Source organism: Zea mays, chromosome 9, assembly GCF_902167145.1.
Source record: "Zea mays cultivar B73 chromosome 9, Zm-B73-REFERENCE-NAM-5.0, whole genome shotgun sequence".
NCBI lineage: Eukaryota > Viridiplantae > Streptophyta > Magnoliopsida > Poales > Poaceae > Zea > Zea mays.
In genome coordinates, this window is record NC_050104.1 from 139,853,929 (window position 1) to 139,979,538 (window position 125,610).

Consider the following 125,610-nt stretch of genomic DNA (forward strand, 5'->3'; position numbering starts at 1 on the left):
GGCTTGGTGAAGATATCGGCTAATTGATCTTTAGTGTTAATATAAGAAATCTCGATATCCCCCTTTTGTTGGTGATCCCTTAAAAAGTGATACCGAATGGCTATGTGCTTAGTGCGGCTATGCTCGACGGGATTGTCGGCCATTTTGATTGCACTCTCATTATCACATAGCAAAGGGACTTTGGTTAATTTGTAACCGTAGTCCCGCAGGGTTTGCCTCATCCAAAGTAGTTGCGCACAACAATGGCCTGCGGCAATGTACTCGGCTTCGGCGGTGGAAAGAGCGACTGAATTTTGCTTCTTTGAAGCCCAAGACACCAAGGATCTTCCCAAGAACTGGCAAGTCCCCGATGTGCTCTTCCTATTGATTTTACACCCCGCCCAATCGGCATCTGAATAACCAATCAAATCAAATGTGGATCCCCGAGGGTACCAAAGCCCAAACTTAGGAGTATAAGCCAAATATCTCAAGATTTGTTTTACGGCCGTAAGGTGGGATTCCTTAGGGTCGGATTGGAATCTTGCACACATGCATACGGAAAGCATAATATCCGGTCGAGATGCACATAAATAGAGTAAAGATCCTATCATCGACCGGTATACCTTTTGATCCACGGACTTACCTCCCGTGTCGAGGTCGAGATGCCCATTAGTTCCCATGGGTGTCTTGATGGGTTTGGCATCCTTCATCCCAAACTTAGCAAGAATGTCTTGAGTGTACTTTGTTTGGCTAATGAAGGTGCCTTCTTGGAGTTGCTTGACTTGAAATCCTAGAAAATACTTCAACTCCCCCATCATAGACATCTCGAACTTTTGTGTCATGATCCTACTAAACTCTTCACATGTAGACTCGTTAGTAGACCCAAATATAATATCATCAACATAAATTTGGCATACAAACAAGTCATTTTCAAGAGTTTTAGTAAAGAGTGTAGGATCGGCCTTTCCGACTTTGAAGCCATTAGCAATAAGGAAATCCCTAAGGCATTCATACCATGCTCTTGGGGCTTGCTTGAGCCCATAAAGCGCCTTAGAGAGCTTATAGACATGGTTAGGGTACTCACTGTCTTCAAAGCCGGGAGGTTGCTCAACATAGACCTCTTCCTTGATTGGTCCATTGAGGAAGGCACTTTTCACGTCCATTTGATAAAGCTTAAAACTATGGTAAGTAGCATAGGCTAATAATATGCGAATTGACTCAAGCCTAGCTACGGGTGCATAGGTTTCACCGAAATCCAAACCTTCGACTTGGGAGTATCCCTTGGCCACAAGTCGAGCTTTGTTCCTTGTCACCACACCATGCTCATCTTGCTTGTTGCGGAAGACCCATTTGGTTCCTACAACATTTTGGTTAGGACGTGGAACTAAATGCCATACCTCATTCCTAGTGAAGTTGTTGAGCTCCTCTTGCATCGCCACCACCCAATCCGAATCTTGGAGTGCTTCCTCTACCTTGTGTGGCTCAATAGAGGAAACAAAAGAGTAATGTTCACAAAAATGTGCAACACGAGATCGAGTAGTTACCCCCTTATGAATGTCGCCGAGGATGGTGTCGACGGGGTGATCTCGTTGGATTGCTTGGTGGACTCTTGGGTGTGGCGGCCTTTGCTCTTCATCCTCCTTGTCTTCCTCATTTGCATCTCCCCCTTGATCATTGCCATCATCTTGAGGTGGCTCATTTGCTTGATCTTCTACTTCATCAATTTGAGCCTTTTCCTCATTTTGAGTTGGTGGAGATGCTTGCATGGAGGAGGATGGTTGATCTTGTGCATTTGGAGGCTCTTCGGATTCCTTAGGACACACATCCCCAATGGACATGTTCCTTAGTGCGATGCATGGAGCCTCTTCTTCACCTATCTCATCAAGATCAACTTGCTCTTCTTGAGAGCCGTTAGTTTCATCAAACACAACGTCACATGAGACTTCAACTAGTCCAGTGGACTTGTTAAAGACCCTATATGCCCTTGTGTTTGAGTCATAACCAAGTAAAAAGCCTTCTACAGTTTTAGGAGCAAATTTAGATTTTCAACTTCTTTTAACAAGAATAAAGCATTTGCTACCAAAGACTCTAAAATAAGAAATGTTGGGCTTTTTACCAGTTAGGAGTTCATAGGATGTCTTCTTGAGGATTCAGTGTAGATATAACCGGTTGATGGCGTAGCAGGCGGTGTTGACCGCCTCGGCCCAAAACCGATCCGAAGTCTTGTACTCATCAAGCATGGTCCTTGCCATATCCAATAGAGTTCTATTCTTCCTCTCCACTACACCATTTTGTTGTGGCGTGTAGGGAGAAGAGAACTCATGCTTGATGCCCTCTTCCTCAAGGAAGCCTTCAATTTGAGAGTTCTTGAACTCCGTCCCGTTGTCGCTTCTTATTTTCTTGATTCTTAAGCCGAACTCATTTTGAGCCCGTCTCAAGAATCCCTTTAAGGTCTCTTGGGTTTGAGATTTTTCCTGTAAAAAGAATACCCAAGTGAAGCGAGAATAATCATCCACAATAACTAGACAGTACTTACTCCCGCCGATGCTTATGTAAGCGATCGGGCCGAATAGATCCATGTGTAGGAGCTCCAGTGGCCTGTCAGTCGTCATTATGTTCTTATGCGGATGATGAGTGCCAACTTGCTTTCCTGCCTGGCATGCGCTACAAATCCTGTCTTTCTCAAAATGAACATTTGTTAGTCCTAAAATGTGTTCTCCCTTTAGAAGCTTATGAAGATTCTTCATCCCAACATGGGCTAGTCGGCGATGCCAGAGCCAACCCATGTTAGTCTTAGCAATTAAGCAAGTGTCGAGTTCAGCTCTATCAAAATCTACCAAGTATAGCTGACCCTCTAACACTCCCTTAAATGCTATTGAATCATCACTTCTTCTAAAGACAGTGACACCTATATCAGTGAATAGACAGTTGTAGCCCATTTGACATAATTGAGAAACAGAAAGCAAGTTGTAATCTAAAGAATCTACAAGAAAAACATTGGAAATGGAATGGTCAGGAGATATAGCAATTTTACCCAAACCTTTGACCAACCCTTGATTTCCATCCCCGAATGTGATCGCTCGTTGGGGATCTTGGTTTTTCTCGTAGGAGGAGAACATCTTCTTCTCCCCTGTCATGTGGTTTGTGCACCCGCTGTCGAGTATCCAACTTGAGCCCCCGGATGCATAAACCTACAAAACAAGTTTAGTTCTTGACTTTAGGTACCCAAATGGTTTTGGGTCCTTTGGCATTAGACACAAGAACTTTGGGTACCCAAACACAAGTCTTGGAGCCCTTGTGCTTGCCCCCAACATATTTGGCAACTACCTTGCCGGATTTGCTTGTCAAAACATAAGATGCATCAAAAGTTTTAAATGAAACATTATGATCATTTGATGCATTAGGAGTTTTCTTTCTAGGCAACTTAGCACGGGTTGGTTGCCTAGAGCTAGATGTCTCACCCTTATGCATGAAAGCATGATTAGGGCCAGAGTGAGACTTCCTAGAATGAATTCTCCTATTTTTGCTCTCGGGATAACCGGCAGGGTATAAAATGTAACCCTCGTTATCCTGAGGCATGGGAGCCTTGCCTTTAACAAAGTTGGACAATCTTTTAGGAGGGGCACTAATTTTGACATTGTCTCCCCTTTGGAAGCCAATGCCATCCTTGATGCCAGGGCGTCTCCCACTATAGAGCATACTTCTAGCAAATTTAAATTTTTCATTTTCTAAGTTATGCTCGGCAATTTTAGCATCTAATTTTGCTATATGATCATTTTGTTGTTTAATTAAAGCCATGTGATCATGAATAGCATTAATATCAACATCTCTACATCTAGTACAAATAGATACATGCTCAACAATAGATGTAGAGGGTTTGCAAGATTTTAATTCTACAACCTTAGCATGTAACATGTCATTTTTAGTTCTAAGGTCGGAAATAGTAACATTGCAAACATCAAAATCTTTAGCTTTAGCAAGCAATTTTTCATTTTCAATTCTAAGGCTAGCAAGGGAAGCATTCAACTCATCAATCCTAGCAAGCAATTTTTCTAGGATTGGAAGTTGAAACAATACAAACATGAGAATCAACCTTAGCTAACAGATTAGCATTTTCATTTCTAAGGTTGTCTATTGTCTCATGGCAAGTGCTTAGCTCACTAGATAATTTTTCACATTTTTCTATTTCTAGAGCATAAGCCTTTTTAACCTTAACATGTTTCTTGTTTTCTTTAATTAGACAATCCTCTTGGGAATCCAAAAGGTCATCCTTTTCATGAATAGCACTAATTAATTCATTTAATTTTTCCTTTTGTTCCATATTAAGATTGGCAAAAAGAGTACGCAAGTTATCCTCCTCATCACTAGCATTTTCATCACTAGAGGTTTCATATTTAGTGGAGGATCTTGATTTTACCTTCTTCCTTTTGCCGTCCTTTGCCATGAGGCACTTGTGGCCGACGTTGGGGAAGAGAAGTCCCTTGGTGACGGCGATGTTGGCGGCGTCCTCGTCGTCGGAGGAGTCGCTTGAGCTTTCGTCGGAGTCCCACTCCCGACAAACATGGGCATCGCCGCCCTTCTTCTTGTAGTACCTCTTCTTTTCCTTTCTTCTCCCCTTCTTGTCGTCGCCTCGGTCACTGTCACTTGATATAGGACATTTAGCAATAAAATGACCGAGCTTACCACACTTGTAGCAAACCTTCTTGGAGCGGGACTTGTAGTCTTTCCCTCTCCTTTGCTTGAGGATTTGGCGGAAGCTCTTGATGACGAGCGCCATTTCCTCATTGTCGAGCTTGGAGGCGTCTATTGGTTGTCGACTTGGTGTAGACTCCTCCTTCTTGTCTTTCGTCGCCTTGAATGCGACGGGTTGAGCCTCGGATGTAGATGGATCATCAAGCTCGTTGATCTTCCTCGAGCCTTCGATCATGCACTCAAAACTTACAAAATGCCCGATTACTTCCTCGGGGGTCATTTTAGTATATCTTGGATTACCACGAAGTAATTGAACTTGAGTAGGGTTAAGGAAAATAAGAGATCTTAGAATAACCTTAACCACTTCATGGTCATCCCACTTTACGCTCTCGAGGTTGCGCACTTGGTTCACTAAGGTCTTGAGCCGGTTGTACATGTGTTGCGGCTCCTCCCCTTTGCGAAGCCGGAACCGACCGAGTTCCCCCTCGATCGTTTCCCGCTTGGTGATCTTGGTGAGTGAAAGGGAATTAGGCTTACACCTAGTTCCTATATAATTTTGGTGGTTGAATTGCCCAACACAAATCTTTGGACTAACTTGTTTGCCCAAGTGTATAGTATATACAGGTGTAAAAGGTTCACACTTAGCCAATAAAAAGACCAAGTTTTGGATTCAACAAAGGAGCAAAGGGGCAACCGAAGGCACCCCTGGTCTGGCGCACCGGACTGTCCGGTGTGCCACCGGACAGTGAACAGTACCTGTCCGGTGCACCAGGGGACTCAGACTCCAACTCGCCACCTTCGGGAAATTCCAAGGCGACTCGGCTATAATTCACCGGACTGTCCGGTGTACACCGGACAGTGTCCGGTGCGCCAAGGGAAGTCGGCCTCAGGAACTCGCCAGCCTCGGGTTCGCGCGGCAGCCGCTCCGCTAAAATTCACCGGACTGTCCGGTGTGCACCGGACTGTCCGGTGTGCCAGCGGAGCAACGTCTCTCTGCGGCGCCAACGGCTCCCTGCGGTGCATTTATTGCGCGCGCAGCGCGCGTAGACGTCAGGCACGCCCATGCCGGTGCACCGGACATCAAACAGTACATGTCCGGTGTGCACCGGACACTCAGGAGGGCCCACAAGTCAGAAGCTCCAACGGCTAGAATCCAACGGCAGTGATGACGTGGCAGGGGCACCGGACTGTCCGGTGTGCACCGGACTGTCCGGTGCGCCATCGAGCAGACGCCTCCAGCCAACGGTCAAGTTTGGTGGTTGGGGCTATAAATACCCCAACCACCCCACCATTCATTGCATCCAAGTTTTCCACTTCTCAACTACTACAAGAGCTCTAGGCATTCAATTCTAGACACATTCAAAGAGATCAAATCCTCTCCAATTCCACACAAAACCCTAGTGACTAGAGAGAGTGATTTGCCGTGTTCATTTGAGCTCTTGCGCTTGGATTGCTTCTTTTCTTTCTCACTTGTTCTTGAGACTATAACTCCATTGTAATCAAGGCAAGAGGCACCAATTGTGTGGTGGCCCTTGCGGGGAAGTTTTGTTCCCGGCTTTGATTTGAGAAGAGAAGCTCACTCGATCCGTGGATCGTTTGAGAGAGGGAAGGGTTGAAAGAGACCCGGCCTTTGTGGCCTCCTCAACGGGGAGTAGGTTTGCAAGAACCGAACCTCGGTAAAACAAATCTCCGTGTCTCACTTGCTCATTCGCTTGGGATTTGTTTTGCGCCCTCTCTTGCGGACTCGTTCCTTATAACTAACGCTAACCCCGGCTTGTAGTTGTGTTTATATTTGTAAATTTCAGTTTCTCCCTATTCACCCCCCCCCCTCTAGGCGACTATCAATTGGTATCAGAGGCACGGTACTTCATTAGAGCCTAACCGCTCGAAGTGATGTCGGGAGATCACGCCAAGAAGGAGATGGAGACCGGCGAAAAGCCCACTACAAGCCACGGGAGCACTTCATCGAAAGAGTCCCGCACCAAAAGGAGGGAGAAGAAGAAGAGCTCCTCCAACAAAGGGAAGGAGAAGAAATCTTCTTCTCACCACAAAGAGAAGAAGGAAAAATCTTCTTCCCACAAGCCGCATCGGAAAGGCGACAAGCACAAGAGGATGAGGAAGGTGGTCTACTACGAGACCGACACTTCATCAACATCGACCTCCGACTCCGATGCGCCCTCCGTCACTTCTAAGCGCCAAGAGCGCAAGAAGTATAGTAAGATCCCCCTACGCTACCCTCGCATTTCCAAACATACACCTTTACTTTCCGTCCCATTAGGCAAACCACCAACTCTTGATGGTGAAGATTACGCTAGGTGGAGCGATTTAATGCGATTTCATCTAACCTCGCTCCACAAAAGTATATGGGATGTTGTTGAGTTTGGCGCGCAGGTACCATCCGTAGGGGATGAGGACTATGATGAGGATGAGGTGGCCCAAATCGAGCACTTCAACTCTCAAGCAACAACAATACTCCTCGCCTCTCTAAGTAAAGAGGAGTATAACAAAGTACAAGGGTTGAAGAGCGCCAAGGAGATTTGGGATGTACTCAAAACCGCGCATGAGGGAGACGAGCTCACCAAGATCACCAAGCGGGAAACGATCGAGGGGGAGCTCGGTCGGTTCCGGCTTCACAAAGGAGAGGAGCCACAACACATGTACAACCGGCTCAAGACTTTGGTGAACCAAGTGCGCAACCTCGGGAGCAAGAAGTGGGACGATCACGAAGTGGTAAATGTTATTTTAAGATCTCTCATTTTTCTTAATCCCACTCAAGTTCAATTGATTCGTGGTAATCCTAGATATACTAAAATGACCCCCGAGGAAGTTATCGGGCATTTTGTAAGTTTTGAGTGCATGATAGAAGGCTCAAGGAAAATCAACGAGCTTGGCGACTCATCCGAAGCCCAACCCGTTGCATTCAAGGCAACGGAGGAGAAGAAGGAGGAGGCTACACCAAGTCGACAACCAATCGACGCCTCCAAGCTCGACAATGAGGAAATGGCGCTCGTCATCAAGAGCTTCCGCCAAATCCTCAAACAAAGGAGGGGGAAAGACTACAAGTCCCGCTCCAAGAAGGTTTGCTACAAGTGTGGTAAGCCCGGTCATTTTATTGCTAAATGTCCTATATCTAGTGACAGTGACCGAGGTGACGACAAGAAGGGGAGACGAAAGGAAAAGAAGAGGTATTACAAGAAGAAGGGCGGCGATGCCCATGTTTGTCGCGAGTGGGACTCCGACGAGAGCTCAAGCGACTCCTCCGACGACGAGGACGCCGCCAACATCGCTGTCACCAAGGGACTCCTCTTCCCCAACGTCGGCCACAAATGCCTCATGGCAAAGGACGGCAAAAAGAAGGTTAAATCTAAATCCTCCACTAAATATGAATCCTCTAGTGATGACAATGCTAGTGATGAGGAAGATAATTTGCGTTCCCTTTTTGCCAACCTTAACATAGCTCAAAAAGAAAAATTAAATGAATTGGTTAGTGCTATTCATGAAAAGGATGACCTTTTGGATTCCCAAGAAGATTGTCTAATTAAAGAAAACAAAAAACATGTTAAGGTTAAAAAGGCTTATGCTCTTGAAATTGAGAAATGTGAAAAATTATCTAGTGAGCTAAGCACTTGTCGTGAGATGATTGACAACCTTAGAAATGAAAATGCTATTTTAAATGCTAAGGTTGATTCACATGTTTGTAATGTTTCAATTCCCAATCTTAGAAATGATAATGTTGACTTGCTTGCTAAGATTGATGAATTGAATGTTTCTCTTGCTAGCCTTAGAAATGAAAATGAAAAACTGCTTGCTAAGGCTAAGGATTTTGATGTTTGCAATACTACTATTTCCGATCTTAGAGATAAGAATGATATTCTTCATGCTAAGATTGTTGAACTTAATTCTTGCAAACCATCTACATCTATTGTTGAGCATGTATCTATTTGTACTAGATGTAGAGATGTTGATATTAATGCTATTCATGATCATATGGCTTTAATTAAACAACAAAATGATCATATAGCAAAACTAGATGCAAAAATTGCCGAGCACAACTTAGAGAATGAGAAATTTAAATTTGCTCGTAGCATGCTTTATAATGGGAGACGCCCGGGCATTAAGGATGGCATTGGCTTCCAAAGGGGAGACAATGTCAAAATTAGTGCCCCTCCTAAGAGATTGTCCAACTTTGTTAAGGGCAAGGCTCCCATGCCTCAGGATAACGAGGGCTACATTTTGTACCCTGCCGGTTATCCCGAGAGCAAAATTAGGAAAATTCATTCTAGGAAGTCTCACTCTGGCCCTAATCATGCTTTTATGTATAAGGGTGAGACATCTAGTTCTAGGCAACCAACCCGTGCTAAATTGCCTAGAAAGAAAACTCCTAATGCATCAAATGATCATGATATTTCATTTAAAACTTTTGATGCTTCTTATGTGCTTACAAACAAATCCGGCAAAGTAGTTGCCAAATATGTTGGGGGCAAGCACAAGGGGTCAAAGACTTGTGTTTGGGTACCCAAAGTTCTTGTGTCTAATGCCAAAGGACCCAAAACCATTTGGGTACCTAAAGTCAAGAACTAAATTGTTTTTGTAGGTTTATGCATCCGGGGGCTCAAGTTGGATACTCGACAGCGGGTGCACAAACCACATGACAGGGGAGAAAAGGATGTTCTCCTCATATGAGAAAAACCAAGATCCCCAAAGAGCAATCACATTCGGGGATGGAAATCAAGGTTTGGTCAAAGGTTTGGGTAAAATTGCTATATCTCCTGACCATTCCATTTCAAATGTTTTTCTCGTTGATTCTTTAGATTACAATTTGCTTTCTGTATCTCAATTATGTCAAATGGGCTACAACTGTCTTTTCACTGGTATAGGTGTCACTGTCTTTAGAAGAAGTGATGATTCAATAGCATTTAAGGGAGTGTTAGAGGGTCAGCTATACTTGGTAGACTTTGATAGAGCTGAACTCGACACTTGCTTAATTGCTAAGACTAACATGGGCTGGCTCTGGCATCGCCGACTAGCACATGTTGGGATGAAGAATCTTCATAAGCTTCTAAAGGGAGAACACATTTTGGGACTAACAAATGTTCATTTTGAGAAAGACAGAATTTGTAGTGCATGCCAAGCAGGAAAGCAAGTTGGCTCTCATCATCCACATAAGAACATAATGACGACCGACAGGCCACTGGAGCTCCTACACATGGATCTCTTCGGCCCGATTGCTTACATAAGCATCAGCGGGAGTAAGTACTGTCTAGTTATTGTGGATGATTATTCTCGCTTCACTTGGGTATTCTTTTTACAGGAAAAATCCCAAACCCAAGAGACCTTAAAGGGATTCTTGAGACGGGCTCAAAATGAGTTTGACTTAAGGATCAAGAAAATAAGAAGCGACAACGGGACGGAGTTCAAGAACTCTCAAATTGAAGGCTTCCTTGAGGAGGAGGGCATCAAGCATGAGTTTTCTTCTCCCTACACGCCACAACAAAATGGTGTAGTGGAGAGGAAGAATAGAACTCTATTGGACATGGCAAGGACCATGCTTGATGAGTACAAAACTTCGGATCGGTTTTGGGCTGAGGCGGTCAACACCGCCTGCTACGCCATCAACCGATTGTATCTACACCGAATCCTCAAGAAGACATCATATGAACTCCTCACCGGTAAAAAGCCCAACATTTCATACTTTAGAGTTTTTGGTAGCAAATGCTTTATTCTTGTTAAAAGAGGTAGAAAATTAAAATTTGCTCCTAAAACTGTAGAAGGCTTTTTACTTGGTTATGACTCAAACACAAGGGCATATAGGGTCTTTAACAAGTCCACTGGACTAGTTGAAGTCTCATGTGACGTTGTGTTTGATGAAGCTAACGGCTCTCAAGTAGAGCAAGTTGATCTTGATGAGATAGGTGAGGAAGAGGCTCCATGCATCGCATTAAGGAACATGTCCATTGGGGATGTGTGTCCTAAGGAATCCGAAGAGCCTCCAAATGCACAAGATCAACCATCATCCTCCATGCAAGCATCTCCACCAACCCAAGATCAGGAAGAGGCTCAAGTTGATGAAGAAAAAGATCAATCAAATGAGCCACCTCAAGATGATGGCAATGATCAAGGGGGAGATACAAATGATCAAGATAAGGAGGATGAGGAAGAACCAAGGCCGCCACACCCAAGAGTCCACCAAGCAATCCAACGAGATCACCCCGTCGATACTATCCTAGGAGACATTCATAAGGGGGTAACTACTAGATCTCGGGTTGCTCATTTTTGTGAACATTACTCTTTTGTTTCCTCTATTGAGCCAAACAGGGTAGAGGAAGCTCTCCAAGATTCGGATTGGGTGGTGGCGATGCAAGAGGAGCTCAACAATTTCACAAGGAACGAGGTATGGCATTTAGTTCCACGTCCTAACCAAAATGTTGTAGGAACCAAATGGGTCTTCCGCAACAAGCAAGATGAGCATGGTGTGGTGACAAGGAACAAAGCTCGACTCGTGGCCAAAGGGTATTCACAAGTCGAAGGTTTGGATTTCGGTGAAACCTATGCACCCGTAGCTAGGCTTGAGTCAATTCGCATATTATTGGCCTATGCTACTTACCATGGCTTTAAGCTCTATCAAATGGACGTGAAAAGTGCCTTCCTCAACGGACCGATCAAGGAAGAGGTCTATGTTGAGCAACCTCCCGGCTTTGAAGACAGTGAGTATCCTAACCATGTTTATAGGCTCTCTAAGGCGCTTTATGGGCTCAAGCAAGCCCCAAGAGCATGGTATGAATGCCTTAGAGATTTCCTTATTGCTAATGGCTTCAAAGTCGGCAAGGCCGATCCTACACTCTTTACTAAAACTCTTGAAAATGACTTGTTTGTATGCCAAATTTATGTTGATGACATTATATTTGGGTCTACTAACGAGTCTACATGTGAAGAGTTTAGTAGGATCATGACACAGAAATTCGAGATGTCTATGATGGGGGAGTTGAAGTATTTTCTAGGATTTCAAGTGAAGCAACTCCAAGAGGGCACCTTCATCAGCCAAACGAAGTACACTCAAGACATCCTAAGCAAGTTTGGAATGAAGGATGCCAAGCCCATCAAAACACCCATGGGAACAAATGGGCATCTCGACCTCGACACGGGAGGTAAGTCCGTGGATCAAAAGGTATATCGGTCGATGATTGGTTCATTACTTTATTTATGTGCATCTCGACCGGACATTATGCTTTCCGTTTGCATGTGTGCAAGATTCCAATCCGACCCTAAGGAATCCCACCTTACGGCCGTAAAACGAATCTTGAGATATTTGACTTACACACCTAAGTTTGGGCTTTGGTACCCTCGGGGATCCACTTTTGATTTGATTGGTTATTCGGATGCCGATTGGGCGGGGTGCAAAATTAATAGGAAGAGCACATCGGGGACTTGCCAGTTCTTGGGAAGATCCTTGGTATCTTGGGCTTCAAAGAAGCAAAATTCGGTCGCTCTTTCCACCGCCGAAGCCGAGTATATTGCCGCAGGTCATTGTTGCGCGCAATTGCTTTGGATGAGGCAAACCCTGCGGGACTACGGTTACAAATTAACCAAAGTCCCTTTGCTATGTGACAATGAGAGTGCAATCAAAATGGCCGACAATCCCGTCGAGCATAGCCGCACTAAGCACATAGCCATTCGGTATCATTTTCTTAGGGATCACCAACAAAAGGGAGATATCGAGATTTCTTACATTAATACTAAAGATCAATTAGCCGATATCTTTACCAAGCCTCTTGATGAACAAACTTTTACCAGACTTAGGCATGAGCTCAATATTCTTGATTCTAGAAATTTCTTTTGCTAGCTTGCACACATAGCTCATTTGAATACCTTTGATCATATCTCTTTTATATGCTATGACTAATGTGTTTTCAAGTCTATTCCAAACCAAGTCATAGGTATATTGAAAGGGAATTGGAGTCTTCGGCGAAGACAAAGGCTTCCACTCTGTAACTCATACTTCGCCATCACTCCAAGCAACTCTCTATTCCTTGGGGAGAAATGAGCATCAAGGAAAAGGACTTCGTCTTTGGTATAATCTTAACTCATTTACTTTTGACCAAAGGGGAAGAAATTACTTTAAGGGCTCTAATGATTCCGTTTTTGGCGATTCATGCCAAAAAGGGGGAGAAATGAGCCCAAAGCAAAAGGACCGCACCACCACCAATTTCAAAAACTTAGTGCTTTCCAAAAGTATTTATCAATGGGTATCCTATTGTGTTCAAAAGGGGGAGAAAGTAGTATTTCAAAAATGGTATATCAAAACCCTCTTGAACACTAAGAGGTGGATCTCTTTTAGGGGAGTTTTGTTTAGTCAAAGGAAAAGCATTTGAAACAGGGGGAGGAAATTTCAAATCTTGAAAATGCTTTTGCAAACTCTTATTTATTTACCTTTGACTATTTGCAAAAGATCTTTGAAATGGATTTACAAAAGGTTTTGCAAAAACAAAACAAGTGGTGCAAACGTGGTCCAAAATGTTAAATAAGAAAGAAACATTCCATGCATATCTTGTAAGTAGTTTTATTGGCTCAATTCCAAGCAACCTTTACACTTACATTATGCAAACTAGTTCAATTATGCACTTCTATATTTGCTTTGGTTTGTGTTGGCATCAATCACCAAAAAGGGGGAGATTGAAAGGGAATTAGGCTTACACCTAGTTCCTATATAATTTTGGTGGTTGAATTGCCCAACACAAATCTTTGGACTAACTTGTTTGCCCAAGTGTATAGTATATACAGGTGTAAAAGGTTCACACTTAGCCAATAAAAAGACCAAGTTTTGGATTCAACAAAGGAGCAAAGGGGCAACCGAAGGCACCCCTGGTCTGGCGCACCGGACTGTCCGGTGTGCCACCGGACAGTGAACAGTACCTGTCCGGTGCACCAGGGGACTCAGACTCCAACTCGCCACCTTCGGGAAATTCCAAGGCGACTCGGCTATAATTCACCGGATTGTCCGGTGTACACCGGACAGTGTCCGGTGCGCCAAGGGAAGTCGGCCTCAGGAACTCGCCAGCCTCGGGTTCGCGCGGCAGCCGCTCCGCTAAAATTCACCGGACTGTCCGGTGTGCACCGGACTGTCCGGTGTGCCAGCGGAGCAACGTCTCTCTGCGGCGCCAACGGCTCCCTGCGGTGCATTTATTGCGCGCGCAGCGCGCGCAGACGTCAGGCACGCCCATGCCGGTGCACCGGACATCAAACAGTACATGTCCGGTGTGCACCGGACACTCAGGAGGGCCCACAAGTCAGAAGCTCCAACGGCTAGAATCCAACGGCAGTGATGACGTGGCAGGGGCACCGGATTGTCCGGTGTGCACCGGACTGTCCGGTGCGCCATCGAGCAGACGCCTCCAGCCAACGGTCAAGTTTGGTGGTTGGGGCTATAAATACCCCAACCACCCCACCATTCATTGCATCCAAGTTTTCCACTTCTCAACTACTACAAGAGCTCTAGGCATTCAATTCTAGACACATTCAAAGAGATCAAATCCTCTCCAATTCCACACAAAACCCTAGTGACTAGAGAGAGTGATTTGCCGTGTTCATTTGAGCTCTTGCGCTTGGATTGCTTCTTTTCTTTCTCACTTGTTCTTGAGACTATAACTCCATTGTAATCAAGGCAAGAGGCACCAATTGTGTGGTGGCCCTTGCGGGGAAGTTTTGTTCCCGGCTTTGATTTGAGAAGAGAAGCTCACTCGATCCGTGGATCGTTTGAGAGAGGGAAGGGTTGAAAGAGACCCGGCCTTTGTGGCCTCCTCAACGGGGAGTAGGTTTGCAAGAACCGAACCTCGGTAAAACAAATCTCCGTGTCTCACTTGCTCATTCGCTTGGGATTTGTTTTGCGCCCTCTCTTGCGGACTCGTTCCTTATAACTAACGCTAACCCCGGCTTGTAGTTGTGTTTATATTTGTAAATTTCAGTTTCTCCCTATTCACCCCCCCCCCTCTAGGCGACTATCAGTGAGCTCATCTCCCTCGTGCGCGGTTTTGAGCACATCCCAAACCTCCTTGGCGCTCTTCAACCCTTGCACTTTGTTATACTCCTCTCTACTTAAAGAGACGAGGAGTATCGTTGTCGCTTGAGAGTTGAAGTGCTCGATTTGGGCCACCTCATCCTCATCAAAGTCTTTATCCCCTACAGATGGTACCTGTGCACCAAACTCAACAACATCCCATATACTTTTGTGGAGTGAGGTTAGATGGAATCGCATTAAATCACTCCACCTAGCATAATCTTCACCATCAAAAGTTGGTGGTTTACCTAATGGGACGGAAAGTAAAGGTGCATGTTTAGAAATGCGAGGGTAGTGTAGGGGGATCTTACTAAACTTCTTACGCTCTTGGCGTTTAGAAGTTACGGAGGGCGCATCGGAGTCGGAGGTCGATGTTGATGAAGTGTCGGTTTCGTAGTAGACCACCTTCCTCATCCTCTTGTGCTTGTCTCCTTTCCGATGCGACTTGTGGGAAGAAGATTTTTCCTTCTTCTCTTTGTGGTGAGAAGAAGATTTCTTCTCCTTCCCTTTGTTGGAGGAGCTTTTCTTCTTCTCCTTTCTCTTGGTGCGGGACTCTTCCGATGAAGTGCTCCCGTGGCTTGTAGTGGGCTTTTCGCCGGTCTCCATCTCCTTCTTGGCGTGATCTCCCGACATCACTTCGAGCGGTTAGGCTCTAATGAAGCACCGGGCTTTGATACCAATTGAAAGTCGCCTAGAGGGGGGGGTGAATAGGGCGAAACTGAAATTTACAAATATAAACACAACTACAAGCCGGGTTAGCGTTAGAAATATAAAACGAGTCCGCAAGAGAGGGTGCAAAACAAATCGCAAGCGAATGAACAAGTGAGACACGCGGATTTGTTTTACCGAGGTTCGGTTTTTGCAAACCTACTCCCCGTTGAGGAGGCCACAAAGGCCGGGTCTCTTTCAACCCTTCCCTCTCTCAAACGATCCACGGATCGAATGAGCTTTCTCTTCTCAATCACTTGGAACACAGAGTTCCCACAAGGACCACCACAAGATTGGTGTCTCTTGCCTCAATTACAAGTGAGTTTGATCGCAATGAAAGAATCAAGAAGGAAGAAAGCAATCCAAGCGCAAGAGCTCAAAAAGAACACAAGCAAATCTCTCTCTCTAATCACTATGGCGTTGTGTGGAATTTGGAGAGGATTTGATCTCTTTGGTGTGTCTAGGATTGAATGCTAGAGCTCTTGTAGTAGTTGGGAAGTGGAAAACTTGGATGCAATGAATGGTGGGGTGGTTGGGGTATTTATAGCCCCAACCACCAAATGTGGCCGTTGGGAGGCTGTCTGCACGATGGCGCACCGGACAGTCCGGTGCACACCGGACAGTCCGGTGCCCTGCCACGTCATCACTGCCGTTGGATTCTGACCGTTGGAACTTCTGACTTGTGGGCCTGCCTGGGTGTCCGGTGCACACCGGACATGCACTGTTCCTTGTCCGGTGTGCCAGTATGGGCGCGCCTGACTTCTGCGCGCGCAGCGCGCGCATTTATTGTGCAGCAGGTAGCCGTTGGCGCGGAGATAGCCGTTGCTCCGGAGTCGCACCGGACAGTCCGGTGAATTATAGCGGACTAGCCGTTGGAGTTTCCCGAAGCTGGCGAGTTCCTGAGGCTGATCTTCCTTGGCGCACCGGACACTGTCCGGTGTACACCGGACAGTCCGGTGAATTATAGCGCGAGTGCCTCTGGAAATTCCCGAAGGTGGCGAGTCCAGGTTGGAGTCCTCTGGTGCACCGGACACTGTCCGGTGTACACCGGACAGTCCGGTGCTCCCAGACCAGAGGACCTTCGGTTCCCACTTTGCTCCTTTGTTGAATCCAAAACTTGGTCTTTTTATTGGCTGAGTGTGAACCTTTTACACCTGTGTAATCTATACACTTGGGCAAACTTAGTTAGTCCAAATGTTTGTGTTGGGCAATTCAACCACCAAAATTAATTAGGGACTAGGTGTAAGCCTAATTCCCTTTCAGGATGTCATGCGCGATCGTCGCTGCGTGCACCTCGCACCTTCTGTGACGCCGCTCGAACCTCAGGCCTCGTGTGTCGCCGTCGCTACTCGCACATCGAGGGGCGCCGCTTGCTCGTCGGCCTTGGAAGTGCCGCTGCCTCGGGGTCCCGGGGACGCCGCCGCTTGCCCGCGCTCGCCCTCTGGATCGGGGAGTCGCCGCCGCCGACCTGGGAACCGCCGCCTCTACTCCGGATCGAGGAACCACCGCCACCGCACGTCGAGGTCGGGGAGCCACGGCCACCGCAGCCGCTGGCCCGCCGTCGCGCGCGCTATCGGACAACCGTCGTCGTCGCACGCGCCGTCGCTGAATCTGGATGGGGCGTGAAAAACTGAACCCTAGCACTCCGGATTTTCTTTTATAGACGTCTGGACTTGGTCCGGCTCGACCGGATTGCACAGTCTGGTTTGGGCTTCCTCTAGTTATTGAAAGCCCAGAGCTCCTAATATACAATATATATAGACTCTCTCTAGTATTTTGGGTCAAATAGGCTCAAGACAATAATGCCTAAAAACTCTCGAACCGTGCCATGCCGGTACAAAGAGTAGAAACAGTGGACATATTCCGACCATAAAATGATAAAACACATCGTGCCTTCATCGGGTCGCGTTGGCCCAACCCTAGCTCATATATTTGAACCACATAAAGTCTAAATATTACATCCACATAAAATTCATAGCTTATTAAATTAAAGATATTAAACAATGCGAGCACCATTTGACCACATAAAAATCCAAATATTACAACTATATATCTTACTAAATTAAAGAAATTAAACAATACAAGCTTCATTGGCTGAGCCAATCCATACGTGCTAGGTGCCCGACATACCGTAATTTGAACTCTAGCCCAGGCCCGCCTTCGGGCCAATACCGGTCCAAACCTGGGCCATATATTTGAACCAGATAAAGTCTAAATATTACATCCACATAAAATACATAGCTTACTAAATTAAAGATATTAAACAATGTGAGCATCATTTAACTAAAATCCAAATACTACAAGTTTATAGCTTACTAAATTAAAGAAATTAAACAATACATGTTTCATTGATTGGGCCAGACCGGTCTAAACCTAGTCCATACGTGTGGATTGTGCTAGGAGCCTGATAGACCGGAATTTGAGATCTAGTCTAGGACCATCATCGGATCGTGCTAGCTTGGTCTATATCATTACGTGTTGAACCGTGATTTGGATTTCTGTTTTTAATTCGTGCTCGTTGTGGCTTAAAAAAAACATGATCCATATTCTCCGCACTAGTGCGGGGTACGTAACATCTACCTCCACAACCCCATCGGTCTTATCTCCAATCTTCTATGTCAAACTTTGTGCAGTCTACACTAGTACAAAACATCGTGATCTGCTATCTGCTAGTGTGTGGCTCTGGCTTGTGCCCGCGCGGATCCATAAAAACAACGCGCCAGATGGATCGTGCTGCTCGATCGATCGTACGTTCAACGTACGTACACGTCTCTCCTCCGATCCGGCCGAACGAAACAATCAATAATGTGGCAGCAGGCCAGTCGCGTGCGGCCGGCGCGGCGCATGTCGCCGTGTATCCATCCACCCATCCGCGTGTATCTCTGTACCCGGTCAGTGGAGGCAGAACTCCATCGACGGCGACGGTTCCGTCGCTGCCTGCCAGCCGTGTATATATGCTGTTTGACATGCATTTTGAGTTTCCAAAGGCGAGATGAGATATATCCATCACAAAAGCGTCCCAAAAGGAGAAGCCATGCACGCATTTCGTTCTCTTGCAGGCTTGCAGCTAGCGTGAGGACTTGGTATACCGCGCGCGCGTATACGTGTTGTTCAACTCGGCCTCTCTCACTCGACACGTACGTACGTACGTATAACCGGTTTAAATTAATTTACCTCTCCGGAATTCGGTAACGAGCGAGACTGACCGCGGCGTTGCCTTTTTCGAGCGAGCTTAAGCTGCTTGTACCATGCGTGCGTGCCCAGTCTCTCGAATGGTACCGGTGGAGCAGCAAAGGAAAAGAAGCGCTAGCTTAGCGGTTCAAAAGTACGTTTTCAGAGACGGCTACGTACTAGTATATTTGACTTCTCCTACTTGCAGTGCAAATAAGACAGTGGTTGAATACTCTATTAGAATATAATATAATTGAATTATCTATCTCTTCTCATCAGCTTAAACTTTAGAGTTGGATTGGTGGGTACATGCAACTTAATATGCTATGAAAGTCATGTTGTCATGTTATGCCGTGCTACCTAATCCTCTTTAATTTATGAGTTGCCGGTCAACGTACACTCAATCCAACACGAATTATTAAGCTAGTGAGTAGCGACGACCGTGAGCGGCGAGCCAGAGTAGGCAGCCTGGGCAGGGACAGTGAGCCGTGAAGAGAAGCCAAGAGGGTCATGCATGCATGCAAGTAGGTGCTGACTGCTGAGTCGTTACGTACATGAGAGCTCAGCTTCTGCTGCTGCTGGTGGACCGTGGTCCGTGGACGTACGTACGTGTGCAGCTAGCTTCAGCCGATCGACAGCTACATTAATTACCGTGCAGTGCAGAGCTCGACCTCAGGCGGGCCTCAGCAGACAGAGAGAGGAGAGAGAGGGAGGTTGCTTTTGTTTCTTGCTTGATGATGCCAAGCTAGCAACTAGTAGAATTCATGCAATGCAAGTTGCAGGCGACGGGAGGCTTATCCAGCCAGCCGGCCGCGCGCCTGCGAATTCCAATCCGCACTCGCTGGGAAACTGGATATGGCGGATTTGCTTGCAGTGGGTACAAGGGTTTCAGGAAAGTATGAGCTGCTGGAAAGGGACTGACACTAACACTAGCCTGCTGCCTTCTTAATTAGTTTGGTAGCCGTTCAGGTTCAGGTCTTTCAGCAGAGCAGACGCCTACGCGTGATCGATGAGGATCAACAAAGCTAATTGACCCCCGGTCATTCGATGGATATAATCCGTGTTTTCTCACAGTGTGAAAGCCTTTTTTTCCTGAGGAGAATTGTTCAGAGTTGACATGCACTGGGATGAACATTTGATATATGTTTGGTTTGGCATGTGAATGTAGTGGAGGGCGCTATCAGTGAAACTAGTAGTATGGTTTGGCAGCTTGAGATGTTTGAACAAAAGAGCAGTGGCCGTGGGGGCATAGTTGTATTGTACAAGCAAACTGCTTTAAAACCCGGTTCTCTTGTTGTCTGTCTATCGGGTGGCCCGTGGCCATGAGGAGCAGCAGCAGCTCTCCAGGCACAACTAAATTTCGTAAAAACAAACACTAGTTTGTCGATTGTCAACCTGCGAGGCTGCAGAAGTTGCTTTGCTTCTCTTTTGCTTTTCGGCACTTTCGGTGAAACAGCTTGGGCACTTGTATGGACGGACATCTGTTGTGCCACTACCACTGCCACTGTGTTGAAGGGGCTGTGGGCAACTCAAACAAGTTTCCTATCTAACTTTTTTACGTGCCAGGTGTCGCACAACCATCCTCTCCATTACAGTGCAACAGCATTTTTTTTACACTCGTACGCTGATTTGCTGTTGACAAGTCTTTGGCCTCGGTCTTCAGTGAAACGTGATGCGATTCAGAACACTTCGCGTGTTCCCTTTGCGGAATACGCATTCAAAATGCATTCAAAATTACAAAATATACACTCAACGATCAGACTACACATTGAGGTTCCTGCGAGAATGGGATAACTTCACAGAGGGATTTAATTACATTTCTTTTCGGTGTCTTCAGAACCTTGTTACATTTTCAGATTTCCTAGTACAAGACAAGAATAAGTGGAACGGGGAAAACGATCTGAACAGAACATGCTCTCGTCATGCCTCCCCCACCCCAAGGAAAATGAGCATGATGAACTGCCATCACATATCTCAAACCCGGTGCACTTCGTCAACTGCCTCTATTCATCTGTGGGTTCTTCAGAATCCTCCGAAGGTGCATCCGACGACAATGGTCCTAAGATGCCCTCTGAACTGAGGGTCAATCCACTCTGTGAAGAGGTACAGCAGGAGGATGATTCGATTAGCTCAGCCACATGATTTACACACACAGTTGAAGTTAGATGAAATGTGATTTGACACGGTAGCATTAACAAGGGAACGTTTGCAATACCTCTGGCTGGAATCTCAACATGTCAGCACGAGCCATAGCCTCTGCCTGAGCTATTCTCTGCCTGAATATCTGAGCCATCTCATCAGCCTAATTTGAGCAAAAGAAACCATATGTCAGTTGCTTACCTAAAGCATATTCAGCACATGAGAAAATGTTGCTTTTGTTTATTCTTACCTTCTCAAACACAAGCTTGGGATTGCGGATCATGTCACCAGGTGTTGGCTCAAGCTTCTTAGTAGAAAGGCTGACTCGGCCTCTTTCACGGTCATGGCTCAGTATCATAACCTATAAGCAACAGAATTCATTGGTGTTAGCTCCATTAAGTATGGATATGGCATAACAACCAAGAACCACAGCCACAATACCTTGAGGGTATCTCCTGGTTGCAGAACTGTTGAGATATCTGCAACACGGTCATGACTAATCTGGCTCACATGGAGAAGGCCGTTGATTCCACCGATGTCAATGAAGGCGCCATAAGGTTTTAGGCTCTCTACAGTTCCCAAGACAACTGATCCAATACCTAGCTGGGCCTGACTATCTGCCATTGCCTTGCGATTACTGAGGACAAGCCTGCCTTGTTCCTCATCGACCTCTACAAACTTCAGAGGCAATTCTTTCTCAAGCAGCTCTTCGGCGGTTGTTTTCTGATCAAGATCAAACAAAAGTTTATCAAATAAGGAATTGTAAAGCTCAGCTAGAGCAAAGCATCAAACATAAAATATGGTAAATATATGAAAGGCAGCTCATGCTTGCCAATTAAACGTAGAATATAAGAAACTTCTGTGAAAAGATCAAGAACTAACCGATGACACTTGCGAAAATGGAACGAAACCCTTAAGCCCATCCACAAGAGCTACTACACCTCCTTTGTTTCCACCAATTACCTGCAAGCAAAATTGAATAAGGTTAAAGAAACTAAGATAACCTAGAAAGGCTGAACAATGACATAAAGGTATTCCCAACAGAGACCAGCCATATATAAAGTTATACCTTCCCCTACTGTTTTATGGTAAAAAAACACTATAAACAAATAGACAACACAGGAGCAAAGATATATAACACCTTGAAGACAGATGACATGTTCTCATAAACTGACTGATCCTAACTTCATAAGTTCAATAATTGTAGCACATGGAAAGTACAAAAAGGTAATGGAATTTGTAGGAACTTGGGAAGTTATCACATGAACTATGAGCAACTTATTTGTCTGCAACTGATAACCAAGAATGCGAAGTTAATAAAACATTGGAATCATAACTGACTGTATGTTCATAGTTAAGAAGCACTGCACGATTTATGTAATTGCAGTGGAAATATAGTGCCTCCAAAATATAGGCCCTTTTAGTTTGGTCCTAAGTCAAACTTCTCTAACTTAGATCAAATTTATAGAAAAATGCTATCTGCAACAGCAAAAGCAACTAGTTTCAGTAAACCACTATAAAATATGTCTATAAAGAATTTATTTGGTCTCGTAGATGTTAATACATTTTTATATGAGATTGGTCGATTTAGAGAAGTTTGACTTAGGATAAAACTAAAATAACCTACATTTTAAAATACATGGAGTTTTTCCTAAGGAACAATAGCTGTTGTTGACAAGTAGACAATAAAAAGGGTTAAAACTTATCTGTTCAAATTCAACACAGACAAGGGGAAATGGAATGCAGTACTTAATTAGATTATCCAGTTCTCAACGAGTCAGCAACAACAGCGAGTTTTTTTTACCATCAAAGAGAAATACTAATAAAAAAGGAAACAGGAGAAGAGAATTAAAAAAAAGATGTTTGTGTGTAATTTGTACTCACTTTACCCGTGACAACGACATCTTCGGCCTGAAGTTGCCGGCACCTTTCCCATGCAAGTTCTTGCTGAATTGCTTGCAAACTTAGAATCAAAGTTTCATCACCTGGGTTCTCATCAATTATCATGAATTCTTCTACTAACCCAGGACGAATGCCAGCCTCTTCAACATTATCGATATCAAGAAGACATGCCTCATCTAAGGGCAAAAAAGCAGTAGACTTGGATTGGATGTCGATATATGCACCATTTGAGGTAGTCATAAATACTGTTCCTTTAATCTGTAGACACCATAGGAATATAAAATATTTTTCGATGATCAGATTATGACAATTCTGAAGCTAAATAAGATCTTATGTTGAAATGTGACCAGAACTAATATCCTGCAATGAATCGAGGTGCAAGAGCAAATAGTAGCAATAATAATACATCGAGAATGGCTGCTGCAGTACCACAGGTCCACAATGCCAGAAGAAAAAATCATGGACTAACACAAAGCCAGCGATACCCAAACTATGATTACCTACGGCATTTGACTTTGTAACATAACAGTACAATGACTCATTTTTAAGATATTGAGTTTATTATCACAAGACAGATATGAATAATTCAGTGATGCATCTATTTGAAATGAAGTTTAGGAAACACCAATAGCAATATCTGTTACAGAATATCTTTTTTTTTCTTAAACACAAAGGAAAGCTGTGTATCATTATGTAAAGAAGAAGAACGGCATAAGAAATCCATGCAACAGCCACACACACACACACACCACATCCCAGGAAAATATATCACTACACTGGCGCTTTAGACTAAGACAAAACAGCCTTGACCTGATACACTACATATCTAGCCTTGGGGCAATCAGGAGAGAGAACCCCTGGTCCCCCACCAAACTGCAAAATTTGAACTCTTGCTGGCCAGAGACAATGCCAACAAGGTTGGGCGTTCCTCCATCAAAGACACAATGAATTCAGTGGTTCCACAGAGATCAAGCCCCTAGAACTAGAATAATAATGGAATTCATACCTTGGAACACCTAGTTACAGAAAATCATCGTTTACTAGGCACACTACACGAGCAGCAGCCCCAAAGTTTCCTCCAGAAGCTGACCAGGATTAAAAGATAATTCTAGGAGACATTATGTTAGTTTGTTTACTTAAGCATTAAGTTGTAGTTAAAATTAATGCTGCTTAGGTCCTACTAGACATTGTGTTTGGAAGTTTGGATCTACCTTATATAAAGATAAATCAGTTTGACAAGGGAATGGAGCAATTAAGAGGCTACTAGTTAGCACTTCACATAATTACATCAGTAAATCTATTCCTCTCTGCTGCCACATCAACTATGATAACTAGACTTGTGAGGTCTGAGCCAGGTCCACCGCTAGCTTCAATGTTCCAAGCTGGCTTAGGGAGTGGAGGCTTGGCAAGTTAATCCGAGTTGTTCTTTAGTTAACTAACTGATTCTACAAGTTCATGTTTGGTCTTGGTATAAGAATAATACTAGACTTTTTTTCTTTAAAAAATTGACCAACAACTGAACTACGGAGTAGTTATTACTGATTAGTGAGCGGTGGTGTGTTATCCCAGTATGCTCCAACCAGGTACACTATTAATGGGTTGAGAGACATACTAACTCACTATAGTGACAAACATAGCATTATTGTCCAAACAAGTTGAAAATTCATCTCCAGAGATCAGCGATATTCTTACATTCCCTGCATTATGTACCACTTCACATTCTGGGAGACCATAAACTAGAATGTATGGCAAAGCGTTATAACTCTATTGACTGACACCATCTAATTTCGAAGGATGAACAGCTTCCTAACCGCACAAATTGCTGCTATGGACTCCGATACATAAAGAACAATTAATGACAATAGAGTAGGGGAGGAATCGAGGGATTACGAGCGAGCCGATCTCCGTGTCTATGTCGGTGGACTCGACGGCGGTGTCGAGGTCGTCGGGGGAGAAGGCGACGCCCTCCATGGGCGCGGTGCGGCAGCGCTCGGAGGCGTCGTCGAACACCTGGCGCATCCGCTCCCGCTCCCGCTCGTCCTTGGTCAGCGCATAGGTACCGCACACAAGCGCCGACGGAGGCCGCCTCTGCGCCGCGGGGCGACGGCGCGACGCGCCGGATAGAGGGGGGCACGGTAGGCCCGCGACGTGCTGCGCCAGGGACGCCATCCTCTCTCGCTCTGTCTCTCTCTTCGGTGTGTGTTCGAGCGAGGAAACGGGAATGGCAGTGCCAGTGTCCTGTTATCCGGTCGGTGGGGTTTAGGATAGGAGGCGGAGATGGTTGGCTGGTTTTGGGCCAGATCAGGCCAGGTAAGAAACGCTTCGCGGGCTTCGGGCCTTCGGCGTGTCAGGCTATTAGTTTCGTCACAGGACTGGTTAATTACACGCTTGCAAAAGGAAGCCACGAACTATTTCATACATTCATTCGGGAAAAAACATGTTCATACAACAATTTGTACCATTTTTAACAAATAGCTAATTCGGTAATTGCATCTCGAAACTTCAGCGCTATACAATTTCGAGGCAATCAACTACAATAACGTAAATTTCTCTTGCTTTTCTGGATGGGAGGGTGTCAGTCCGTTCCGTTAGGCTGGTGGCAGTGCGGGCGGCAGCGCGGGCGAGAAGAGGCCGCTGCCGCCCGCGCGCGGACGAGAGGCCGGCGCCGGGCGATGGCGCTCGCTCCCGGCGAGAGCGGGCGGTATCGCCTCGCGCCCGCCCGAGCGAGAGGCGGGCGAGAGGGAGGCGAGGCACTGGCGGGGCGAGAGCGACGTGGCGCGATCTGATTGGTCCACGTGTGCTAGCCGTTGCAACTAGCCGTTTTTGACCGTTTGGAGTCCAAAAAATTCGAAAAAAATTGCAAAAAATCACAAGTGAAGAGGAGGAAGATGAGGATGAGATCGAGGAGTCCGATTAGAGTTATGTAATTTTATTTTAATTATCATGTCATTTTATTTTAATTATTATGTACTTTGTAATTTTTTAATTCAATAAAAATATTATGTTGTGTTTTTCGGAGCGTTGAAATAAATCCGCGTGAATTACTTAATTCTGAAATAGAAAAGCTGACGTGGCTATAGCCTGAGGCTGTAGCCTGCTGCAGCCTGTGTACTGGAGCAGCAAGGACGAGAGTGGAGGCGAGAGCTGACGTGGCAGGGACGAGAGGGAGGTTGTGCACTGGACTCAGCCTTAGGCAGGCCTCATTACCACGAACACATTGAACAACAAACTGGGCTATCGAGTTCCATTTTCGTATCAAAAGGCCCACTGTATACTGACAAGATAAATGTGCAAAACATAAGTACTCTATCTAAAAGAAAAGTAGAAGATGAAGTACAATTCTATTTATACGAGCTCTTATTGAATTCTTATCTCTTAATAAGACTACATATACATATAAGAAATCTGTGTTATAATTGCTATTATTTAGGAGGTGTTTGGTTTTTTAGGGTCTAATTTTTAGTCTCTACGTTTTATTCCATTTTAGTTGATAAATTGTTAAATACGTAAACTAAAACTCTTTTTTAGTTCCCGTATTTACTAATTTAGGATGAAACAAAATAGAGAGACTAAAATAAGTTCGTAGACACCAAACACCTCAATAAAGAACACATATTTATTTATATATACTGTACTTTTACCTACTATGTTGATTGTGAGAGACGCATAGAAAAAAAATCATAGCCCAGTATTATTAGGATACATTCGTTTTAGTTTCAATCTATATGGATTAAATGGGATTGAGTGAATTAAAATTTATAGCAAGTGAAAATATTTTCTAATTTTTTCCTAATTCCATAGAATACAAGATAAGAATAAGTGAATACAGGGCCTTTAGCGGGCGGGCTCGGGCCTGGGCCGTTTCCGCGCACCTCGGGTTTATGCATCCTGATGGCTGTCCGTAGATGAGCGGGTAACGTCAAAGAACAGTAAAGGACAGTTCATCGTTTGTGGTGGACGAAAAACACCGCAAGCCCGGAGTAAAATAACAAAAGGTCAAAAAATGGTTCGCTGCCGTGCGCGCCAGAGTGCCGCGCGGCACGCAGGTACAAGTCCCCGGTGGCTTACTCTTGACCGTTCCGTTAGCTGCGCTGTCGTGTCCCGACCGACCATGCGTACCACCGGCACGAGTTCAAACCGTCCAGCCAACCACCATAACTGCCCGGAATTCGCCATGGAGAGCGACGCGCGCGAAAAAAAAAAAAACCCACACCGGCCATCGCCATACGACACGGCACATCGCGTTCGCGTTCTCTCCCACGCGACCGACGCGCGACGCCGACCACGGCGAGGTGTCCGCCCCCACGTCCAGCAGCGCACGTCGTATCGGCTCGGCGCCCGGCCCGTCGGCCGCGCGGACGACGCCGCCTGTGTCAATCTCGATTCGTCGTGCGGGTCAGTGGTCACCCACCGCCACCGGCCACCGCCGAGCGGGGTGCACCGGGAAACTGCGAAAGAAAGAGACTGGCGTAATTGCGTTATCCAGATAAGCCGGCGCGGCATGTGCACGGTGCATGCACGCGGCGGCACCGGGCCACGGCCCGGCGTTGAAGTCGGTTACGTACAGCATGCCAGCGACCGAGGTGACTGGCGCTCATTGGCGCCACTGAATTAACATTGCCCTGCCATTATCCGTTCCCAGCTGATGACGACGCCATGGAAAGCTCGCGGAAAACCTGTGCAAGTTCTTGGCTGACCGTTGAACGCCTTGAATTGATGTGCCGGTTAGGAGTAGTTTATATATACAGTACTACAAACCTCATCCATACTTCCCATAGACGATACGATAGGCCCATACCGTACGTGCTTGCACGCGCGCTGACAGCCGATCCAGCATTACCCGAACAATTCAAACTACTATACTATAAACGCGTTGCATGTGTGCACAGTGTAATTTTTAAGTGCAGAGCCAGCGGCTATTCGTAAATAAACTCGGAGCAGCATACGAGTTGCGGAGGTCGTAGGCATGGCCATTGTTTAATGCGAGCATTTATTTAATATATTGATTTTAAACATATTTTTAAAAACTACTAATATATACACATAATAATTATTAGACTAATTAAAACTTATTTTTTTATAATAAACATATTTAGGTATACTTACCGTACTGTTTTTTTATAAATCCAATTAAAGTTGAAATTGATTGATTACTAAAAGGAAAATTTTGTTTTTTTTTAACAGAAGAATAAAGTGATTTGGCAAGGCGTCCAGACTCCACACTCCAGTGTCCACGAGTCCACGGGCCACGGCACCTTTGCCTACGACCAGCTCCGCCACCTCTGCATGCGACATGCTTGGTCATTTCGCCTTAGCCTGACAATGCTGTCTAAGTTTTTATTGTTACTTAAAAAATGATGATCGGTCTCTTTGCTGGTGGCGAAGAGCACGATTACAAAATAGCAGCTGCACAAAAGTGAACCAGAGGGAGATATATGCTGATGAGGCGTAGCATTTTCACAGTGAAAAGTTGTGAGAAGCTAAACCGAAAAAACTAGCTGGTTGTTTCAGCTTCTGACTTTTCACGGTGACAAGTTAGCCGAGAAGCTCAAACAAATAAGTTGTAAAGTATAATTTGGGTCATTTTAAAAGGGAACCAAACAGACGCTAATGTGTACTCGCGAGCTCTACCAAAGTGGTGGCCGTCGCTCCCTGCACCATCATCTATATAAGGTTTTAGTTTTGCTCTCAATTCATATAAGGCCTTGTTCGGTTACATGGGATATAATTCCATCATGTATTTAATCCGGGTATGGATTGGGTGAATTCATATCTCACACCCAATCCCATGGTGGGATTAAATCCATCAACAAATCTATGTGACTTTCAAAGCTAGTTATTCTTTTGATCCATAAATTCTAATGTAAACTTGTGCAATATCTCATGGATTTGTTCCATACCTAATAGGCTATGGATAGAATCCATGTCTTCCATAGTTTAAAAAATTCCCAAACCTTTGGGTTATATTCCATGATGGGTTTAACCGAATAAAAAAAATTAAGTAGTCATGGATTATTTTGGGGCATGGATTGAGGCATGGATTTAATTCCAATTCATGCTAATCCAGAGCGGGATTGGTGTAAACGAACAAAGCCTAAATTGGATGGGACTGAATGAGGTTCAATTCCAAACAAATCAGAATCTTTTATATTATTTTCTAATTACATTCAATCCACATTAAATAGAAATAGTCTGGTTGCCTTACATATAACCAGTCTCACTTCATTCAACATGCACGCTCCCGCCGGCCAGGCTTAGCCATGTAAGGTAGCATGTCTGTTTGGTTGCATACATCAAAGTGTTGGAAATAACAACAATTTAGTGATGAATAAAATAATTTCGATAATAATAAAATGACTATCAACATGTTTCATAAGCGTATAACTCACTAATAGTTTATAATCTAATGCTAGTGTATGAAGTGAAAGCATCTAGGCCCCTGGTTGGTTTTAGTGATTAATGACAACGTAATATTATATGTGACTAACGTGTGTTTTGCAGAGACAAATGGTAAGTTAGGTCACATGACAGGTAAAAGCACTACAATGTGAAAGCAATCCCGGAGATAAGAACTCGAAGCGACGGCTAAAACGACGGAACAAAAGGTGAAGGTCTACGGAGTCCGAGTGTCAAGGAGATGTGGACACTCGCGATTTAGTTAGGTCTTTTATTCTCTTTTAGCCGTACTATAAAGAGGGGTTGTCGATGAGTAGTTTGACCAAGAGAGTTCTAGTGTAGTGTTGGTGCACAATCACACTCATACACAGTGCTAGGTGTCACTCTAGAACTCACATACAAGTTAGAGCGAAAACCGATTTGAAAATCAGCTGAAAAACAAGACTTAGGGTTTCTGGCTTTGGGGCACCGGACTGTCCGGTGTGCACCGGACTGTCCGGTGCACCCTCTGCCAGGTGGGACCAGGCTGGTTCACAGCAGAGCCTTCCCAGTCGCAGAAACCCGAGAGCGCTGCCTTCGGAGATGAATTTTAGTGGCACACTGGACATCGCACCGGACTGTCCGGTGTGCACCGGACAGTGGACTGTTCACTGTCCGGTGCGCCATAAGTCCAACGGCTCTGTGTCAGAACTAGCCGTTGGAAGTGACCGTTGGCGCACCGGTGGCGCACCGTTGGCGCACCGGTGGCGCACCGGACTGTCCGGTGCGCCATCGCGCAGCAAGTTTCCTGTAACGGCTAGTTGGTGGGTGAGGGCTATTTATACCCCTTCCACCCACCATATTCAAGGTCTTGCACTCCACATTTATTCCAGCACCTTGGTAGAGTATTGCAAGCACCAAAAGCCTAGTGAGGAGATTAGAGAATCATAATCCGCGCTTGTTCCTCATTAGCGCTAGTGAGAGCCACCTAGAGCACACACCACTTGCATTAGGCTTCTCTTGGTCAAGCGAAAGTCTATGGCTTGTTACTCTTGGTGATCGGCATCACCTAGACGGCTTGGTGGCGTTGGGAGCTCGGTGATCACCGTGAAGATCTTGTTGGTGACCCGACTCAAGTTTGTAAGCGGTCTCGAGGGATCCACCGCGCCGGAGTGGCAAAGGATCATCTCGTAGTGAGCACTTGGTTCTTGCGAGGACCAAGGGGGAGCGATACCCTTGCGCGGGTGCTCCAACGAGGACTAGTGGAGAGTGCCGACTCTTCGATACCTCGGGAAAAATTGGAGGAGTCTTCTAAACTTTGCTTTACATTCCGCACTTAATTCAAGCTATTTACTTTGTGTATTTGTTTAGCAAGTATTTGAAGCATTGTTTTAGCCTTGTTACATTTCTAGTATTATTTTCTTAGTGCTAGTTGTTGGGGTGAAGTTGGGCTCTTGTTTAGCTCTTGCTTAGGTTTTAATTAGTGTTGATTTTTAGAAAAGCCCAATTCACCCCCCCTCTTGGGCATCGTGATCCTTTCAATTGGTATCAGAGCCTTGTTGCTCATAGATTAGCTTAACCGCTAGAGTTACGATGTCCGGTGGGGATGGACCTCCTCCCGTTTTTGATGGTGACGATTTTCCTTATTGGAAAATTCGTATGGAAGCATACTTAGAGGCTATAGACATTGGTGTCTATAAAGCCGCCACACAAGGGTTTCCCCAACCTAGAGATCCCACAAATCTTGTAGGTGATGAGTTCAATTATGAGAAATGGAATGCGAAGGCCAAAAACACCCTTTTTAGAGGCCTTTGCAAAGATGTGTTCAATAGAGTTCGGAATCATAAAAATGCTCATGATTTGTGGATGGACATTTGTGCTCTACACGAAGGAACTAGAAGTGAACGTGAGGAAAGATATCACATAGCTATGCGAAAGTTAAATTCTTTTGAAATGCTTGCTAATGAAAATGCAAACGCTATGTACTCACGACTTAATATTCTTGTAGAGGAAGTCAATGGATTGGGGCTTACTCAAATCTCACAACCGGATGTTGTGAGGAAGATTCTCAGTGTCCTCCCAATAGACAAATATGGACACATTGTCACTGTGCTACATCAAATGGATCTTTCGGTTACCACACCTACACAAATTTTGGGAAAGATCAATGCCCATGAAATGTACATGCACATCAACGACAAAGAAGAATCATCTTCCAAAAGAAAGGATTTGGCCCTCAAAGCAAATCATGAAAGAAAAGGAAAAGCAAAAATACAAGTTGAGGAAGAATCCTCAAGTGATGATGACCTTGATGCAAACATTGCCTTGATGGTAAGGAAGACCACCAAGATGTTGAAGAAGCTAAATAGAGAAGGCATCAAATTTGATTCAAGGAAGAAGAAGTTCTTTTCCAACAAAAGAAAGCCCATCTCTGAGATGGACTGCTACAACTGTGGTGAGCTTGGTCATCTTGCTCATCAATGCAACAAGCCCAAGAAGAACAAGTTCAAGGGCAAGAAAGAAGATGACAGTGATGATGAAAAGAAGGAAAAGAAATTCTTCAAGAGGAAGGATGGGAAGCAAAAGAGGTTCCACAAGAAGAAGAATGGAAAGGCCTATATTGTTGGTGACTGGCTCACCGACGTCGAATCATCAAGTGGATCTTCCTCAAGTGAAGAAGAGGATGATGAAAAAGTTGCGGCCATCGCCGGGGACTTCTCTTCACCACCACCATCGCCATCATCCACTTCTCACCTGTGCCTTATGGCTAAGGGTGAACGAAAGGTACAAAATGATATTGATGATGATAGTGATAGTGATAGTGATGAAGAATTTGCTTCACCTTCATATGATGAGTTAGCTGACTTACTTAAAGAATATACTCAAATCATTAGAAAGTCAAAAGCTAAATGTGATAGGTTGAAAAATGAAAATGAATCTTTAAATGCCAAGTATGACATAGTTATAAAGGCTAGTGATGAAATAAAAGAAGAAAATAAAACTATGTCATCAACTGTAAATGAGCTCACAATCTCCCTAAAAGATGCTAAGGAAAAATATGACAAATTAAATGAAGCTAATAGGGAGTTGCAAAATAGACTAGTTAAGATCAAGGAAGACTATACTCAAATTAAATTTGATCATGACAATCTTCTTGTTGAAAATGAACTTTTATCTTGCAAAACACATGAGGCTATTAACCCTGTTGTTAAGCTTGATGTAGCAACCTCATGTGATGATTTGATTCAAGAAGAGCAAACTAGTCTACATGCTGAATTGACTGAAAAAGTTGAAGTCCTGACTTTAGACAACCAAAAATTGAAGAATTATTTGACTGATGCAACTACTAGAGGAAAAGTTGCTATTGAGAACAATGATTTCAACAATGAGTTGGCAGTGGATAATCAAAGGCTTAAGAATGAGGTCAAGAAACTAAAAAGTGAAAATGAACATCTTGCAACAAGTGTGCAAAAGTTCAACAAGGGTCAATACCTCCAAAATGAGCTGCTTATGAACACTGTTATGAAAAATAACAAGAGTGGTATTGGATACAATGCTTTTGTGCAAAAGAAATCTATCACTCAATACAAGCCAAAGCAGACTCACAAGCCTATCAAATGCTTTGAGTGTGGAAATGAAGGTCATTTTGCCCACAACTGCAAAGCTAAACCACCAACTCCCTTGCCTAAGCACTCAAGACCATTTGCTTTCAATGCTCACTATGTTCTAAGAAAGGTTGCAAATGGAAAGATTAAGGTTACATTCCTAGGTCCACCAAATAAGAGTAGACCTAGACAAATCTGGGTGGCAAAGTCCTTAATTGAGAGAGTCACTGGTCCTATGCAATATAGGGCTCTCAAAACTCAAGCTTGAATTGTCTGTGAATGTAGGTGAACTACAAGACCGGTGGGAGCCATTGGGTTATTGACAGTGGATGCACACAACATATGACAGGCAACCCACGGATGTTCACCTCATTAGATGAGAATGTTGATGGTCAAGATAAAATCACATTTGGAGACAACTCAAAAGGAAAAGTACAAGGACTTGGCAAGGTGGCAATCTCAAATGACTTATCAATATCAAATGTTCTCTTAGTTGCACCTTTGAGCTTCAATTTATTATCAGTGGGACAACTCTGTGATCTTGGACTTCAATGCTTATTCACTCCATCAGAGGTTATTGTAACAAAAATGGATGATGAATCAATGGTATTCAAGGGTTTTAGATACAACAACCTCTACTTAGTGGATTTCACTTCAGAAGATGCAGACTTAAGAACTTGCCTCTTCACCAAAGCTTCTCTTGGATGGCTTTGGCATAGGAGGCTTGCACATGTTGGGATGAGCACACTCAAGAAGGTATTAAAGAAAGATATGGTTAGAGGATTAAAGGATGTGGTATTTGAAAAGGACAAGCCATGCAGTGCATGTCAAGCTGGAAAGCAGGTTGCTAATACACATCCCACTAAAGCTTTCATGTCAACATCAAGGCCACTGGAACTACTTCATATGGATTTATTTGGACCTACAAATTATGTCAGTGCCGGTGGCAACCTCTACTGTCTAGTGATTGTTGATGACTTCTCAAGATACACTTGGGTGTTCTTTCTCCATGACAAATCTGAAGTTGCATCTATATTCAAGAAGTTTGCCAAGAAAGCTCAAAATGAATTTGATTGCAAGATTAAGAAGATTAGAAGTGACAATGGCAAAGAATTTGACAACACCAACATTCATGAGTACTGTGATGAAATTGGGATCAAGCATGAAGTATCTGCCACATATACACCTCAACAAAATGGAGTTGTTGAAAGGAAAAATAGGACCTTGATCACTCTTGCAAGAACAATGATTGATGAGTATAACACACCGGAGAGGTTTTGGGCCGAAGCTGTCAACACTGCTTGCTATGCATCAAACAGGCTATTTCCTCACCGGCTACTTGCGAAGACTCCTTATGAACTGCTAAATGGGAAAAAGCCAGACGTCTCTTTCTTCCGGGTGTTTGGGTGCAAATGCTACATCTACAAAAAACGCCATCATTTAGGGAAGTTTCAAAGACGTTGTGATATTGGTTTTCTTTTGGGTTATTCATTAAAGTCCAAAGCATATCGAGTATTCAACCATGCCACTGGCGTGGTAGAAGAAACATATGATGTGGAATTTGATGAGACTAATGGCTCCCAAGGAGCACTTGAAAATCTTGATGATGTAGGTGATGAGCCACTTAGGGAAGCAATGAAGAACATGCCTATTGGAGCTATCAAACCAAAAGAAGATGAAGAAGAGGTGCGAATCATTGACAGGCCTTCTTCATCAAATGTACCACAAGATGATGAAAAAGATGAGAGGCATGCAAATGAAGATACATTTGTCTCTCATGAACAAGCAAGGGTACAAGCCGAAGATGTTGATGCTCCAGGATCTTCTTCCCAAGTGGTTAACAGGAGAAACTCATCACTACTTCAAGCTCATCCTCAAAACCAAATCATCGGGAGTCCTTCACAAGGGGTTATTACTCGATCACATAGACATGCTAATTTTATTGAACATCACTCTTTTGTTTCTTGTGTTGAGCCTACTTGTATAGATGAGGCGCTACAGGATCCGGACTGGGTGAATGCCATGCATGAAGAACTTAACAACTTCACCCGTAACGAAGTTTGGACCCTGGAGAAACCCCCACAAGATGCAAGAATCATTGGAACAAAGTGGGTGTTCAGAAACAAACAAGATGATCAAGGTGTGATCGTAAGAAACAAGGCAAGACTTGTCGCAAAGGGATTCTCTCAAGTTGAAGGCTTAGATTTTGGAGAGACCTTTGCACCGGTTGCTCGACTGGAAGCCATCTGTATCCTACTTGCATATGCATCATGCTATGATATAAAACTTTATCAAATGGATGTAAAAAGTGCATTTTTAAATGGTTTCATAAATGAACTTGTATATGTTGAGCAACCGCCTGGATTTGAAGACCCTAGATATCCTAACCATGCTTACAGGTTGTCCAAGGCGCTATATGGGCTAAAGCAAGCTCCAAGGGCTTGGTATGAGCGTCTTCGCGACTTCCTCATCGAAAAGGGCTTCAAAATCGGGACCGTCGACACAACTCTCTTCACAAAGAAACATAACGGTGATATTTTCATTTGTCAAGTATATGTTGATGATATAATCTTTGGCTCGACAAATGACTGTCATTGCAAGGAATTTGGTGAGTTGATGTCGAAGGAGTTCGAGATGTCAATGATTGGTGAGCTAACATACTTCCTCGGCTTTCAAGTCAAGCAAATGAAAGATGGTAACTTTCTCTCTCAAGAGAAGTATACCAAAGACTTGTTGAAAAGATTCAACATGGAGAAATGCAAACCAATCAAGACCCCCATGCCTACAAATGGACATCTCGACTTAGATGAGGGAGGTAACCCGGTTAATCAAACTCTCTACCGTTCTATGATTGGTAGTTTATTATACCTTACCGCATCTAGGCCCGATATTATGTTTAGTGTCTGCATGTGTGCTAGATTTCAATCGAATCCTAAGAAAGCTCATCTTCGCGCTGTTAAGAGAATTCTTAGGTATCTCAAGCACACCACAAGCGTTGGTTTGTGGTATCCCAAAGGAGCTACTTTTGATTTAATTGGCTATTCCGATTCGGATTATGCCGGTTGCAAGATTGATAGGAAAAGTACTTCTGGGGGATGCCATCTGCTTGGTAGATCACTAGTTTCATGGACATCCAAAAAGCAAAATAGTGTTGCCTTGTCAACTGCCGAAGCGGAATACATTGCCGCAGGTGCTTGTTGCACACAGATTTTATATATGAAACAAACTCTTCTAGACTATGGTGTAGTTCTAGAAAAAGTACCTTTGTTGTGTGATAATGAGAGTGCTGTTAAAATTGCTAATAATCCTGTACAACACTCTCGCACCAAGCACATTGATATCCGTCATCACTTCCTTAGAGATCATGTTGCTAAAGGAGATATTATTTTAGAAGGAGTGAGGTCGGAAGATCAATTAGCGGATATTTTCACTAAGCCACTTGATAAGACCCGCTTTTGCATGTTGAGGAATGAACTAAATATCCTTGATCTCAGAAATTTTATGTGAAATGTCAAATGGTGTTGTCACTTGCATTGCATATTTAAATTCCTTGTATTGCATCTAGGGCTTGTCTAACCTAGTTGAGATAACCGCCAATAAAGCGAGTGAAAAAGCTTAACTCGGGTCAAACTTGACAAGTCTTAGTTTTAAGCTTTTAGCACTTAAATTCTTACTTTCAAGCAATTATTGATTCTTGAAATATGCATGAGGTACTGCACTTAGGGGGAGTATTCAAAACTCAAATCACTCATGAAAAACCCCTAGTGCAAACCAAAATGCAAATTTCACCATTTGCCTATTTTCTCTAAAAATTATCTAGCCTATGGCAAAATATTTTAAAAAAAAATTTATGAGGGTGCCAATACCTGTCCCAACAAGTGTTCTTTTGTGTGATTATAAGTTGGGATTTGGTTTGGTTAGGAGTTAGATAGAAAAATTCAAAATTTTCCAAACTCCCCTCTGTCTGGGCTCACCGGACAGTCCGGTGTGCACCGGACACTGCACTGTGCAATGTCCGGTGCACCGGCAGCCGCGCGCTAAAAGTCTTTTTCCTGTGCGCTGTCCGGTGGTTCACCGGACAGCTACTGTGCGCTGTCCGGTGTGCACCGGACAGCCACTGTAGACTGTCCGGTGTGCCCATCTCGCGTTTTAAAAAATCGCCCCCAGCCCGACCGAGCCAGGGGCTCTGTCTCATTCCTCTGCCAGCACCCGCGTCCTCAAGCCCTCTGGCGGTTCCCAGCGCCCGCCGTCGACCTCTTCACTCCGGCGGCCTCCATCTCCGGCGGCCTCCATCTCCGGCGACCTCGTCCTCCTCCTCTCCCCTCCTCGGTGAGCGGCTCTCCCTCCTTTCTTTCTCGGTTCTCCTCTGTTTTGGTGAGCAGAGCCTCCCACCTCTTCAATTCGTGCAATCTCTTCAAATCATTGTGAAATTTTGTGACTCCTGCTGGTGGAATGCATTGCATTATCTCCATTGTGTATCCCTGCTAACTCTTAGCTCCTTCGGGAGGGCATTCCCACCTCAAATGGCCATATTCCTAAAACCCTAAATCCCCGCCCACCAAGTGTTCGGTGAAATGCCCAAACCAGCCAAACTTGCTCCAATTGAACCCAAATTTTTCAGGCACCTTCACCACACTTCCAGTAACCTACTTGCCAAATTTCACGCCAATCCGAGACCCCAGGCTTAAATTTAACCAAAATTCTCGTTTTGCACGATCGTTTCCGAGCCGAGTGCCCAAAACCCTATTTCTTCGCCTAAATTCAAACCAAGCACACACTTCACTCAGATTGACCTATATAAACCTATTCGTGAAGTATCGGCTCAATCCCATATCGTTTTGTGCCTCAATTTGAATTTCAATCATCCTATGTCTCTATTTGTCTGTCAAACGTCGTTTTCACGGCATTTGACTTATCAATCGTCCCGTCTCGTGCCATATCTTTTTGTGTATGTATTTATTCACATTTCATATGCTTATGACTATGTGACTAATACGTGCTCACCTCTTCTGTCATTTCAGTGACCTTGTGTGACCGTGTGCCGTCTCCCGTCCTGCCTGGATCGTCACCTCTAGTGTGAGCTTTCCAGGTAGACATCTCACTCTTTGCTAAATCTATCGGTCATTTTTTTCTCTGTGCTTAGTCTCTCTATCTCATTTGCAGACTTTAGTCCAGGATGCCGCGCACAAAGAATGCGTCGGCATCAGGGGGTGGCGACGATGAGGACCCTCGTCGCCCCTTCAGGCAGGTGAAGGGCAAGACTGTGTATCTGGAGCAGCAGGAAGGCCGCAAGAAGCGGCGTTCAGACAGAGAGGCTCGTGCAGCAGCAGCAGCTGCAGCAGCCGCTGCACAGGCAGCACTTGGAGATCAGCCGGATGTTCCATCAGATCAGATTGCTTTCCGTGCTCGTCGTCTCGCCTCCCGGTCTCGCTCCTCCACTCACACCTCCGCTTCCACTCCGCCACCCACTCTGCCTGCTCCAGTCACTCCTATTGCTCCATCCACCTCCACCGCCATACCCACTACCAGCACCACGCCAGCTTCCACTGCTTCCCCTGCCCCCGCTCCCGCTTCAGCTCCACCTGTCCCTCCACCTCGCTTCCGGGAGCGCGATGAGACTGAGGTCCGTCCACTGGGTTCGGATCCTCGTCTATTTGATCTTCAGCGTGCCACTGCAGCCCGGGTACGTCGGTTCAGGTACGTACCCGTGGAGTCTTGGCTGCCAGCTCAGAGAGACCCAGCAGCAGGAGTTCTTTTCAGCACTCGGATTCAGGAGTCTTTCTTCAGGGCACAGATGTCAGCTCAGATTGCGCTACGTGTTCACCGCCTCTTAGATCTTCCAGCCTTCTTGCTAGCAGCCGGTGCTGAGTCTGAGGCGCATCTCACATATTTGCCAGGCCTTCTATCCTTTCTGACTATCAGCGGCAGATATGTTGAGGAGTGGGTCCGCGTCTTCTATGCCTTTGTTTGGATTGACCCGGATCATCATTGGATGAGGTTCCGCTTTGAGCGCGAGGATGTCACAATCACTGCCGATCAGATCCGACAGCTATTTGGCTTCCCTGTGTCGACGACTCGCCTGCACAGTCTCTGCTATGGCACTTCAGATCCTCCACGTCGCCCTCACGGCGGTGTGGCTCCAGGGACAGCTCACGTCGCAGCTCTGTTCCGCCCGCCTTTCACAGATGGGTCGCGACGTTCTCCCGCAGATTTCACCACAGCAGCAAAGTACTTATATGAGCTTATCAGACGGACTCTCCTGCCTCGGATGGGATACAGGGAGGCTACTACTCATATTCAGCTATGGCTCCTTGGTGCCCTGGTATCCCACTCTGAGTTTGATGTTGTGGACTTTCTGATCTGTGAGATTGAGGACACTGTTCTGGATGGGATTCGTGCTCGACGACAGCTGCCCTATGCTCACTACTTGTGCCACATCTTTGCGCAGCTGATCCAGCCACCTCGTTTTCAGAGTACCCTTGAGGCCTCCCGCCTTGTGTTTGGATCTTACCGTCCTGCTCCTGAGATTCCAGTGCCAGCTTATGCTCCTATGTTTGACACTCAGGCCGAGGATGCCGCACTTCGACAGTTTGACACCCAGGGTGCAGCAGATGATGATGATGATGATGATGATGATTTTGGGATTCCTCCTCCACCTCCGCCTCCTATGCCTCCACGCTCTCATGATCATGAGGCTGGGAGCTCTAGTGCTGCCCCTGCTACCCCTCAGGCTATGGACCCTGCTCTAGCTTCGATTCTTCAGACTCTCACTCAGCAGCAGGCTCAGCTGGCAGCCGAGCAGGCCCGTATGTCCGAGAGGATGCTCTCAATGTTTCAGACTATGCAGGACAGGCAGGATTCACTTCAGCAGCAGCTTATTCAGGATAGGGCAGAGAATAGGGCATTCATGGCCCTCATGCTTCAGCATTCGGGTATCTCAGCACCTCCAGTTCAGTCTGCTCCGCCTTCTTCGCTTTACGCTCCAGTAGTGCCTTCAATCTTGTCTGCACCCCCTGCTGTTACCTCTCCGCTCCGGCCGGTCACCTTGGCGTTCACTTCTCCAGTTCTCAGCTCTGTCTGCCCGCAGCCGCCAGTGCCACCAGCATCTGCTGTTACCACTACCGCTGTGGCAGTATCTGTGACTGCTTCTGCTCCGGTAGCTCCTGCAGCGCTGCCTGCGTCCGAGTCAGTACCAGCTCCAGCTTCTACCACAGATCCTGGATCCGAGACTGACTCTGACCCTCCGTCGGCGTTTGCTCTGCTACCTCGACCTCGACCGGATGCGCCCCCGCCGCCTCCTCCTGCTTCAGATGTTTAGGTTCAGGTCCCTTTTGGTGTTTGACGCCAAAGGGGGAGAGATATGAGTTGTGAGAGCTAGGGGGAGTTAGAGAGTTAGTAGAGAGTCAGTGTCCTTTTGATGTAATATTTGTGCCTGCTACTCTCTGTTCTAGCTTGATGTTTTTTGGCTCACAAACTCGTCATATACTCTCGTTGCTTATGGTTGACTATGTGTATTACGTTTTCACCTTATATCATATCACCAGTCTTCTAGTTCTTGTTTCATTAATTTACTTTTTCTTTTATATGAACAAGAATCTTATGATGTGTATGCGCTCACTCTTATTATTATGGTACACATTCTTTCTGTCAAAAATTACTGAGTATAACTAACCATTCTTTCAATTGACAGAATCTTCAAAACAAACTACTCTCACAAAACTTGTAGGGTTGTCATCAATCACCAAAAAGGGGGAGATTGAAAGCATCTAGGCCCCTGGTTGGTTTTAGTGATTAATGACAACGTAATATTATATGTGACTAACGTGTGTTTTGCAGAGACAAATGGTAAGTTAGGTCACATGACAGGTAAAAGCACTACAATGTGAAAGCAATCCCGGAGATAAGAACTCGAAGCGACGGCTAAAACGACGGAACAAAAGGTGAAGGTCTACGGAGTCCGAGTGTCAAGGAGATGTGGACACTCGCGATTTAGTTAGGTCTTTTATTCTCTTTTAGCCGTACTATAAAGAGGGGTTGTCGATGAGTAGTTTGACCAAGAGAGTTCTAGTGTAGTGTTGGTGCACAATCACACTCATACACAGTGCTAGGTGTCACTCTAGAACTCACATACAAGTTAGAGCGAAAACCGATTTGAAAATCAGCTGAAAAACAAGACTTAGGGTTTCTGGCTTTGGGGCACCGGACTGTCCGGTGTGCACCGGACTGTCCGGTGCACCCTCTGCCAGGTGGGACCAGGCTGGTTCACAGCAGAGCCTTCCCAGTCGCAGAAACCCGAGAGCGCTGCCTTCGGAGATGAATTTTAGTGGCACACCGGACATCGCACCGGACTGTCCGGTGTGCACCGGACAGTGGACTGTTCACTGTCCGGTGCGCCATAAGTCCAACGGCTCTGTGTCAGAACTAGCCGTTGGAAGTGACCGTTGGCGCACCGGTGGCGCACCGTTGGCGCACCGGTGGCGCACCGGACTGTCCGGTGCGCCATCGCGCAGCAAGTTTCCTGTAACGGCTAGTTGGTGGGTGAGGGCTATTTATACCCCTTCCACCCACCATATTCAAGGTCTTGCACTCCACATTTATTCCAGCACCTTGGTAGAGTATTGCAAGCACCAAAAGCCTAGTGAGGAGATTAGAGAATCATAATCCGCGCTTGTTCCTCATTAGCGCTAGTGAGAGCCACCTAGAGCACACACCACTTGCATTAGGCTTCTCTTGGTCAAGCGAAAGTCTATGGCTTGTTACTCTTGGTGATCGGCATCACCTAGACGGCTTGGTGGCGTTGGGAGCTCGGTGATCACCGTGAAGATCTTGTTGGTGACCCGACTCAAGTTTGTAAGCGGTCTCGAGGGATCCACCGCGCCGGAGTGGCAAAGGATCATCTCGTAGTGAGCACTTGGTTCTTGCGAGGACCAAGGGGGAGCGATACCCTTGCGCGGGTGCTCCAACGAGGACTAGTGGAGAGTGCCGACTCTTCGATACCTCGGGAAAAATTGGAGGAGTCTTCTAAACTTTGCTTTACATTCCGCACTTAATTCAAGCTATTTACTTTGTGTATTTGTTTAGCAAGTATTTGAAGCATTGTTTTAGCCTTGTTACATTTCTAGTATTATTTTCTTAGTGCTAGTTGTTGGGGTGAAGTTGGGCTCTTGTTTAGCTCTTGCTTAGGTTTTAATTAGTGTTGATTTTTAGAAAAGCCCAATTCACCCCCCCTCTTGGGCATCGTGATCCTTTCATGAAGGATTACGAAAATAAACAACAGAGAAAGTATAGCTATTCTCACAGCAGGATTGTCGGTACTAGAATAACACAAAAAGTAGTGGAAGCAGACCAGCGAGAACGACGACGTCGGCGTGGAAAAAGGAGACAAACGGCGATCAGTCGTGATGGCGCTTCTCAAAAACCTGATACGTACCTCACCCCGTGCAGGGACACGAGAGGATGTAGTCTTCGGAGATCATACTCTCACAACCCTAATGGCACGTCGGCAGTGGGATGGAGAAGACGAAGGCAGCACAACACGTTGGTGTGAGGGGGAGAAATCTGTACTTGAGAGATACGTCCTCAATATGTACACATGACCCAGCAAAAACAAGCAAGTGATCGGTCGACTGTAATCACAACACTAATGTGATTGATTCACAGTCAATCAAGATCAATAACAATTAATGCGAGAATAATTGATTGTCAAAACAACCCAACTCATTTTTTCATGTATGCAAAATATCAAGTGGCAAAAGAAAGTCATGCACCCGCAAGGTTGGAGCGAGAATTTGCCGAACCATTCACGTTTATGTCATGCGTCTACGCCCATTGCCCCGCTAGAGCCCAGCGAGGCAAGCGAGCACGCATGTGGATTCTCCCTTTTTCTCTTCTCAATGGCTTCAACCATGTGGAGACAACTCAATTATTTAAGTTGGTCTTACTCCATCTACAGTAGCGAGGTGGTACTAAAGTTCTCACCATACCATGCACTAGTAACTCGCACGCGCCCCGCGCGTGTTTTTTTGCAATATAAGTAGAAAAAATCGCAATATAAGTGATAACATGGTGCTCTAATGCTTGTAAGATGCACATTAATTAAACTATTCACATATATTACAAAAGCTAGAACAAAGGCTAGTTCTGACTGTGTCAACATCTGAAATCAAGTTGTTATATTTATATAAATTATCTTCAAAAGGTTGATGCATCCATACACCATACATAATTACACAGAGCTTACAAAATAAACACCCAGAACTTCAAAGAGTGTTGATGGTAGAAGTCGACATTCAGTTTTGGGAATATTTGTGGGTAGGTTCTTCTTGAATGTGCACGGGTTCTTCCTTGATCCTATTGATCAGTTATGAAAAAACAGTGAGCTATTATATATATTTTACTCATGAATTAATTAGCTAGACGGTCTGTCTCATGAGCTTTGTATTTAAGTATTTCCACGCGAGGGGCCAACCTACAGAGTCCATTGGAAAATAGGTTAGTAAGCGGTCAGCAATGTCTGTAAATAATTCTGCAAAGGAAAATGTATGTGTTGAAATGTATCGAGGAAATGAACTGTTGTACATATGAATCAATGAAATGCAAATAAAATAGGGATATGGTAGACGTGGTAATTAAACCTGATGGTAGCTTGCAGAATTGGAGTTGAACCTGATTTGGTGCATATAAAGAGAAATCTACTGAGTTAGTTGTTATTAGTGGCATTTCTCTAACACACCGGAATCGGACTGTGCTAAGGTGTGGCCAACTGGCCACTCCTTTACTTGGCCATGTTTGGTTTGAGGGACTAAAGATTAGTCCTTCTATTTTAGTCTCATTTATTAATCCAGCAACACGGATTCGAAGTCGGCAAGCGATACTTAATTATGAATAAAATAATAATATTATTTATAAGACTAAATAAATACTATCAGATTGATTATAAAATAGTTTTTTATAATGAATTATTTTAGAGTCGTAAATATAAATACCGTTTATTAAAATTTTATTTAGTTAGACGTGGACTACTCAAACCCTTGCACAATTTATTTATAATAGTTGCACTCGGCGATAGAGGGAGTAGCATTTCTGTCACGGCAAAAGCTTGGGAATATACTAGTATCAAGAAACATCTAGGAGCATGAAGCTGCGCACCTGGTCCACGTGTCAGCTTACGAACTGAGAGGACGGTATGGTAGCCCCGGGCGAGGCACACGTGAGCTCTCGTCGAGACGATGCCGGTAGCCTCGTGTGGGTCGCCGGCTGCAAATGCGCAGCAAGTGTTCCACGCCCCAGTCCCAGAGAGCAGTGCACATTTCGTTTCGTTGGACCCCAGCACCCAGGACCAGGAGACCTAATGGTTCCGGAACCATCGTGGCCTCTCGTCCCAGTTCCGCCCTTCCGGTGAGAACTCGAGGGAGCAGCGATGTGAGGTCACGAGAGCGCCGTGAGAACTCGGAACTCGTCTGGGCGGTCTAGACTCCACGCAGCGTATAGACGACGTGGCCCATTGTGAGGATATGACTGCAAGTCTGCAGAAGCCTTGGGAGTCCACTCTTGAGCCGCGATCCAGCACGTCGTTCTTGAGTTGAGCATGAACGTACTGCTTCCCGGAGCTAGTTCGCGGCTGTTAAAACTATACGTTCCGGTGCTAGAACTATAAATCTGTGTTTTTTTAAAGGAAATGACAATCAAAGATAGAAATTTTGTCTTAGTATTAAATTAATAAGGTATTTATGAGAGAGAGAGAGAGAAAACAGAGAGTAGGAAGGATAGTAGATGAGGGAAAAAAGGATATTCTCATACAGGTATGGAATCATTTGATTGCCGTGATCCCGTCACTAATTTGTTTCCCGTTTTGAAGCTCAGATGTCATTGAGATCTAAGGTGGAACGTCTCTTCGTCTCTTGCAATGGGACGTGGACTTTGGTCCACCGACAGGGGGAATATATTATATGTAATATAGTAATCAAATGCACAACCCCCCGGGTAAAAAGGGTTTATCCATTGCCTTCCCCTTTATCGCATTAAATCTCGATTCGACTAGTCCCAGTACGAATATGCAAGTAAAACCAGGATCCCGCGAGGAAAACGAAAGTAAAAGCAAGATCACCGGATTGGATAATTAGTTTCTTAATCAGGCGCCAATTAGCGAGCGGAAATTGCGACCATAAATATAAATAAACGAGGTGGCAGGGCCCGCCACTACAGAGAGAGCGTAGAGACATGTTATCTCCTCACTTCTCGGGCCTTCCTCCTGGAATTCCCCAAACTGCCCCACCGAGAAACTTCCGTCCACGGCGTCCGGGCCGTCCGATCTGTCTACGCCGCGACACGTGCGCCTCAGATGGAAGAGCGGCCGTGCCCAGCGACCGACGCAACCGGGGACCATTCCGCCCTCCGGCTATCTATTTAACTCGTCGCCAACCCAGGGCGGAAACCCCAATCGCAAGCTCAAGCAAAAACACAAAGCGCTTAAACCACACTCAAACCAACCGCCAACAAACAGGCCTCCTAGTCCCGACCAGAACTTGCTCGTAGCCCCGCCCCCGAGAACCCGACAGCGCGAGATGGCTCCCGAGCTGATGACAGCCAAGATGACCGCCAAGGCCGCGGCGGCGGCGGCGGCGGTGAAGCCTGCCACGAGGGCGTACGTGACGTTCCTTGCGGGCGACGGCGACTACTGGAAGGGCGTGGTGGGGCTGGCCAAGGGCCTGCGCAAGGTCCGCTCGGCCTACCCCCTGGTGGTGGCGGTGCTGCCCGACGTGCCCGAGTCCCACCGCCGCATCCTCGTCTCGCAGGGCTGCGTCGTCCGCGAGATCGAGCCCGTGTACCCGCCTGAGAACCAGACGCAGTTCGCCATGGCGTACTACGTCATCAACTACTCCAAGCTCCGCATCTGGGAGGTACGTACGTACTGTGTGTGTGTGTGTGTTTTTTGTTTACTTTTTAGCCTTTTCTTTTGCCCATAATTGTTCTGTAGCAGTGCTCACGTCACGTGTCGATTCGTGCAGTTCGTGGAGTACGAGAGGATGGTGTACCTGGACGCGGACATCCAGGTGTTCGAGAACATCGACGGCCTGTTCGAGCTCGAGAAGGGGTACTTCTACGCGGTGATGGACTGCTTCTGCGAGAAGACGTGGAGCCACACCCCGCAGTACAGGATCGGCTACTGCCAGCAGTGCCCGGACAAGGTGGCGTGGCCAGCGGCGACCGCCGAGCTGGGCCCTCCGCCGTCGCTCTACTTCAACGCCGGCATGTTCGTGCACGAGCCCAGCGTGGCCACCGCCAAGGCGCTCCTCGACACCCTCCGCGTGACTCCGCCCACCCCCTTCGCAGAGCAGGTGAGCGGTGTGATCCATGCGTGGCGTGCGTGCGTGCGTGCTCACTCTTCTTAATTGGCACAGCATACAGCATGTGTGCTCACTCATCTCGATCGAATTCCTCCCCCCGCAGGACTTCCTGAACATGTTCTTCAGGGATCAGTACAGGCCGATCCCCAACGTGTACAACCTCGTGCTGGCCATGCTCTGGAGGCACCCCGAGAACGTGCAGCTGGAGAAGGTGAAGGTCGTGCACTACTGCGCGGCGGGGTCCAAGCCGTGGAGGTTCACGGGCAAGGAGGCGAACATGGACAGGGAGGACATCAACGCCCTGGTGAACAAGTGGTGGGACATCTACAACGACGAGACGCTGGACTTGAAGGGCCTGCCCTCGCTCTCGCCCGACGACGACGACGAGGTGGAGGCGGTGGCCAAGAAGCCGCTTCGCGCGGCCCTGGCGGAGGCCGGCACGGTCAAGTACGTCACCGCGCCCTCGGCCGCGTGATCCCGTGCTCTGGCCTTCCCCCACCGCGCACCGTACCGGTGGCCGCGCGCTATAGCTTGTGTGTGTGTGGCCATCGCGGAACATAAGAAGAATCTCTCACTATAAAGGCCTTCGTTCTGTGTTTGCATTTTGGTTTTGGATTAGGGTGTCTAATTTTTCACCAGTTCCTTTTCCCCTTGTGTAAGTGTGGAGCTTACTATATAGCTAGCGCCCATTTCAAGGTGCTGCAAGCGTTGGTCAGGAATTGGGCTAGAGTGTTTGTCCTGTACCGAGGGATTATGTGTATTTTTGCTATTTCGCTCGGTAAATTAATACAATAATAAAAAATAGGGAGCCGCAAAATTATGGCCATATTTCTGTCGGGTTCGGTGTCACTCGCATTACTGGTGGGTGATGTTACACTGTCTTTTTCATGTTTTTTTTTGTCCCCCCCAGGCCCCAGATTTCTTTTTGGACTTCCTTTTCCTTCGGTTTTAAGGTGGGGCTCTTGGCTGTTGTCATTTCTTTTTCCGGCTCGCTCTTGAGAGTACACTACAGTACCCTGACGTTCCCGCACAGTGTTCACACATTGCGCTGCGATGCTTCTGATTTGGAGGGTGACGTGGGATTGGTAAGGGCGTCCGGATACTGGAAAATCCACCGGGATGCGGATGACATGGCTCAAATCTTGCACGGATCTCAAGGCTGAGGCCTGGCCTCACCGAACAATCAAAATCACGAAAATAGAGTGCTGCTGTTGTCGATTTGTCGTGGTCTCTACGCTCCACCACAACACTTCAACAGCGTCTGGCAGCAAGCCCCTCACCTCTCACGGGAGAGAGAAAGAGAGCTCCCGGCCGGCGCGACCAGCGGTGGTCCAAAGATCTAGCAGCGACGTACGGAGAACCTTGACGCGAGGTATCAGCGATCAGCGAGGCAGGTGTGGAATCAGAGACAAGTGATCGGGAACGGTAGAATCGGGCGGAATCAGGGAGCAACGAGGGTGGAAGGAAGAGAGAGCGATGGGGACGGGTATGTGCCTGCCGAGCGGAGGAAGAGATTTCCTCTTTATTTTCACGATGGGCATGGACGTCAGTCTCACCTTAATGCCGAGAGCGGCTGTAATACTATGGTCGTTTTTTTCTCGGTACGATTGACAAACCATAGCCCATAGAAAACTGCAAGTTGATGTTTGGTTTGCGGAAATATATGTTTTGTTTGCCGAAGTATAACGCAAACGGATTATATAAGATAATGGATATTGATAATTTTATTTGGTTAAGCTCTTTTTAGCAGTACTAGGTACTACTCACTCCATTTTTTTATTTCTCGTGGTTTAATTTAAAAATAAACTAGCGGATGACAAATATTCAATAATGGAGATCATACTATCCAATCTAATTATAACTAGTAATCATTACTGTCGGTAAAAGATCTCATTATCATTCTTTTAACAATGTCTTAACCAAACAACACCTAAGATCAAATGTCCTTGTAGAACACCATCTAGATATTCGATATTGTATTTTCCAATGTTGTTTCAATTCATATTATTAAATATCTATGCATCATCACAAAATTGATCAATGAAAAAAACATATAGGGATTAGAGAGGTGGTAATGGGTTCTAATTTTTACACTATAAAATGTAAGAATCAAATTGAATTGGGATGGGACTATTTCCATTTATTTAAAGTAAAATTTATTTAGTGTTCTAATTTTTTGTGAGAAATATTTAGATCGTGATCTATTACCATCTCTATATAGGCCCTAGTATCTATATGACCCTTGTGGGCCCGAGAGGGAACCAAATATACGACCTTCCTCAAGACACGCGAGCCCTAGTGACATATTATGTCCGAGGTTTTATCCATTTGGTGCTCTATGGCTTAAGAGGTCCTAAGAGCTTATCGGGGACATGCAAAGTCGAGAGACATAAATGTCAAATGTAGCGATACACGAGGACCCTTGAGTCCATACACGGATCTAGCTGTAGGACGGGTGGCCCCCTACCACTTCTAAGAGCATCTCCAAGAGAGGCTCTAAACATGGTCTTATTTTAAATATATGGCTCAAAACCATAAAACATTCTTCCAACAGCGGCTCTATTTTATAAAATTTCATCAAATGGTTATAGGGCTCGGTCTCTCGGGTCCTAAATATAGTACCCATATACTGGAGCCCTATCCTCATTTTCACTTAATCTCTAACCATTTATTTCCTAATATCATGGTTTATTTCCTAAATAGCATTATTTAAGGCCTGACTATTGGAGTAAACATTTTTTTTTGAGACCCTAAACATTCTAAATATGGTCTTATTTCAAATTTTAGGACTCTATTTTAGGGTTTGTTGTTGGAGATGCTCTAAGTCCATAGAACCTCATTAGAGTTCATCCTAAATTTTGAAATGTATATTGTGGATAACTTAGTAAGATTATACAATTGCTTTAATTTAGTCCTTTCTAAATTATTTTTGTCTCCGTCCAGTCCTAATCCACTAGGTGGCCCCAGAGAGCTTGAGTAGCCAAAACAGTCTCAGCTTAAAAAGCCTTTGCCAGCTTGATCCAGTAAACATCCAAGAATATTTTTCTCCAATAAATGACGCTACAGCACGTGCAGTTAACTAACTGTAAGAAATCCAGCTATGTATGGACCTAAACCACCTGAACTGCTAACTTGGGAGAAGAAATTTTGGACTTGTATATACATGTTCATTTACTTTAGAATGGCAACAAAAATAATTCTGATGCGACATTAAGATTCAGTCAGCTTCTATTTTGATCGTTATCTTTGTAGTCATCTCAATTGTACCAGTCTGTAGTGGCTGCAATCGACGTCACTGGAGATCAAATAAGCACATCGCACGTGTATATCCACACTCCGGCCGGTTCCCTGGCAACTTGGTAAACCGATCCCTCGGTCAAACGTCACTTAATTCAAATCGAGTGTCTATAATGCACCACCGGCCGGTGTACGTGCAGTGTACCAGTGTCGTGGCGCTCGTGCTGTCAGGTCGTCGTTTGTCTCCTTCCCCTGTGCTGCCGCGTACGCGTCCGGCAGGCAAAGACAAGCCCCGTATATTCAAAATCGAGCAGCCAGTGCAGCACACAACCCCCGTCGCCATACAGAAACAAGGACAGTGACTTTTTCTGGTGCCTTGGTGGAACGGGAAGATCGATTCATCAATAGCACAGGCACGTACGTAAGCAAACGCAAAGCAGAAGATGACAAGAGTAGTAGTAGCAGTAGGCAGCAGAGGCGCTAGCTGCCCGCTCGGAGTGGGGGAGCAACTGAGTCACTGTGACCGTCCATGTATGTCAGGCCGTGTCTAAGATTTCAGGGACTAAAGCTTATCTAGAGACCCGTTTAACCCATCTATATAATAACTATATATGCATTGTATAATTATACATACACATTTCGAGGGCTCAAATGACAATTACAATTGGCTAGCTATAGTATGCGCGTACATGCGAAGATCGATCATCCACGACGTGTTTCGTTGTTTGTAGTCTTGTCCGGTCCTTTAACGACGTAGGTTGTAGAGGCCGAACTGCTCACTTAGTATGGGACAGCTGGGCAACCAAACGAACACTGATTGGCTAAATTAAATAAGTGTTTAAATACATTAAAGCTAATATTTAACAACTAAAATTAGCTAAAGGCATTCAAATAGTTTAATTATAGTTTAACTATTAACTACTCTTAACAAATTAGATAATAGTTAGCTAACTAATTTCATTAGTAAATTTTTAGCCAACTAGTTATTTCAACATCCACTAAATAACTAATGTTACATTTAAATATTACTAGTCGATTGCCCGTGCGTTGCGACGGCTTACAACAATACCTATGTAAACTATCCACCAAAAAAATTCAAGATTTTTTATTTATTGTCTCCGCTTACCGTATAATATTTTTTAATTTAGCTAACTGGTGTTATTATTTACTCTATCCAATATGTCTTGGTACAACACGATCAATAAAGTGAGCGATTAGAAGAGAGTTCACAATAACAGACTGAACGAATAGAGATTATAAATGACATAATTCCACCATACAGAGACCAAATAAGAGAAAGTTTGTGAGCTCAAGTTTTTAAAATAAGTTACATTAACTCAAACTTATAAAAATGATAGATCAAAATATGGAGTGATTGCTAAAGTTAGACATCAATAAAAACTGGATGCGCTCCATATAAATTATGCTATTTCGTTGCAATTACTAACGTTTAAAAGCAACAAATAACCTTTCATTTTACCGTTAGTGTGACAAATCATTGTTGCTACATCTAATTCAGCAATCTCAAACACCATGAAGTCCATTGCGCCAATGTGGTATCAGAAACTACATAATGCTTGCAAGAGCCAAGAACGTCGTGCCGTGCTGGGGTTGTAGCCTTGGCCCGTAGTGCTGGTCCGACCCGACACGATTATATATTTTTTTATTTTACAAAAAAATATATACATATATATAATTTATATTCAATATTAAAAACATTTGAGCATGATGTTCTACTGGTTAGACAACTTTACTTAGTGTCTCCCGCCCTTCTTCCATTAAGGATATGGGTTCGAACCCTATCTCCTACACCATTTTGTAATATTTTACGCTGATTTAATCAAATGGGCCGACGGGCTGGCCCGACACAGTCAGCAGGCCACATGACGTGCCTGGGCCAGAGTTATGGCCTGCGGGGCGTCTAGCCCATGTCGGATCGCCGTTTAGTTATTAGGTGTGCAGCGGATTAATTTGAAATAGCTGTGAGAGGTTATTTGTAAAAAGACACGTGACGGCCGTTGAAACTGGTGCTTTAAATATAGTATAGATATACTTGACGGCTCTGGGCGGGCCACAGTTACGACCCTGGTCGCATGTCGGACAAGCTGCCGCGGAAGCTGGGTGGTCGTGGCGGGATGACACGCCGTATCGCGCCACCTGGGCGCCACGCGCGGACGCGCGCCCATTTGCGCGCAAGCACGCGGCCTTGCGATGGCCATGCACGGGGGCGGCGTGCACCTGATTGGATAACTACCAGGATACTACCTGATACCGTGACTTGCGACTTCCGATGGGCGATAGGCGATGGCTGCCGTAGGTTTTAATATATAAATTGATTATGAAAAGAAAAAAGAACGCAGGGAGATATGTCGATCAGTGGATCCATATCAGGATATTTTGTCATTCCTCTCCATCGTTTAGGCCTAATCAGCTTATGTGCCATCGGTAATAGTGCTCAGAGAATAACACCTGACCCTACATCACTAAATGCTTTTGCAGGAGACGGTGATCGAATATACTAAGTTACCAACCGACATGCTAACCACTTCGTGCTAATATTCGCGACACGTTTTTTCTTAAACAAGCTAGCCAGTGTCCCAGTGATGTAGATATTGTGGTGCAGTTGAGAGAAGCCAATCGTAATTGGTGTCAGACAGAGAAAGATGCAATTGTACTTGGTGTCAGACAGAGAATGATGCAAATCCAGATATGATCAGGTAACTTATTTTGAAGGTTGGATGGATCAGTTAATTAATTGACCTTCGTTGCCCACATGTTTCCAAACCTACCTGGCTAGTGCCTACCTACCCGTGCTTCGTTTTGCTCCATTTGGTGCCGCTGTCTGCCCGGTTCCAAGCTAATAAGTTATTAGCTGTTTTAGTTGGATTGAGACAGTTTGAGAGACATAACTAGCAGTTAGCCGATACATTAGCTAATCCGTTCTAAACCTTTTAACTAAGGTTCTATTTGGATCCTCGCGACTAATTGTTTGCCCGTGGCTGGCGAATAATTAGCTAGCAACAATTCGTCAGGATATGTTTGAGTCTTGGCTAATAGATATTTTTTCTCTTTACACCATCTATTATCACCTATTAGCAAGGTTAAATGGCTAATAAGCAAACAGTGGGTTTGAAGGCCAATGTACTAAAATTAGTCGGTAAACTGGTTGCCACACGAATCCAACACAGAGGCTAAGAGCATCTTCAAGAGACTAGTTAAATAACTCGTCAAGTCGAATTTTGACTACTCAATAGCAAAATAACTCTTCAACAGACTAGCTATCTGACTCGCCAAATTGGCTCTCTCACTAGCTAAATCTAGCTATACACTTGACTAGCAAAACTAGATAGATAGTCTATTGGAGTAATTAAGATGTTATGTATAGAGTGTAATCTTTATAAAAAGTTAAATAAATAGTTAAATAGAGAGGAAAAAATGAAGAATCTATTGGTTTTAGAGATTTGGAGCCGAAACTTATTTTCTACTCTATGGTTCAGCAGCATACTCCTCTGTCGGTCTGTCCAGTCACGTAGGCGTCTGCTATCCTCTGTTCAATACGGAGCCACGTCTCGCAAAGGGCCATTCACCAAACGCGGCCCAACTACCACGCCTCGGCGGACTGGATGCAAGTCGGGCTTCCACCCTTCACGCGCGCTTGGCCCGCTACGACGCTTCGTCTTCGTCTGTCCACCAACCAGACCAACCTCCGGCCACGGGCTCACGGCGGCGAGCGGCCCCAGCTCCGATGGCGCCAACGGTTGAGATCAGCCACCTCACCTTCACCTACCCCGGCATCGACGGCCGCCCGCCACCCGGCGCGCCACCGCTCATCGAGGACGTCTGCTTCTCCCTCGACGCCGGCCAACGATGCCTCCTCCTCGGCTCCAACGGCGCAGGTCACCCGCCTCTCCACCTGCTTCGTTTCTCTCGGTTGTGTCTCGGTGTTGATTTAGCGCGGCGGCGGCTTCGTTTTCCCATGCGATAGGCAAGACGACGATACTGAAGATACTAGGCGGGAAGCACATGGTGGATCCGAGCATGGTGCGGGTCCTGGGAAGGTCCGCCTTCCACGACACGGCACTCACCTCCTCCGGCGACCTCTCCTATCTCGGCGGTGAGGTGAGACAGCGATCTGAGAGTTCCTTTGTTCGGTCTCTGAAATGTAATGAGCATGCCCAATTTTGCCGTCGGATCTAATTTGTGTTAACTGTGGTGCAGTGGAGACGCGACGTGGCCTTTGCTGGCTACCAGGTGAACATTCAGATGGATATATCGGCAGAGAAGATGATTTTTGGTATTGCTGGTGTTGATCCAAAGAGGAGAGACGAGCTTATCAAGGCAGGTTAACTCTCAAAACCTGCAAAATTTTCATGACATGTGCCCATTATTTTCATGGAGCAGCATGCCTGTACGTTTTCAGATACAAGTTTTTAGGGAACTGCACTTCTAGATTGCTAATCGATCACACAGTTTTATCATAGTACTCCATCCCAAAATATTAGTCGTTGTAGTTCTTGATTTTTATGTCTATTCAAATAGATGATGATGAATCTAGACACATATGGAACACATACATTAATTATTGTATGAATTCATTAAAAAGGTAAAACAAATTTTAATTTGGGATGGAGGGAGTACATATTAATTCTAGTTATTGACCATCTCATTCTCCAATGGGTTATATGTTTATGCAGTCTAAAATGTTTAGTATGTACAATGGTTATTTGCTGTGAGATTCCCTTTCTATTATTTTGGATCCAGTGCTTCCACAAATGTTTCCCCTTTGGGAATCCCTTTTTTCTCGGGCCAGAATATGGTCACATTTTTTCACTGGGCGTCACCAACGGGAAACAATATTATTCGGGCTTGTTTGGATGTGCTAACAGAGAAGGGCTAATTGGGTGTTTGGCTAGAATTTGAAAGCAGGAAGAATTGGGTATAATGCCTGAATGTATTGTGTTGAACCCTTGAGCTGTATAAGGGCTTGTTTGGTTCATGACCACAACTAGCCATACTACAGGCTAGTCGGGCCACAGTTTTTAATGTATTTCTTTGGTTCGCTGCCACAAATATGACGCACCACACTTTCTTCACATGTCAGACTCATTTTCTTGTCACATGTCTGGCTTCAGTTTTGCTACCACAATTTCTAATTTTCTATAGCAGCCATAGCCCATAGTTTTTCTAAGGTTAAGTGTGATAAACTACGACACCAACTGGTAGAAACACCTCGGCTGCGCAGATTATAGGAGTGAGTATCAAGTTGGCTGGACGAGCGGGAACGAAGGGGCGCCGTGCTGCCGCTCGGCTGGGAACTTAGGTGAGGTGCGGAACACAGGTGAGGTAGGGAACAATCACTTCTTAGATTGATCAATGCTTCCCAATTGATTACAGACGCCTGGACTTTATAGTCCAACTCTAAACAGACTCCTTAATCTTAGGAACTCTAACAGACTCTCCTTAAAAAACAGACTCCTTAATATTAGGATCTCTAAACAGATTCTCCTTATCTAAGGATCCTCCTAATCCTTATCTATATGCCCCTCTATAATGGGCCGACTAGAGGGCTGTTTAGGCCTCCTACTATAAACCATAACATTTCTCCCTCCCTCGACGAACAGCTCGTCCTCGAGCTGAAACTGCGGATATGAAGCCTTGAACTGTTGTAGAGGTTCCCATGTTGCATCTACTGACTGAGTACCATTCCAGTGCACCAACACCTGCCATTGTCCGTGCTGCATCCTTGCTCTTATTATCTTCTCTGGCGATGGCAGAAGCCGGCCATTTTGCATAGGTGGGAGGTCTGGGGGCAGGACAGGAGGGGTACCCCGGAAAGGCTTAAGGAGTCCCACGTGAAAGACATCATGAATTTGTGCCCCTTCTGGTAACTCCAGACGATACGCTACTGCGCCCACGCGCTCAAGAATACGAAATGGTCCCGCATATCGCGGTCCCAATTTCCCTTTGGGTCGTTCGACCAGTGACTGAGCTTGTCGATTGAGGAGACGGAGCCAGACCCAGTCATCCACATCGAACTCGAGATCCCGGTGTCGGCCATCATAAAACTTTTTGGCATGCTCTTGAGCTTGCAGCAGCCTATCTCTGACTTCCCCTAGAAATATATCTCTTTCCCATAGCATATCATCCACAACTTGAGTGTCTGCTGTCCCCTGCTTATATGGAATGAGAGGTGGTGGATCCCTGCCATATACTACACGAAAAGGAGTTGTCTTCAATGCTGAGTGGTATGATGTATTGTAACAGTATTCCGCGCATGCAAGCCAGTCCACCCAAGCTCTTGGCCTGTCTCCCGTGATGCACCTCAAATACATGGCAATAGTTTTGTTGACTGCTTCCGACTGACCATCAGTTTGGGGGTGAAAAGCAGTACTCATTCTTAACTTGACACCTGTTAGCTTGAACAGATCCCTCCAGATATGTCCGGTGAAAACTGGATCTCTATCGCTGACTATGGAACTTGGGAACCCATGCAGCCGCACTATGTCAATAAAAAATGCTCGTGCCACAGTCGCAGCTGTGTAAGGATGACTGAGGGCAATAAAGTGGGCATATTTAGAGAACCGATCAACCACTGTTAATATGACAGACTTACCATGGACCTTTGGTAAACCCTCAATGAAATCCATTGAGATGTCTGTCCATATTTGTATTGGGACTTCCAGCGGTTGGAGGAGCCCTGCGGGATGCAGCGACTCTGTTTTGTTCCTCTGACAGATTGCACATGATTTGACCCAATCCTGTACCAGTGTCCTATCCTTGTGAATGAAGAAATCAGCTCTTAATCGATGCAGCGTCTTTTGTACTCCACCATGTCCTGCTGAGTGTGTGGCCTCCAGTATTGAGGGAATGAGTTTGGATGATGTTGGGATAAACACCCTGCGGCCATGCAGTATCAAGCCTTCCCGTATCTGCCATGGGGCCTCTAGGGATCCCTCTGTAATCTGAGCCTGGAGGAGTTTCCACTCATCATTATTAGCACATTCTGCCTGCAATTCTTGGTACAGCTGGAATGTTGGGGTTGATATGGTATGGACTGAACTTTCAGTTGTGTCCCTGCGAGATAAAGAATCAGCCACTGTGTTGAGTCGTCCTGCCCGATATTCCACTGTGAAGTCAAAGCCAAACAACTTACTAATCCACTGATGTTGTGGTACCGTGGATAGTCGTTGATCTAGTATGAACTTGAGACTGAAATGGTCAGTTCGTACCACAAATCGTCTGCCCCATAAATAAGGACGCCAATGACGTATTGCCTGTACCAACCCAATGAGCTCGCGCTCATATGCTGCCAATTTTATGTGTCGGGCTGCAAATGGCCGGCTAAAAAAAAGCTATTGGGCCGTGATCTTGGTGTAGGACAGCACCAAACCCCGAGCCCGAGGCATCACAATCCACAGTGAAAGTCCGTTCAAAGTCAGGAAGCTGCAGGACTGGTGCTGATGAGAGTGCCCGTTTGAGCGCTTGGAAGGCGGAGTCGGCTTCTGGAGACCACTGAAAGCCTTCTTTCTTTAGGAGTTTGGTTAACGGTGCAGCGATTAACCCAAATTCCTTGATAAATTTCCGGTAGTAGCCTGCCAATCCCAGAAATCCCCGCAGTCCTCGTGGTGCCTTTGGGATCGGCCAAGAAGTAACTGCTTCCACCTTGTTGCTGTCCATAGCCACTCCTTTAGCTGAGATGATGTGCCCTAAATAAGCAACGGATGTCGCACCGAATTCGCATTTGGACTGTTTGACAAACAAATTGTTGGTCAGCAGGGTCTGTAGGACAGCCTTGACATGTATGAGGTGGTCTGACCATGTGGCACTATAGATGAGGATGTCATCAAAGAATACTAGGACAAACCGGCGAAGGAACTGACCCAGTACTTCATTCATCAACGCCTGAAATGTCGCTGGGGCATTTGAGAGACCAAATGGCATAACCAGAAACTCAAAGTGCCCATGGTGTGTCCTGAAGGCTGTTTTGTGTACGTCTTCTGGATGAACACGGACTTGATGGTAGCCGGATCGGAGGTCCAATTTAGTGAAGAAATGTGCCCCTTGCAGTTCATCTAGCAGCTCATCAACCACGGGTATAGGGAATTTGTCTTTGACTGTTTTCTCATTCAGTGCTCTATAATCAATGCAGAAGCGCCATGATTTGTCCCTCTTTTTCACTAGGAGTACTGGAGCTGAAAAAGTTGATGTGCTGTAGCGGATAATCCCCTGTTGTAACATGGTTGTGCATTGTGCCTCCAATTCATCCTTTTGAAGCTGTGGGTACCTATATGGCCTAACTGCAACGGGTGCTGTTCCTGGCAAAAGGTGGATCCTGTGATCACACCTTCTTGCTGGAGGAAGGTCACTGGGCGTAGCAAACACCTTCTGAAATTGCAGGAGCAGACGATCCATCATCGGTTTGGTGGTTGTGATATCTGTGCTAATTGTTCTCACTGCTGGGTACACATTAATGGCCTTCCGATCTGATCCCAGTCCTTTCCACACAATCCGTTGTCCCCTTCTCCAGAAAGCTAGGCACAGGTTCTCGAGGTCCCAAAGTGTTGGCCCCAAAGTGCGCAAGAATTTGACCCCGAGAATGATGTCGAAAGAATCAATTGGGATGGCGTAAGCATCCATCAGAAAGTCTTCCTGGCCGATAGTCAAGCTGATGCTGTTGGAGAGCTTACAACACATGATTTTGTCCCCATTGGCCACAGATGTCTGGAGGGCTGGGCTTGGCTGGTAGTCCAGTTTCAGAGCGCGTGCCGTGTCTTGGTTGATGAAGTTGTGAGTAGATCCTGTGTCCAACAGGGCTGTAAGAGCTTTCCCCATGATATGTACTTCCAGCTGCAAGGTACTCTCATAATGGATACCCGTGAGGGCATGTAAGGAGATCACTGGTGTTGGGTCCCCTGGCACTGAATCGGCCTCTATAGATTCATCTTCCTCATAGTCCGTGACCTCAAGATAGAACAATTTAGGGCAGCGATGTCCACGGACATACTGTTCATCACAATTATAACAAAGTCCCTGGCGACGCCGCTCAGCCATCTCAGCAGGCGTCAACTTCTTGAATGTTCGCTGCTGTCCTGTACTGGGAGCTGCAGGAATCGCTGGTTGAGGTGCCGGTACTGGTACAGACGGGCGCTGGGGTTGACACATGGTCTTGTTGGTGGTTGATGTCAGCTGGTGATCGAGCACTTGTGACCTCCGTTCATATGCGCGCGCCAAACTCAAGGCGTGATTGATATCCCGTGGTGCCATGAGTTCCACGTCGATCTTGATACGCTCCGAAAGTCCAGCCGTAAACAGATGTACCTTCTGCTCCTGTGACAGTGGAGCTGTTTGGGCTAGCAGGTCCCAAAATCTCTCCTGGTAGTCATCCACTGTCGTGCGGAATGGAAGGCATGCCAGTTCGCCGAGAGGATTGCTGCGTAATGGGGGCCCAAAGCAGAGTTGGCAATGCTGCTTGAAGAGTTCCCATGACATGGAAGGTTCGTCGCGCTGCAGCTGGGTGTACCATGTCCGGGCAATTCCTGTCATGTGATAGGATGCGAGACAGACTTTCTCATCCTCCAGCGTGCGCTGACCTTCAAAGAATTGTTCGCATCGATTGAGCCACTGGAGGGGGTCTTCCTTGCCGTCAAATAGGGCAAATTCGAGGCGATGGAAGCGAGGAACTCCTGCAGTAGGAGTATGGGGAATGGTGTTGAGAGATGGCAATGTAGGTGGTGGATAATGTGGGATGGGCGAAGGGGAATGTGGCAATGGTAGAAGATGGATTGGGAGCTGGGTGGTGGTGGGTGGTGGCACATCATCAGTTGGCGTCGTGGTGGGGGGTATGCCTCCATACCCGGGCAAGCCATAGGGGCAGCTTGCTGGAAGGGACAGCGCCGCTGATGCAGGCGGAGTCTCCACTGCTGCAATGCGCGAGGACATGGAGGACATCTGCGTTGCGAAGGCCCCTAGTTGGCGCTGGACTTCGGCAAGGGCGGTGGTGATCGCTGCCAACTCCGACGCCTGGGTGGCGGACGCTGCACTGTCGTCGGTGTTGGATCCTGGCATCTCCGATACCAAATTGGTAGAAACACCTCAGCTGCGCAGATTATAGGAGTGAGTATCAAGTTGGCTGGACGAGCGGGAACGAAGGGGCGCCGTGCTGCCGCTCGGCTGGGAACTTAGGTGAGGTGCGGAACACATGTGAGGCAGGGAACAATCACTTCTTAGATTGATCAATGCTTCCCAATTGATTACAGACGCCTGGACTTTATAGTCCAACTCTAAACAGACTCCTTAATCTTAGGAACTCTAACAGACTCTCCTTAAAAAACAGACTCCTTAATATTAGGATCTCTAAACAGATTCTCCTTATCTAAGGATCCTCCTAATCCTTATCTATATGTCCCTCTATAATGGGCCGACTAGAGGGCTGTTTAGGCCTCCTACTATAAACCATAACACCAACTAAACAGGCCCTTAAATATAGTACAAGACATGGGGGCAAGATATTTCCATGGTACATATGGCAATACGAGATTCCAATGTACCTAACTACCAAATACCTCCCTTCCCCCCAAGTCATAATGGGAGCATGGCAGATGGTCAAACTGGGGAAAAAGGTAAAGACTAACATCCCTCGCAGCCATCGTGACGTCACAATGCAGATTTTGCGACAAGAGTAGAAACCGACAAGTAGCTCATGTGGATGGACGTATCCACAAGGGCTCACACGTCATCCATCTACAACGTTGGCATCCAGAAGGTGGCAACCGTAGGCACAGACGGCCTAAGACCTATATCGAGCATGATGAGGACCAGCGATAGCGACTGTGGTGATGGCTTGACCATGAGCAAAGTCATTGCTGCCTGGGAAGGCACAAAACGACGACGCCATTGCAGAAGCTAAGCAGGGTGGTGTGGTGGCCTGGTGCCTATGATGCTGGAGATTGAAGATGATCGAGGGACTTTGAGGAGAGGCGGAGGATGTAGAAGAACACAGGGTGGGAAGTGAGCCTGACGGGATGGCACAACAGCCTGGCAGTGCCCATCGTATGTGTTCCTCTGATTTGCTGCTGCTTGATAACACTAGGTGGTGAATCAATCAAATCAGCCGCCAAAACCGAGGGCTGGTCCCTGACAAAGATTGATCTCCCTAGTCCCTAGAGGCGACGAGAGCCTTAAGGTTCAGGAAATACCTAAAGTCGTGATACCATGAAGTAGGACGCGATCGTTATAATGCATGGATGCTTTACATTGAGCCCTTGGACGGTATAAGTAGAGTACATGACTTGGGGGAAAGATGCTTCTTTGATACATATTGTAGTGTGAGATTATAATATCCCTTACTACCAAATGTATTCTAAGGAAATTAGCCATTAGCCTCACCTATTGCCGTTAGCCCATTCAAACATGTGGGGCCTAATAACAGGGCTATTTTTTTCAGACACATTCTATCCGTTAGCTCATTAGCTGGCCAAAAAGGGCTAATTTTCGCTAATTTTAGCTAGATAGTTATTAGCCTGTCCAAGCAGGTACTAATCTGCTCCGGCCACGTGCCGCACGCCTTCTAGGTTGCCGACCGCCGCCGATGCCCCCTCTCCCCGCCGATGCTGCCGCTCCAGCGCCCCCTCACGACCACTTTTCCCTCCCTAGCGTGGGCGCCAGCAGACAGAGCTCTCTCTCCCACTCGCCTTAGGTGCCAGGTAACGCGAGGCAGACACCTTGCCTTGGCAGACCGCTTTATCGCTTAGGTGACAGTGTCGCCTAAGCGTCGCCTTAATAACTATGCGCAAGTGTCTTCCTATAAAGGGCGTACTATTTAAGAAAGCTAATTAGAACCATTTTTTCTTGATTACTGCCGTGTCAGTTAGGCCTAAATGCAAAGGCATGTAGATTAAACATCTATTGGCTCTAGATAACTGTAACACCCAGTTTGTAATATATATAAAAAAGGAGAAAAGTCATTTCCTATATTTTATGTGTGTATTGAATTTACTTATCATCACATGTGAACACCATATTCAAACAACAAATAAATAATAAAGATATAAGCCACCAAATTATGCATCATGCTGGATTTTATTTTGTGTGCATATTGTGAGAAAATAAAATAAAAATATGACAAGAAATATATTATAAATAAAAGTAAGACCATTATGTTCAAATTATACTTTCAATCTAAGAAGAATTCACCAAAATATTTAAGTGTGAAATTTGAATTCAAAAGAGATGGGAAAAATATAAATCAGAAAAAGGAAAAGTAAAATAAAAAGAAAAACTAGCACATGGGCTGAAACCTACAGAACCGGCCCATCTTCTTTTTATTCCCTTCGCGCTGGCCGGCCCGTTTACACCCTCGCGTCTCACACTGTCGCGTGGGTCCCTGCTGTCAGCTCATCCCTCCCCCAGGCGGGATCTACTCGCACCGACATGCCTGCCCCACTTGCAGCCTCTGCGCACCTGGACTCGACACTGTGTCACTGCCGGTGGGCCCTGGATACCAGAATTGTCTTCCCCGCCGTGTAAATCCCTGGGCGCAACAGAACCCGCAGCCGCCGCCTCGGTGGTTGTGTCTGGCCGCGAATTGCGCTGTGGATCCCGGAGTTGGCCGAATCCCACTGGTCGGACTCCTTCTCTGTGTTCGCAGCGTCGGGCGGAAACAGAAATCCGCCGAACTCTGCGCGCGGCAAGAACGATCCCGGCCGTGTTTCTCATACGCGCGGACTCGGCCGAACGGCACACGCGGAATTCAGATGGAGCTCGCTTGGTCCGTTCGGTGCCTGGGGTCTCCCGAGGATCTCGGTCGTCAGCTCACCCCTCCGGTGTATAAAAGCCCGGCCCGTCCTCGTCTCATCCTCCGCGTCGGCCGCCACTGACGGCGCTCGGCTCTTCCTCGTCGGCGGATCCGTATCCACGGTCTCCTCTACGTCCGTGTGGATCTTGGTCCGCAGGCCGCGCAAGTCCTCTACACGGGAGCACGGGGGTGCGGGGCAGTGAGTTCGCCGGCGAAGAACCACCGTGCGATGCTCAGGTGCCGCCAACTCGCGCTGCGTCGTGGACGATGGTCTGTGAGTCCCGATTCCTCGGTTAGTGACCCTCACCGTGCTCGTTGTGTTCCCAATCGCGCGTACCACCTATTCGATTTGGGGATTAGGCCCCAGGGTCCCGGATTGCCAGCTCCGGCGAGGTGCGCCGCCATGGGTACTATGCCGTCGTGTCGGGGGTGGGGGATCGCGTATTCGCGTGGGTGCTGTGATCCCGGAGATCGACGGTTTGGATTAAACGTTGGATACCCCTCTGCTCAGTTGAATCCGCACCGTCGATATGGCGATGATCGATATAGATTACACCGTAAACCATCGGGAATGATCTGGCCGTAGGTTTTAGATCTTGCGGTCAGCAGCGCGTACCGGTTCGATCTATGTTAGATATAATCGGGGCCGTAGATTGTGGATCGGGCGGACTGAAACACCCGATGACCCTTTGCGGTGTTTATTTTTCAAAAGAGCCCCCGTCTTTAGTATAAATAAACCCGCAGTCCACTCAGGGGAGTTCTGTGTCTGCGTAAAACTTATGGTTTAGCCCCTGGACTCTCTGGTAATGATGCGCTTGGTCCAGATAACAAGAAAATCAAATAAATTCATTTGGAAAATACTTTTTAATGCAAAAATAAATGCTAGAACTTGTATAAATCATAGAAAATTCATATGAACTCCGAATTGACCCATCCCAATTTCTATAATTTTATAATATTATGGTTTATCAATTAGTGCCACTTATTCGTCATGAAAGCCACTTTAAAAATTTATTTCCTAACTAATCTTATATCAAATCCATAAAACCTTAGGAAATTCATAACTCCTCCGTTTTAACTCCGATTTGATCCGTTCGAGTTGCGTTAGTCTCGTAGCAACGCATAGTTTATTATTATGCAGTTTGATCTTATGTTTGATGTGATGTTCATTTTGCCTATACCATGTTTATCTGTATTGCTACGTTTAGCAGTGAGGACACGTGTCATCTGAAGAGCAAGTTGGTACCTGGAATCTCAAGTCTCAGGCAAGTTGTGCCCTTGATCACTTCTTTTTACCCACTCATGTTCTAATTAATCATAATGATCTGCATAGGTTAATTTTGATGGGACCCAATAGGTTACCCTAGTTTGATTATCTTTATACCTTGTTACCACTGAACTTTTTGGGTAGTACTTGCTAGTGCTTTATGTGGTTTTGGGTATGAAGATTCATTACTCATGATTATACTTTTGTTATCCATTGTTATTTATCGTTCATGATAAGATCATTATGTTAATTGGAACATGGAGCGACCACCCGGGAAAACAGTGCTACCACAAGGGTTTAATGGGACGCCCTTGGCTGATTAATTAGGAAAGCTAGTGGAGGACTACCTTACCCGAAAGGGGCAAGGGCAGTAGGGGAGTGGTCAGTGTAGGGAGGCCCTCGGGAGGATTTTGCTGCGATGGCGGTCCTGCAAGGGATTCCTGCATTGGAGCTTCCTATAAACTGTAGCGGGTTTTCTGAAGCTAGTGGAACTTTGTAAAGGCCTCGTAGTGTTACCCTGCCTCGCCTCCTCGGTAGAGGTGTATGGGAAGTCGCGATCGCTTGGCAGATGGGTAACATGACTTGTGGGTAAAGATGCGCCACCTCTGCAGAGTGTAAAACTGGTATACTAGCCGTGCTCACGGTCATGAGCAGCTCGGACCCTCACATGATTAAATTATGGAACTTAAACTCAATTTATCATATGCATTGCATCGCAGGTGAGGTTGTTACTTTTGTTCTACAATTTAATTGGGTTGGTATTTACTTATACTTAGTAATTGCTAATAAAATTTTGACCAACTTTAAAAGCAATGCTCAGCTCTAACCATCCTCTTTGGTAAGCCTTACACTTCACGTGAACTCCCACCTTTGGCGAGTTCATGCACATTATTCCCCACAACTTGTTGAGCGATGAACGTATGTGAGCTCACTCTTGCTGTCTCACACCCCCCCACAGGTCAAGAACAGGTACCACAGGATGAGGCGCATGAAGGATGCTGTGACGAGTTCTTGAGTGGTCTAGGTCGTCGTCTCCCAGTCAACTTTGGGTTGCTGGATCGTTTCCTCATATGATGTAATTATCTAATTATTTTGTATAGAACTCCTGTTATATAGTAAAGATGTGACATTCGATCCTGTGCCACTATGCATCATATGTGTGAGACTTGGTCCCAGCACACCTGATGTTTATGTTCGCGCCCGGGCTTTGGATCCCTAAAACCCGGGTGTGACAATAACCGTGTTTGCTAATTAGAACTTCCCTCTTAATAGTACGACTATCTATTCTAAACTCGATCTTACACTTTATTGCGTCTTGATCGGCAAAACGAAATGCCTATTTATACATTTGCCTTGACACATTGGATTTTGTTTTTCTCTTTCTTCTTTTCAATGTTAGGGCTCGCTGCATTCATCCATCTCCAAGCCTTGCTCTTCATAGGGCTTTTAGTTTGCAAGTCTTGAATTCTGTAGATGATGTGTTGTTGGTAATTTGAATTGACTTCATTAAACGTAAACTTTCGCAAAAGTCTACTGTGCCTTTGGTTTGCAATGAAAGCTTGTTTTGTTCAACTACCATTCTACCATGTTTCAGATTTTAGACATCGACCTCACCTGGCGCATGCACAAGGCATCAGATGGTCAGAGGAGACGTGTCCAGATTTGCATGGGACTTCTTAAGTCATTCAAGGTTTGTTTTCCTTTTCCATGTCTCAAAGGATATAATGCTATCATTCACACTATAATTAAAAAAATGCAATGCAGGTTCTTCTTCTTGATGAGATCACAGTTGATCTTGATGTTCTGGCAAGATCAAATCTGTTATCGTATCTTAAAAAGGAATGTGAGGAAAGAGGTGCAACAATCATCTATGCCACACATATTTTTGATGGTCTTGATGATTGGCCAACACACATTGTAAGCTCCATTGAATCTTGTTGTTTATAAGCTCAAGTATTTCTTGTGGAATTGTGGACTTAGATGATTATTGTTTTTGTATTTCAAGGTTTACATTGCTCATGGGAAACTGCAATTAGCAGTGCCTTTGGAAAAGGTGAAAGAAATGAGTCAGTTATCTCTCATGGTAAGTATCGTCCATCCATATAGAACAGTATGCTTTAGCACATCATGGACATTCACATTATGCTTTAGTACCGCATGGCCATTCAGATTTGCGTTTGCATTTCAGAGGACTGTGGAGAGCTGGTTGAGGAAAGAAAGAAATGAGGACAGGAGGAGGAGAAAGGAGCGAAAGGAGAAAGGCCTCCCAGAATTCGACAAGGTTGTCGAGGGTAGTCGGGTTATAGGTGATCCAGCAAAGAACGCAGACAGAGTTATAAACAACGGGTGGGCAGCTGGACGGCTTACCTCGACGATTGCAGGAGAGGAAAATTTCGTCTTCAGCTCTAACAGCGTACTTAGGCAATGATCTAGCTTTGTTTTCCTTTATCTATACATTGAAAACGGTAAATAATAGTCTTGCGGATCCAATAGAGATATCGTTGGAGCTTTGTCATTTATAGCGAAAGTTCTGTCAGGAAAGGAGAATTCACTCTATATAGTTTGGATTTGAGGATTTACACTGTAATTTTATTCGCAGCTGAGTGTTCGAGAAAAAGAAATTGCACTGTAACAACATATATATACTGCACCAAATATTTGTGTGGTCATATTTATTTCTACAGGGGCTACGCATAACTTGGGTCAGGTTTCAGTTGCTACGTTTGTTCATACATAAATGCAAGGCAAGGGAACTGTATGGTCAAAGCGGAACAACACACCATGCTACGTTTGAAAAACAAGGATTATGATTTTTACTTTTCTAAATTTTTAGGCCTTGCTAATAGTAGAGATTTTGAATCGCTCTGGATTTAAACCCATCCAATCCACGTGCATTGAGTTGAAAAGGAACATGCAAATAAATAAACACACCAACTACAACTTTTCATTTGCCGCAAAGATCATGTGGGCGTTCACCATGGGCGTTCATCATATACACAGTAGATGCCCAGAACCACTTCTCGGTACGTCCCTCCATGCGCACATGCTACACCCCTTCACAGGCACATATAGCAAGGGTTGATGCTGCGATATGGACCATATGGGCCAATTTTACAACTACTGCGGGTTTCCAACGGGCAGCTCACCACACACGCTGATGTCTAGAACTAGAACCATCTTTACACACCCTTCTTGTAACTAACATAATTCTACTGCCAACAGCGGACCAAGGTAAAGCAACTACTACGCCTTTTTTTTCTTTAAAATGTTACTGTGTTCATTTGTATCTGTGGACATCAATTTAGCAACAGTATTTACCAACTCCATAATTGTTTCTTGTGTTGTGTGTGAACATGTAAAGTTTCAGAGAAAAAACGAAGTGCAATATATGTTTCCAAGTGAGACAAGGTCTTTGTTTCAGAATAACCAGCACCGGATTTTATTGTCACAACTGAAGTAACCACGCTGATCCATGAACTGCAGGTACAAGTCTAAAGAATGTGGCGTAGCTTTGTAACATCTGCAACATCCGTAGTCTTTCATGAGTCTAAAGGTACACCGGTTCGGTAACATAGTTGCAGTTATCACCGTTACTATTTGAAAATTGGCTTGAAATGGAAAAAAAAACCCATTCCAACTGCCATTTGAAAATCGACCTGAATCGAAGTAAATTCCAACTTTGTAACTGTAACCAGCATAAGAATATTTGCTCAAGATTGATTGTTAGTGCACATTGAAGTGCCGTAGTTCCAAGGATGGCTGCACAGCTGCAGCCTGCAGTCAGCAATGAGACAAACCTTGCAAACTGATGTTACTTTAGATTAGATTAGATGTTACTTTAGATTAGATTAGATGACCCGGTAGCTATAACTCCACGTTGTCAATCGGTAATTTCCATGTTTCACTGCATTAAGGTTCCACCCACTCCCGAGCCTAGACCTGTTCCTCTCCATTTCTGCCTCTGTCCAAGTGGTAGGAAGAATGGTCACGATCTGCGTTCTGCCTTTCTCTTCTATTATTATTATCCTTTCCTTTTCCACGACGACGTACATTTGTTTGACAGAGCATATCGGACGACAGCAGAAAGAACACGTAAACAACACGGTAGCTGGATTTGTGCGCGTGAAAGACCTTACTGTGGGCTGGAAATTGGAATAAGGAAAATTGTACGTATATCGTTGACGATATCCATTTCTTTTCTCTTATATAAGGTTGCAAAACGCAGCTCAAATGGTGCAAGTACAAAATCTTTTATAAACAAAGCTTCCATCTCCGCTCCAAAAAACCAGCAGATAACACACTTGTGCTCGGGGTCGGGGGAGGGGGCCGGCTAGTGCAAATGAAGCAGCTTCAGAAGATGGCTCTCCTACAACTCTTGTTGGAAAATATTGTTCTCTTATTACTGCCGCTGCTCGCTCTGACCTTTTCTTGCTGCGACGCGGCAACCCTGAAGCTGCACGCCCACCACGCGGACGGCGGCCTCAGCCTCAGCCGCCGGGAGCTGCTGCACCGCATGGCCGCGCGCAGCAAGGCCCGCGCCGCGCGGCTGCTCTCGGCCTCGGGGAGCGCCCGCGTAGACCCGGGACCTTACGCCAACGGCGTCCCCGACACGGAGTACCTGGTGCACCTCGCCATCGGCACACCGCCGCAGCCCGCGCAGCTCATCCTCGACACCGGGAGCGACCTCGTCTGGACGCAGTGCCGGCCGTGCCCCGCCACCACCTGCTTCAGCCAGGCGCTCCCATACCTGGACCTGTCCAACTCCTCCACGTTCGGCGTGCTCCCCTGCAACCAGCCCATGTGTGACAACCTCGCCTGGTCGTCTTGCGGCAAGCACAGCTGGGGGAACCAAACCTGTGTCTACGTCTACTCATACGGCGACAGCTCCATAACCACCGGCCACCTCAACGCCGACACCTTCACGTTCGCGGCCGCTGATGGCTCCGGCGGCCAGGTCTCCGTACCCGACCTGGCCTTCGGCTGCGGTCTCTTCAACAACGGGATTTTCGAGTCCAACGAGACCGGCATCGCCGGCTTCGGGCGCGGCGCGCTGTCCCTGCCGTCGCAGCTCAAAGTGGACAACTTCTCCTACTGTTTCACCGACATAACGCGGCCGGAGCCCAGCTCCATCCTGCTCGGCCTTCCGGCCAACCTTTACGGCGACGCCGGCGGCGTAGTGCAGTCCACTCCTCTGGTCCAGAACTTCTCGTCTCTGGAACTATACTACCTGTCACTAAAGGGCATAACCGTCGGCTCGACGAGGCTGCCGATTCCGGAGTCAACGTTCGCGTTGAAGCAGGACGGGACGGGCGGCACGATCATCGACTCTGGCACCGGCATGACAATGCTGCCCCAGGACGTGTACAAGCTTGTGCACGACGCGTTCACTGCTCAGGTGAGGCTGCCCGTGGACAACGCCACGTCGTCGTCGCTCTCGCAGCTCTGCTTCTCGGTGCCGCGGCGAGCTAAACCCGACGTGCCACAGCTGGTGTTGCACTTTGAGGGCGCAACGCTGGCCCTGCCGAGGGAGAACTACATGTTTGAGTTCGAGGACGCAGGCGGCAGCTTCACCTGTCTTGCTATCAACGCCGGAGATGGCCTGACGACCATCATCGGCAACTACCAGCAACAGAACCTCCACGTCCTTTACGACCTGGTGGGCAACATGTTATCCTTTGTTCCTGCTCGGTGCAACAGGCTTTAGAGGAGTAACGGATATAGAATTTCACTACATGGTATGCCACGTTAAAATTTTCGTTATATACACAATAAGGTAAAAAATCCATTTAAAATATTCAATAAAAAACTATCCTGCAAATCGGTATTCAGAGTAAAAACTACCACGTTAAGTTTGACAATTTATATAAATTGTCCTTTCTCTAGTGCAGCCATAAATGAAATGTTTACTTGTATCACTATATTTAGATACATACAACAATTTACGCTAGTCGTAGAAAAGTTTTATGTATTTTTCTTACCTATTTGAACATGTTTTCAAGACCGTGTTGGTTGAAAGTGAATCAATATTTATATTTTTATCTAGCACTATTTACTCAAACTTGAGGATTTTTAAAATCATAAATACAACACAGAAAGTTATCAAAACTGAGGGTTTTTACACTAAAAACCGAAGGTTTTTATGATCGAACCTAGAGTGAATCCATCAGTATATCGTGTGCCATATTTTTCGTATGCATAGTGAAAAAGGAATCCCTTGATTTATGGTATCCATGACCCCAAGGAAAAAACCAAATTACCTAATCCGTTCACATAACTAACTCTCCTAATCAAATCCCTTGATTTATGGTGGCTGCAAGAATGTGGGGATTGTTGATTCGGAGTGAATCAACATTTACACTATATCTAACACTATTTCATACTCAAACTTAAGGATTTTTACGATCATGAATACCAACATCTTTCATGTTGGCTCGATATTTACGCTCGGAACTAAGGGTTTTTATGCCAAAAACTGAAGGTTTTTATGCTAGAACCCGAAGATCCATCCACCATTGTATCGCATGCCAATTTTTACGTCTACCATAATTTTTAGACCTGAAACCAATCAACAAAATGTACCGGCCACAAAATGTGTCCCTTCCATAAAATCATATCTCACACGCGCGCCTGATCAAACCGCCCATAATTTTTGCCACAAAATTGCACCTGCCATAAAAGCGCATCTAGTTTCAGCGAGGTTGGGGGGTTGGGCCCGTATTAGAACTTTTTATCAATTATGATGCATGGTGTAGATTTTTATGCAATTTTCTATATGGATTTATATTTTGTGTGATACTTGTCATCTATTTTTAACGCAAATGCGGCGAAAACGAAAATATCATACAAAATTTGCCCGCATGCAATGAAAACACATACAACATGTTATAATTATCGGATCTACCATAAAAATAGAAACCGTGCATGTAGCTGGTGGGGCAACATGCCCACATGCATGCGCACACCTGGTGTTGGTTGGACGTAGTGCAGGAGGGCAACTGGGGCTTCCTGTAACATTGGAAGCCTTGAACTCCCGATATACCCTCCTAAGAGCACCTAGAGAAGTGGTGAATAGGTGATCCTGCAAAAATCAACTCTAAACAACACAAACTTGGTTTGTAATAAGTGTTAGTGAAAACTAAAACCAAGTTAGAATGAGAAAATAGATAGAGAGAGAACTCTTCTCTTGATTGCTCCTTTAAGATGTGTATTAAACTTAGGAGTAATATTGCAAGAGAGTGGAGAACCCATGAAGATAGTAATCACAATAAGTAAATAGACAAGTGACACAATCAGAATCGACGGGGTGGTTGTGGGGCCCAAAGATGGCCAGGGCGGTGTGCAAGCAAACTTGCACGACCGAAGGCAGCAGCCACGAGCGATGCACAACAAGTGGTGGAGGCCACTAGCAAGGGTGGGAGCGGTGGCTGAGGGCCATTGTGGTAAGGTTACATGCAGGAGAGGAAGGCGTCCGGGAGAAGGATGTGGTGTAGTCATGTTAACGATAACTCCCATCAACCAATCTGACAGCCGATAGAAATTAATTAATTCTCATGGACCTGACAGTGTGGTCGACGGGAGTTACCTTAATTCTCATCGACTTGGCGAAGGCAGATAAGAATTATTTTAGCCGACAAGATTACTCACGATTCTTGTTGTGACTTGCATGGCTTACTATCCAAACTATATAAACAGAAAATGAGATGCCCTTAGCACCAATACACTAAACCATGTCTTTAGCTAACATAGACTAGCAATATAGTCCTTACATGGAAAAACTAAAGACCTATAAGCTAAGAGGCACACTAGAACAAGCAAATCTAGTTGTCACCAAATTAGTTAAGGTAGACACAAGCACTAAGCAGGCCAATCAACATGAATGTAAATGTAAGAGGTAGAAAGGACAAGAAACAACTAACTTTTTCTCTCATTGTATCCAGGTGTTGCCACATCCTCCTAATCTATGTTGAAGCATCCACAAAGGGTTGAGCTCCTTTGAGTCACCAAGGCTCATGCTTCACTAAGACCACTCATTCTCCAATTTGGATTGACTAGTCACTAATCTAAGAACAAAACACTTGTGCCTTCTAGTGAATCTTCTCTAATGGAGGGTGAAAGGATGAAATAATTCAGATCGTTGTCCCTTTGCTCTATGCCTATGATTTGTTGGTCCATCTATGTCTATAATTTGAGGGTCTAATGGCAAATTTTTGAAGCCCCGCTGATAATAATAGCAAAATAGAAAATCTCCTGTGAAATGACTAAGAGTGTAGCCTAGAGGATTGTGAATAAGTGTTTCTAAATATTTATAACTTAAATGCAGAAATTGTTCCATGAGGATTTTCTTGAAAATCCCAAATTAGAGCAAATCATCCCCTCTAGATACGAACACTATGTATATAAAATATATTAAACAATACCAAAAGACAAACACCAGCAACAAAAATGGTTAGAGCAACAAATAACAAAAACAACATAGCGACTGACTCCCTCATGAGTCACGACCTTATGGTCGGGCCTCGCCTCTACGCTCGCTACCGGTGGCTGTTGGGCCCATGCATTGTCGCTCATGGCTATGCCAGCCCTAATACCGCACTGCTCGTGGCCGACTCGGTATCAAGTTGGCGTGACACCAAGTTAACTCATGCCACCCAAGACTGGATATAGTAGAGGGCCACTGGGATGGTGGCTCTAGGCCCCCTAAATCTGGTAGGATTCTTCTCTTGTCTTCCCTATATCGGTACCTTGGTTTTAACTCAATAAAAAAATCCAAAAAAAGTTATGGTTGATATTACAATTACATCGTTGAAAGTAGATTTGAAGAGCTTCAGACATTCAAAAATATATCTGGTTTCTTATTGAGCCCATAAACCTTAAATTCACTAAATGAGGTTGAGTTGAAAAATTGTTGCACTAAGTTTGCAGAAATATTTTGTTTGCCTGGTTCATCTGATGTTGACATAAATGAACTAATATCTGAGATGAGGATTCTGAATTTAAGTTTGCTAGAAACGTCAATGTCTTCTATGCAGATTTTTTTGAGTATATTAAAAAGATAGATTCTTATCCTAAAATATCTATATCTTATCGGATCTTATTTATCATGTCTATGAATGTGGCATCAGTTGAAACAATTTTTTTCAATTTGAAATTGTTGACGAATAATTTAAGATCTATAATGTCTCAAAAACGATTGAACGGTCTATCAATTTTATGTGTTGAGAAGAAATTATTGAATGAGATTGGTACCAACACCATTATTAATGACTTTGCATCAAGAAGTGTTTGAAGAAACTTTTAAGATATTATATAAATAGTTTGATGCATTTTTAATATCAAGTTAGTTTTCGCTGATAAAAATGTATGCATATATAAATATATTAATTAAGTTAAATTATATTTATACATAAGAAGTTTGATATTTGGGCCGAATTTTTTGTATTTTGTCCTTTTGTTGGAAAAAAATTCACGTTTAGACCTTAAAAAATTTTAATGTCATTTTTGGACCCTTTGCTCGGCGCCATAGGCTATGGCGCCGAGGTACGTGCTGCGCTGCCCCAACCCCGACGACGTGGCGCCGACGTGGTACCGAGCTCGGCGCCGAGCTCGAATATATAACTACAAAGCTCTCTAGCTCAGTTGGTAGAGTGTAAGGCTCTTAACCTTGAGGTTGTGGGTTCGGGCCCCATCGTCGCTGATTTTTTTTGTTGTCGAGATTTTTTTGTTTATGCCGCTGATTTGTCCATCAAAATTTATTTTTCATTTAGATTTTTTTTTTGCTTCATACGGTAATACTTAGATTTTTTTTTGCTTCATACGATTTTTTGACTGACGAGCAGGTAGTAGTCTAGGACTAGCTAGGTCTTGGAAGGAAGGGACGGAGCTTCAAACGACGAAAGCAAATATACATATGCTACTACTTCAATCTTTTAGTACCTCTTTAGCTCTTTACTTTACGGTAATACTTGCACCTAAAACCATCCCTAATTTCCTCTCCATACTCCCACGTTAGATCCAGCATCTCACCTATAACACTGCAAATAATACTACCACATATTTTTTATAACAACTATCATGTCAGTAATTATAATAACTACCATCTAATACAGTTAAAAAATTCATAAATTAATCAATGCACTTACGTCTAACATTACCGTCAAGTAAATAATTAGGCAAATAATATTGATACAACCATCTAAATAATTATGTAAACAATACTACCATGTAATCCTAACATCTAAATAGCTATGCATGCTACTAAATTTGTGTCCTTATTAAGATATTGTGAAGCTACTAAATTTGACATGTCATATTTCAACTGCAGTACTATATAGTTAGCGCATATTCTTCTTGTTTCTTTTGACGCGTTCTCTGTCGACGGAATCTGTGCAAAGGACGACAGTCGGTAGTTGAAGACTGAAACATGAAAAATGATCTGAAAACGTCCAAACTAGCTGTGGACTTCGACACCTTCGCATATCCAATCCGTACCCCCAGGATTTTCCCCGTTTTTATTGAGTTATTAGCTACTGCTAGTAGAGGACGCATAAAACAAAGTGACCATTTAACTACTCTCTAGAAAGCAGTTTCTGCGCACAGTGGTACATACACGGAGTGCTCCAATAGATTATGTGCATGGTCCTTGCGTCACGGAGTTTGAATAAACAAAAATAAAAACAAAAAATATCTAGATGAATAAACAAATCAGTCGCAAAAACAAAAAAAATCTAGATGAGAAATAAATTTGACGGACAAATCAGCAACATAAACGAAAAATATGGATAAAAAAACAAATTAGTGACAAAGACAAAAAAACTATTGAACGCTCACCATGGGGCTCGAACCCACAACCTTAAGATTAAAAGCCTTGAGCTCTACCGACTGAGCTAGATGAGTTTTGTCATTATACATCCGAGCTCGGCGCCATAGATCTTGGCGCCGAGCTCGGTGCCACGTCGGCGCCACGTCGTCTGGGTTGTGCCAGCGCAGCACGTACCTCGGCGCCATAGCCTTTGGCGCCGAGATGTGTTACCTCGGCGCCATAGCCTATGGCGCCGAGCAAAGGGTCCAAAAATGACATTAAAATTTTTTAAGGTCTAAACTTGAATTTTTTTCCAACAAAAGGAAAAAATACAAAAAATTCGGATATTTGGGTTCATCTCTAAAATATCAGCTCGATGCCACCGGGCCTGCTGCCTGCACACCCTTCTTCCTTGCAAGCATACGCTAACCCGCTCATCACACGTGGATAGGAGTGGTAATAAACTTTAAATTGTATACTATAATCATTGTGTTCTATTTCTATTCATTTTTAAAACAAAATTTATTAATAGCTTTAACGAATCATAAAAATTTATTTGGATCGTGATCCATTGGTATATCTCCATCCATTCTTTTTCCAAGAACGAGCTGAACCCGAATCTACGTGGTATATTCCATAGTAGGATGATCCCTATCTCTGATCGATTCTTAAGCAAACACTATGCTCAAGCAAGTTTAATAATATAGCCAACTATTGGCTATAAAGTTTATTATAGTCAATCTTTTAGTCTATTCATATAATGGTCAGCTCTTAACTATTAATACAGGACCAACTTATTTCTCTCAGAGTTTCTTGGTTCACTTTTTTTTTCCCTCCATCTCAGCCTACTTAGGCCCTGTTCGGTTGTTTAGGATTAGAGCCCCGGATTGATTCCTAGCCGGATTACTTCTCTAATTTATATAGATTTTGATGAGCTGGATTAAATCCTGGCTTATTCCGGTACAACCGAACGGGCCCTTAAGGACTTCTCTTATTATACTTGCTCTAAAGTGAAATATCCTATCTCGGACCATCCTATCCCCAAACCAAACAAAGCCTGACCCCTACCGTTTTGCGTACGGATTGACCTCTTCTGCTTTCATTTTGATATTATATAGGAAGTTATAATGTAAGTCCAAAAGTACGTATGATCCGATTGCCGCCATCTTTTCATTGCCATTTTCCAAACACTGCCATACTTGTGGCAAACGAGATGCTAAACGCACAAGACATGGGGCCTCGGCTTGTCGCAAGCATATTTTCTTTTCTCCTTTTTTTCTTTTTCCAACTTGAATCAACAGTGCTACAGTCTACAGGACAGGAAAGAAACCATGTTTGCATATCTCCTTGAAAGGCATGTCTCCTTGAAAGTCCTTGATCAGGCCGATTACAGAAGGCATATTGTACATCTGACTGCGATACAACGACAAAAATTGGTAATGAATCTCGTTGCGCATCGAGAATCTTTGCCATGTATCGACTCACCAGTCGTCATCCCATCGCACCCCATGTTTAGCAGCGAGATGGTAAGCATTGATAGGCCCTCTGTCCCCAGCCTCGTAGAGCTCAGGAACTACTCTGTTCTGATCTATCTCATGGATTATCGGAGTGAGCACATTCCATGCGGCAGCCAGTTCGTCGCTGCGCATGAATAAATGACTATCTCCATCTAGCACGTCCAGTAGAAGATGTTCATACGAATCTGGTACCTCGGTGTTGTACCTACACATCAAAGTTCATGGTTTAATGACAGTTCTATGGATAAATCATAAGGCGATCCAAGAGATCTCCATACCTATCCCGGTAAAGCAGGTTCAGTTCTGAAGCATCCAGCTGGAGCCCAAGCCCTGGGACCTTGTTGTTGACTTTCAACAGGATTGCTTCTTCAGGTTGATCGCGTAGAACCAGCTCGTTTGTGTCGAGATCTATGTCATGGCCAAAGCGTTCACGGTAGATATTACCAGGGACATGGCGAAACTGAATTCGAATTTCTGCTCTGAAGGAAATCAATGATTGGACTACTTCAGTTATGCTTGATCGATTTGTCAGACGGTAGTTTTTTTCTATAAAAACTGGTAATATTCTTTCATAAAAATGTGGCAACCTTGCAAAGGCTATCAACAAAGTGATCAGAACAGGGTGCACTACTGAAACATTTGATAGAACAGCATGCTATCTGCATATGAATCGATTCCTGATTCTACCTTTTGAGATGTTAGGTTATAGAAATGCAATAAGATCATAACAGCACAGCGCGACAATTAGTCAATGAGGTGGCTGAATTCAGAAATTAAACTATTAGGACATTTCCTGATAAAAGTTATGAAACTCATTTAACGTACCTATTCGTCATAAGTCCCATGCCTGTCCTGATAAAAAATGGTACCCCATCCCAGCGTGCATTGTCAATGTACATAGCAGCAGCAAAATAGGTTGGTATCATGGATTTTGTGTATCTGTCAACTTTACCAGACATATCTTTAAGTTGACCAAGAACAACATCATCAAGGTTCACTTTCCGAATTGATCTGAGAACCTTCACCTGCATAAGTGGTAGTTCTTATGATCCTGTATCAAAGCCAGCGCTTTCTAACTTCCATCTAGCACAGTAGTGCCGATTTCCTATGTTAAAAAATTATACCACCTTACCTTTTCATCTCGGATATCCTCTCCATCAAGACTTACAGGTGGTTCCATAGCAAATAGAGCTATTGTTTGAAGAATGTGGCTGTGAACTATGTCACGGATTATCCCATAATTTCCAAAGTACCTGCAAGGGCATATGGTTTTGAACTAAATGATCCAGAATTAGAATGCCGAAACATGAATCGGTTTTCAATAAAGAGAACCAAGATAAGAGATAATTTCAAAGGTTAAACAGAAGAGACTATTGTAAAGTTCAAACAAACCTAATAATGACCTACTCACGCAGAGTTAGCCTAGAGTTTGTGATAACATGTATGGTTTTATAACATTCAATGCTGTTAAGGCAATTCAATAGGATTAACTCACCTCCCTTGTATTTCATTTGATGTTTCTTCAGAAAAAATGACCTGACACAATTCACACACATTACTACATGATTCATGTATATACAAGATAATAAAGCATGTGCAAAATGACTTTTGAAGTGTACCTGCACATTCCGTATGTAAGTTCGACTCCACAAAGGTTCAAACACCAAGTTAGAAAATCTCAAGACAGTAAGATTTTCGATCAGATCCTTCCCCAGAAGGTGGTCAATCCTATGGGATAAAAATGTCAAGCTTCGTAATTGAACAATCCAAAAAAGGGAAAACCAGCTAAGGTTGGAAGGAATGTGAATGGGTGTCTAGCTCAATTGGTTAGATGGCCTCATTAGCACTCAAGTCCTGGGTTTGACTCCCCGTGGGACCAAATTTTATGTTGGAGTTAAGGTTGAAAGGATTAAACATTAAAGGTGGAATAGTACCTGTAAATTTGCTTCTCCTCAAACCTTGACAGCATAGATTGTGTTACCCGCAGTGAGGACAAACCAGTAAAGCCAAATGGTTTCTCGATAATTATTCTATTCCAGCCTTGCTTAGTTTGGGCACCGTCAGCCAGTGGCAATGCTACATCAAGGAGTGCCTCTTGTGGAACAGCAAGGTAGAATATTCTGTTTGCAGCACCAATGCCCTGTGAAACAAAAATGGGTGTGATGGAACTTAATGAATGGGATTTCTATTTCAAGTACCCCAAAAGATTCAGAAACAGTTATGAGATCAAATTTTACCTCTATTTGTGACATCCTAGAATTTAATCTAACCATCCCTTCTTGGTTGTCATGTCCGGCATCTACATAATACGTCTTTTTGAGGAACTCAATTAGCTTGTCATCACAATTTTCACTGCATTCACAATAAACATCAGAACACATTCTTCTTAGTTTGGTAAAGCCTTTTTTTCTACGACAGTAAAACTATTTTTAAAATGACAGAAAAACTATGTTAGTGCATGCACCAAAAACTTTGGAAGAAGCGAAGTGGTGTCAAGCACCAACCTAAACAACAGATCGTTTGGTCTAAAACCATGCTGTGCAGCTTATTAAAGGCATCATAAGAATGGGTTGGCTATAATAATTATTTATATTAATCTCAAAGCTATAAAGGAAATAGTATAGATACTAAATGTGGTGCTATTTTTTTATTTTGTCAATGCAACTGCCATCACAATAATTATCATATGGAAAGTTGCCAAATAACATACTGGTGATCCACCCGGCAGGTCAAATTGGCTTCAATTATAGATCTTAAGCCCTCATCTGTCAATTTCTTCCTAGAATACCCAAATATACCAACATTCTGCAGCATAAAAATGAAAATGAAAGGTGTGACATGAAAATGACAGTAGCAGAAGTTATTCTATGTTCATACCCGAGGAAGAAAACCACTGTAATACAGAGCAAATAATGCTGGAAAAACTTTAGTTCTTGCCAGCTCACCAGTAGCTCCAATTACAGCAATGCAAAGAGATGGTTCATTGTTAGAGCGTCTTTTGGACACAGCAGACTCTTCCTTTTGAACATGAGAACTGATTTCAGAGATGATGTGTCCCGGAACCACTGGTTTTTCCTGAACAGTTGAACTATCCAAAGTATCAGAGCTTGTGTTGGCCATTTCACCTCCAGAATCTGCATAAAGGGGAAACAGTCAGGGCAACATGAAAGCATAAAGACAAAAATTGCCAAGAAGTTTGCAGTAAAAAGTAGTTGTAAGATAATATGACGAAGAAAGTTTCTCTTGAGCATTTTTTTGCTTATAATGCTAATGCAAATTGAATGTAACTATCAAAAGTATGAAGCAATCCAGTGTCAGCAGCACTGACGAAATCATAAGGCATTAAGACAATAATGACAACTGTGATAAGCACATCTGCACATGCAAAGTAACGGACTCAAGACAACGGATTTCCCAATAGAGTGACAACCATAAGCAAGATGCATGTTCCAATGACTTCTCTTTTCAGTCAGAGATGCAGCCTCCAAGCAATCTGGAACGTTATCATTCCCTCGAGCATCTAGATTTCTTTGAAGTTGCCATCCGTGATGCCTTTTCAATGCCTTGCGGAGTTTCAGCTTTGCAGCAATCCAGCACCTCAATCCACAAGCTTGCGTTCTGAAACTTGGAGCAGGTCTTGCAACCTATGTAAAGAAGCATCAAGTAGAAAGATCAATAGATGAATATAGCAATGTGTAACTACCAAATAATGTAAGCTAAGAAACTCCATCCCGTCATCAATGCCTAATAAATCGGATGTGATAAATTTGTCTGTCAGCCACCGAATGCAAAGCAATTTTTGCAAGACTTCAATTGGCCAATGGTGGGGAAAGGGAGACAAGTTTTTTATTCATGTACTGCACAACGTAAACAAACATAGCATTCAAACCAACAAACAATCTGCCCCTGTGTAATGGATTGACTATTGATGCAACAACAATTCCATCAACCAAGCGTGTGCGGTTCATATCAAACCAGCACACCTTTTTATGTGTACCACATTTCTCGAATATCCAAACAGGAGCATGTTGATACGTCACACGTTCAATTCAATGTGGCCTAGGGCTGAAAAAAAGCTTGAGGTTCGCGAGCCGGCTCGAGCTCGGCTTAGAGCGACTTGCGAGCCGAGCCAGGCCAGGTTTTCAAGCTCGTTGGTCCAACGAGTCGAGCCAAGAGCCGAGCCCGTCGTTCCGGCTTGCGAGCCGGCTTGCTGGCTATACAAAATTAATCAACCAATATAATAATGATAGATATTAGATAATTTTATAGCTATCTGACTCATTCCTTAGCCTTTGACGATGAATATAAGACAATTTATAATTTAGATTACTTATAGTGTTAAATGATAATTATAATTTTCATATTTATATACTATTAAGTCATTATATAATGCAATTTTATTTATTAGGGTGCAGCTCGTAAGCCATACTTCGAGCCAAGACTCCTTCAGCTCGTTGAGTGGGCGAGCTGCCCTAATGCGGCCCCCCAACACACACACACACCACCTCCGGCACCGGGGAGGGAAGGAAATAAAACAGCATCATATGGAACCCGTGGCGAAAACGCGATCATGGATGATGCTATAAACTTGCGTTGCAGAGCCAAGAAGGGCAGAAAGGTTCACTAGGATCACAAGCTGGCACTGGCAAAGCAAAGCCTCGCCATCCCACTCCGTGAATCTGCAACGGGCACGTATTGCTCCAGAACGCTACCGCACCAGCGGCATGCGAATTGGTTGATGCATTTCATCGAGCAAGCTAAGCGCGCAGCGCCGGAAGGAAAGAAAACCAGCACTTCTGCATCCTAGCACCGACCAGGGATACAGCACCACAGCCGCTCGTGGCGAGTACTCACCGGGGTTAAGCGCGAGGTCGCCAACGAGAACGGCGCCGGAGCTGCGGACGCCGACGCGGCGAGCCCTGGCATCTTCGGCGCTGTTCGACTGCTTGGTGCTGCGGTACTTGCTGACTTGGCTGCTCCCTCCGTCAGATCGCCTCGACCAATACTGGGAACCAGGAAGTGAAGAAGACTTAATTGCTCATGGCAGCTCGTGACGGGGAAAATGGATAGCGACAGTGTAGCGAGGCTGGGGCCGCCGTCGAAGTTGAACCGCTGTAGCTTTACATTACACGTCGACGACGTCGTGTATAGAGCAATTGATGGAATTCTTGGCTAACCGCCAGGAGCCCAGGATGCTTTACCAGAATTTGATGGAAAATACCGGAATTCCCCAGGAATCGAAAGCATATGCACTTCTTCGATGCGTTAGAAAAAGTTCGAATTTTGCCTAGATAACTTGTGAAAGAAATGTTTACAGAATCCTCAGTCAAAATGTGTACTAAATTTTAATGTCACAGAATTCATCCTAAAAAATGCATAGCAAATGTTACCATCATAACCGTAGCACGTTCAATTCAATGTATCACTGTTTACAGAGTAGAGCTTAATATGAGACTTGCTAGAGATAGTCCAGGGAGCTCCTAGAAGCACAATCCCCGATAGCCTCTGGTGAATCCCTACATCTCTCCTGAATCTTTCTTTGTTCTATATACCCCAAAAAAGGCACTTACAACCGAATATTCAAAGCAACATAACAATCTATAACAATCTTCTGCTGCTCGTTTCCAACCAATATAGATTCTGGATATCCTTCCAGGCTTCCAGCACTTATGTACTTCTATTTTTATTGCTAATACAATTGTACAATATGCCAATAACAAATTCATGATAACTTACAAGTTAATCCAAGCTTTTCCCTAAATTGTACAACACTGGAGCACAATATGAGACCAGAAGATGTTAATACAACTTGTACAGAGAGGACTGATCCTCCAGTCATCTGCAAATGCTTTGCGAGTTTGCAGCCAGCAGTCCCACATTCACAGATCAGTTCATCGAGTGACCCCAACGGGGGTGATGTTACTCTCGTGGCCTAGCAAGCCAAAGAGAACTCAGTGCGCGCAAACGTGAAAAGTAGTCATGGATTGCAAGAAGCGCACGAGCAGCTTGTCGGATTGTCAGGATACGTTGCATCTGATGTAAGGTCTGCTGTCGTAGATTGTCAGCCTAACGATAATAGAACACCAAAAGTCTTCAGAGCTAGGAACACCAAGAGCTACATACATATATTTCTTAAAAGTAGAGAAAATGTATCGAATCAAATGACATGATCTCCCTATGACAGTCAACAACAGAAACAACAAAACTAAATGTTTGCCAGGGTTGGAGGTATCTGAAAAGTTTACCTGGCGAAGGAAATTCTCGAGTGTGCCAAGTTTTCCCATGGCCATAGCCATTTGACCCATATAGTTTGCCACGTTTCCAGAAGATCCTGATGGACCAAGGGACCCAGCCAGCGTTTCTGCCAAGGACTGCTGCAATGCTTCCATTCCTTGTGACAATGCATCCTCAGCCTGCTGAGAAGATTGCTGCAGATTGGACAGCCCCATCAATTGCTGCTCAGTTAGAGGCTCAAGCTGATTCACAAGGAGCTGCAATTTTACAAAAGTGTAAGGAATAGTTCATCTTGAAGCAGAAACATCCATTGAATGGTACGGATTATAAAATAAAATAAAAATTCACGCCCTACTAAGGAAAATACTCCTGCAATAGGCTATAAATGTAAGTTGTTTTGGGCATCTACACAGCACTCTTGTCAAGGAAAATATATTACAGTTACAAACTGGTAAAAGCCATTGGATGTGACAACAGCATGCAGGACCTTAAGATTCATGTCATCATGTCATTGGTACATTGGGGGATACCTTGTAAATTACAGTCCTGACATCTGTAATGATATTGAATAATACCAAAAAGAAGTGGACAACTGGACATTATGGAAGTAGTTGCACTGATATATAGGTGATAACAGCCCTTACAAATTGGTGGTGGTGGTGATGTGTGTGTGTTGCGGTGGTGATGTGTGTGTGCGTTGAGGTGGTGATTATGGTGTGTGGGGTGTCAGTCATTTTGAGGCAGGTACCAAGACTATTTGAAATCAAAGGTGGTTTCATATAACTTGATCTATATCATATGCATGCACCTTTAGAAGCTCAGACGAACGGAAACCCCCAAGCCACAAGAAGCACCTTTCAGCAGATGTTTTCCACATGCCTGAAAGTATATGGAACACATCAGCCTTTGCAGCAATGCCCTTCAGCCTGAATATCTCGTCATAATGTGCCATTATCCCATCGACTATAAGACGGAGGTCACTATCACTTGCATGAGCATTTACTGCAGTCCTCAGCTCATTTATCTGCTTATTTTGTTCCTCTTGCCATCGAGAATATTCTAAATCGAAGGTCATAGCTCCTGCAGAGATGAGCTTACTTCGTCAGCTATAATCCTTTGAAGCACTTGAGCATTACAATGATGTAAGGTTGCAAAAAGCAATTACAGAAAGGATGTGTGGGGGTGTGCATGAGAGAGAGAGAAATTTTACCATTTCCACTCATAGTATGAGTTTGATCTCCAGAACTAGAAATGAAGATTCCCTACAATTAATATCCAAGCAATAAAATTAAAAGAACCATTTGAGACCTGTCAGCAAAAAAAGTGTCCCCAGTATCAACCAAATAAACACACCTGCTGTCGAGCTTTCTGGAGTTCTTGCTCCAGGCTTGCAAGTTTTAGCTTACTGCTCTCTAGCTGTTGCACATATGCCTTTGAAAACAATAAATATTAGAAAGGGCTTTTAGCAAATAAATAAACCTGAAAGTGAACAAAGAAAAACTATTGGACACACTTCAATCTACATAATCCGAACTTCCGAAGTTCTAAATCATACACACTTGCAGGCTATCCAAGTAACTGCATCACCATACAGTACTATCTCCCTGATGCACGAAATCAAACTTATACATACTACACAATCACAAACCATGGGATGACAGGAATTGACACTGACTTGGGCTCACATCTCTCTACATAACACATTACCACCCAGCATCTGTGTTGTGTGCATTTGTAGAAAAAACCAATATGGACTTCTCTTTTTTTCCTTGAACGGACAGGAGAGCTCTGTATCATTATATTAAAGGCAGAGTTCTTATTTTCCACAAAGTTACTTAAGTTATTCTTAGACGCAGAGTTGTTTTTCGTAGAAGCTCATGAAAATGTGAAAGCATATAAATAGTGGTAAAATAAATGTGGTATCACATACGGCGCACGTAAATTGGTACAATTTAGGCGATTTCAAAAATTAGACTTATATAGGTGTCAACGTTCAAGAGTTAATGTATCAATCTGATGAAACCTAATTATTTGCCTAATTTTGTAAGGTGAACATTAGGGTATGTAGTTGACAGGGACAGATTAAAGCTCAAGTAGAATGGACCATGGTTTGCTTCACCCCTGATGACAACTAGGCAGATAAACCTCAGTCCTGATTCACACTAGTGCACATACATGCATGCATCAGGGAGTGACACACTGCACCAAAAATGTAGGAATAGATCCCAGGTGTACACAGTCATGCTAATAATACCTTTTTCCTCAGCCGGCTTTTTCTTGCTGCCTCACGATTTTGGGCAAGCCGTCGTAAAACCTAAAGAATACCAAATGCATCATCTAGATACCATCATTGTGAAATGGTAACAAACACTAAAGAGTACAGAGAGATAGGAGACAAAATTAATACCTTCTGGTCCATAGGTTTGTCAGATCTGTCAGACCGGTCAGATGAATTAGAAGCCGGGACCATGGCTCCACTCTGTCCGTTTTCTAACTGCACAGGCCAGTTAAGATAAGTTGCAGAAATTCATTGTTTATGCATGAAACTATAACGTAAAGGAAAAATAGCATGAAATGGTATATAGATGGTCGTTTTTTTAATTGGAATACATAGATCATAGATGAGTGGAATAAGTAACATACAATAACATCACAATGACATTACCACTTTACATGCATCTCTCCAAGACCTGTACCATTAGATGTCCCACAGAGAGAAGTTGAAATTTCGTAAAATAATCTGACACAAGTAACTAAAATTAGGAGATTGTCCATTGTACCTCCAAAGGCCCCAAGGCCAAAATCAAAATTTTCTATCAACTAGTAATCAATTTTCTTCACAGAATTCAAACGTAAAATAGGCAAGGATGTGCTTAGTGTGAACAAAAGTTGCAACATCATTTAATGCTTGCAAACTCAAAAGCAAATCTAACAAATTTGGAGCTACATGCAAACAACTTGTTGCCAAACCATAATACAAGATCAGTAACAGATGAAACAGATAAAAAGCAAGAACAGGAAGAAGGAAAATACAAGAAAAATAACTTGTTTCCTATGGATTTAGACCATCTCAAATCACCAAGTGGCTTATAGGGGTTAATCCATCCATACAACATCCTTATTGTCATGGGGCGGCAGCCCAGGGCATGGAGGCCCATAGGGATAGGCTCAGGGTTAGGATTAGTTGATAAAGATTAGATTAGATAAGATTGAGTTAGTTACTTGGGATTAGATTATATAAGATTGAGTTAGTTACTTGGGGGCCAAGTCTTTCTATCTATGTAAGGATGGGTTGTACCTCCTCAAGGGGGATCAATCAATGAAGAATTAGTCCCAGATCTCTCTAATACTCTAGTCCCACCCACCCCCAAGCCAACTCCGTCCGGCTATCTTCCTGGCGCTGTTTATCCCGTTATGAACTAGGATTCATAACATCTTGTATCATGAGTCAAGGATCCTTTACTGTGACTTCTGCTGCGGACGATGTACGTACTTGGCGTGAGGAGCTCGCTCGTGCCAGGGCAAATCTGGAGCAGGCCCGATCTGCTATCCTCCAGTTCCGTGATCTACTTGCGGCAAAGGTGGAGTCTGACCGCCGATCAGCGGCGACAACACGACTGCACGTGGCTTCCTGGTGCGGGGGTCCAGTGCGGCAAGTTGCGGCAGCGACGCGGCTGCAGGCAGCGGCTTGCTGTCTTCAGGCTGCGGCACGTGGAGTCAAGCACGGCAAGCGGCAGCGCGGCTGCAGGCATTGGCTTGTCGTCTTCAGGCTGCGGCACGTGGCTTCCTAGCGCGGCGTCAAGCACGGCAAGCGGCGGCGCGGCTGCAGGCTACAGTTCGTTGTTCCCTGGCACAGCGACTTGCATCGATATTGCGTGTCCAACAACACGCGACACATAGGGCGGCAAGGCCTTCAGCAGGGTTGGCCGATCCTGCACTCCAGCTCACCGTCCTGATCCATAGCCATGTGGACAGCAAGAATACGCCTGTTTGGGTGGCTGTCTCCACTGGAAGTCTGGAACTCGCGGTAGCTCAGGCCGTAGGACTGGTGAGCTGCCACGTCCGTGCCTTTGCAGCCTGGACGAGGTTGTTCCCATGGCATCCAGGGGGCCAACCTTGGCATATGTTAGGTTCTTTATTTTATTTGCAAATAAATTAAAATCGAGATGTAAAAGGCTTGTAGTTAGGGTTGCACTTTCACATGCATATCAAGTTAGACAGCAAGGCTGTTACCATGCACCCCATTACAGCTCGAGGACGAGCTGTCTTCAAAGGGTGGGGGAATGTAATGGGGCGGCAGCCTAGGACATGGAGGCCCATAGGGATAGGCTCAGGGTTAAGATTAGTGGATAAAGTTTAGATTAGATAAAATTGAGTTAGTTACTTGGGATTAGATTAGATTAGATAAGATTAAGTTAGTTACTTGGGGGCCAAGTCTTCCTATCTATATAAGGATGGGTTGTACCTCCTTAAGGGGGAATCAATCAATGAAGAAGAATTAGTCGCGGATCTCTCTAATAATCTAGCCCCCCCCCCCCCCCCCCCCAAGCCAACTCCACCCGGCTATCTTCCCCACGTTGTTTATCCCGTTATGAACTAGGATTCATAACACTTACTTTAGTCAAAGTTTCATTTATAGAGATTAATAATATTCAAGTGTTCATACTTTAAGGCACTTCAAGTGAAACTTCCCACTTCATGAGACCAATAACACAGATTGCCAAATTTAAAGGCTGATATCTAATCTGTATCTATTTCGTTTGACGTGAGAGCGCAATGTTCTGAAAATGATTAAACAGACATGGCAAAAAAAGTTATGTGCATCAGAGAACATGAGCTCAACACATCATTTATTGGACTTCGCATCCTATTAGACTACTAGAAAGATCAGAGTCAAGGCACAGTACCAACATTATGCTATCATCCCCTAACAGTTCACGAATGATCAATCATAAAGAACACAACATATAACAGATGGAGAAAAGAGGGGCTACCCTTTGATTCTTATCATCCATGTCTACAACAGTCGAGGTGTCAGTCCTCGAACTAGCATCTGCCATGCCGAGTGCTCGCCAGCTCCTAAGAATGAGACAACAAATTGCTTTGTTGTCTCTTTTTCACTTTCCTTATGATAGGCTGACAAGCCAGCCTGCAGTTAGCACAACCCACAATCCAGTGATCCACCCACTGGACAGAGAAGCAACCTATCCATTACAAGAAACAAATTTCCAGGTACATCAGCAGCATAATAAATGATATAAAGGTACAGATGGCAAAAATGATAGTCCATCTAAGCACTGGTGTATTGCTAACTTTATCAAAAACAGCAAATGGTCAGAGTTAACTGCATGTTCCCATCCTGGAAAGATTAAGAAAATGCATCTAGCTGCAGTTAACTGAGAATCATGGTGGTGACACCTTCCCAAATGCCACCTCCTGTCAATAGCATCTTGTAATTCCAAAGAGGCAAAGACAATAGGTACAGCACCACATCATGTGGACGCATGGCATGCAAAACAACAACAATGTTTTTTTAGTTTCAAACGTTAATTACTAGGCATAGTCCTAAATTTCCCAGCTCATGCGATTATGCCCCAGCTTGCTGAAAGCAAAGGACATCCTAAAAAATCATAACCACGAGTTCAATCATCGATGAGTATAGCTACAGTAAATTTGGCAATAAGTCAATAACCCATTCACTCACACAAGAAATATACAAGATCAGAAAGTGCTAATAAATTAGAGGAAGCACATAGAATACAGGTGATCAAGAGAACAAGGGTCTGAGGGAGGAGCTCAGGCAGCTCATGCAGGTTCGAAGGAGGTAGCCTGGAAGCCGACAGAGCAGCTTTCATTAATTCAGCTCGTAACGGGAAGCCGAAGTGATGAGACACCTCCCAAATGATATTGCCTTATAGTAGCGCCAAGCTCTCCAAAGCAAGTACGAAACGAGGACAACAGGGCAACACAGTGACACAGGGCAGGGGACGACTCGGATGTGGGGTATGGGGTTTGAATTCCAAATTTCTCCGTATTTCAGAAAAATAAATGCCCGCGCACCTCGGCTACCACGAATCGTTGTGTTGTGTAAACTGATATTGATCTTTCGCTATGGAGTAGAAGAACCTAATCGAACCGTGCATGGATAGATTATCACGCTAGGCTGCTACTGCTCTCAGACAACAAATCAGTAACAAACTGAACACTCGGAATCGGAATCCTTCCCTACAGCAAACAAAAGAAGCTCCTAAGAGTTAAAAGAATCAACCCAGCAGCTAGGGTTACTTACCGAGATGAAGAAATCGAACCAGGTCCGGATGGATCTCCACTCCGCGCAAGTCCACTGCCAGCAGAGGAGGGCGAGGAGCAGGTGAGCAAGTGCTCTCTACGAGAGACGACTTTCGGAGCGAAGGGCCTGGCTTAGTTTATCTGGTCGCCGGCGGTTAGGTCGCCGATGACGAGGCACCAAAAGCTGTGATGGGGTGAAGCAAAGCAAGTTCTAGGCAGGGAAGGGATGGAATTAAGGCAGAAATCAGCGAAGACGAGTAGCAAAGAGTAGGAAGAGCTGGAAGAAGGCTGCACGGGGATTTCTCCCGCACAGTGGATCGGGAAAGCCGCCACCGCTCCGTGACATCACACCGTGGACTCACACGCGATGGTGGGGGAAGGAAAGCCGCTGCAGGCTGCAGCAGCAGAGCACGTCTCCTCGCCTTCCTCGTTTGCTGGTTTCACAAAAACAATTTCTGTCGTCTCTGGTTTGACGCAACAATTTTTCCCATCTCAGCGTCTGTGTACCACCAGTCCACCACGTGGCAAAGAAAAACCAAGTATAAACTGTAGACCATCTCCTTCGTAAATCCACATTTTTAATCTTATTTTATGCAACCTATGTTCTCAAATATTCATGGTATGTTAGTTTATTTTTAAACTAAACCGCGACAAATAAAAATAAATGAGGGAGTATACAGTAGGAAAAAAGCCTCTCAGCATCTTTTAGAGCCTCTGGCATAGCTTAGATCATCTTCAACAACAAATCTTATATTTGAGTCCTCAAAATTAAAGTAGAACCTGATTTAAAGTGTTTAGGAAACAAAAACGTTTGCGGCTTCATCTAGAGAAAGAATACAACAATCATAATGCTTTCAACTTAAGGTTTAAGGTTGAGAAAGGGCATTGCATAACTGAAAAGGCTACCATACCAAAGATACAACCTCTAGAAAGCCATCAATCTTGGGCCAAAAAGCTTCAAAATGGAACATGCACCTTCCTAAGATATTATCCTTCAACCATAAAAGAAGTGGACGATGATCTAATCATTTTAAGCTAAACTTTGAAGCAATGAATTTGGGAACAGTTCCTTCCATTCTATGGTGCATAAGACTATGTCAAGATTCACTATGGTGGGAGAGTCCTACCAATTAGAGGGAATTCACTTAGCTTAGAGCAAGGTCATTGATCAGTTTGTGAAACCTCCTCATCATACTCAGTTGATGTTAGTGTTATTCTTATCTTCTTCAGCCTTGTAAATCAAGTTGAAATCACCAGCAATCATCAATGGTCCATGACACAACACTCACAGATCTTAAAGCTTTTACAAGAAAAGGACGTTTTCATTGCTCCCATGTGGTTCATATACACAAGTAAGACAAACCCCAGTGCAAATTATAAGAAAAGGACTTTTTCATGGCTCCCTTTTGGACTTCAAATCGTTACAAATATAAGAAAAATGAAATCTTAGAAAATAGTGTGCAATGTGTCACATCCGCTTTTAACGACAAACCCCAATGCAAATTATATGTACTCAGAATTAGAATTCATACATATAGCGACGTCATAGTGAATAACAAAAGGCGGTGTTACAAAAACATACAAAAAACTTACACAAAGGTTGTGTATCCACAACAACATTTCTTTCTTCTAAGAAGACTTAACAACTATTGTGTATCCACACAACAAGTATATGTTTAGAAATAATAAGGGCGAGTACATACACACTCGGCAAGCGATAACCAAACAATGCATATGAAATATTTATAGTCATATCATTAGCATTTTAATTAGCCAAGTATTATTATTGATACAATGTTTGCAACTATCCTAATTGTACCCGTTAGTATAAAAGAGTAAACATCATTAATCACTTATGTCATCATGATCATCACAGTTCACAGTTCATACACTATTCTTTGTTGCATCTAACCAAGCTGGTACTCTCACTACGAAACCTTTACAAAAACTCCCTAGAGTTTGGTTGCATGTTATAGGCTTATCCTACTATGAAGTTGAAAGGGAAATGTGCCCTTGGGCCATTTCTAAATATTTTGGTGATTGAGTGCCAACACAAGTGGTCATGTGGTAATCTATGTCAAATGATGGACAAAGTGAAAATCAACATAAAGGTATGTTTCTAAGACTTAGTACTTTGTTTTAAGTACTAATGTATTGTGTCTAAGTACTGGAAACAGGAGAAATCAATTTGGAAAAGAGATGGCCTTGTTCAGCCAAAGACAGTTCAGTCTGGGAGCACCGGACTGTCTGATGGTGCACCGGACAGTGTCCGGTGCGCCAGGCTGGCTCTGGCGAACTGGCTACTCTCGGGTCTCGGCGGCGGCGTACGACTATAAATCACCGGACTGTCCGGTGGTGCACCGGACTATCCGGTGAGCCAATGGTCGGCCGAGCCAACGATCGGCCGCGCAATCCGCGTGTGACGCGTGGCCGGCCCAACGGTCTGAAGGGGGCACCGGACTGTCCGGTGTGCACCAGACAGTGTCCGGTGCGCCAACGACTCCAAATCGCCAACGGTCGGTTGCGCCAAAATAGGAAAGAAATCCGCAGCGGACAGTATCCGGTGCGTCAGGCGACAGAAGGCAAGAATTGCCTTCCTAGAATGCTCTCAACGGCTCCTAGCTGCCTTGGGGCTATAAAAGGGACCCCTATGCGCATGGAGGAGCACACCAAGCATTCTCTAAGCATTCCTAAGCACCAAGGCTCCAATTCCGCGCATTTGATTCCTTGTGATAGCAACTAGAGCTCCATTTGAGTAGAGAACTCTTTGAAGTGTGTTGAGAGCTCAAGTTGTGACTTGTGTGCGTATTGTTGTTCTGATCTTGTGTCTTGTGTGTGTTGCTCATCCCATCCTTACTTCCGTGATTCTTTGTGTTGATCAAATTGTAAGGACGAGAGGCTCCAAGTTGTGGAGATTCCTCGCAAGCGGGATATAGTGAAACAAAGCAAAACATTGTGGTATTCAAGTGGGTCTTTGGACCGCTTGAGAGGGGTTGAGTGCAACCCTCGTCCGTTGGGACGCCACAACGTGGAGTAGGCAAGTGTTGGACTTGGCCGAACCACGGAATAAACCATTGTGCCTCTCTGTGTTGATCTTCTTGTGCCTATTGTGTTTTGCAAGAACTCCTCTCTAGCCACTTGGCTTTATTGTGCTAACTTCTAATCAAGTTTTGTGGCATTAAGTTTCAAGTTTTTACACGATCACCTATTCACCCCCCCCCCTCTAGGTGCTCTCAATTGGTATCGGAGCCGTTCTCTTCAAGAAAGGGACTAATCGCCCGAAGGGATGGATCCTAAGGGAAAGGGGATAGTGATCAACGACAAGGAAAAGGAGTCCTTCATCAATGAGCCGAAAGACGACAAGCCTACTGACTCTGGCTCAAGTCATAAGAAGAAGGACGGGAAGAAGAAGAGGCGCATCAAGAAGATCGTCTACTACGACGACAGCGACGAGTCCTCTTCTTCCCAAAAGGATAACGACGACAACGACTACGAGAAAAAGAAGACGGTTAACTCAAACTTTTCTTTTGATTACTCTCGTATTCCGCATAGTTCAAATGCACATTTGCTTTCCATTCCTCTTGGCAAACCTCCACATTTTGATGGAGAGGACTACAGATTTTGGAGTCACAAAATGTGTAGTCACTTGTTCTCTCTCCATCCAAGTATATGGGAGATAGTAGAAAATGGAATGCAATTTGATAGCACGGATAGTCCCTTATTCATCAATGAGCAGATTCATAAAAATGCACAAGCTACTACTGTGTTGTTAGCCTCATTGTGCAGGGATGAATACCATAAGGTGAGCGGCTTGGATAACGCCAAGCAGATTTGGGACACCCTCAGGATCTCTCATGAGGGAAATGACGTCACCATGCTCACCAAGATGGAGTTGGTGGAGGGCGAACTTGGGAGATTCACAATTATCAGGGGAGAGGAGCCAACCCAAACATACAACAGGCTAAAGACCCTCGTCAACAAAATAAGGAGCTATGGAAGCACGCGATGGACGGACCACGACGTCGTCCGCCTAATGCTAAGGTCTTTCATTGTCCTTGATCCACATCTTGTAAACAATATTCGTGAAAATCCTAGGTACACCAAGATGTCGCCCGAAGAAATACTTGGAAAGTTCGTAAGTGGGCGGATGATGATCAAGGAGGCAAGATACGTCGATGAGGCATTGAATGGTCCAATTCATGAGCCTCAAGCCATTGCACTCAAGGCAACAAATAGCAAGGAGGCGCTACCTAGCAAGGTGGCACAAGTTGAGGCGGCGGGGCTCAATGAGAAAGAAATGGCCCTCATCATCAAGCGCTTCAAGACGGCACTAAAGGGTCGCAAGGAGCATCCCAAAAAGAGCAAGATGAAGGGAAAGCGCTCCTGCTTCAAGTGTGGTAAGATTGGTCACTTTATTGCTAACTGTCCCAATAATGATAGTGACCAGGAACAAGGAAAGAATGGGAAAAGAGAAAACAAGAAGGTTTACAAGAAGGCTAAAGGCGAGGCACACCTTGGAAAGGAGTGGGATTCGGATTGCTCTTCGTCCGACTCCGACGACGAAGGACTCGCCGCCACCGCCTTCAACAAATCGACTCTCTTCCCCAACGAGCATCACACCTGCCTCATGTCAAAGGAGAAGAAGGTAAGTACTCGAAATGCTATTACTTATGCCTCTTCAAGTGATGATGAATCTAGCGATGATGAAGTAGAATATGCTAGTTTATTCAAAGGATTAGATAGGACTAAAATTGATAAGATCAATGAATTAATTGATGCTTTGAATGAGAAAAATAGACTTTTAGAAAAGCAAGAAGATCTCTTATATGAAGAGCATGATAAATTTGTGAGTGCACAAGATTCTCTTGCTTTAGAAGTTAAAAGAAATGAAATGCTTTCATATGAATTGTCTACATGCCATGAATCTATTTCTAGCTTAAAGAGTATCAATGATGACTTGAATGCTAAACTATAAATAGCTAATAGATCTAACTCTTGTGTAGAACATGTTGTGATTTGCAATAGGTGTAAAGATCTTAATATTGATGCTTGTAGTGAACACCTAGTTTCTATTGCAAAGTTAAATGATGAAGTGGCTAGTCTTAATGCCCAACTCAAGACTAGCAAAAATGAATTTGATAAACTAAAATTTGCAAGGGATGCCTACACAATTGGTAGACATCCCTCAATTAAGGATGGGCTTGGCTTTAAGAGAGAAGCCAAGAACTTAACAAGTCATAAGGCTCCCATTCCCTCCAAGGAGAAAGGGAAGGCTCCTATGACTAATAGTGCTCAAAAGAACCATGCTTTCATGTACCATGGCAGGAGATATTCTAGGAATGTTCATAGAAGTTATGATGCTTTTGATTCTCATGCCATGATTGCTTCAAGTTCTTCTATTATGCATGATAGAAATTTTGCTAGGAAAAATGTTGTTCATCATATGCCTAGAACAAACGTTGTTCATATACCTAGGAAAGTAAGTAATGAACATTCTACAATTTACCATGCTTGCAATGCCTCCTTTGCTATTTGTAGAAAGGATAAGAAAGTGGTTGCTAGGAAATTAGGGGCAAAATGCAAGGGAGAGAAAACTTGCATTTGGGTTCCTAACACTATTGTCACTAACCTTGTAGGACCCAACAAGAGTTGGGTACCTAAGACCCAAGCCTAATTTGCCTTGCAGGTTTATGCATTCGGGGGATCAAGCTGGATTATCGACAGCGGATGCACAAACCACATGACGGGGGAGAAGAAGATGTTCACCTCCTACGTCAAGAATAAAGATTCCCAAGATTCAATCATATTCGGTGACGGGAATCAAGGCAAGGTTAAAGGCTTAGGCAAGATTGCCATCTCAAATGAGCACTCTATCTCCAATGTATTTTTAGTAGAGTCGCTAGGTTATAATCTTTTGTCGGTTAGTCAATTATGTAATATGGGATATAATTGCTTATTCACAAATGTAGATGTGTCTGTCTTTAGAAGGAGTGATAGTTCATTAGCTTTTAAGGGTGTATTAGACGACAAACTCTATTTAGTTGATTTTGCAAAGGAGGAGGTCGGTCTAGATGCATGCTTAATTGCTAAGACTAGCATGGGCTGGTTGTGGCATCGCCGTCTAGCACATGTGGGGATGAAGAACCTTCACAAACTTCTAAAGGGAGAACATGTGTTATGACTAACAAATGTGCATTTCGAAAAAGATAGACCTTGTGCAGCTTGTCAAGCAGGTAAACAAGTGGGAAGTGCTCATCACATCAAGAACGTGATGACTACATCAAGACCCCTGCAGCTGCTGCATATGGACCTCTTCGGACCCGTCGCCTATCTAAGCATAGGAGGTAGTAAGTATGGTCTTGTTATCGTTGATGACTTTTCCCGCTTCACTTGGGTATTCTTTTTGCAGGATAAAACAGAAACCCAAGGGACCCTCAAGCGCTTCCTAAGGAGAGCTCAAAATGAGTTTGAGCTCAAGGTGAAGAAGATAAGGAGCGACAACGGGTCCGAGTTCAAGAACCTTCAAGTGGAGGAGTACCTTGAGGAGGAAGGAATCAAGCACGAGTTCTCCGCTCCCTACACACCACAGCAAAATGGTGTGGTAGAGAGGAAGAACAGGACGCTCATTGACATGGCAAGGACGATGCTTGGAGAGTTCAAGACCCCCGAGCGATTTTGGTCGGAAGCCGTGAACACGACTTGCCACGCCATAAACCGGGTCTACCTTCATCGTCTCCTCGAGAAGACGTCATATGAGCTTCTAACCAGTAACAAACCCAACGTTTCGTACTTTCGTGTATTTGGGAGTAAATGCTACATTCTAGTAAAGAAAGGTAGAAATTCTAAGTTTGCTCCTAAAGCTGTAGAAGGGTTTTTGTTAGGCTATGACTCAAATACAAAGGCATATAGGGTCTTCAACAAATCATCGGGTTTGGTTGAAGTCTCTAGTGACGTTGTATTTGATGAGACTAATGGCTCTCCAAGAGAGCAAGTTGTTGATCTTGATGATGTAGATGAAGAAGACGTTCCAACGGTCGCAATACGCACCATGGCGATTGGAGATGTAAGGCCACAGGAACAAAAGGAGCAAGATCAACCTTCTTCCTCAGCAACGGTGCATCCCCCAACTCAAGACGATGAATAGGTACCTCAAGAGGAGTCGTGTGATCAAGGGGGAGCACAAGATGTCCAAGTTGAAGAGGAAGAAGCACCACAGGCACCTCCAACCCAAGTTCGAGCGATGATTCAAAGGAACCATCCCGTCGACCAGATTTTGGGTGACATTAGCAAGGGAGTAACCACTCGCTCTAGATTAGTTAATTTTTGTGAGCATTACTCTTTTGTCTCTTCTGTTGAGCCTTTAAGGGTAGAAGAGGCCTTGCTAGATCCGGACTGGGTGTTGGCCATGCAGGAAGAGCTCAACAACTTCAAGCGTAATGAAGTTTGGACACTGGTGCCACGTCCCAAGCAAAATGTTGTGGGAACCAAGTGGGTGTTCCACAACAAATAGGACGAGCACGGGGTGGTGACGAGGAACAAGGCTCGACTTGTGGCAAAAGGTTATGCCCAAGTCGCAGATTTGGACTTTGAGGAGACTTTTGCTCCTGTGGCTAGGCTAGAGTCGATTCATATTTTGTTAGCCTATGTCGCTCACCATTCTTTCAGGTTGTTCCAAATGGATGTGAAGAGCGCTTTCCTCAACGGGCCAATCAAGGAGGAGGTGTACGTAGAGCAACCCCCTGGCTTTGAGGATGAACGGTACCCCGACCACGTGTGTAAGCTCTCTAAGGTGCTCTATGGACTTAAGCAAGCCCCAAGAGCATGGTATGAATGCCTTAGAGACTTTTTAATTGCTAATGCTTTCAAGGTTGGGAAAGTCGATCCGACTTTATTCACTAAGACTTGTGATGGTGACTTATTTGTGCGCCAAATTTATGTTGATGACATAATATTTGGTTCTACTAACCAACAGTCTTGTGAAGAGTTTAGCAGGGTGATGACTCAAAAGTTTGAGATGTCGACGATGGGCGAGTTGAACTACTTCCTTGGGTTCCAAGTGAAGCAACTCAAGGACGGCACTTTCATCTCCCAAACGAAGTATACGCAAGACTTGCTCAAGCGGTTTGGGATGAAGGACGCCAAGCCCGCAAAGACTCCAATGGGAACTGACGGACACGTCGACCTCAACAAAGGAGGTAAGTCCGTTGATCAAAAAGCATACCGGTCCATGATAGGTTCCTTGCTTTATTTATGTGCTAGTAGACCGGATATTATGCTTAGTGTATGCATGTGTGCTAGATTTCAATCCGATCCAAGGGAGTGTCACCTAGTGGCCGTGAAGCGAATTCTTAGATATTTAGTTGCTACGCCTTGCTTCGGGATCTGGTATCCAAAGGGGTCTACCTTTGACTTAATTGGATATTCAGACTCCGATTATGCTGGATGCAAGGTCGATAGGAAGAGTACATCAGGGACGTGCCAATTCTTAGGAAGGTCCCTGGTGTCTTGGAGTTCTAAGAAACAAACTTTCGTTGCCCTATCCACCGCTGAGGCTGAGTATGTTGCCGCAGGACAGTGTTGCGCGCAACTACTTTGGATGAGGCAAACCCTTCGGGATTTTGGCTACAATCTGAGCAAAGTCCTACTCCTATGTGATAATGAGAGTGCTATCCGCATGGCGGATAATCCTGTTGAACACAGCCGCACAAAGCACATAAACATCCGACATCACTTTTTGAGAGATCACCAGCAAAAGGGAGATATCGAAGTGTTTTATGTTAACACCGAGAACCAGCTAGCCGATATCTTTACCAAGCCTTTAGATGAAAGACCTTTTGCAGGCTGCGTAGTGAGCTAAATGTCTTAGATTCGTGGAACTTGGATTGATTTGTAGCATACATGTGTTTATGCCTTTGATCATGTTCCTTATGCATTTTGTTGTTTATTTATGGTGCTCAAGTTGTACTCATGATCCCCGGACCTCACAAGTCCAATTGCAAGTGATGCACTTATTTAGGGGGAGGCATGCTACAACTTGACCCTTTGAGACTAACTGTGTGCTTGAGTTTACTTGATTTAGTCTCAAAGGTAGATTAAAAGGGAAAGGTGAACTTGGACCATGCAAGACTTCCACTGCACTCCGACGAGAGGGTAACTCACTCCAAGTTCGTCTTCATATTCTTATTGCCTTTTTACTCTTAATCGAAGCTTTTGGTGAGGCAATGGGGTTTAAGGGCCAAGATTGATCCCGTTTTGGTGCTTGATGCCAAAGGGGGAGAAAATAAGGCCAAAGCAAGAAATGGATCAGCTACCACTTGAGAATTTTGAAAATAGTAGAGTAGAGTTTTGTTTTGTCAAAATACTCTTATTGTCTCTGAGTGCTAAAAGTCTGTCTCTTGTGGGGAGAATGTTTGATTATGGGAAATAGGGGGAGTTTTTTGAATCAGTAATCAATTTCTCTTGGAATACCTTTCTCTATGCTTCAACAAGTGAATTTGACTCAGAGATAAGAAATTGAGTTTAGTTTGCAAAAACAAACCAAGTGGTGGCAAAGAATGATCCAAATATGCCAAATTTGAATCAAAACAAATTGGTGTTCTTATTTGCATTAATGTTGCACATCTTTGTATTGCTTTTGTTGTGTTGGCATAAATCACAAAAAGGGGGAGATTGAAAGGGAAATGTGCCCTTGGGCCATTTCTAAGTATTTTGGTGATTGAGTGCCAACACAAGTGGTCATGTGGTACTATGTCAAATGATGGACAAAGTGAAAATCAACATAAAGGTATGTTTCTAAGACTTAGTACTTTGTTTTAAGTACTAATGTATTGTGTCTAAGTACTAGAAACAGGAGAAATCAATTTGGAAAAGAGATGGCCTTGTTCAGCCAAAGACAATTCAGTCTGGGAGCACCGGACTGTCCGATGGTGCACCGGACAGTGTCCGGTGCGCCAAGCTGGCTCTGGCGAACTGGCTGCTCTCGGGTCTCGGCGGCGGCGTACGACTATAAATCACCGGACTGTCCGGTGGTGCACCGGACTGTCCGGTGAGCCAATGGTCGGCCGAGCCAACGGTCGGCCACGCAATCCGTGCGAGACGCGTGGCCGGCCCAACGGTCTGAAGGGGGCATCGGACTGTCCGGTGCGCCAACGGATCCAAATCGCCAACGGTCGGCTGCGCCAAAATAGGAAAGAAATCTACACCGGACAGTGTCCGGTGGTGCACCGGACTGTCCGGTGTGCCAGGCGACAGAAGGCAAGAATTGCCTTCCTGGAATGCTCTCAACGACTCCTAGCTGCCTTGGGGCTATAAAAAGGACCCCTAGGCGCATGGAGGTGCACACCAAGCATTCTCTAAGCATTCCTAAGCACCAAGGCTCCAATTCCGCGCATTTGATTCCTTGTGATAGCAACTAGAGCTCCATTTGAGTAGAGAACTCTTTGAAGTGTGTTGAGAGCTCAAGTTGTGACTTGTGTGCGTATTGTTGCTCTGATCTTGTGTCTTGTGTGTGTTGCTCATCCCATCCTTACTTCCGTGATTCTTTGTGTTAATCAAATTGTAAGGACGAGAGGCTCCAAGTTGTGGAGATTCCTCGCAAGCGGGATATAGTGAAACAAAGCAAAACACCGTGGTATTCAAGTGGGTCTTTGGACCGCTTGAGAGGGGTTGAGTGCAACCCTCGTCCGTTGGGACGCCACAACGTGGAGTAGGCAAGTGTTGGACTTGGCCGAACCACGGAATAAACCATTGTGCCTCTCTGTGTTGATCTTCTTGTGCCTATTGTGTTTTGCAAGAACTCCTCTCTAGCCACTTGGCTTTATTGTGCTAACTCCTAATCAAGTTTTGTGGCATTAAGTTTCAAGTTTTTACAGGATCACCTATTCACCCCCTCTAGGTGCTCTCAGAAGTATTAGAGTCCTATTAGTGTGTGACTGACAAAATACCAAATAAACTAAGCTGCGTCCCATTGGGCAGATAGTCCAATACCCACTTAAAATTCTCCTCCCTTATGCCATCTTCTAGGTAAGCAAGCCATAATTCTGATTCATCTAATTAATTAGTCTTGGACATCTCATTCTCTCTCATGGTTGCACTTGCACTCCCACTACTTAATGTATGATAAATTAGGATTCGTAGAACGATGATAAATTAAAATAAATATAGCATGTCATTTATGAAAGGGAAATGTGCTCTTGGGCCATTTCTATAAGTGTTTTTGTGATTAGATGTCCAACACATATCTATTGAGTCCTTATGTGCTAAATGAGTAAGAAGTGTGAATCAAAGAACAAGGTATGTTTCTAAACTTAGTAAATTGTTTTTGAATACTAACGTGTTTATCTAAGTGCTAGAAGCAGTGCCAAGAAAAGAAGAAAGGAGTTGGAGAAGAGTTGGCTGTGTACAGCCAAAACCAGCTCGGGCCTGGCACACCGGACTGTCCGGTGCCCCAGGCTGCTCGACGGTGAACTGGCTGCTCTCGGGAATCGGCCAGACGACTTCGCTCAAAATCACCGGACTCTCCGGTGGTGCACCGGACTGTCCGGTGAGTCTTCAGCGCCTGCGCCTAAGGACTTCAGCGACGAACTCGTCGCTCTCGGGAAAAGAATAAAGCGCCACGGCTAAAATTCACCGGACTGGCCGTTGGCTCACCGGACGGCGCTCGTGGCCAACGGTCGCCTGCGTGATCAACGGGCGACACGTGGCGAAGCCAACGGTCAGATGGCTGCACCGGACAGTGTCTGGTGCGCCAACAGATCTAAAGATCCAACGGTCGGGTTCGCCAGAAAAGGAAAGAGATCACGCACCAGACAACTACAGGATCTGTCTGGTGGCGCACCGAACTGTCCGGTGTGCCACTCGACAGAAGGCAGGAATTGCTTTCCAAGTTGATCTCCAATGGCTCCTAGCTGTCTTGGGTCTATAAAAGGGACCCCTTGGTGCATGGAGCAATATACTAAGCTTTCAAGAAACATCCTAAGACTCCCAGACTTCGCCTCCGCGCATTTGATCGATTGTGTTAGTGATTTGAGCTCCGTTGAGTTGCGAACTACTTGTACTGTGTTTTGAGCTTAAGTCTTGGCTTGTGTGAGTGTGTGTGCTGCGGATTCGAGTTTTGTGTGCATTGCTTTCCCTCCCTTACTCTTGTGCTTCTTTGTGATCTCTATTGTAAGGGCGAGAGGCTCCAAATTGTGGAGATTCCTCGCAAACGGGAAGAATACTCAAAAGGAAAAGACCGTGGTATTCAAGTTGATCATTGCATCACTTGAAAGGGGTTGAGTGGAAATCTCGTCCATTGGGACGCCACAACGTGAAATTAGGCAATTGTTACTTAGCCGAACCACAGAATAAAAATTGCGTGTCTCTTATACTGCTTTTCTCTATTACTGTTTTGTTCGCAAGAGACCGCTTCATAGCAACTTGATTAACTCACACTAATATTTCTATAATCAAGTTTGTGGCTATTTAGTGTTGGATTTTACAGGATCACCTATTCACCCCCCTCTAGGTGCTCTCAATTGATATCGGTGTCGTACTCTTCATTTAAAGGTCTAACCACACGAAGAGATGGATCCTAAGGGTAAGGAGATGGTGGTCAACGACAAGGAGAAGGAGTCTCTCTTCAACAAGCCAAAAGACTCCCGTTCTCAACAAGGAGTAAGGGAAGGCCCCTATGGCTAGTAGTCTTCAAAGGAATCATGCCTATGTTTATGATAGGAAATTTACTAGTCGTGCTCATGATGATAGATGCTATGATCATGCTGTTTTACGTGGTTATCATATTTCTCATGCTATGATTGCTTCTAGCTCTACTTATGCTTATGGTAGAAATAGGCCTAGGAATAATCATGTTGTGTCTCATGCGCCTAGGAGAGTGTGCAATGGTCCTACTACTATTTACCATGCTTGCAATGCTTCTTTTGTACTTTTATGCGAGAATGCAAAAGTAGTTGCTAGGAAGTTGGGATCCAAATGCAAGGGAGACAAAACTTGCATATGGGTTCCAAAAACTGTTGTGACTAACCTTGTAGGACCCAACAAGAGTTGGGTACCTAAAACCCAAGCTTAAATTCCGTGCAGGTTTATGCATCCGGGGGCTCAAGCTGGATTATCGACAACGGATGCACAAACCACATGACGGGGAGAAGAAGATGTTCACCTCCTCAAGAACAAGGATTCCCAGGATACAATCATCTTTGGAGATGGGAATCAAGGCAAGGTCAAAGGCTTGGGCAAGATAACCATCATATCCGAGAATTATATCTCTAATGTGTTTTCAGTTGAATCGCTCGGGTATAATTTGTTATCTGTGAGTCAATTATGTGACATGGGTTATAATTGTTTATTTACAAATGTTGATGTATCTGTCTCTAGAAGGAGTGATGGTTCATTAGCTTTTAAGGGTGTATTAGACGGCAAGCTCTATTTAGTTGGTTTTGCGAAAGAGAATGCCGATCTAGATGCATGCCTAATCGCTAAGGCTAATATGGGCTGGCTGTGGCACCGCCATCTAGCACATGTTGGGATGAAGAACCTGATAGTCGCCTAGAGGGGGGGTGAATAGGGCGAAACTGAAATTTACAAAAATAATCACAACTACAAGCCGGGGTTAGCGTTAGTAATAATAAATGAGTCCGCAAGAGAGGGCGCAAAACAAATCGCAAGCAAATAAGGAGAGTGACACGTGGATTTGTTTTACCGAGGTTCGGTTCTTGCAAACCTACTCCCCGTTGAGGAGGCCACAAAGGCCGGGTCTCTTTCAACCCTTCCCTCTCTCAAACGGTCCCTCGGACCGAGTGAGTTTTCCTTCTTCTCAATCAACCGGGAACAAAATTTCCCCGCAAGGGCCACCACACAATCGGTGCCTCTTGCCTTGGTTACAATTGAGTGTTGATCACAAGAGCACAAGAGGAAGAAAGAATGCGATCCAAGCGCAAGAGCTCAAAAGAACACGGCAAATCACTCTCTCTAGTCACTAGGGTTTTGTGTGGAATTGGAGAGGATTTGATCTCTTTGAATGTGTCTAGAATTGAATGCCTAGCTCTTGTAAGTGGTTAGAAGTTGGAAAACTTGGATGGCCATGAATGTGGGGTGGTTGGGGTATTTATAGCCCCAACCACCAAACTTGACCGTTGGCTGGAGGCTTCTGTTCGATGGCGCACCGGACAGTCCGGTGCACACCGGACAGTCCGGTGCCCCCTGCCACGTCATCGTTGCCGTTGGATTCTGACCGTTGGAGCTCTGACATGTGGCCCCGCCTGGATGTCCGGTGTACACCGGACATGAACTGTTCATTGTCCGGTGCGTCGGTATGGGCGCGCCTGCCGACTGCGCGCGCAGAGCGCGCATTAAATGCGCTTGCAGGTGACCGTTGGCGCGGAAGTAGCCGTTGCTCCGTGGTTCACCGGACAGTCCGGTGCACACCGGACAGTCCGGTGAATTTTAGCGGAGCGGCTGCCGCGCGAACCCGAGGCTGGCGAGTTCCGGAGGCCGATCTTCCTTGGAGCACCGGACATGTCCGGTGCACACCGGACAGTCCGGTGAATTATAGCGCGCCGGCTTCCGAGAAATCCCGAGGGTGAAGGGTTTGAGTCTGAGTCCCCTGGTGCACCGGACAGGTACTGTTCACTGTCCGGTGGCACACCGGACAGTCCGGTGCGCCAGACCAGGGGTGCCCTCGGTTGCCCCTTTGCTCCTTTATTGAATCCAACACTTGGTCTTTTTATTGGCTGAGTGTGAACCTTTTACACCTGTATAATCTATACACTTGGGCAAACTAGTTAGTCCAAAGATTTGTGTTGGGCAATTCAACCACCAAAATTATAAAGGAACTAGGTGTAAGCCTAATTCCCTTTCAATCTCCCCCTTTTTGGTGATTGATGCCAACACAAACCAAAGCAAATATAGAAGTGCATAATTGAACTAGTTTGCATAATGTAAGTGTAAAGGTTGCTTGGAATTGAGCCAATATAACTACTTACAAGATATGCAAGGAATGTTTCTTTCTTATATAACATTTTGGACCACGTTTGCACCACTAGTTTTGTTTTTGCAAAACCTTTTGTAAATCCTTTTCATGGATCTTTTGCAAATGGTCAAAGGTGAATAAATAAGAGTTTGCAAAAGCATTTTCAAGATTTGAAATTTCCTCCCCCTGTTTCAAATGCTTTTCCTTTGACTAAACAAAACTCCCCCTGAAAGAGATCCACCTCTTAGTGTTCAAGAGGGTTTTGATATACCATTTTTGAAATACTACTTTCTCCCCCTTTTGAACACAATAGAATACCAAATGATAAAGACTTTTGGAAGCACTAAGTGTTTGAATTTGGTGGTGGTGGTGCGGTCCTTTTGCTTTGGGCTCCTACTTTCTCCCCCTTTGGCATGAATCGCCAAAAACGGAAGCATTAGAGCCCTTGAAGTGCAATCTTCCCCTTTGGTCATAAATAAGTGAGTTAAGATTATACCAAAGACGAAGTCCTTTTGCATTTGAGCTTTTACTCTCTCCCCCAAGGATGAAGTCCTTTTCCTTGATGCTCATTTCTCCCCCAAAGAAGAGAGAGTTGCTCGGAGTGGTGGCGAAGTATGAGTTACGGAGTGGAAGCCTTTGTCTTCGCCGAAGACTCCAATTTCCTTTCAATATACCTATGACTTGGTTTGAAATCGACTTGAAAACACATTAGTCATAGCATATAAAGGAGATATGATCAAAGGTATTCAAAAGAGCTATGTGTGCAAGCTTAGCAAAAGAAATTTCTAGAATCAAGAATATTGAGCTCATGCCTAAGTCTGGTAAAAGATTGTTCATCAAGTGGCTTGGTAAAGATATCGGCTAATTGATCTTTAGTATTAATGTAAGAAATCTCGATATCCCCCTTTTGTTGGTGATCCCTAAGAAAATGATACCGAATGGCTATGTGCTTAGTGCGGCTATGCTCGACGGGATTGTCGGCCATTTTGATTGCACTCTCATTATCACATAGCAAAGGGACTTTGGTTAATTTGTAACCGTAGTCCCGCAGGGTTTGCCTCATCCAAAGCAATTGCGCGCAACAATGTCCTGCGGCAATGTACTCGGCTTCGGCGGTGGAAAGAGCGACCGAATTTTGCTTCTTTGAAGCCCAAGACACCAAGGATCTTCACAAGAACTGGCAAGTCCCCGATGTGCTCTTCCTATTGATTTTGCACCCCGCCCAATCGGCATCCGAATAACCAATTAAATCAAATGTGGATCCCCTAGGGTACCAAAGCCCAAACTTAGGAGTATAAGCCAAATATCTCAAGATTCGTTTTACGGCCGTAAGGTGTGATTCCTTAGGGTCGGATTGGAATCTTGCACACATGCAAACGGAAAGCATAATATCCGGTCGAGATGCACATAAATAAAGCAATGAACCAATCATTGACCGGTATACCTTTTGATCCACGGACTTACCTCCCGTGTCGAGGTCGAGATGCCCATTAGTTCCCATGGGTGTCTTGATGGGTTTGGCATCCTTCATCCCAAACTTAGCAAGAATGTCTTGAGTGTACTTCGTTTGGCTAATGAAGGTGCCCTCTCGGAGTTGCTTGACTTGGAATCCTAGAAAATACTTCAACTCCCCCATCATTGACATCTCGAATTTCTGTGTCATGATCCTACTAAACTCTTCACATGTAGACTCGTTAGTAGACCCAAATATAATATCATCAACATAAATTTGGCATACAAACAAGTCATTTTCAAGAGTTTTAGTAAAGAGTGTAGGATCGGCCTTGCCGACTTTGAAGTCATTAGCAATAAGGAAATCTCTAAGGCATTCATACCATGCTCTTGGGGCTTGCTTGAGCCCATAAAGCGCCTTAGAGAGCCTATAGACATGATTAGGATACTCACTGTCTTCAAAGCTGGGAGGTTGCTCAACATAGACCTCTTCCTTGATCGGTCCATTGAGGAAGGCACTTTTCACGTCCATTTGATAAAGCTTAAAGCCATGGTAAGTAGCATAGGCTAATAATATGCGAATTGACTCAAGCCTAGCTACGGGTGCATAGGTTTCACCGAAATCCAAACCTTCGACTTGTGAATACCCTTTGGCCACGAGTCGAGCTTTGTTCCTTGTCACCACACCATGCTCATCTTGCTTGTTGCGGAAGACCCATTTGGTTCCTACAACATTTTGGTTAGGACGTGGAACTAAATGCCATACCTCGTTCCTCGTGAAATTGTTGAGCTCCTCTTGCATCGCCACCACCCAATCCGAATCTTGGAGAGCTTCCTCTACCCTGTGTGGCTCAATAGAGGAAACAAAAGAGTAATGTTCACAAAAATGAGCAACCCGAGATCGAGTAGTTACCCCCTTATGAATGTCGCCGAGGATGGTGTCGACGGGGTGATCTCGTTGGATTGCTTGGTGGACTCTTGGGTGTGGCGGTCTTGGTTCTTCCTCATCCTCCTTTTCTTGATCATTTGTATCTCCCCCTTGATCATTGCTATCATCTTGAGGTGGCTCGTCTTCTTGATTTTGCTCTTCATCATTTTGAGCCTCATCCTCATTTTGAGTTGGTGGAGATGCTTGCATGGAGGAGGATGGTTGATCTTGTGCATTTGGAGGCTCTTCGGATTCCCTAGGACACACATCCCCAATGGACATGTTCCTAAGCGCTATGCATGGAGCCTGTTCTTCACCTACTTCATCAAGATCAACTTGCTCTACTTGAGAGCCATTAGTTTCATCAAACACAACGTCACATGAGACTTCAACTAGTCCAGTGGACTTGTTAAAGACCCTATATGCCCTTGTGTTTGAGTCATAACCAAGTAAAAAGCCTTCTACAGTTTTAGGAGCAAATTTAGATTTTCTACCTCTTTTAATAAGAATGAAGCATTTGCTACCAAAAACTCTAAAATATGAAATGTTGGGCTTTTTACCGGTTAGGAGTTCATATGATGTCTTCTTGAGGATTCGGTGAAGATATAACCGGTTGATGGCGTAGCAGGCGGTGTTGACCGCTTCGGCCCAAAACCGGTCCGGTGTCTTGTATTCATCAAGCATGGTTCTTGCCATGTCCAATAGAGTTCGATTCTTCCTCTCCACTACACCGTTTTGTTGTGGCGTGTAGGGAGAAGAGAACTCATGCTTGATGCCCTCCTCCTCAAGGAAGCTTTCAATTTGAGAGTTCTTGAACTCCGTTCCATTGTCGCTTCTTATTTTCTTGATCCTTAAGCCGAACTCATTTTGAGCTCGTCTCAAGAATCCCTTTAGGGTCTCTTGGGTTTGAGATTTTTCCTGTAAAAAGAATACCCAAGTGAAGCGAGAATAATCATCCACAATAACTAGACAGTACTTACTCCCGCCGATGCTTATGTAAGCGATCGGGCCGAATAGATCCATGTGTAGGAGCTCCAGTGGCCTGTCAGTCGTCATTATGTTCTTGTGTGGATGATGAGTGCCAACTTGCTTCCCTGCTTGACATGCGCTACAAATCCTGTCTTTCTCAAAATGAACATTGGTTAGTCCTAAAATGTGTTCTCCCTTTAGAAGCTTGTGAAGATTCTTCATTCCAACATGGGCTAGTCGCCGGTGCCAAAGCCAACCCAGGTTAGTCTTAGCAACTAAGCAAGTGTTGAGTTCAGCTCTTTCAAAATCTACCAAGTATAGCTGACCCTCTAACACTCCCTTAAAGGCTATTGAATCGTCACTTCTTCTAAAGACAGTAACACTAGTATCGGTAAAAAGACAGTTGTAGCCCATTTTACATAATTGGGATACGGAAAGCAAATTGTAATCTAATGAATCTACAAGAAAAACATTGGAAATAGAATGGTCAGGAGATATAGCAATTTTACCCAAACCTTTGACCAAACCTTGATTTCCATCCCCGAATGTGATAGCTCGTTGGGGATCCTGGTTTTTCTCATATGAGGAGAACATCCTTTTCTCCCCGGTCATGTGGTTTGTGCACCCGCTGTCGAGTATCCAACTTGTGCCCCCGGATGCATAAACCTACAAAACAAGTTTAGTTCTTTGTTTTAGGTACCCAAACGGTTTTGGGTCCTTTAGCATTAGATACAAGAACTTTGGGTACCCAAACACACGTCTTGGAGCCCGTGTGTTTGCCCCCAACAATTTTGGCAACTACCTTGCCAGATTTGCTAGTCAACACATAAGATGCATCAAAAGTTTTAAATGAAATGGCATGATTATTTGATGCATTAATAGTTTTCTTTCTAGGCAACTTGGCATGGGTTGGTTGCCTAGATCTAGATGTCTCACCCTTATACATAAAAGCATAATTAGGGCCAGAGTGAGACTTCCTAGAATGAATTTTCTTAATCTTATTCTCAGGATACCCGGCAGGGTACAAAATGTAACCCTCGTTATCCTGAGGCATGGGAGCCTTGCCCTTAATAAAGTTAGACAAGTTCTTAGGAGGGGCATTAATTTTGACATTGTCTCCCTTTTGAAAGCCAATGTCGTCCTTAATGCCCGGGCGTCTCCCATTATAGAGCATGCTTCTAGCCAATTTAAATTTTTCATTTTCTAAGTCATGCTCTCTAATTTTAGCATTAAGTTGTGCTATGTGATCATTTTGTCTTTTAATTAAGGCAAGGTGATCATGGATAGCATCAACATTAATATCTCTACATCTAGTGCAAATGGACACATGCTCAATAGTAGATGTAGAGGGTTTGCAAGACTTTAATTCAATAACCTTAGCATGCAACAAATCATTCTTAGTTCTAAGGTCAGAAATAGTAGTATTGCAGACATCAAAATCCTTAGCCTTAGCAATTAATTTCTCATTCTCATTTCTAAGGCTAGCGATGAAAGCATTCAATTCATCAATCCTAGCATGCGAATCAACATCATTATTTCTAGGATCAATGCAAACATGAGAATCAACCTTAGCCAACAAATTAGCATTTTCATTTCTAAGGTTGTCTAAAATCTCATGGCAAGTGCTTAGCTCACTAGATAATTTTTCACATTTTTCTCTTTCTAGAGCATAAGCATTTTTAACCTTAACATGTTTCTTGTTTTCCTTGATTAGGAAATCCTCTTGGGAGTCCAAGAGATCATCCTTTTCATGGATAGCACTAATTAGCTCATTTAATTTTTCCTTTTGTTCCATGTTAAGGTTGGCAAAAAGAATACGCAAGTTATCCTCCTCATTTTTATCATCCTCATCACTAGATGTTTCATATTTAGTGGAGGACTTTGATTTTACCTTCTTTTTGCCGTCCTTGGCCATGAGGCACTTGTGGCCGACGTTGGGGAAGAGGAGGCCTTTGGTGACGGCGATGTTGGCGGCGTCCTCGTCGTCGGAGGAGTCGCTTGAGCTTTCGTCGGAGTCCCACTCCCGACAAACATGGGCATCGCCGCCCTTCTTCTTGTAGTACTTCTTCTTCTCCTTCCTCTTGCCCTTCTTGTCGTTGTCCCTGTCACTGTCACTTGATAATGGACATTTAGCAATAAAGTGACCGGGCTTACCACACTTGTAGCAAACCTTCTTGGAACGGGATTTGTAGTCCTTCCCCTTCCGTTGCTTGAGGATTTGCCGGAAGCTTTTGATGATTAGGGCCATCTCCTCGTTGTCGAGCTTGGAGGGGTCAATTGGTTGTCTACTTGGTGTAGACTCCTCCTCCGTTGCCTTGAAGGCCACGGGTTGCGCCTCGGATGTGGAAGGCTCATCAAGCTCGTTGATCTTCTTGGAGCCCTTAATCATGCATTCAAAACTAACAAAATTCCCGATGACTTCCTCGGGGGTCATTTGTGTATATCTAGGATTGCCACGAATTAATTGTACTTGAGTAGGGTTAAGGAAAATAAGGGCTCTCAGAATAACCTTAACCACTTCGTGGTCATCCCATTTTGTGCTCCCGAGGTTGCGCACTTGGTTCACCAAGGTCTTGAGCCGGTTGTACATGTCTTGTGGCTCCTCCCCTTGGCGAAGACGGAAGCGACCGAGCTCCCCCTCGATCGTTTCCCGCTTGGTGATCTTGGTGAGTTCATCACCCTCATGCGCCGTCTTGAGTAGGTCCCAAATCTCCTTGGCGTTCTTCAACCCTTGTACTTTGTTGTATTCCTCCTTGCTTAAAGAGGCAAGGAGAATGGTTGTGGCTTGAGAGTTGAAGTGCTCGATTTGGGCCACTTCGTCCGTGTCGTAGTCCTCATCCCCTACGGATGGTACCTGTACACCATACTCAACAACATCCCATAATCTTTTGTGGAGAGAGGTTAGATGAAATCGCATCAAATTACTCCACATAGCATAATCTTCACCATTAAAAGTTGGTGGTTTGCCTAATGGGACGGAAAGTAAAGGTGTATGTTTAGGAATGCGAGGGTAGCGTAGGGGGATCTTACTATACTTCTTACGCTCTTGGCGTTTAGAAGTGACGGACGCCGCGTCGGAGCCGGAGGTGGAGGTCGATGAAGTGTCGGTCTCGTAGAAGACCACCTTCCTCATCCTTTTGTGCTTGTCCCCACTCCGATGCGGCTTGTGAGAAGATTTTTCCTTCTTCTCCTTATGGTGAGAAGAGGAAGATCTTTTCTCCTTCCGCTTGGAGGATTTCTTCTTCTTCTCTCTTCTCTTGGTGCGGGACTCTTCCGATGAAGATGAAGTGCTTCCTTGGCTTGTAGTGGGCTTGTCGTCGCCGGTCTCCATCTCCTTCTTGGCGTGATCTCCCGACATCACTTCGAGCGGTTAGGCTCTAATGAAGCACCGGGCTCCGATACCAATTGATAGTCGCCTAGAGGGGGGGTGAATAGGGCGAAACTGAAATTTACAAAAATAATCACAACTACAAGCCGGGGTTAGCGTTAGTAATAATAAATGAGTCCGCAAGAGAGGGCGCAAAACAAATCGCAAGCAAATAAGGAGAGTGACACGTGGATTTGTTTTACCGAGGTTCGGTTCTTGCAAACCTACTCCCCGTTGAGGAGGCCACAAAGGCCGGGTCTCTTTCAACCCTTCCCTCTCTCAAACGGTCCCTCGGACCGAGTGAGTTTTCCTTCTTCTCAATCAACCGGGAACAAAATTTCCCCGCAAGGGCCACCACACAATCGGTGCCTCTTGCCTTGGTTACAATTGAGTGTTGATCACAAGAGCACAAGAGGAAGAAAGAATGCGATCCAAGCGCAAGAGCTCAAAAGAACACGGCAAATCACTCTCTCTAGTCACTAGGGTTTTGTGTGGAATTGGAGAGGATTTGATCTCTTTGAATGTGTCTAGAATTGAATGCCTAGCTCTTGTAAGTGGTTAGAAGTTGGAAAACTTGGATGGCCATGAATGTGGGGTGGTTGGGGTATTTATAGCCCCAACCACCAAACTTGACCGTTGGCTGGAGGCTTCTGTTCGATGGCGCACCGGACAGTCCGGTGCACACCGGACAGTCCGGTGCCCCCTGCCACGTCATCGTTGCCGTTGGATTCTGACCGTTGGAGCTCTGACATGTGGCCCCGCCTGGATGTCCGGTGTACACCGGACATGAACTGTTCATTGTCCGGTGCGTCGGTATGGGCGCGCCTGCCGACTGCGCGCGCAGAGCGCGCATTAAATGCGCTTGCAGGTGACCGTTGGCGCGGAAGTAGCCGTTGCTCCGTGGTTCACCGGACAGTCCGGTGCACACCGGACAGTCCGGTGAATTTTAGCGGAGCGGCTGCCGCGCGAACCCGAGGCTGGCGAGTTCCGGAGGCCGATCTTCCTTGGAGCACCGGACATGTCCGGTGCACACCGGACAGTCCGGTGAATTATAGCGCGCCGGCTTCCGAGAAATCCCGAGGGTGAAGGGTTTGAGTCTGAGTCCCCTGGTGCACCGGACAGGTACTGTTCACTGTCCGGTGGCACACCGGACAGTCCGGTGCGCCAGACCAGGGGTGCCCTCGGTTGCCCCTTTGCTCCTTTATTGAATCCAACACTTGGTCTTTTTATTGGCTGAGTGTGAACCTTTTACACCTGTATAATCTATACACTTGGGCAAACTAGTTAGTCCAAAGATTTGTGTTGGGCAATTCAACCACCAAAATTATAAAGGAACTAGGTGTAAGCCTAATTCCCTTTCAGAACCTTCATAAGCTTCTAAAGGGAGATCATGTGTTAGGACTAACCGATGTCTATTTTGAGAAAGACAGACCTTGTGCAGCATGTCAGGTAGGGGAAACAGGTGAGAAGCACTCATCACAGCAAGAATGTGATGACAACATCAAGACCACTAGAGCTTCTTCACATGGATCTCTTCCGACCCGTTGCCTACCTCAGCATCGGGGGAAGTAAGTATGGTCTTGTAATTGTCAATGATTTTTCCCGCTTCACTTGGGTATTCTTTTTGCAGGATAAGTCAGAAACCCAAGGGACCCTAAAGCGCTTCTTAAGGAGAGCTCAAAATGAATTTGAGCTAAAGGTAAAGAAGATAATAAGCGACAATGGGTCCGAGACTCCGAGTTCAAAAATCTACAAGTTGAAGAGTATCTTGAGGAGGAAGGCATCAAGCACGAGTTCTCCGCTCCCTACACACCACAGCAAAATGGTGTGGTAGAGAGGAAGAATAGGACGCTAATCGACATGGAGAGAACGATGCTTGGAGAGTACAAGATGCCTGAACGATTTTGGTCGGAAGCTGTGAACACAGCTTGCCATGCCATAAATCGGATCTACCTGCACTGTCTCCTCAAGAAGACCTCATACGAACTTCTTACTGGTAACAAACTGAATGTTTCTTATTTTTGTGTATTTGGGAGCTAATGCTACATTCTGGTGAAGAAAGGTAGACATTCGAAATTTGCTCCCAAGGCAGTAGAAGGTTTCGTACTAGGATATGACTCAAATACAAAGGCGTATAGGGTCTTCAACAAATCACAGTGATTGGTTGAAGTCTCTAGCGACGTTGTATTTGATGAGACTAATGGCTCTCCAAGAGAGCAAGTTGATCTTGATGATGTAGATGAAGAAGAAGTTCCAACGGCCGCAATGCGCACGATGGCGATAGGTGATGTGCGACCACAGGAACTACAAGAACAAGATCAACCATCTTCCTCAACAATGGTGCATTCCCCAACTCAAGATGATGTACATGTACCTCAAGAAGAGGGGCAGGATCAAGGGGAGCTCAGGAAGAACAGGTTATGGAGGAAGAAGCACCACGGGCCCCTCCAACTCAAGTCCGAGCGATGATCTAAAGACATCACCCCGTCGATCAGATTTTGAGTGACATCAGCAAGGGAGTAACTACTCGCTCACGATTAGCTAACTTTTGTGAGCATTACTCGTTTGTCTCTTCTATTGAGCCTTTCAGGGTAGAAGAGGCCTTGCAGGATCCGGACTGGGTGTTGACCATGCAGAAAGATCTCAACAACTTCAAATGGAATGATGTCTGGAGCCTGGTGCCATGTCCAAAGCAAAAGGTTGTGGGAACCAAGTGGGTGTTCCGCAACAAGCAAGACGAGCACGGAGTGGTGACAAGAAACAAGGCTCGACTTATGGCAAAAGGTTATGCCCAAGTCACAGGTTTGGATTTTGAGGAGACTTTTGCCCCTGTTGCTAGGCTAGAGTCAATTCGGATATTATTAGCCTATGCTGCTCACCATTGCTTTAGGTTGTTCCAAGAGCGTTTTCCTCAATGGGCCAATCAAGGAGGAGGTATACGTGGAACAATCCCTAGCTTTGAGGATGACAGGTATCCCGACCATGTATATAAGCTCTCTAAGGCGCTCTATGGACTTAAGCAAGCCCCAAGAGCATGGTATGAATGCCTTAGAGATTTCCTTATTTCTAATGCTTTCAAGGTTGGGAAAGCTGATCCCACTCTTTTCACAAAAACATGCAATGGTGATCTTTTTGTTTGCCAAATTTATGTCGATGATATAATATTTGGTTCTACTAACCAAAAGTCTTGTGAGGAGTTTAGCAGGGTGATGATGCAAAAGTTCGAGATGTCGATGATCGACGAGTTGACCTACTTACTTGGATTCCAAGTGAAGCAACTCAAGGACGACACTTTCATCTCCCAAACGAAGTACACTCAAGATCTTCTCAAGAGGTTTGGGATGAAGGACGCCAAACCCGCGAAGACACCGATGGGAACTGACGGGCATCTTGACCTCAACAAACGAGGTAAGTCTGTTGATCAAAAGGCATACCGGTCAATAATAGGTTCACTACTTTATCTTTGTGCTAGTAGACTGCACATTATGCTTAGTGTATGCTTGTGTGCTAGATTTCAATCCGACCCCAAGGAATGTCACTGTCGGAGAGGAAATTCTCCGGCCGGGTGGCGGAATGCATCCGCCCTAAATCCTAAGATGAGGAGGGGCCTAAGCGTTTTGCTTGTTGCAAGATGTAGGAATAAACACAAGAACATGCAAGAGTTTAGAGTGGTTCGGGCCACCGGAGCGTAATACCCTACTCCAGTGTGTGTTGTATTGCTTGAGTTGCCTTGGATGACTTGGGTCTGACCCCGCTTAACGTTGCATGCCTCCCCTTTTATAGCTCAAGAGGGGCATGTACAAGGGTTCTGAGCCCCAACACGTGGGCCCAGGGACAAATGGAAGGATGGAACTGCTGCTTGCTATGCCTGTGTAATCTCCGTGCGCCATAGTATCCGTAGTGTGTACAGTATTGATACCTGGCTGCAGCGCCCTCGGTAACGCGCGAGCCATGATGGATGCGGCGCATGCCACGACACAGGTGTTCTGTTGGCCAACGGGAGTAGTCAGACACGTCGCCTGCAAGATGGCTTGGGCGCCGCCTGCCAGTTGAGTGGACAGGGCATATTAAATGCCGAAGGGGCACATCGCCTGTCAGCGGGGTAGTCAGGCGGCGTGTCCTGTCCATAATAAATGCAAGGGTAGCATGGCCCAGTGGTCTTACGTCAGGCCCATCCTGCAAGCTTACGTCACGCACAGCAGACCGCTTGGCTGCACCAGATCTTCGCCTAGCCATGTTGTGTGGACAGGTTCGCACCAAGCTGGGTCTGGACACGTGTCGCCCCTGGACCCCTTCTTGAGCAGGGTTCGGGTATTCTTTGCCCCAGAATCCCGGGATCCGACGGTGAGTAGTCCGAACCCCACTCAGAAGGGTCCGGGGCCCGTCTCGGAGGTCCGTTCGCCACGTACGGGGGTCCGGCGCTTTCCCTGCAGTAGGTCCAGGCCCACTGCGTGTATCCTGGAGCACGTCCCTTTCCCTGGCCACGTGGCGACCCCAGGGCAGTCGATGTGGCGTGGCAGCGAACTGGTCTCCGCGCAACCAGAGACTTCTCCGCCGGTGTAGTGCCTTCATATTGTGGCAAGGGGTACCCCTGTTTCAGGGTACCGACAGTCACCTTGTGGACGTTAAGCGAATTCTTAGGTATTTAGTTTCTACGCCTTGCTTCAGGATCTGGTATCCAAAGAGGTCTACCTTTGACTTGATTGGATACTCGGACTTCGACTATGCCGGGTGCAAGGTTGATAGGAAGTGCACATCGGGGACGTGCCAATTTCTAGGAAGGTCCCTGGTGTCCTGAAGTTCCAAGAAACAAACATCCGTTGCCCTATCCACCACTGAGGCCGAGTACGTTGCCATAGGACAGTGTTGCGCGCAACTGCTTTAGATGAGGCAAACCCTCCGGGACGTTGGCTACAATCTGAGCAAAGTCCCACTCCTATGTGACAATGAGAGTGCAATCCGCTTAGCGGGTAATCCTGTTGAACACAGCCGCACTAAGCACATAGACATCCGGCATCACTTTTTAAGAGACCACCAGCAAAAGGGAGATATCGATATGTACCACATTAGCACCAAGAACCAGCTAGCCGATATCTTCACTAAGCCTTTAGATGAGAAAAGGTTTTGCAGGTTGCGTAGTGAGCTAAATGTCTTAGATTTGCATAACTTAGATTGATCTAGAGCATACATGTATTTCATGCATTTGATCATGTTACCCTATGCATTTAAATCGGTTATTGTTTATTTGTGGTGCTCAAGTTGTACAAGTCATCCCCGGACCTCACAAGTCCATATGCAAATGTGCACATGTTTAGGGGAGATGTGCTACAACTTGATCCCTTTAAGACTAACTTGTTTGTTTGAGTTCACTGAAGTAGTCTCGAAGAAACATTGAAAGGGAAAATGGACTTGTACGATGAAAAGACTTCCACTGCACTCTGGTATTAGTGTATTTACATCCAAGTTCATACTAATGTTCTCATTGCCTTTTTGCTCGTATTTGACATTTTGGTGAGACAATGGGGTTAAAGGGCCAAAATTGATCTCGTTTGGTGCTTAATGCCAAAGGGGGAGAAATTAAGGCCAAAGCAAATGGATCAGCCAACCACTTGTGAAATTTGAAAATAGTAGAGTTAGAATTTGTAATTTGTCCAAAATACTCTTATTGCAAAATTTGGTCTCTTTTGAGGGAGAACATTGATTATGGGAAAAGGGGGAGTTTTTGGCACTTGATCAATTTCACTCTTGGAATATCTCTATATTTGCACAAGCAAGCGTGTTTGACTTAGAAATAGGGAAAATAATTTGATTTGCAAAAACAAACCAAGTGGTGACAAAGAGCGATCCAAATATGCCAAATCCTAAGTAAAAAGAATTTGGTCTTCATTTGCATTGATGTTGCACTTTATTTGTTGCTTTTTATTGTGTTGGCATAAATCACCAAAAAGGGGATATTGAAAGGAAAATGTGCTCTTGGGCTATTTGAAAGTCGCCTAGAGGGGGGTGAATAGGCAAATCTGAAATTTATAAAGTTTAAGCACAACTACAAGTCGGGGTTAGCGTTAGAAATAAAGTCGAGTCCGAAAGAGATGGTGAAAACAAATCACAAGCGAATAATAGCGGATGACACGGTGATTTGTTTTATCGAGGTTCGGTTCTTGCAAACCTACTCCCCGTTGAGGTGGTCATAAAGACCGGGTCTCTTTCAACCCTTTCCCTCTCTCAAACGGTCACTTAGACCGAGTGAGCTTTCTCCTAAATCAAACGGGTCACTTAGACCCCACAAGGACCACTACAACTTAGTGTCTCTTGCTTTGATTACAAGTGTCTTGAGAATAAGAATGGGAGGAAGAAAGCACGATTGCAAAAGCCAAGCGACAAGAGCGACAAATAACACACGGATCACTCTCTCTCTCTCAAGTCACTAATCACTAATGATCACTTGTCTCAATTGTGGAACTTGGAGAGATTGGAGGCTTTGATTGTGTCTTGGAATGGATTGCTAGCTCTTGTATTGAATGTTGAAGGTTGGAATGCTTGGTTGAAGTGAATGGAGGTGGTTGGGGTTGTATTTATAGCCACCAACCACTTTCTAGCCGTTGCTCCAATTCTGCCGACCGCGGACGGCCCGCGCCCCTGGTCCGGACGGTCCGCCCCTGTACATCAACGGCTGAAATCGCAACAGTCAGCAGTAATGGCTATATCAACGGCTATAATGCATTAAATGCGTCGTCAGATGTCAGATAAAGGCAGTCACGGACGGTCCAGTCGTGCACCCCGGACGGTCCGCGAGGACGCTATAATTCATTTTACCGAACCTGTCACCTTCGAGTTTTTCGTTTCCTCACCTACCGGACGGTCCACGCCTGAGACCGGACGGTCCGCGTGTGGTCTCGGACGGTGCTTGCTTTTCCTCCGGACGGTCTGTAGTGTACACTTGGGTTTTTGCATTGGTTCTGTCCGAGGCATACCCTAGTGTCGTGGACGGTCCACCGCAAAGGCACGGACGGTCCGCGCTTAGTCTGTTTTTCCAAAAAGCTTCTCCTGTCCGGAACAATCTACGGTATTCCGGACAGTTGACTTAGAATAGTTGTAGTTGAACTTATGCACCTGTAAAACCTATAATCTAGAGCAAACTAGTTAGTCCAATTATTTGTGTTGGGCAATTCAACCACCAAAATCATTTAGGAAAAGGTGCAAGCCTATTTCCCTTTCAGTCTCCCCCTTTTTGGTGATTGATGCCAACACAAACGAAAGCAAATTTATAAGTGCAGAATTGAACTAGTTTACATAATATAAGTGCAAAGGTTGCTTGAAATTAAACCAATATTTATTTCATATGATATGTATGGATGCTTTCTTCATATTTAATATTTTGGACCACGCTTGCACCACTTGTTTTGTTTTTGTAAATTCTTTTGGAAATTCTTTTCAAAGTCTTTTTGCAAATAGTCAAAGGTAAATAAATAAGATTTTGAGAAGCATTTTCAAGATTTGAAATTTTCTCCCCCTGTTTCAAATGCTTTTCTTTTGACTAAACAAAACTCACCCTTAATAAAATTCTCCTCTTAGTGTTCAAGAGGGTTTTAGATATAAATCTTGAAAGGGGTTATACCAATTTGAAAGTTCTATCAAAAATAAGATACCAATTAAAAAACCTTCTTTTAATACAAATTTGAGAAGACTACTTTTTTAAATTGGTGGTGGTGGTGCGGTCCTTCTGCTTTGGGCTAATACTTTCTCCCCCTTTGGCATGAATCGTCAAAAACGGATACTTGTGAGTGAAATATAAGCCCTTCTGAAACTTTCTCCCCCTTTGGTAAATAATGTAGGAGTGAAGGTTATACCAAATTGGAGAGCGAGGCGGAGTGACAGCGAAGGATGAATAATTTGATGGAGTGGAGTGGAAGCCTTGTCTTCGCCGAAGACCCAATTTCCCTTTCAATCTATGACTTAGCATGAAATACACTTGAAAATCACATTAGTCATAGCACATGAAAGAGATATGATCAATGGTATATAAATGAACTATGTGTGCAAAATATCAATCAAAATTCCTAGAATCAAGAATGTTTAGCTCATGCCTATGTTTGGTAAAAGTTTTCTCATCTAGTGGTTTGGTAAAGATATCAGCTAATTGTTCTTTGGTGCTAACATATGCAATCTCGATATCCCCCCTTTGTTGGTGATCCCTCAAAAAGTGATACCGAATGGCTATGTGCTTAGTGCGGCTGTGCTCAACGGGATTATTCGCCATGCGGATTGCACTCTCATTATCACATAGGAGAGGAACTTTGGTCAATTTGTAACCATAGTCCCTAAGGGTTTGCCTCATCCAAAGTAATTGCGCGCAACAATGGCCTGCGGCAATGTACTCGGCTTCGGCGGTAGAAAGAGCTACAAAATTTTGTTTCTTAGAAGCCCAAGACACCAGGGATCTTCCCAAGAACTGACAAGTCCCTGATGTGCTCTTTCTATTAATTTTACACCCTGCCCAATCAACATCTGAATAACCAATTAAATCAAAAGTGGATCCCTTGGGGTACCATAGGCCAAACTTAGGAGTATAAACTAAACATCTCAAGATTCGTTTTATGGCTCTAAGGTGAACTTACTTAGGATCGGTTTGGAATCTTGCACACATGCATACGGAAAACATAATATTCGGTTGAGATGCACATAAAAAAGTAAAGATCCTATCATCGACCGGTATACCTTTTGATCTACGGATTTACCTCCCGTGTCGAGGTCGAGATGCCCATTAGTTCCCATGGGTGTCTTGATGGGTTTGGCATCCTTCATTCCAAACTTGGTGAGTATGTATTGAATGTACTTCATTTGGCTGATGAAGGTGCCCTCTTCGAGTTGCTTGACTTGAAATCCTAAGAAATACTTCAACTCCCCCATCATAGACATCTCGAATTTTTGAACCATTATCCTACTAAACTCTTCACAAGTAGATTTGTTAGTAGACCCAAATATGATATCATCAACATAAATTTGGCATACAAACAAATCATTTGCAATAGTTTTGGTAAAGAGAGTAGGATCGGCTTTTCCGACCTTGAATCCATTAGCAATAAGAAAATCTCTTAGGCATTCATACCATGCTCTTGGGGCTTGCTTGAGCCCATAAAGCGCCTTAGAGAGTTTATAAACATGGTTAGGGTACTCACTATCTTCAAAGCCGGGAGGTTGCTCAACATAGACCTCCTCCTTGATTGGTCCATTGAGGAAGGCACTTTTCACGTCAATTTGATAGAGCTTAAAGCTATGGTAAGTAGCATAGGCAAGTAATATACGAATTGACTCAAGCCTAGCTACGGGTGCATAGGTTTCACCGAAATCCAAACCTTCGACTTGTGAATAACCCTTGGCCACAAGTCGGGCTTTGTTCCTTGTCACCACACCATGCTCATCTTGTTTGTTGTGGAAGACCCACTTGGTTCCTACAACATTTTGGTTAGGACATGGAACTAAATGTCATACCTCATTCCTCGTGAAGTTGTTGAGTTCCTCTTGCATTGCCAACACCCAATCTGAATCCCTTAATGCATCTTCTACCCTGTATGGCTCAATAAAAGACACAAAGGAGTAATGTTCACAAAAATGAGCAACACGATATCGAGTGGTTACCCCCTTATGAATATCGCCAAGGATGGATTTCACGGGGTGATCTCTTTGTATTGCTTGGTGTACTCTTGGGTGTGACGGTCTTGGACCGTCATCATCTTCCTTGTCTTGATCATTAGCATCTCCCCCTTGATCATTGTCCTTCTCTTGAGGTAGCTCCTTTTGATCTTCATTTTCATCATCTTGAGCTTGATCCTCATCTTGAGTTGGTGGAGATGCTTGCATGGAGGAAGATGGTTGATCTTGTGCTTGTGGAGGCTCTTCGGATTCTTTAGGACACACATCCCCAATGGACATGTTCCTTAGCGCGACGCACAGAGCCTCTTCATCATCTAGCTCATCAAGATCAACTTGCTCTACTTGAGAGCCGTTAGTCTCATCAAACACAATGTCACAAGAAATTTCAACTAGTCCAGTGGACTTGTTAAAGACTCTATATGCCTTTATGTTTGAATCATATCCTAGTAAAAAGCCTTCTACAGCCTTAGGAGCAAATTTAGATTTTCTACCTCTTTTAACAAGAATAAAGCATTTGCTACCAAAGACTCTAAAATATGAAACATTTGGCTTTTTACCGGTTAGGAGTTCATATGATGTGTTCTTGAGGATTCGGTGAAGGTAGAGACGGTTGATGGCGTAGCAAGCGGTGTTGACTGTTTCCGCCCAAAACCGATCCGAAGTCTTGTACTCATCAAGCATGGTCCTCGCCATGTCAAGTAGAGTTCTATTCTTCCTCTCCACTACACCATTTTGTTGAGGTGTGTAGGGAGAAGAGAACTCAGCTTGATGCCCTCGTCCTCAAGAAAGCCTTCAATTTGAGAGTTCTTGAACTCCGTCCCGTAGTCGCTTCTTATCTTTTTTATTCTCAATCCGAACTCATTTTGAGCCCGTCTCAAGAATCCCTTTAAGGTCTCTTGGGTTTGTGATTTTTCCTGCAAAAAGAACACCCAAGTGAAGCGAGAATAATCATCCACAATAACAAGACAATACTTACTCTCGCCGATGCTTATGTAAGCAATCGGGCCGAATAGGTCCATTTGGAGTAACTCGAGCGGCCTGTCAGTCGTCATGATGTTCTTGTGTGGATGATGAAAACCAACTTGCTTCTCTGCTTGACAAGCTACAAACCCTGTCTTTTTCAAAATTAACATTGGTTAGTCCCAAAATGTGCTCTTCCTTTAGAAGCTTATGAAGATTCTTCATCCCAATATGGGCTAGTCGGCGGTGCCAGAGCCAACCCATGTTAGTCTTAGCAATTAAGCAAGTGTCGAGTTCAGCTCTATTAAAATCTACTAAGTATAGCTGACCCTCTAACACTCCCTTAAATGCTACTGAATCATCACTTCTTCTAAAGACAGTAACACCTAAATCTGTAAAAAGACAGTTGTAGCCCATTTTACATCATTGAGAAACGGAAAGCAAATTGTAATCTAAAGAATCTACAAGAAAAACATTGGAAATAGAATGGTCAGGAGATATAGCAATTTTACCAAGTCCTTTGACCAAACCTTGATTTCCATCCCCGAATGTGATAGCTCTTTGGGGATCATGGTTTTTCTCATAGGAGGAGAACATCCTTTCTCCCCTGTCACGTGGTTTGTGCACCCACTATCAATTATCCAACTTGAGCCCCTGGATGCATAAACCTACAAAACAAATTTAGGCCTTGCTCTTAGGTACCCAAACGGTCTTGGGTCCTTTCACATTAGACACAAGCACCTTGGGTACCCAAACACAAGTCTTTGAGCCCTTGTGTTTGGCCCCAACATATTTGGCAACTACTTTGCCTGATTTGTTAGTTAAAACATATGATGCATCAAAAGTCTTAAATGAAATGTTAGGTTCATTTGATGTAATAGGAGTTTTCTTCTTAGGCAATTTAGCATGGGTTGATTGCCTAGAACTAGATGCCTCACTCTTATACATGAAAGCATGATGAGAGCCAGAGTGAGACTTTCTAGAGTGAATTCTCCTAATTTTGTGCTCGGGATAACCGGCAGGGTATAAAATGTAACCCTCGTTATCCTGAGCCATGGGAGCCTTGCCCTTAACAAAATTAGACAATCTTTTAGGAGGGGCATTAAGCTTGACATTGTCTCCCTATTGGAAGCCGATGCCATCCTTAATGTCAGGGCGTCTCCCACTATAGAGCATGCTTCTAGCAAATTTAAATTTTTCATTTTCTAAGTCATGCTCATTGATTTTAGCAGTTAATGTAGCTATATGATCATTTTGTTGTTTAATTAAAGCAAGGTGATCATGAATAGCATCTATATTAACATCTCTACATCTAAACATGATCAATCGTAGATGTAGAGGGTTTACAATCATTTAATTCAACAATCTTAGCATGTAAAATATCACTCTCATCTCTAAGATTGGTAATAACATCATTGCAAACATTTAAATATTTATTCTTAGCAATTAATTTTTCATTTTCAATCTTAAGGCTAGAAAGAGAGGCTTTCAATTTTTCAATCTTAGTAATCAGACTATCATTATCATTTCTAAGATTGGTAATTGAATCATCACAAATATTTGATTTCTCAACCTTAGCAATCAAATTAGTATTCTCAATTCTAAGGTTTGAGATAGTGTCATGGCAAGTACTTAGCTCACTAGTTAATTTTTCATTTTTCTTTACCTCCTGAGCATAAGCATTTTTAGTCTTAACATGCTTTTTATTTTCCTTAATAAGGAAGTCCTCTTGGCTATCCAAGAGTTCATCCTTCTCATGAATAGCACTAATTAATTCATTTAATTTCTCCTTTTGTTGCATGTTTAGGTTGGCAAAAAGTGTAAATAAATCATCCTCATCATCACTAGAGCTAGCCTCATCACTAGATGTTGCATACTTAGTGGAGGATCTAGATTTTACCTTCTTCTTCTTGTCGTCCTTTGCCATGAGACACTTGTGGCCGACGTTGGGAAAGAGGAGGCCCTTGTTGACGACGATGTTTGCGGCATTCTCGTCGGAGGAGGAGTCGATGGAGCTCTCGTCGGAGTCCCACTCTCGGCAAACATGGGCATCGCCGCCCTTCTTCTTGTAGTATCTCTTCTTTTCTCTTCTCTTTTCCTTCTTGTCGTCGCCCCTGTCACTATCACTAGATAATGGACATTTAGCAATGAAATGGCCGGGTTTACCACACTTGTAGCAAACTTTCTTGGAGCGAGGCTTGTAGTCCTTCCCCCTCCTTTGCTTGAGGATTTGGCGAAAGCTCTTGATGATGAGCGCCATCTCCTCGTTGTCGAGCTTGGAGGCATCGATGGGGAGCCTACTTGATGTAGACTCATCTTTCTTCTCCTCCGTTGCTTTGAATGCAGTGGGTTGCACATCGGGTGTGGAGGAGACACCTTGCTCGATGATTTTCTTGGAGCCTTTGATCATCAATTCAAAGCTCACAAATTTTCCTATAACTTCCTCGGGAGACATTAGCTTGTATCTAGGATCACCACGAATTAATTGAATTAATTGGACTTGTGTAGGGTTAAGAAATACAAGTGATCTTAAGATAACCTTGACCATTTCATGGTCATCCCATTTGGTGCTCCCGAGGTTGCGCACTTGGTTCACCAAGGTCTTGAGCCGGTTGTACATGGCTTGTGGCTCCTCTCCTTGGTGAAGCATGAAGCGACCGAGCTCCCCCTCGATCGTTTCCCTCTTGGTGATCTTGGTCACCTCGTCTCCTTCGTGCGCGGTCTTGAGCACGTCCCAAATCTCCTTTGCACTCTTCAACCCTTGCACCTTATTATACTCCTCTCGACTTAGAGAGGCGAGGAGTATAGTAGTGGCTTGGGAGTTGAAGTGTTGGATTTGTTCGACCTCCTCCAAATCATAATCCTTGCCCCCCCTTCTTTGGTACCTGCTCTCCATACTCAACAATATCCCATATGCTTTTGTGGAGTGAGGTTAGGTGATGCCTCATTTTATCACTCCACATAGAATAATCTTCACCATCAAACATATGTGGTTTGCCTAATGGGACGGAAAGTAATGGAGTGCATTTTGAAATACGAGGATAGTGAAGGGGCATCTTACTATACTTCTTGTGCTCATGGCGCTTAGAAGTGGCGGATGCCGATTCCGAGCCGGAGGTGGAGGGTGACGAAGAGTCGGTCTCGTAGTAGACCACCATCTTCATCTTCTTCTTGTCACCCTTCCGTTGGGACTTGATGGAGGAAGAGGAATCCTCCTTGTGCTTGTGGGCGAACTCTCGTGAGTGTGTTCTCCCCGAGCTTGCGGACTTGTCGCCGGTCCTGATCTCCCTCATGGCGGATGCTCCCGACATCACTTCGAGCGGTTAGGCTCTAATGAAGTACCGGACTTTGATACCAATTGAAAGTTGCCTAGAGGGGGGTGAATAGGCAAATCTGAAATTTATAAAGTTTAAGCACAACTACAAGCCGGGGTTAGCATTAGAAATAAAGTCGAGTCCGAAAGAGAGGGCGAAAACAAATCACAAGCGAATAAGAGCGGATGACACGGTGATTTGTTTTACCGAGGTTCGGTTCTTGCAAACCTACTCCCCGTTGAGGTGGTCACAAAGACCGGGTCTCTTTCAACCCTTTCCCTCTCTCAAACGGTCACTTAGACCGAGTGAGCTTTCTCCTTCATCAAATGGGTCACTTAGACCCCACAAGGACCACTACAACTTAGTGTCTCTTGCTTTGATTACAAGTGTCTTGAGAATAAGAATGGGAGGACGAAAGCACGATTGCAAAAGCCAAGCGACAAGGGCGACAAATAACACACGGATCACTCTCTCTCTCTCTCAAGTCACTAATCACTAATGATCACTTGTCTCAATTGTGGAACTTGGAGAGATTGGAGGCTTTGATTGTGTCTTGGAATGGATTGCTAGCTCTTGTATTGAATGTTGAAGGTTGGAATGCTTGGTTGAAGTGAATGGAGGTGATTGGGGTTGTATTTATAGCCACCAACCACTTCCTAGCCGTTGCTCCAATTCTGCCGACCGCGGACGGTCCGCGCCCCTGGTCCAGACGGTCCGCCCCTGTATATCAACGGTTGAAATCGCAACGCTCAGTAGTAACGGCTATATCAACGGCTATAATGCATTAAATGCGTCGTCAGATGTCAGGTAAAGGCAGTCACAGACGGTCCGGTCGTGCACCCCGGACGGTCCGCGAGGACGCTATAATTCATTTTACCGAACCCGTCACCTTCGGGTTTTTCGTTTCCTCACCTACCGGACGGTCCGCGCCTGAGGCCGGACGGTCCGCGCGTTGTCTCGGACGGTGCTTGCTTTTCCTCCGGACGGTCCATAGTGTACACTTGGGTTTTTGCATTGGTTCTGTTCGAGGCATACCCTAGTGTCGCGGACGGTCCGCCGCAAAGGCCCGGACGGTCCGCGCTTAGTCTGTTTTTCCAAAAAACTTCTCCTGTCCGGAATAATCTACGGTATTCCGGACAGTCGACTTAGAATAGTTGTAGTTGAACTTATGCACCTGTAAAACCTATAATCTAGAGCAAACTAGTTAGTCCAATTATTTGTGTTGGGCAATTCAACCACCAAAATCATTTAGGAAAAGGTGCAAGCCTATTTCCCTTTCACTATTTCTGTAAGTGCTTTGGTGATTAGATGTCCAACACATATCTATTATGTCCTTATGTGCTAAATGAGTAAGAAGTGCAAATCAAAGAACAAGGTATGTTTCTAGACTTAGTAATTTGTTTTTGAATACTAACATGTTTATCTAAGTGCTAGAAACAGTGCCAAGAAAAGAAGAAAGGAGTTGGAGAAGAGTTTGCTGTGTACAGCCAAAACCAGCTCGGGTCTGGCACACCGGACTGTCCGGTGGTGCACCAGACAGTATTCGGTGCCCTAGGCTGCTCGACGGTGAACTGGCTGCTCTCGAGAATCGGTCGAGCGACTTCGCTAAAAATCACTGGACTGTCCGGTGGTGCACCGGACTGTTCGGCGAGTCTTCAGCACCTGCGCCCAAGGACTTCAGCGACGAACTCGTCGCTATCGAGAAAAGAATAAAGCGCCGTGTCTAAAATTCACTAGATCAATATACCAAGCTTTCAAGAAACATCCTAAGACTCACAGACTCCGCCTCCGCGCGTTTGATCGATTGTGTTAGTGATTTGAGCTCTGTTGAGTTGCAAATTACATGTACTGTGTTTCGAGCTCAAGTCTTGGCTTGTGTGCGTGTGTGTGCTGCGGATTCGA

General features: G+C 44.8%; 6 protein-coding genes across 9 annotated transcripts; 3 read left to right on the forward strand and 3 right to left on the reverse strand.

The window, feature by feature from the left end:
• Positions 1-20,307: 20,307 nt before the first annotated feature.
• On the reverse strand, positions 20,308-24,874 carry LOC100283777 (30S ribosomal protein S1,chloroplastic-like). The gene is made up of 7 exons (NM_001156676.2): positions 24,533-24,874; positions 22,625-22,900; positions 21,623-21,703; positions 21,182-21,463; positions 20,991-21,101; positions 20,817-20,903; positions 20,308-20,694 (listed from the first exon to the last, which is right to left on the reverse strand). Exons 1-7 carry the CDS (start codon positions 24,809-24,811, stop codon positions 20,605-20,607), a joined length of 1,206 nt encoding a protein of 401 aa, NP_001150148.1. The 5' UTR covers positions 24,812-24,874; the 3' UTR covers positions 20,308-20,604.
• Positions 24,875-45,056: 20,182 nt separating this feature from the next.
• LOC606405 (galactinol synthase 2) lies at positions 45,057-46,794 on the forward strand. The gene is made up of 3 exons (NM_001112280.3): positions 45,057-45,521; positions 45,630-45,959; positions 46,072-46,794. The coding sequence occupies exons 1-3, from the start codon at positions 45,186-45,188 to the stop codon at positions 46,441-46,443; spliced, it is 1,038 nt and encodes a 345-aa protein (NP_001105750.1). The 5' UTR covers positions 45,057-45,185; the 3' UTR covers positions 46,444-46,794.
• A 6,077-nt stretch (positions 46,795-52,871) lies between these two features.
• LOC100191337 (uncharacterized) lies at positions 52,872-65,964 on the forward strand. Its single transcript, NM_001136771.1, has 7 exons — positions 52,872-53,101; positions 53,191-53,324; positions 53,424-53,543; positions 64,860-64,955; positions 65,030-65,182; positions 65,271-65,348; positions 65,454-65,964. The coding sequence occupies exons 1-7, from the start codon at positions 52,951-52,953 to the stop codon at positions 65,691-65,693; spliced, it is 972 nt and encodes a 323-aa protein (NP_001130243.1). The 5' UTR covers positions 52,872-52,950; the 3' UTR covers positions 65,694-65,964.
• Positions 65,965-67,519: 1,555 nt separating this feature from the next.
• Positions 67,520-69,495, forward strand: LOC103639193 (aspartic proteinase nepenthesin-1). The gene has a single exon (XM_008661976.2). It carries the CDS (start codon positions 67,605-67,607, stop codon positions 68,967-68,969), a length of 1,365 nt encoding a protein of 454 aa, XP_008660198.1. The 5' UTR covers positions 67,520-67,604; the 3' UTR covers positions 68,970-69,495.
• Positions 69,496-75,325: 5,830 nt separating this feature from the next.
• LOC100304292 (glucose-6-phosphate 1-dehydrogenase) lies at positions 75,326-80,753 on the reverse strand. The gene is made up of 12 exons (NM_001361277.1): positions 80,435-80,753; positions 79,011-79,224; positions 78,458-78,714; positions 78,291-78,385; positions 77,818-77,932; positions 77,515-77,720; positions 77,200-77,308; positions 77,076-77,116; positions 76,713-76,833; positions 76,406-76,605; positions 75,859-76,059; positions 75,326-75,785 (listed from the first exon to the last, which is right to left on the reverse strand). Exons 1-12 carry the CDS (start codon positions 80,504-80,506, stop codon positions 75,545-75,547), a joined length of 1,872 nt encoding a protein of 623 aa, NP_001348206.1. The 5' UTR covers positions 80,507-80,753; the 3' UTR covers positions 75,326-75,544.
• Positions 80,754-80,939: 186 nt separating this feature from the next.
• Positions 80,940-88,573, reverse strand: LOC100217305 (uncharacterized). 4 transcript variants are annotated; one of them, XM_035962133.1, is made up of 10 exons: positions 88,104-88,552; positions 86,809-87,018; positions 84,458-84,554; positions 84,222-84,308; positions 84,069-84,128; positions 83,168-83,245; positions 83,025-83,076; positions 82,623-82,894; positions 81,826-82,071; positions 80,940-81,646 (listed from the first exon to the last, which is right to left on the reverse strand). In XM_035962133.1, exons 4-10 carry the CDS (start codon positions 84,282-84,284, stop codon positions 81,500-81,502), a joined length of 918 nt encoding a protein of 305 aa, XP_035818026.1. In that variant the 5' UTR covers positions 84,285-84,308; positions 84,458-84,554; positions 86,809-87,018; positions 88,104-88,552; the 3' UTR covers positions 80,940-81,499. The 4 variants fall into 4 exon arrangements, with proteins under 4 accessions (XP_035818026.1, XP_008658211.1, XP_035818027.1 ...); NM_001143652.1 differs by having other exon boundaries at positions 81,181-81,646; positions 84,480-84,554; positions 88,104-88,326; XM_008659989.4 differs by lacking the exon at positions 84,458-84,554 and having other exon boundaries at positions 88,104-88,573.
• Between the last annotated feature and the right edge of the window lie 37,037 nt (positions 88,574-125,610).

Bases quoted from the DNA above. Each gene is read 5' to 3' on its own strand.
- LOC100283777 (NM_001156676.2), bottom strand. From the start codon at position 24,811: ATGGCGTCCCTGGCGCAGCACGTCGCGGGCCTACCGTGCCCCCCTCTA. The intron at 21,102-21,181 runs GTATTGTGGCTG...TGTTGCTTATAG, and splicing joins AACCAGGAGATACCCTCAAG to GTTATGATACTGAGCCATGA. The intron at 20,695-20,816 runs GTATTGCAAACG...ACCTCTTCACAG, and splicing joins TGTTGAGATTCCAGCCAGAG to AGTGGATTGACCCTCAGTTC.
- LOC606405 (NM_001112280.3), top strand. From the start codon at position 45,186: ATGGCTCCCGAGCTGATGACAGCCAAGATGACCGCCAAGGCCGCGGCG. The intron at 45,522-45,629 runs GTACGTACGTAC...CGATTCGTGCAG, and splicing joins CCAAGCTCCGCATCTGGGAG to TTCGTGGAGTACGAGAGGAT. The intron at 45,960-46,071 runs GTGAGCGGTGTG...CTCCCCCCGCAG, and splicing joins CCACCCCCTTCGCAGAGCAG to GACTTCCTGAACATGTTCTT.
- LOC100191337 (NM_001136771.1), top strand. From the start codon at position 52,951: ATGGCGCCAACGGTTGAGATCAGCCACCTCACCTTCACCTACCCCGGC. The intron at 53,544-64,859 runs GCAGGTTAACTC...ACCATGTTTCAG, and splicing joins GGAGAGACGAGCTTATCAAG to ATTTTAGACATCGACCTCAC. The intron at 65,183-65,270 runs GTAAGCTCCATT...TTGTATTTCAAG, and splicing joins ATGATTGGCCAACACACATT to GTTTACATTGCTCATGGGAA.
- LOC103639193 (XM_008661976.2), top strand. From the start codon at position 67,605: ATGAAGCAGCTTCAGAAGATGGCTCTCCTACAACTCTTGTTGGAAAAT.
- LOC100304292 (NM_001361277.1), bottom strand. From the start codon at position 80,506: ATGCCAGGGCTCGCCGCGTCGGCGTCCGCAGCTCCGGCGCCGTTCTCG. The intron at 77,721-77,817 runs GTAAAATTTGAT...TTTGTTTCACAG, and splicing joins CTAGGATGTCACAAATAGAG to GGCATTGGTGCTGCAAACAG. The intron at 75,786-75,858 runs GTATGGAGATCT...TTTGATGTGTAG, and splicing joins AACCTGCTTTACCGGGATAG to GTACAACACCGAGGTACCAG.
- LOC100217305 (XM_008659989.4), bottom strand. From the start codon at position 86,874: ATGGCAGATGCTAGTTCGAGGACTGACACCTCGACTGTTGTAGACATG. The intron at 82,895-83,024 runs GTAAAATTTCTC...TCATCTCTGCAG, and splicing joins TCATACTATGAGTGGAAATG to GAGCTATGACCTTCGATTTA. The intron at 81,647-81,825 runs GTAAACTTTTCA...TATTATCGTTAG, and splicing joins TCGAGAATTTCCTTCGCCAG to GCTGACAATCTACGACAGCA.